Source organism: Zingiber officinale, chromosome 8A (genome assembly GCF_018446385.1).
Source record: "Zingiber officinale cultivar Zhangliang chromosome 8A, Zo_v1.1, whole genome shotgun sequence".
Lineage (NCBI taxonomy): Eukaryota > Viridiplantae > Streptophyta > Magnoliopsida > Zingiberales > Zingiberaceae > Zingiber > Zingiber officinale.
The window spans coordinates 10,983,890-11,128,068 of record NC_056000.1 but is presented as its reverse complement, the minus strand read 5'-3'; the positions used below and the strand labels follow the sequence as shown (position 1 = coordinate 11,128,068).

Here is a 144,179-nt window from a genome sequence, read left to right as displayed (position 1 = left end):
TAATTCTTATCTCTGTATTTATCCGTTGGATTTAGTTCGAACCCAATCTAATTCTAATTTTGTATCCTCAGTTCGTGTTCTACGATTTAGTTCATTCATTTAGTATTATACATTTTATTTTAAAAATCAATATTTAACATTTCAAGTTATGAAATTTCCTCATACAAATACCAATGGATAGTTTGGGTTGAGAACTTTTTAAATATATGTTCAATTTTAATTTTTCAATGATGAATAATGATAAATCTAACTGATTAAAATAGGGGTGAGAGATTTTTAAATATATATTATTATTTTAAAAAAAAAATCAAGAAGGACGGTTGCACTCGTCCCCACGTGGCTAGGCCACTGGTAATATTGATGTGTAGTAAGGACCACAACAAATTCCTACAACAATTTTTACCATTGCAGATGCCCTTAAAGCATCCGTAATGGATTTCCTCCCAATGGGCTCCCTTTCATAGTAGGAGCGAACTCCTTATATTAATATTAGGCTAGAGACGAGCTCATAAATTTTGTTTAGAGAAACACAATTCGTATAAAATAAAAAAAGTATTCTTTTTATCAACTAAAAGACAAATAGAAAAATTAAAATATTATCATCAAATCAAATATGACTTACAATTAGCCTTTACAGTTTTTCATTTTTTTTAATAATATTTCATTATACTATCATTTGATAAATTGTTAAATATATAACTTTTTCAATATATACTATCAAAGAGTCGTTTAATCATTGATCGTCCAATTCTATTGCGAAGTTATTTTTTTACCATTTTCACAGTTGAAAATGCTCAAAATAGATAAAAACTATCAAAATAGATGAAAACTCAAAAACATAACAATTAACCCATAAAGAACAATAAATAAATATAATATATGTTTCTAAAATGCCAAAATCGAAAGGCCAAAATGGAAGGGAAGTAAGGGGAAAATGTGATACCTTTCCAAATTACAAGCTAAAGGAGAAGATTTTTTTTTTTTTTTTTTTTGAAAATAGGGCAAGAGGCTATATAGAGGTGAGTAAAAATTTGATTAAACCGATAGAATTTAAAAATTTGGTTCAATAATTTAATTTTGGTTTTTCAAGAATATCTATTTTTTAATTTATTCGGTTCAGTTTAAATTTTTAATTTCCTTATTCGATTAAATTGAATAAACTGAAATACACAAAATCAGATATAAAAAATTCTCCATGATTCAATCATGGTTAAAAAAAAAAATCAAATTTGGTTTTGTTTAAATCCATCATTCATAAAATATTTAGTTAATTCCGTTTTTACTAAATTAATCGATATTTTATCGATTTAGTTTTTATTAAAATATTTGACAAGTTCAGTTTATTAAAAAAATATATTTATTTAATTTTTGATTAATTTAGTTCAATTCAATTCAATTTTAACCTAATATTTACACTGGGTTGAAAATGATTGAAAAATGACTTTTGTGACTTTTTTATTTGTAAAATTAATTTATTTTATTAATTAAAATTTTAATGATATACTAGTATTTTTTTTTTTTTTTTTTTTTTTTGTAAAATGAGGGGGTCAGAACCCCTTAGCTTTTTAGTTGAGAGAGGAGACTTTTTATTTTTGATGTGATAGCATAGGGATCACAACAAAAATCCCTACAACTCTTACTACTATGTTAGTAATTTTTATTTTTGTCTCAAACAATTATATAGTTTTTATAAATCAATTTAAAATAAGTGAGTCGCTTTTTCTTATTTTTAAGGTAAGTTTTGATTAAAATAATCGCTCAATACGGGACTGACAACAGTACATCAATTGAAACATTTTGCACATATTCATGCATCAACCAAAGCTCAGGAGGCTGCTTGATGACCTTTGAAAAAAACATTAAATTTGGATAAAAATTAACACTTTTCTTTCAAAGAAAGAAAAAAATCTAATTAACTTATAATGTGAGTTTCTACATTATTTCTATATGGCAGCGTCACCATTTTGAAGTTTGAAACGTAGTTTACTCTTTGAGTCAATCTTGTTGAAGTGGTGTATACATGTTAACATTGCAATTAATTTATATTTAATTCAATAAAAAATTATTTCTCCCCATTCGATATAAATTTTGATAACAATTAACAATTTTTATTTAAAAACAAAACAAGACAAAAATTAGACCGAAATCAAAATTCCAAATAACGAAAATTAAAATGACCCAACTATGATAAATTATAAACAAAGTTCTAATTTACTCACGAAGTAGTTTTGAATTTCTACATTATTTCTATATCGCGACGGCACACATTTTGAAGTTTGAAACGTTGCTCGCTCTTCCACTCAAACGTGTTAAAATTGCAATTAATATTTAATTCAATAAAAATTGATTTCTCCGTATAAAAATATATATACACACGACAATCAGGGTTAAACAACAATGAGCTCGGGAATTTAAGAATAAAATTATTTATGAATTATATAATACTTCTGGTCAGGTCAACGTAAAGTCAAAACGAATAAACAGAGAAACAATGACTTTTGGAAAATTCTCAAGGAAAAAAAGTAACGTACCTGAATTTGTAGCATTTCTTAAATTATTTATTATTATTATTTTTATATAGCTAGCATCAGATATTTAATATTTCATGCTTCGAAACGATTTATCCTTCGAACCTATTAATTCTTGCGGTGACTCGTATAGAAATTTTCTATTGATCATCAAAAAAAAAAAAAAAAATTAAGTATGACAACAAATCAGCCTATAAAAGTTTATAAAAATGATTAGTTGGCCTTTAATTACTCAGCATTATCCATAAACAAGTCCTCCATATTTTTTTCTGTACTTTTTAAAAATACACTTATCACTATTCTTTTCTGACTTATACGAATTAAATTTTGATTAAAACTTAATTAAATATCTAAAATAAAAATATAATGTAACTTATGATTTTTTATAAATATATTATATATTTCGATACTCAATTAAGTGTCAAATCAATATTTCAACAAAGATTATAAAGATTATAAGTCATTAGAATAGACTGTTTACGTAACACTTGTAAAAATGCTAAAACATGTTTTACATTGTTTTTGAGAAAATCTTGATTAAGTGTTTTAAATAAATATTATAGTTTATAAATTAATTTAAAAATAATTGAGTCACTTTTTCTTATGTTTAAGGTAAGTTTTGATTAAAATTTAATTATTTACCACGAGACCGTACTCTTTTTAAAATTATAATAAATCTATTATTTAAAGCACAACATATATATATATATATATAATTTGAAATTTAAATTATTTTTAGTGCTTTATCGCTATTCAATTATAATCATCTCTAAAATTAATCGTTCAAAAAACAAAATACAAACTAAAAAAATTACAAAAGCTCATGAGGTTGCTTAATGGCCTTTGAAAAAAAAACACACATTAAATTTGGATAACAATTAACACATTTGTTTCAAAAAGGAAAAAAAAACAGTTCTAATTTACTCATAATGTCGTTTTTAGTTTCTACATTATTTCTATATGGTGACGTCACCGTTTTGAAGTTTGAAACTCTATTCACTCATTTTGAAGTTTGAACGCTGTTTACTCTTCAAATCAATCTTGTTAAAGTGTGTATATATTTTAACATTGCAATTAATTTATATTTAATTCAATATAAATTTATTTCTCCCCATTCGATATAAATTTGGAAAACAATTAACACAATTTTATTAAAAAACAAAAAACAAAAATCAGACCAGGAAATCAAAATTCCAAATCATGAAAATTAAAATAAACCAATTACGATAAATTATAAACAAAGTTCTTAATTTATTCCGATGTAATTTTGAATTTGTACATTATTTCCAAAGGCACGAATTTAAAAACGTTGCTTACTCTTCCACTCAAACATATTAAAATTGCAATTAATATTTAATTCAATAAAAATTTATTTCTCCTTAAAAAAATAGGGCAAAATCATGTCCTATTTTTCCAAATCACTAATGCTATGTTTACTCTAGAGTGTGGATGAGAAAAAGAAAGGAATAAACTATAGAAAGTTATCTTTGAAAGAAGAGAAAAGAAAGGGTGAAGAAATCTTTTCTTTGCACACTTATTTATCTTGATAGAGGAAGGAGAATATTTGTGATGTAATTTTGTAAATAAAAAATGATGTATGCGTCATTTTTTTGGTATATAGTATAATTTTGTGAGTTAAAAAGGTTACATGCGTCATTTTTTTTTTTATATGATGTAATTTTGTGAATGCAAAAGGGGTACATGCGTCATTTTTGTTTCCATCCGTTGCTTTCCGTCCGATTTTGACTCCAAAATTATCCGCTGATGGATTGCGTTATTTTTTCTTCAGAAAATTTTAATGAAGTAAACGACGAAAATTTTTCTAGCGTGAAAACTTTTCCTTAATTTTGCTTTCCACTCTTCCAAGTAAACAGAGCCTAAGGCGTCTCATTTTAGACGCCCCCTCCACATCTTTCATTTAAATCTCCCATTTAATTTTTGAATCGGTCAAACATATCAATGACGGTAATTTCTGATCTATTTTTGGACCAAAAGTTATTAGTAAATGAGATTTCATAAACCTTACTTATATAATAGGTGGAGTCTATGAAATTCCACCTATAAATAAAATAATTCATCCTCTAAATCGTACTTTATGAGGATATGATGTCCAAACATACTGTAGTAAAAACTGTTAGTATTATAAATTTAATATAAATGTTAAATCCAGGTTAATTCATATTATAGCAAATATAATTTCATCACTATAACAGTGTAATTTATATTGTAACTGTTATATGGGAATATTTTTGAGTAAATCAAGTATGAATTACAGTAGCTATCAAATAATATTATTAAATAGTCTTAGAGGAGAGTTGAATAATGGTAGATAAGTTAGGATAATATTATCTTTTATTAATGTAATGTGTCAACATAAAGTCAAAAACAAAGAAGAAGCAGAGAAACAATCAACTTTCTGAAAATCAAGGAAAAAAAATCGTGCACCTGAATTTGTTGCATTTGTATTTTTGAAAATTACCAACCAATTATTTTTGGGTCATCTTAGAATAGTTTACGGCCAAGCATCTCTCGCCCCAAGGCGGTTATAAGAGTAAGCCCCCCCCGCCATCTCCACTGCACTGCACTGCACTCCCTCCGTTCGAACGCACCGGCCATCCTCACCTCCGCCGCCTGTGAGCATGGGGGTTCGCCGGAAGATCCTGTGGAGGCTTTCTTTTCTGTTCGGCGCACCGAATCGCCGATCTCCGCCGCTCGCCTTTCCTCGCTCCGTACGCCACACCAAGCTGCTCCTCTCCATTTTGACCTTGGTCGCCTCCCTGCTCTACCTTCTTGGTCTCAAGGAAACCCTAACCGTCATCGCGTCCCTATTGTACTGCGTCTGCTTCTCTAGCTTCTTCCTTGCCAAATTCATCGCCTTCCTCCGTGGCAAGCGCGGGAAGAAGAGCAGATCCCGTGTCTCTCCCCTCGAAACTATTCTCACGGACGACGAAATCGTCGCGTCTGTGGTCTCCGGCGAGACGCCATCTGAGGAGCTGGAGTCCGCGACCGGCGATTGCGAGAGGGCTGTCATGATCCGGCGCGAGGCCATTCGGCGGGTCACCGGAAAGGGCTTGGTGGGATTGCCGCTCCATGGGTTCGATTACGCCTCCAGCTCGGGGCGATTCTGTGAGCTTAAAGTGGGGTGCCTACAGTTGCCGGTGGGCGTACCTGGGCCTCTACTGCTCGACGGGAGCCAGTACTATGTACCGATGGCAACCACCGAGGGCTGCCTGGTGGCCAGCGTGTCCAGGGGTTTCAAGGCCATCGCATTAAGCGGAGGCGCCTCCAGCGTCATCTTTGGGGACGGTATAACGCGGGCGCTGGTGGTGAGACTACCGTCCGCGGCCAGGGCAGCAGAGCTCCAGGCCTTCTTGGAGAACCCCGACAATTTGGAGATCCTCACAGAGTTGTTCAATAGGTGTTTGATTTTTTGTTTTGCATCTTTAATTATATATATATATTACATCTTTTTACTGCACAGAATTTCACTCTATTTTTTTTTTAACTTTTGGTATATTTTTTTTCAATATATGTTGATTCAAATTCAAAAGTAATCAGGGAAAGAACTCTTGACCTTTTCTTCTCTTTGCATTTGTGGTTTGGAAATCCTAGTCAAAATTCATATAAGTTTTCAAATTCTGGTTAGATTTTTTTGTCTTTTATTTTTGTTCTTTTGTATTGCTAAACTTGACATTTTCCTTCTCTGCTGGAGGTTGACAGTCACCTTTACGTGTTCCTCTAACACTTGAATCTAATTGAATTGCACGTTGTTTAATTTTGTGCAGGTCTTCCAGATTTGCGAGGCTACAGACAATCAGATGTGCTCTGGCCGGGAGGAACCTGTACATGAGATTCAGATGCAGCACACAAGATGACGTGGGCATGAACATAATCTCCGAAGGCGTCAAACATGTGTTGGATTACCTTCTCAACAATTTCAACGACATGGAAGTCATCAGCACCTCAAGTTTGGTTCTTTTTCCTTATCTTTGTTTGTCATGTAGTCAGACTATCACATAGATTCTCCCTAAGCTTATGTCTTTTAGTGAGTTTCTGTTTCTATTAGTGGAGTATCTACAAATATTTCTCTTTTCATCAATGAAAAATTGACCAATACATTCATTTGCATCAACATGTTGACTAAATGCATGTTACAAGCTTGTTTGTGTATGCTAATTAATGCTTCTCTCGACACTGCCCAGGTAATCTCTGCTCTGAAAATAAGCCAGTTGCCGTGAATTGGATTGAAGGCAGGGGCAAATCAGTGGCTTGTGAAGCAATCATCAAGGAAGAAGTGGTAGAGAAGGTTCTCAAGATCAATATACCTGCACTTGTGGAACTCAACAAGATCAAAAATCTAGTTGGCTCTGCACTTGCAGGATCTCTTGGGGGGTTCAATGCTCAGGCCAGTAATATTACATCTGCTATCTTCATTGCCACTGGCCAAGATCCGGCTACCAATGTCGAGAGTTCTCAGTGTATCACCATGATCGAAGCTTTGAATGACGGAAAGGAACTTCATGTTTCTGTGACTTTGCCATCAATTGAGGTACTGAATCCAATCTCATTGGTTCCATTTCGTAATCTATAAAATCCATTTCCTTATTTAATTATCGATTTATTCATGGATCAAAAGTAGGTAGATGTAGCATTGATAAATAATGATATGGAACATAATCTTAAAGAAACGATATTGAAATATCAAACATTCAAAATTGAGATTATTTAACCAGTAAAAAGTGAAGTACAGACCAAAAGGCTACTAGTCATTTAAATGACCTGAATAACTACTGATTGTGCTGTTGTACCTATTTCCCACTGCTCATGTCTTCTAAAACATCATGTCCTAAACCCTAGGATGCTATTCATATCCTTATTCAACTTATAATATATTGTATTTTTGTCTAATGTAAACTCAACACCCGTAACAGAATGAATGTAAAATTGAAATACATCTGCCGTCTGCGAGGGGATTAATATAATTAGACTTGATCACATGCCATCGGTGGATATTCAGCAGATCGTGTTTTAGAATTTTTCATGCAGCAGGTGGAACTTGCTAAAATTCTGCTTGCACTTGTCGCTTCATGCATGTATTTGATCGTGACGTTAGAATGAAATCAAAGTGAGTCAATTCCACTGACTTTGCTACTGGTGGTCCGCATAAGACAACTTTACTAGCAGCCACCGCAAGAGCACGTTGCGTACTTTTCAGTCGTTTCCATGAACCCAAACGGAGTCATCTCGTCAAAGGTCGTCGTCATCATGTTGAATAATTATGAACTAGAAGTTTAATTGTCTAAATCCCCCAACCTTGTCATCTTGCTGATCTGTGAGCGAAATCTTCAAAATTTTTGCCGTTTCTGCAGAAAGGATAAATGTGAGCTCATGCTGTTTGTTTTAAATGCATTTAGGTTGGCACAGTTGGCAGAGGGACTGAGCTAGCTCCACAAGCTGCCTGTTTGGATCTGCTCGGTGTGCAAGGCGAAAGCTTGGAATCTCCTGGCGCAAACGCCCGGCGACTGGCCACTATCATCGCCGGCACAGTCCTCGCTGGGGAGCTCTCCCTCCTCTCGGCTCTCGCAGCTGGGCACCTTGTGAAGAGCCACATGAAGTACAACAGATCCAGCAATACGAATATCGGACATCAGATCAAATAAACGGCCGTTTCCGTAAGAAGCCATAATTAAGCCACAAATAGATCTTTAGGTAAAAATAATGTATGCGGTCTTATGCAAAGCTGAGTATGTTAAAGTTACCCTCTAAGTTTAGCATTTAAATTTACTTACCCTCTAAGTTTCTTTCAAGTCTATATAATGGTTTTGTAATCAAAAGTTTAGTATATAGAAAACAAAATATCTCTTTCTCCTCAAGAGTTCTACCAAAATTCTTCAATAGTTGGTATCAGAGCCTCCAGGTTCTACCAATCCAAATCCATGGCTAGCTCGAGCTTAACAAACATCAATCATCTCATCCCAGAGTTTAATGGCGAAGACTATGATTTCTGGTACGTAAAGATGAAGATCATCTTTCGATCTCTTAACCAATGGGAGATTGTGGAGAATGGAGTGCAAGAGCCTGAGGAAACCACTGCCCTCAACGAAGCCGGTCTGAAGAAATTAGAGAAGTCTCGACAAGCCGACGCAAGTGCTCTCTCAATCCTTCAAAGAGCAGTCACTAAGGCTATATTTCCCAGAATCATGCGTGCCGACACTGCTAAAGAAGCATGGGAGATCTTGCAGAGCGAATTTCAAGGAGATGTGAAAGTGAGAGCGATTAAGCTCCAATCACTACTCAAGGAATTCGAAAATGCCAAGATGCAGGAGAAAGAAACGCTCATGGAATTCTCAACCAGAATCTTTGATTTGGTCAACATAATGAAATCTCATGGTGAAGATATTACAGATCAGAGACTGGTACGAAAGATTCTCATCTGTCTTCCTGAGAAATATGATCCCATTGTTGCCGTCATTGAAGAAACAAAGGACCTAACAACACTCACAGTTCAAGAAGTGATGGCGTCCCTAAAATCGTTCGAGCAAAGATTGTCCAGACATTCTGAAAAGCCAATAGAGGGTGCATTCCAATCAAAGCTCAAAATTGGTAACAACGAACGAGAGGGCCAATCACGAGGTGGATGGAAATCAAGAGGACGAGGTGGACGTAACTCAAAAGGAAGAGGAAAAGATAACTCATCGAATTGCAGCAACTGCAATAAGCCAAATCACTCCGAGAAGGACTGTTGGTTCAAAGGCCAATCGAGATGCAAAATATACAATCGATTTGGTCACCTCGCCAAAGATTGCCGAAGTAGGAACTCTTATCAGGCAAATCAGGTTGGAGAAAATCAAACAGCTGAGGAGACACATGGAACATTCTATGTATGTCACACAGCCACCAACAAGGAGCAAGGAAAATGGTTGCTAGACAGCGGATGTAGCAACCATATGACGCCGATCACAGAAATTTTCTCTGAGATCGACAATAGCATCAATGCTCCTGTTCAGTTTGGAAACGGAGAGCAAACAAAGTCAAAAGGACTTGGGAGAATCGCCATCGAGACGAAGGAAGGCCCGAGCTGCATCAACAATGTCTTGTGTGTGCCGAGCTTGAGTCAAAATTTACTCAGCCTTGGACAATTGGTGGAAAATGGGTACAAGCTCTGCTTCGATAACAATGAATGTGTTATATTTGACAGGAGAGATAAGTCAAAGGTGTTCACAAAGATCAAAATGGTCAATCGAAGCTTCGCTCTCAACATCAATTATGCCGATCTAAAAGCTCATCGAGCTTCTACCTCAGACTATCTGACATCAACCTTATGGCATCGACGACTTGGTCATCTTAATTTTCAAAGCCTCAAAGAATTATCTGGCAAGAGTATGGTGCAAGGACTTTCTCAAATAGAAGGAAAGCAACATATATGCGAAGGATGCGCGTTTGGAAAGCAACATCGACTTCCTTTCCCAAAAGGAGTATCATGGAGAGCTAAAGAAAAGTTGGAACTTATCCACACCGACGTCTGCGGACCGATGGACACCCTTTCTCATGCTCAGAATAGGTATTTCATTCTTTTCATCGATGATCACACTCGCATGACTTGGGTCTATTTCATGAGACAAAAGTCCGAAGTATTTACGATATTCAAAAAGTTCAAGAGTCTCGTCGAAAAACAGAGTGGATGCTTCATCAAAACCCTACGAAGTGATAGGGGCAAGGAATACACTTCCAAGGAGTTCCACAAGTTTTGTGAAGATGAAGGAGTAGAAAGACAACTAACGGTTAGGTACACCCCTCAACAAAATGGTGTTACCGAGAGGAAAAATCAGACGATCGTTGAAATGGCAAAATCAATGATACACGAGAAAGGTTTACCCAAAACCTTCTGGGCTGAAGCAGTTTACACTGCCGTTTACCTATCCAATCGATGTCCAACCACGGCCATACCAAACAAGACTCCGTTTGAAGCATGGAGTGGTAGAAAACCATCAGTGAACCATCTCAAGGTATTCGGAAGCATATGCTACTCTCAAATTCCAAAAGTGAAACGAAGTAAACTTGACGAATCTAGCGAAAGATGTATTTTTGTCGGCTACAGCACCATGAGCAAAGGCTATAGACTGTTTAGCCTAAAAGAAAATCAAGTTATCATCAGCCGAGATGTTCAAGTTGATGAAAATGCTTCATGGAATTGGGAAGAAAACAAAGTCGAGACGAAAGACGTTCTAATCATCACTGACAAAGAAGACCACGATGAGCCTATTTCATCAGTGACAAGCCCATCAGATCCAAACTCAGCTCAACTCAATGAAGAAAGCCACAACTCAGCTGATTCGACTTCATCAAACTCCTCATCCCCGAGCTCAACTCCAAAAAGGTATAGATCGATAGACGATATATATGCTACGTGCAATTATTGTTCAGTTGAGCCCGAAAATTTTGACGAAGCAATCAAAGAAGAATCGTGGAAAAAAGCAATGGAGGAGGAAGTCCGTGTGATTGAAAAAAATCAGACATGGGAGCTTGTTGATAAACCGACAGATAAAGAAGTCATAGGTGTTAAATGGATCTACAAAGTCAAACACAACTCAGACGGATCTATTCAAAAACACAAAGCAAGACTAGTTGCCAAAGGTTATTCTCAACAGCCTGGAATTGACTACGGGGAGACGTTTGCCCCAGTAGCTCGGCTTGACACAATCCGAGCTATAATTGCATTCGCCGCCAGCAAAGGGTGGAAACTTTATCGGCTTGATGTCAAGTCAGCGTTTCTCAATGGTGAATTGAAGGAAGAAGTGTATGTAGATCAACCTCAGGGTTTCATCCTAAAAGGAAAAGAAGGAAAAGTCTACAAACTTAAGAAAGCGCTATATGGACTTAAACAATCTCCTCGCGCTTGGTACAGTGAGATCGACAACTATTTCAACCAAACAAAATTCGAGAAGAGCAAGAGTGAACCAACTTTGTATGTCAAGCAGCAAGGTAATGATGTTCTTATAGTCACTCTTTATGTTGATGATCTAATTTTCACTGGAAGCAACAAGAAGATGATCGAAGAGTTCAAAAATGACATGACTCAAAAGTATGAAATGAGCGATATGGGTCTACTTCGACATTTCTTGGGCATGGAGATCTACCAAGAAGAAGAGATAGTATTTATCTGCCAAAAGATATATGCAGAAAAGATTCTGAAGAAATTCAACATGCTGGGATGCAATCCTGTCTCTACACCACTCATTATGGGGGAGAAATTGAAAAAGGAAGATGGAGGAAAAGCAGCGGATGTCACTCATTACCGTAGCCTCATTGGTAATTTGTTATACCTCACAGCAACTAGACCTGATCTCATGTATGCTGCAAGTCTACTCTCAAGATTTATGCAGAGTCCGAGCCATTTTCATCTCGGTGCAGCAAAGCGCGTCTTACGATATGTTCAAGGGACAACCGACCTCGGTCTAAGCTTTCAAAAGAATCACGCACTTAACCTTGTCGGTTATTGTGACAGTGATCTTGGTGGATCCTTAGACGACATGAAAAGCACCTCGGGGTACTGTTTCTCTTTTGGTTCAGCAACATTCTCATGGTTGTCCAAGAAACAACAAAGTGTTGCACAATCGTCTGCGGAAGCCGAGTACATCTCAGCATCAGTAGCCACTTCACAAGCAATTTGGCTTCGAAGAATCTTAGCTGATCTCGGTCATCATCAGATTGAAGGAACCGTGCTATACTGCGACAACAAATCTGCAATCGCTATGGCTAAGAACCCAGTTCACCACAGCCGAACTCGACATATAGCACTCAAGCATCATTTCATTCGACAGGCAATTGAAGATAAAGAAATTCAACTTGAGTTCTGTCGATCTGAGGAGCAATTGTCTGACATCTTCACAAAAGCACTTCCGAGAGAAAGATTTGAACAGCTCCGAGCCAAACTTGGAATCCGACAACACATTAAGGGGGAGTGTTAAAGTTAATGTGTTGACCATCAATATAAGGAAGTTGGATCATCACTCTTCCATCATGCATGCAATTGAATCAAAGAGTCACCTTGATAAGCTAAATGGTTACTTAGCATTTAAGCTTACTTACCCTCTAAGTTTAGCATTTAAGCTTACTTACCCTCTAAGTTTCTTTCAAGTCTATATAATGACTTTGTAATCAAAAGTTTAGTATATAGAAAACAAAATATCTCTTTCTCCTCAAGAGTTCTACCAAAATTCTTCAATAGAGTATAATCCAGCTTTGCAATGACCCACTAATCTGGGTTTTGTTAGCTCATGAAGCATCGAATTTTATACGGCTGCAAAGCCCAAACTTAATATATTCTATGTACCATTTAGTTCTTCATTTCCGTTGTTTTATCTAACAAAAAGTCCATTGGCTGAAATTATTACTTAAGATCAAACTGTCCGTATCGAGATACCTACATTTTTATTTTGTTTTATTTTTTTTCTCTATTTCTTAAAATTATATGGGAAATTAATTGACACAATCCAATACGGTTACCAACCGTTCAACCTATGAATCAATCACTTAGAATATCCACGTCAACTTGTATAGAATATATCTTAAATTTTATATTTTATATAAAAATATTTTTATATAATCTATCCTATCCATTTTTTAAATTTAAATTTAATAAATAATATTTCTTTAAATTTAGGAAATGAAATCTATTGTCTAAAAATTGAAATATAATTTAAGTTGGAAGATAGGCAAAAAAAAAAATAATGAATTAGGCAATGAAAAATAAATATTACGCATAGAGAGAAAAAAAATTAAAAAATAGAAGAGAGAAAAGAAAATAATAAAAAAATAAAGATAATAAAAAATTGAGGATAGTTGATATAATGTGTAATTAAAATTGATTATCTGAATTTAATAAAATAGATAATTTACATTAAATTTTAAAAATATTAGAGCATTCACATAATTACCATATCCAAATATTTACTCTAAAATTTGAATAGGATGACTAAAAAATCTTTCTATCAACTATTCTATCCATTATTTAAATTTTGCATTTATAAATAGTACTTCTTTAAAATTAGGGAATGGATTCTATTCCCTAAATATAGAGATAGAGAAAAAAATAGAAAAATTAATATATGATGTAGTGAAAAGTAGATATCAAATTTAATAAAATATATTTTTATTCTAAATTATATACTTTAGATAAAAAAATTAGTATGAATACTCTTGTATAACAATTAATATGGATCCTCTTACTTCCACTATTTCTGTTGTGTATTAATTTCTTTTTTCTTACTGGTGTCAACGTATATTTCTTTCTGTGCAGACAAAATTCATATTTGTCATTGAGTTTCCTTATTCTCATTGCTGTGCTTATTTTTTTCTTGCCCCTCCTTCCTTTCATAATGTAGCTGTCAACGAGGACTTCTCTTTCTACATTGGCATGCACAAGAAGATTGACAATTCTCCACCATGATAATGACAGTCAACTCGTGGATTAAGACTTCTCTTCTAAGTCGTACAAGTCTAAGGCTCATCCCAAAATTTTTATGTAACTTATCATCCCATGCAACTTAATTTATTGTTTTACACATCTTTATATAATATTTTTGTGATTTTATTTTTCCTAATTAGAGTGGAAATGAGGAAATTAATTAATTGAATATTCATGTCGTGTTTGTCATTCCAATTTCGACTTACTTCTATGTTTCTTCCATTTTCCCACCTACTCTAAAAAATATGATTTTTAAAAGTGTAAAATAAACTTTGCTCCTAATTATTTCTTTCATGCATTAAGCAGATCAAATAGCAATTTAAAATAATAAAAAAAACACTCCATGTGAATTAATTGGTTAAACCGAGATTTATAGATGTAGCAATGAAATCTAAGAATTAATTAAAAGTAAATGTTGGTCCTTTAGTTTATGTATATTTGATCTTTCTCGTTTATTAATTGGGGACAAAGTAAGATAGAGCAATACAATCAATGTGAATTAATATTTATTTTCAAAGAAATCGCCTCAACAAAGGGATAATTGCAAATCAAATTCCATTGTCATGTTTATCAGTATATTTAATCTGTATCATTGGCATTGTTATAAAACTTGGAGAATATTTAGAAAGAACAAGCAAAGGTAGAAAAAGGTGTAGAAAGAGGAGACGCCAAATGCGAATGTTTCCACATAAAATCAAATCAGTCTAAATCAGAATTAATGCTTAGAACATGACAAATTTGAACCGGAAAAAATGGTTGATTTGAAACTTTTGAAGGCGCAAAATGTCAACCCACGGAGCATGCAATGCCATTTCATTTCCTTGTGCATTCAAAGTTTCAAACATCGTATTTAACATAAGATAAATATTGACGACCAGTTCCATGCCATTGCCGTGCATCTACAATTATGTAATTGTAGCATAGATATCGGGGTCTCTCTATATTTTGGGTAACTGTGTTCAATAAGTTGTTTATCACTAAAGAATGTGAACTTTTACTTGCTATTGTCACGAATTTAACTATAATTATGTTGATTCTCGAGATTATACGATCAAAATGATCAACATTTTTAAATTCATTTTAAAAATCTTTTATAATACATCATAACTAAAATTCAAACTTTAAATCCCTTAATTATTTATTGAAGGACCTAACTATTATACTACTAGGACAATTAAATAATTATACCTATTGAAAGGATTTATTTAATTGCCTTAGTAACGTAATAGTTAGGTCATTCAATAAATAATTAAGGGATTTAAAGTTTTAATTTTAGCTATAGTGTATTATAGAATTTTTTTTTTTCGAGTGAAAAATAGATCGACTGATTTTATTAATTTGCACATCGAATCATTCGATGCATATTTTTAGATGACTCTTATATATCCGGACGTCCCAATTCTAAAAATTGGACGCCTGAAAAGGGCTAAATAATTGATATTTTACCCATCTCTCTCAGCACTTTCTTCCTTCTACAACAAGTCAACAACTTACAATAGAGTTAGGTCATGTCCCAAGAGTCAACAAATTATATTTTAATTAAAAAAATGCTTTAATATGTTGTAAAATTTTCAACGTTCAAGACCTAAGAAACATCATACGGATATATTTAATAGTAAAAAATACCGAAAGTTATGCCGGAGATAATCAAAAGGTATCACATGGTTCACATGGTTAACAAAGTCAATAATTCTACCGAGGTAGTAATTAAGTTAATAGAGAGTGGCTCCTAATTCTGTATACTCTCGGCTCTGCATCGCTCTTGAACCGGGTCATCCTTGCCTCCGTGCAACTCTAACTCTAAATAACCCCGGCTACACGTTGATCTCGAATCAAGATTGATCCGGTGGTAAGAGTCCGGGACCCCCTAATGAGGGGTCAACGCTACGTGGAAGTCAAAGGACTAGGTGGTCCGCTGGAGAAGGGTGAGCCGACCGGACTCATGAGAAAAGGGCAGGCCGATCGGTCTGCCAGTAAACATCTGATAGTAAAAGGCGCCCTGACAGGGATCGGAGTTCCGACGCTCAACGAAACAGTAAATAATGACCGAGCGAAAGGCCTAAGAGAAGGCAGGACGTAATGGGCGCGCCGCCCGGCCGGCGCAGGGAATTAGGGCCGTCCGGACGGCGCTCTTCATCTAGCCGGCCGGACGGACGTCCTGGCCGGCGGTGGGTAAATAGGGACAGGAACATCTGCTGACAGCCGTCAAGTCGTATGGCTAAGTCATACTCCTAGTCTGACAACGGGGTGTCCTGTTGTCCCATCGAATGCGCGATGGGACTGTTGTAGTATGGCGTCAGGTAAGCTTTCTGACAAACACATATCGAGGTATGGGCTGCAGACACGTACGCGTCTCGGTGGGCGTGTAGAAGCTCTTTCACCGCTCTATATAAAGAGCCGCAGACTTCGCCGGAGGTACGGGTTCTACAAGCTTTGGAGCTACTTTTTCGACCACTTGCTTACCTGACTTGAGCGTAGGAGGGTCGCCGCCGGGAACCCCTTCCCGGCCCGACTTCTGTGCAGGTTCGCCGGAGCTTCGTGCCACCAGTTGAAAATCCACGCCAGCAATCGGAGAGCGCCACGTGCCCAGCGTCCGTTGAGTCAGCGTTCGGACAGGATCAATTTGGCGCCGTCTGTGGGAACGCTCCTGCGTCCGATCGGAAGCAATGGACGAAGTTGGACAACAACACATGGTGACGCTTTCGAACGAGGAACTCGACGCTCTGATCGAGATAAGAGCCGCCAAGCTCGTGGAGCAAAAACAGAAAGCCACAGCCGAGCGGCCGGAGCAGCAAGCAACATCAGCGTCTGGTGGTCGAGCGGAAGCACCACCGGCCACCGTTGCATTTCATCGAGCCTATTCCGCACCCCTGAAGCCGTACCAGCTCATAGAGATAGGGGATCTTCTTCGGATGAGATGCCTAAACGAGATGACAGAAAGGGGAAAGCCCCCCGAGCGGACGCATCACCTGAGAGGATTAATCGCCAATTTTCAGAAGCTATTCTGAGAGATCCTCTGCCGAAGCACTATGTGCCTCCGACGATCGACGAGTATAATGGGACAACTGACCCAGATGATCATCTGGGTAAGTTCGATAACACAGCTACTCTCCATCAATACACAGATGGAGTAAAGTGCCGAGTTTTTCTTACTACTCTCTCGGGATCGGCTCAACGGTGGTTTCGGAGGTTGTCGGACGGATCCATCACAAGCTTCAAGGACTTCCGAACGGCCTTCCTCCACCATTTTGCAAGCAGCCGACGCTACCAGAAAACGAGCGTGAGCCTGTTCGCCATCAAGCAAGAAGCCCGTGAATCGCTCCGAGCTTACATCCAGCGATTCAACAAAGTGGCGATGGATATTCCAACGGCCACTTCGGAAACCATGATGAATGCCTTCACACAAAACCTAGTGGATGGGGATTTTTTCCGATCACTCATCCGAAAGCCGCCCCGAGATTACGATCACATGCTACACCGGGCTAACGAATACATCAACGTGGAAGAAGCGCAAGTGGCCAGGAAAAAGGAAACTCCAGCCGAGCGGGCTCCTCCGGCCGAGCGGAAACAGCACGCCGCTCATCAGCCGCCTAGAGGACCAAGGGTCGAAGCAATCCGATCCCCCCACGCCAGGTCCCATGTGCAAGAGGTAGCTGCCGCCCGGCCCAAGCCAAAGAAGAGATGGACCCCGATGTTCTGCTCCTTCCACCGGACGGATACGCACAACACAAGGGATTGTCGAAGTCTTCCCTTCGTGGCCCATCCTGTGCCCCGGAATGCCGGACGACGGTCCCCCTCAGTCGACAGGCAACAGAGAACTCATGAAGCCGATCGGACGCGAGCTGATAGGCCACGGCAACAGACTCCCGATCGGCATCGTTCTCTAAGGCAGGAAAATCGCCGAGCGTCCAGAGAACGGTCTCGACCGTCCGCTCGGGAAGAGGAAAATAAAAGCAATACTTCCCGAGGCGAGATCAACGTTATTGCTGGCGGGCCGACCGGAGGAGACTCCAACCGAGCTAGAAAGGCGAGCGTCCGGCAGCTCCAGATTCATGCGGTCGGCTGTAGCCGAGAACGAGCAGAAGGACCCGAAATTAGTTTCGGGCCCAGGGATTTGGAAGGAGTTGAAGTACCCCACGACGATGCTCTGCTCATCAAAGCGGTAATAGCCAATTACACTATTCACCGCGTATTTGTTGACACAGGGAGCTCAGTCAACATTATATTCAAGAAGGCGTTCGATCAACTGCAAGTTGATCGAGTCGAGCTGTTGCCCATGACAACTCTGCTCTACGGGTTTACGGGTAACGAAGTTCAGTCGGTCGGACAGATCCGGCTGGCTACCTCGCTGGGAGAAGAGCCGCTCAGGAGTACAAGGACAACAAACTTCGTGGTGGTCGACTCTCTCTCGTCCTACAACGTTATTTTGGGACGACCGACTCTCAGCGAATTCCGAGCGGTCGTCTCAACCTTCCATCAGAAGATCAAGTTCCCCGTGGAGGACAAAGTGGGAGAAGTACGGGGAGATCAACTAGCAGCTCGGCGATGCTACATCGAGATGGTCCGAGCAGAAGCCAATTCCGCTCGGAAGGTGCCCCGGATCGAGGTAAACGCCATCACCGAAAAGCCACCCTTTTTAATTTATGAGGAAAAAGAGGAAGTGCAGATTCACCCAACCCGATCGGAGGCCACAACCTTTATAGCGTCCGATCTGGAGGAGAAGCAGAAAGAAGAACTGATCCAATGCCTCCGAAGAAATCATGATGTCTTCGTCTGGTCGACACATAAGCAGCCCGGAATTTTGCCTAGCATAGCGCAGCACGAGCTACACGTCCGACCGGACGCACGGCCAGTAAAGCAAAGAAAAAGGGACTTCATCGCCGAGCAGAATTCCATCATCCGAGCGGAGGTGGAAAAACTTCTGGAGGCCGGCCATATACGCGAGGTGCAGTTCCCGAGCTGGTTGGCTAACGTAGTATTAGTCTCCAAGCCAAGCAACAAGTGGAGAGTGCATAGATTTTCGGGATCTCAACAAAGCTTGCCCGAAAGATTTTTATCCTCTGCCCCGGATAGATCAGCTGGTGGACTCTACGGCCGGCTGCGAATTAATCTGTATGCTCGACGCCTACCAGGGCTATCACCAAGTGCTGCTCGCCCGTGAAGATCAAGAAAAAGTCAGGTCGACGACACTTATTGCTATAATGTGATGCCGTTCGGATTGAAGAATGCGGGGGCCACATATCAGCGCTTGATGAATAAAGTATTCAGAGAGCAGATCGGGTGGAATCTAGAAGTTTATGTGGACGACATTCTCATTAAGTCCGTCCGAGCGGCCGATCTCTTCAAAGACATGGAGGAAACCTTCCGAACGCTGCGCAAATATGGAGTCAAGCTAAATCCCCAGAAGTGCCTGTTCGGAGCAAAAGGAGGGCGCTTTCTGGGGTACATAGTGACCGAGCGGGGAATCGAAGCAAATCCCAGCAAGGTGAAAGCTCTACAAGATATGCCGCCTCCAAGAAATACAAGGGAAGTGCAGCGTTTGACCGGTCGGATAACCGCTCTGTCCAGATTCATCTCCAAAACCGCCGACCGGAGCCTTCCTTTTTTCAAGATCTTACGCAAAGCTACAAAATTTCACTGGGACGAAGAATGCGACCGGGCGTTCGAAGATTTGAAGGCATATCTGAACTCTCTCCCGGTATTAGCCAAGCCGACTGCGGGTGAGCCACTTCATATGTACTTGTCTTCAACCGAGCATGCAATCGGCTCAGCTTTATTGAGGTCGAGCGGAGAAGAGCCTGTGTATTTCCTTAGTCACATTTTAAAAGATGCTGAATCTCGCTACAGTGGGCTCGAGAAGCTGACTTTTGCTCTGGTCCTTGCCGCTCGGCGCCTTCGTCCATACTTCCTGGCGCATACGATCATTGTCAAAACCAATAGCCCGCTCGGACGTGTTCTACTAAATCCAGAGGCATCCGGACGGCTCATCAAATGGACGACGGAGTTAAGTGAATTTGATATCCAATACCAGCCCCGCTCGGCGATCAAAGCGCAATCCTTGGCTGATTTTGTGACTGAGGTGCAAAAGCCGGAGCCGAAAGCTATGTGGAGAATATATGTGGATGGGTCGTCCACTCGGCTCGGAAGCGGGATTGGAATATTGCTGCTCTCCCCTCAAGAAGAAAAGATGCACCTATCCGTACGGCTGGATTATAAAGCTACCAACAATGAGGCGGAGTATGAGACCCTTATAGCCGGCTTGCAAGCAGCACGACATGTAGGAGCCGGTCGGGTAACGCTTCACTCGGATTCGCAGTTGGCCGCTCAGCAGCTCTCTGGTACCTTTGAAATCAATAGTGTTCGGCTCGAGCTCTACGCTGAAGCCTTCGAGAAGCTCAAAGCCGATTTTAGAGAAGTTATTGTTCAGAAAATACCCAGAGCAGAAAATCAAGCGGCCGATGAGTTAGCCAAGCTCGTGAGCTCAATAACACCGATCGCCATTCAGCAGCCAATTGAAAAAGTATTGTTGGTGGCGCACGTCGACCGGATGGCAGGCCTCGCGTTTCCGAGCGACTGGAGAACACCCCTCACGGAGTTTTTGCGCTCGGGAGCCACACCGTCCGACCGGAACGAAGCCCAGCTGTTAAGAAGGAGGGTCGGTCGGTTCACACTCATCGCCGATCAGCTTTATAAGAAGGCTTTCTCTCGTCCGCTGTTGAAATGCGTGAGCTCGGAAGACTCGGCTTACATCCTCCAAGAGGTACATCAAGGATCGTGCGGAGGACATCCGGGCGGACGATCACTAGCTAAGAAGATCCTGCTAGCCGGATACTTTTGGCCGACTTTACAAGCAGACGCCGCTCGGACAGTATCTACGTGCCTTTCGTGCCAGAAGTATCATAACTTCTCCCACCGACCGGCCGAGGAAATGAAGGCATCAACCGTTTCATGTCCGTTCGATCAATGGGGAATGGATATTGTCGGTCCATTTCCGATGGCGACCGGGCAGAGGAAATTTTTGCTAGTGGCGGTCGATTATTTTTCCAAGTGGGTGGAGGCCGAGCCGCTGGCAAAGATCACCGAACAGATGGTCAATTCATCGGGCAACACATCATCTGTCGGTTCGGCATCCCTCGCCGATTGGTTTCCGACAATGGGCGGCAATTCACAGGGAAGATGCTAGAGGATTGGTGCAAAAGCTACGGCATCGAGCAACACTTCACGTCCGTGGCTTATCCCCAAAGCAACGGTCAAGCCGAAGTAGCCAATCGGGAAATTCTTCGTATTCTGCGCGCTCGGCTCGACCATTTGGGAGGAAATTGGCCGGATGAAGTGTCGGGCGTCTTATGGGCCATTCGAACGACTCCGAAGGAAGGGACGGGCGTCACACCGTTCCATTTGGTGTATGGCGGCGAGGCGGTTATTCCGGTTGAAGTCGGCGTTGAGTCCGTCCGAATCCAGAGCTATGATGATGGCAACGCCGAACGGAGGAACATGGAGCTGGATTTGGTCGACGAGGAGCGAGCCAAGGCGTCCATTCGGCTGATGGCGTACTGGCAGCGGATGAAGCAAAATTACAACCGCCGTGTAATCCCCAGATCATTCCAGGTCGGCGATCTTGTCTGGAAGAAAGTCAAGCCGGTCGGCGACGTCGGCAAACTGGAGGCACCGTGGGCGGGCCCCTTCAAGGTTATTGAAAAGCTCCGCTCGGGAGCCTATTATTTAGAGGATGAAGATGGGCGGCAGCTGGATCGACCGTGGAGTGCGAATCATCTCCAGCCTTATCGAGCGGGGTGAAAGGTGCACGAATGTAAATAATTTTTGTATATGTTAGTCGCCCATGTCCCTGTAATGCAGGAAGCAAAATTAATTCAAAGGACGGCCAATGAATCCGCCGATCGGCAGTGTCAAAATTAGCCTTGAAGGCTGTCGAGCTCCGACATTAAATATCGAGAGACGAGCCGGTGTCTATAAACGTCCGAGCGGAAGATTGTCGAGCTCCGACGTTAAATATCGAGAGACGAGCCGACGTCTATAAACGTCCGAGCGGAAGACCGTCGAGCTCCGACGTTAAATATCGAGAGACGAGCCGGCGTCTATAAACGTCCGAGCGGAAGACCATCGAGCTCCGACGTTAAATATCGAGAGACGAGCCGGCGTCTATAAACGTCCGAGCGGAAGACCGTCGAGCTCCGACGTTAAATATCGAGAGACGAGCCGGCGTCTATAAACGTCCGAGCGGAAGACCGTCGAGCTCCGACGTTAAATATCGAGAGACGAGCCGGCGTCTATAAACGTCCGAGCGGAAGACCGTCGAGCTTCGACGTTAAATATCGAGAGACGAGCCGGCGTCTATAAACGTCCGAGCGGATAGCCATTCACATGATACAATCAACGATAGCCTGGACCAACAAACGGCTGAGCGGCTCGCTTATCAAAAATATACGGAAAACCCCTTTGGGGGTAAGGCACAAAGCAAAAATTGGTCAATGAGAACTAAAGATAATTACCATACCAACGAAGGGCGTTCTCATGCCGAGCGGCTGCTCAGTCGCATAATGAAAGACGTTATTAAAGATAATCGACTTTAGTCTGACAGAGCGTGGTACCGAGCGGAGGAGTTTTAAAGAACATTTTAGTCATGACGAGAGAAAAATTTCTGGCCAAAACAAAAGTTGAAGGAAATGAAAAGATTATCTATTAAGCACAGGGCTAACCTAAAAAAGTTACAGCAAAAATAAGTTTGGCCGAACGGCGGGGATACAAAAAAGTTCATAAGAAACACTCCTCATGCGTCGAAATCAAAAAGAGCATCAGGGATGGCGCCCATCACGGTCGCAAGGTCCTCGGGAGGGATGGTCAGCTCGGCGGGCAGGTGGCCTTTGGCCTTTAAGTGATCCACAGCCGCTTTGATCGCCTCTTCAAAGGCGAGGGAGATCTTGTCAGTAAATTTCTCCCCAAAGGCATCCGAGCGGACGAATGCCTTCCTCACCTCGTCGAAGCGAGCCGACTCCCCCTCTTGATACTCTTTGAGCTCGGCATGGGCAGCGTCGCTGGCAGCTTGGAGATCCTTCAAATCTCCATCAAATCTTTGAAGATCGACTGAGCGGCTCTCCTTCTCGGTGGCCAGAAGAGCATCCAGATCCTTGATGCGTTGCTCCAGCCCTCTGATCTCCACCTTCATTCGGTCCATGTCATCGATGGCCTGTCGCTTCCGAGTGGTCGCCGTCTTGATCTCCTTATCTCGTTGTTTGACCATCGCTTCAAGTCGAACGACCTTGCTCGCCAGATCGGAAGCCCGTTTCCGTTCGGCTTCCAGTAATTTTTTGGCCTGCTCCAGAGCGGCCGTCGACTGTCGGCTGTCTCCCGCGACTTTAAGTTTTTTCAATTCATCCTCCAGCTCGGCCAACCGATTGCTAACGGCAATCTGCTCCACCCAGTTCTGCGAGCAAAAGGGAACAGGTTAAAAACTTAATTCAAATACACGAACAAAGAAAAAGAGCATACCCCGGTGGCCTGTTGAAGGTTGCTGTCGTCGAGCTGCCCGGGAGTCATCTCTTTTATTCAGCGCCGAGTGTCCTCCCAAGCTTTTGCAAGAGGGCCCGTCAAGGTGATCTGCTGCTCGGGGACCACTGGATTCCTCTGAGGGGAGGCGCATGACGGTTTTAATTAAATTTGAGCCGCTCGGCTCGCCCTGAGAAGCATCGGCCTTACCGAATGGCCCACCGGTGGACGAGGAAGGAAGCTCGCCCAAACGCCTGATACGGCGCAGAGTTCTTGAAGGGCTGGACGGCGGCACCTCAGAGCTTGCCCTCGGAGAGCCATGTGGGGTCGGGGTACTCTCTAGGGAAACCGTCCCGGACAACACTGGAGCATCCGCGCCCCGCTCGGGTTGTGGCTCATCAAGTGGAGTTGAGGCAGATGCAGATTCCGGTTGTCGGCGCTTCCGAGTAAGCAGGGGAACATCATCAGCCGAACGGCCCTCCACCTCGGCTTGGGTAGAAGGTTCTGTGCCGCCCGCTGCCTCGTCATGAGAGGTAGTAGCTGCTAAGGCTTCAGGGGCATCCTGAGTCCCCTCGCCTAATTCGCCGGTCGGATCTGCTAGATCAAGGCCCCGCTCGGCGACCTCCTTGTTCTTCACCGCCTCAATCTGAGCGGCTTTCAATTTGAGTTTCTCGGTCGCCTTAGCGCGCCACATAACTTCAGCTGCAGAAACAAAGATTAAATCAATTAGAACAAAAGAAAAAGGAGGGATGAGAATCGCTTACTCATGCTGCAGGGCAGATCGGCTGGGGTGGAAGACAGACCGAATATATACATTACTCCTGGGAGGAGCAGCTTGTCAATGTGATAGCGCTGACCCACTAACCGCTCGGCCGCATGAAGGTAGGCCGCATCACCTCTAAATTTGCAGAGCTCCGGTTGCGCCGGCATCGCCGTCTGCCACTTGGTGCGAAAAGTTGGTCGCTCGGGAAAACACACATAGAAAAAGTGCTCCTTCCAATGTTTGTTGGAGCTCGGCATATTATCAAAAAGGACGAAGCCTATCCTAGACTGGAAAATAAAGGTACCCCACTCGGCTTGCTTGGGATAAAAAAAGTAGTGAAAAATCTTAGGGTCGAGGGGGATGTTGTTCAGTTTAAAAAGGACTATCACTCCGCTCAACAACCTAATGGAGTTAGAGACTACCTGGCCGAGCGGAATGCGAAAATAATTACAAATTTGTAAGAAGAACTTGTGGGGTGGAAAATGTAGCCCGGCCAAAAATTGGTCTCGGAAGAAAAGAACGGTGTCGGGCGGCTGTTCATGAGGCCGATCGGCCGGTGTGGCTAACACTATTTGGTGGTCAGTCGGCATATCATAGGTTCGAGTAAGGCGCAAGGCGTCCTCCTCGTCGAACCGACTTTCCATGGTCGAATACCAAAGACCCGGAGCACCGCCGGTCGATTGTGAGGTATTGGTCATGGTATAAGGCCAAGGATGGACGCGTGATGGGAGGAAGGAGAAATAAAACTAGGAAAGAATGCGGGATGATGAAAGAAATAGCTAACAGAGAGAAAAAAAAAGGAGATGCAGCAAGGAAAAGGAATCTTACGGGCAAAAAAGATGATCGAAGGAAGCTGTAAAGTCGTCGGAGAGCTGAAACGCAAGGTCGCCAGAGAAAAAAAGGAACAGAAGGATGGCTGGAGACGAGGAGGTCGAAATGCGGCGAGGAGCAGGGGTCGGGAGCTTTATAAGGGCGACCGCGATCAATTTCCACCGTCCGATCCAGGTCGTCGATAACGAGGTCATCATCCAGCCGTTCATTTCAAACGGTGGTTGTCCCATCGGAAGTGACGCCACCGCCATACGCTGACAAACGCATGATCGCCACGTGTCAGCAGGATACTGGGCCGCATTTAATGAGCTCCCTTTACCGTGCGCAGCGCACGTGATGGGTAGTAGGGGAGAGCATTGGACATGGATTCCAAGAGAACACAAGGCACGGACAAGATATCGCCGAGCGGATGAGCATCCCTATGCCTGGCCGAGCGGCCTAATGCAGTGATCATTGCTCAGTCAGATCGGCAGTCCAGTCAGTCGGACTTCGCCTCCTTCGACTAGACTCGAGGGGAAGGCAAGTGATCCGGTGGTAAGAGTCCGGGACCCCCTAATGAGGAGTCAACGCCACGTGGAAGTCAAAGGGCCAGGTGGTCCGCCGGAGAAGGGTGAGCCGACCGGATTCATGAGAAAAGGGCAAGCCGATCGGTCTGCCAGTAAACATCTGATAGTAAAAGGCGCCCTGACAGGGATCGGGGTTCCGACGCTCAACGAAACAGTAAATAATGACCGAGCGAAAGGCCTAAGAGAAGGCAGGACGTAATGGGCGCACCGCCCGGCCGGCGCAGGGAATTAGGGCCGTCCGGACGGCGCTCTTTGTCTAGCCGGCCGGACGGACGTCCTGGCCGGCGGTGGGTAAATAGGGACAGGAACATCTGTTGACAGCCGTCAAGCCGTATGGCTAAACCATACTCCTAGTCTGACAACGGGGTGTCCTGTTGTCCCATCGAAGGCGCGATGGGACTGTTGCAGTATGGCGTCAGGTAAGCTTTCTGACAAACACATACCGAGGTATGGGCTGCGGACACGTACGCGCCTCGGTGGGTGTGTAGAAGCTCTTTCACCGCTCTATATAAAGAGCCGCAGACTTCGCCGGAGGTACGGGTTCTACAAGCTTTGGAGCTACTTTTTCGACCACTTGCTTACCTGACTTGAGCGTCGGAGGGTCGCCGCCGGGAACCCCTTCTCGGTCCGACTTCTGTGCAGGTTCGCCGGAGCTTCGTGCCACCAGTTGAAGATCCACGCCAGCAACCGGAGAGCGCCACGTGCCCAGCGTCCGTTGAGTCAACGTTCGGACAGGATCAAAGATCATCTCTGATTCTATGCAGCCTCGACTCTAAATATTTGATTAAGTTTGTACTAATAATCAAATTCAAATTTTGATGTACGACAAAGGTTAAAGTTAGACTTGTGATTTAATCTATTTACCAAGTGTGTAGGATTGAAAGTCTTAATGGGACCTGACATCAGGATAAAGTCCAGGTGGAAACTGATAGGAAGACTATATAGGTTGATATTTGGCAAAAAGTCCAATTGGGTCTGCAGGACCGGACAACTGGTTGAAGTATAGATGAGATATTTTGCAAGAAAATCTGGTGAGCAAAGAGTTGAGTAAGTCTGCAATGGTAAGTGAGGTAAGCATTAGACTAGAGGATAGTGATCCAGTGAGGACATACCCCAATCAGGCTATAAACACTGATCCAATTTAGATTCATTTTGAAAGTCTAAGTTAAAACCATGACTAGACTATGGTCTTAAGAAGACAAGATCTCATTCATATATCTTATTTTTAATATGTTATCTCTGTTTTACCGGTTACCTTTTGTTGTTTGAACTAACATGTCTAGCAATAATAAAGTGGAAAGAGTTAGCCTTAGATGAATAATGTTTGAGGTGTCTTGGAGCTGACTGGAGGTGCCTTGGAGCTGAACGAAGCCGTCCTGGATAGGGAGGAGGCACCCTCATGCAGATAAGATTTGAAGATAGAATTTCGCTGCTCGGAGATGCCTTGAAGTAGACTAGAGGCTTCTCGGAGCGCATTGGAGGCGTCTCAAAGCTGATGGAGGCGACCTTGTGCGGATAAAAACCAAAGTCTTCGAATCAGATAAGTGATGTTAGAGGCAACTCTAACATTGTTTAAAAGGAGGGTTCGACCAAGAGATTTGACAACACTTTTCTACGCTTATTCTTGATTGTCCGGCTGCTCCATTCTCACGTTGTTACCATACTACCACTTGACTACGTTTGACTACTATCGGTAGATCAACACTAACACACTAGCATATCCATTTCGACACCTTTGTGTTGTAAAGAATTTATTATTATGCATACTTAATATACTTGCAAAAAGAAAGTATAGGGTGTTACACTTTCCTCGTACTTTGTATTAGAGAATCAAATTTAGTGGATTATCAATCGAAAATGTTCAAAGTGTTAGTACCCTAAGATAATTTTGATGTGATCAATCAAGTCGGTTAGGTCTTGTTGATATTTAACCTCTGTGTCTAAGTGTGTAGGAATTTAAGAGCACAGGAAGTCGAGCAAAAGACGCAGCTAGCGAGAAGGACGACACGGGAGAGAACCGACGGGCTTGGTGCGTCCGAGGGATGAGGCGCCGCGGAAGAATACGCTAGTGGATGAGAAGGAGGTGCACGACATTTTCGTGGGACGAGGAGCCGGAGCGGAAGACTGCTCGAAAGTCGGAAAATGGTTTTGGGTGAGCCCTATTCCGGATGACCGAAATTACCCAAGCAAGTGGAACTGAAGTGGAAGACCCGGACCAATGCGAGCGAAACCAGAGTAGAAGACCAGGACCAAAAGTCGACAGGAAGTTGACTTTCTCGGTCCGGGCACCCAGAACCCTTCCGGGCGCCCAGACTTGGAACTTTATCCAAACGCTGTTAGAGTATATACTAAAAGTCTAGTTTTTTGTATAAACAGTTATTTTGAAATAAAAAATCATATTGGTCAAATGTCTACATTTATGTTAAGTGTAGTTGTCCATTTAATTTATATTGTAGATAACATGGTGTGAGGAGACACACAGAAGTTCTTGTTATCAGTTCCTTATGAATTATAAATAGTAGCTCACAACCAATATGGAATGGGACAAACCATTGGAGTGGTTGTAGTGTAATTTAGTATTAGTTTATCTTAACTATAAAATTACACTAGTACACTATGAGTGTATTGAGCAGGACCATTTGAGGTAGTTTCTTTTTATACTGACTACATAAAAGAACAAAACCTCTATTATTATGGAAGTGCGTACTCTTAATCATGATATAATAACAAGCATATATACTTAATATTTATTTCTTTAATTTATCAAAGGGTGTGATTTTGTTCGTTAAATCAATAGGTTCGATAAATTGGGAAATGATATTATTTATATGGTGTGTTGTTGATTATAGAATAAAATTGCGTCCTAGTAATCTAGGTTGATGATGCCCTCTTGAGGAGCTCATAAAAATTGTCATGTAAACTCTGCAGGTGGACTTAGTCCGACATGACAATAAGATTGAGTGGTACTACTCTTGGAGCTAGATATTAATTAAGTGAGTTGTCAGTAACTCATTTGATTAGTGGGCATTCGATATCTTAAACACAGGAAGACTAACACACTCGTGATAAGAAGGAGTCCATATTATAATATAGGATTGCTGCGATAGTGCGATAATAACTCTTTAGTGGTATGAGTTATTATTGATAAACTTGAGTTGGGTGTTCGGGGCCAACACGAGAAGCTCAAGCTCATCGGGAGGTCAAAACCAATTCCTCCTCTCGGTCCCTGTTGTAGCCTCTTATTTATAAAGTCTTATATCCACTTAGAGCCAAGCTTCTTACCCATCTCATTGTGGTCGCCCAAGCCAAGCTTGGAGCCCAAGCTAGGGTCGGCCAAGCCAAAAGATGGAGCCAAGTATTATGGTCGGCCAAGCTTGGAGCTCAAGCAAGGTGGTTGGCCACATTAAAATAAAAGGATGTTTTAATTTTTAAAATATTTTCTTTTGTAGAAGTCATGGTTTTAAAAGAGAGTTTTAAAATTTTAAAATATTTCCTTTTATAGCTTTCTACAATGGATTAAGAGAAATGTTGGATATCTTTCCTTATTTGTAGTTAAAAGGAAGATTTTAATTTTTTATAAAACTTTTCTTTCTTGTAACCATCCCATGTTTTAAAAGGAAATTTTTAATTTATAAAATTTCTCTTTTATAACTAACAAGGGATTTAAAAGAAAAATTTTTTATTAAAAATTTCTTACCAAAAACAAATAAGGAAGTTTTAATTTTATATTTAAAACTTTTCTTACTTGGAGCACAAGTAGGTGGCCGACCATGGCAAGTATAAAAGGAAGTCTTAATTTTTTGTTTTAAAAACTTTTCTTTTTAGTCATTAGCAAGGAATATAAGGAAGTTTTAATTATGTTTAAAACTTTCCTTTTTTGCCAAGACCAAGGATTATAAAAGAGATGGAGGGGTGTCTCATGAGATAACACATCTTCTATTCCTCTCTTCCAATCCTTGGTGGCCGACCCTTGTTCTTCTCTCTTCTCCTTTTGTTTTCTTCCTTGGTGGTTGGCGGCATCTAGTTGGTGATCTCTTGGTGGTCGGTTGCTTGAAGGAGAAGAAGAAGAGAAGGAAGCTCTCTTGTCTAGCATCCCTTGGAGGTTTGTTGGTGGCTGGATCTTGGAAGCCTTGGAAGAAGCTTGAGTGGATTTCATCTTGGAAGATCGTCACCCACGCGACGTCCAAGAGAAGGAGAGGAATACAACAAAAGATCAAGAGGTCTATAAGCTACAAAAGGTATAACTAGTTATTAGTTTCCACATCATAGCTAGTTCATCTTTTGTATAGATCTTGAAAAACCAAACACAAGAGATTATCGGTTTTAAGTTATCGTTTTTTGTTATTGATTTTATTTTTCGATAATGTGTTTCTATTGAGGTCTCTATAGTTAAACCTATTTTACTGTAAGAAGTTAAATATCCGATTTCTTTGAAAGGCTTTGTCTAGGAAGTAGTGGATGATCTCATACCCAAGAAGGCATAGTACCTCACCATGTTTAACGTGGAAGCCGATCTTTGAAATAGATATTTGATTGACTTCTGTAATATAGTTTAACTTATGAAGATCATATCGGTTAAACTTGGAGTAAAAATGTTAAGTATCATTTTCAATCCAAGTTTAACTTCTGAAGGATAATTTAGATTAATAATATTAAGCATCGTTTGCAATCCAAATTTAACTTCAGTAGAGTACATGGGTAGCTAGGATAGTTCTGTGCTTGTACAAATTTTTGTATAGGGGAACTAGGATGGTATTCCGAGTAGCAACCAACAATTGGTATCAGAACTTTCGTATATTCGGTCTTAATTTCCTTTTTTTCCATCTCATCTTACTATTTTATTAAAAATCTCCTCCCTTTACTAACTAATTTTGGTGAAGGCTAAAATGAATTTACGTTAATATCTTTTTTTCTATTTACACTAAAAATAATTCCAAGGTTTATTAGTAATTCCACAAGCGAAACAATCAGTGATCTAGAGTTTGAGATTCAGCTGCGGCATATTATTATGAATTTTTCTCATCATTAATTTTCTCTGGTTGTTTTATATAAAAAAATATAGTTATCTTTAGTCCCATATCTTAGAATTGACAACACTATGATCAAAGAAGTTTTTATAAATATTTTAGGCCGACAATGTTAAAAAATATACTTTTTCTAATTTTTTTTACTAAGATAAGTATAATATTAAATTAAATTAATTTTTTCATAGGGAAGTCGTAAGGGTGACCGTTATGGATTTTTAAAATGTACTTTACCTTAATAACTCTACTTTAATATTTTAATGTTAAAATAATTTAATTAATATAATTTCATTATAAAGAGTCAATGTGATTTCAATGTATTATATTAGGAATTGAATGATAACTCAAATGATATTTATGAGGGATTTATATGTTACAAATGACAGATTATCCCAAATGATATTTGTGAGGGATTTATATGTTAAAAACGACATATTATTAGATAATATTTCATGAAATTTGACAGAGTTTACTATAATATTCAATTTTGTTCTGCAATATGCCACTAAATTAAGTGGTCATCTTTGCTTTATTACTTTTTAATTTATAACCATAACTGATAACTCCTTCAAAACAATATAGTAAATCTTTATTTATTACTTAATATTTTTGATATTTCTGAACTTATTAATAAATACTTAAACTTCTTAACCAAGAGTTATCAAACTGATGTGTAAATCAACGCGCTTTTGTTGACAACTTCACTTTTTTTTATTGTTTCAAACTTGAATCCACTTAGGGAATCCAACGATCCACATCTCACTTTCTGAGTCCATCAGACGGACAGTCCTCACGGACGCCTGGTTGGCCTAGGGTTTCCTAAAACTCTCCGCGATAAAATCGCGGCCTGGGCGGCAAGGACTCGACGCGGTGCAGTGCGTTGCTGCTCCTCCCAAACCCTTCTTTTTTTTTCTCTTTATTTCTCCGCTTCGATTTCGATCACTTCGATTTCCATCTCTATCCCAAAGTTTCTAAAACAAAAGGAAAAAATCTGAAAAAAAAAAATCCAATTTTTTTGAACAGTCCTCTCTCTTGGTATCCGATCTTTGTTCCGTTATCTATTCATAAAAAGTCCTAACAAAAACAAAAAAAAATCAAAGAGGAAGGTTTGATTGTGTTATCTGTTTTTATCGGATTCGGGAAGAAAAAAAAAGGTGAAAAAGATCGCATCTTGGCGTGAGAGATGGCGCAGGGTACTATGCAGCAGCAGCCGCCGCCGCCGCCAAATGGGACTGCTATCAATGCCGGTGGTGCCGGCGCGGGGTCTCAGTTCCCGTCGACTTCTCTATACGTGGGGGACCTGCAGGCGGGCGTGACGGACGCGCAGGTGTTCGATCTGTTCAGCCAGCTTGGTCCTGTGGTGTCCGTACGGGTGTGCCGCGATGCTGATACTCGCCGGTCGCTTGGATATGGTTATGTCAACTACAGCAACCCCCTTGATGGTGAGTCTAATCGTCTTTTTTCTCGGTCTTTGGATTACTTACCACGATTCTTCTGTTGCATGGCTTTACTTACGTCTTTGCTAGATTATTTGTTTTAAGGGAATACTTGATGCGCTTTTATGTTACATTCAAGCTAATGTCTATTCCTCTTAGTTCTACTGATAATGTTATCATTCTTTAATTCATTGAAGGTCGATTATGTACCGTGATCATATTTGACTCTTCTTACCGTACACGAAGTGAGAACAGAAGGGAATATGAATGGCAACTATTTACTGAAATCTAAATTGTTTTGGTAGAGTAATGTGTTAGGAGAAAAAAAAAAACTTTAAAACATGTTTTTATATGGGAGATGTGTTACATTATTAATGTAGCCAAATCTTATCTTCCCTATGAGACTGTAAAGGAGCTAACCAATAAAATAACAGGTTACAAATTGGTGAACAATGATGTGTACTGGTATGAACATGCATCCAAACAAACTTCCTAGCGACAGGTGCTCTGCCTGACAAACTAGCTGGCTATTGTTACTCTGCCCTGTATGTTGTTGGATTAATAACTATTCTGACTGGCTGGAATTCTGTAAATAGGTTTTGAGGTACATAAAGAAATCTTAGATTAAACAGCCAAACTTGCCAGTTATGGTATCCAACATTTCATTATATGATTCATTTTAATCCTTCTATATTTTGAACACAATTCCATGTGTCTTTATTCTTAATAGACACCAAATTGCCTTTCCTCCACTCGGACATTATATGCCGTTAACAATTACCCAAATAATTGCACAATAATGCCTTGAAACGGAGAGTCTTGATTGGAAACATATCAACCAATGTTGAATTTTAAACCAATTGAACATATGACAATTGGATATTTTTTCGGTACCTTGTAACTAGTTTACTACTTGCATGATGAGTGGGAGGCAAAAATTGTTTCAATGATAGACAACAAACCAAATTCTTTCACCAGATCACCTTAGATATTACAATATCGATAACTAAGATTTTTTTCTTTTCACTTTCTTCTGAGTAAAAAATATATTCACAAATTGGAAAATATTATCTATTCTGGTATAACAGAATAGATTAAATCTAATTCAGTTGCTACTAATATCATGGAAACGTGTTTATATATGAATCTCTTGATGCATTATGGGGTTATGATACTCAATTAGGTTCTTACCAACTGTATCAACTTTAATTATCTCATTGTCTTTATCTTGTTATTTTTTTTTTAATCAAAAGTGGTGCCTTGCTTCTGTGGCATAAGGAACAATAAGGCAATAATTGTTGGAGCAATCTGGGTACCTTAGGTTTTGATGTTTGGGCAAAGATTTAAGTTAAGTTTATTGTTATATTTGATATGCATTGTGAGTGTGCAGGATACAAGTACAACAAGGAAAGTCCAAGTGTGATTTTGGCAAAGGAGGAAAGTCCAAGGATGAGTCTTGCCGGTGTAAGTCCAAGCATGTAGTCTTGGCAACGTAAGTCCAAGTGTGACTTGGCAATGGACGAAGTCCAGGAGGTGCGACCTCTTGGCAAAGGAAGACCCGACAACAATGACAAGGCTGATGGAAGCTCCAGAAGGCAAGACGTGAAGGATGGGGAGGCATCCGAGGGACGCAAGGCTGATGGAGGAGGCTAGAAGGCTAGGTCTAGGTTGGTCAGGCGAGGACGAGTGCTGAGTGAATGTACTCGAGAGTAAAGCCTAAAATTAGGGTTTTACTGTAGCGTTACTGTAGAACTGTAGTAGTTGACTGGTGGTTTCATCAGTCGATTGGTGTAGTCGATTGGACAGTCGACTGGGAGCGAACAATATGTTTCTGTTCGCTCGGCCAGTGTGGAGCAGTCGACTGATACTTTTACCAGTCTATTGATATCAAGCCGTTGGAATGTAACAGACTAACAGTCGAATTTCCACAAGAGGGCAATCGACTGATGGTTTTGACAGACAATTGATAGGCGGAATTTTCCAACCTGTGGCTTATATAACCAAGCCTTGGGAGTTTGATTGAGGTTGACGAAATAGAGGTGGTTGACCTCTATTAGTAGTCTACCTGTACCCTAGCGTTTCAAATGTTCTTGTGAGAGTTGTGGTGAGGTTTCTTCACCCACAAGGAGTTACGTGAGCTAGTCGGAGTTTGCCGGGGAGTCATCCACCGACGGATCAGGATTGTCCACCTTACGGACAGCCGTGGAGTAGGAGCCCTGATCTTCAAACCACGTAAAATGATTGTGTAGCTTGGTTTGCATTTTTTGTCTTGTATTTAGATTAGCTTTCTACTTGTTTGTTTGTATTTCCGCTGCACACTAACCATTGTAGGAAGCGACGTTTTGGGTGAGACGCTATTCACCCTCCTCTAGCGGATGTCAAGGTCGCAACAAGTGGTATCAGAGCCTGGACTGCCAGAAGGTTTAACCACCGACTGTACACAAGAGCTATGGTCTGATTGAGCCATGTGAGTACAATATTGACTTCGAACAAAGAAAGTGAGAGCTCCTATGTTCGGATCAAGAGGATCAGACACCAGGCAGGAAGTCTTAGATGTGGCTAGACATAGAAGTCCTAGTAGGTCGGGTGGATCGAGGGGCAAGAAGACTTGGTGGGTCGAGGATCGGACATGGAAAACCTGTGGTCCTTTGTTTGAAGGGGGGATTGTTGGGGTTGCAAGATTGCAAACATAGTCCCACATTGAAAATACATGGGAAAGATCATGAGTTTATAAAAGAAAGATATCTCCATTGACACGAGGTTTTTTGATAGAGCCCAAGAGCAAAACCATAAGGGCTTAGGCCCAAAGTGGGCAATATCATATCATTGTGGAGATATCTAAAATTATTTTCAATCCTATAATTGGTATCAGAGCGGGTCGCTCTTCTACAGACTAATCGCCGAGGGAGCAAAGCGCTAGAGAAAGATGGAGTCCGAAGAACCTTTAGGATGGGATATCCGAATCCCACCTCCATACGATCGAGATGATTTCGAGTATTGGAGGAAGCGGTTGGAGACTTGGTTCCAAATGGATTGGAACCAATGGATTGTGTTGGAGGAACCGTTTGAAGCTCCAACGAACAAGAAGGGAAAGCGCCTCCGGCCTCGGTATTGAACCGAGGAGCAAAAGGAGCCATCAGAGGCAGACAAGGAGGTAACTAGAATTTTGATTAATTTATTACCTCTTAATTTGGTATTGAATGTAGGTAAATACAAGAACGCAAGCGACCTTTGGAAAAAGGTAATTGCACTTCATGAGGATCCTACAAAACTCCAAGTAGTGGAGGAGCCCAAAGAGAAGGGCTCATTGGTCCAAGAGGAGAAGGACCAATCAGATGTTGACACGGGTTCAACATCCGAGGAGGAGAAGGAAGATGAGGAAGTATCATTCACATCTTCAAGGGAAGAAGAAGTGGAATCATCCACATCTTCAAGTGAAGAGGAAGAAGAGAAATCCAAGGAAGAGGAGATCTTGGAAGCTCAACCCTCCACCTCAACTACCAAAAAGAGCGAGAAGAGCCACATCAAATGTTTTGAGTGTGGTAAGATGGGACACTACAAGAGTAGGTGTCCTTCGCTCAAGAAAGTAAAGGAGGTAAACTCTGAACTCACTAAAGTTAATTTAGAAACTAATGTGAGTTGTAGGAAGAAGGAGAAGAAGCAGCATATTAGATACTTCACGTGTGGTGAGTTTGGTCACTACCACACAAAGTGCCCAAGGAGAGGAGAACTCAAGAAATTGGCGCACTTGAAGAAGTGGGAGAAGAAGAGAGCTTCAAGGGTAAGGGAGGTAAACCCTAATTTGAATTCAAGTTCAAATTTAAATTCTTCCATACATGTTAAAAATAATTTTCATTATTTACCCAAGCATGATTATGGATTTAGATATAATGATAGGAATAGTGTTAATGTAGGTGATAACCCTAGGAGATTTGTTCATGTTAAATCTAGTAAGGGTAGACCTAATAAGAGTAAAACCATTTTGCTTAAGGGAAGGAAAGTGGGTGAAAACCTATGCATTAATCCCAAGAAAGGGAGACCTATGCCTAGGAAGGTGGGTAGGTCTAGGAATGTCCATGATGGACATGTTGATTCTAGGGTTAAAACCCTAGAATTGGAAAATCAAGCCTTGAAGGCAAAGCTTGAGGAAATGGAGAAAGTCCTAGAGAGGTTCATTATTGGACCTAAAGGACTTGACATGTATTTGGGTGATCAAAGATCCAAAAATGTCAAATTGGGTCCCTCCAAGACCAAAAGGAGGTCAAGTGCTAAGGTGACACATGACATTGGTAAGGGAGGAGTGACCAAGGACGAGGGAAAGTCATTTAAGACCAATAAAAAGGAATATGCTAGGGTGGCATATAATTATGACAAGGATGAGGTGTCCAAGGTCAAGGACAAGAAGAAATTAACCAATGACAAGGTGCCTAAGGTTAAGAAAGTAAATTTTATAGGTCAAGTGTCACCCGAGGTGTACCGAAGTGGCCTAGCCATATTGGATGAGTCACCTAGAGAGGTGAATAAGATTAAGAGCTCTAGGGGGAGCTCCAAGAGTCTTTGGAATATATGGTAAATGAATTTCAAGTGGATCATGCTTAGGACTCAAAATGGGTCATCAAATGTGCCAAAGTGGTTTAGAGGCAGACTTGAGTCTCAAATCCAATAAATTGACACAATTGGGTTGAGTATCATGCATGAAAATATGAAAAAGGTTTCATATTGCATGAAAATTAGTTTTGGATGTATATATGCCATATAAACTAATGTTAGGGATGTATTATGGTTTAGTATGGGTAGATACATCAAGAGAAAGCCAAAACTAGGATTTTAGATCAAAGTTCAATTGAACCATTTAGCTAGTTTTGAATTTTGTGTCAATCTTGAGATCTGTGATAAATATATTTTTATATATATTTTTTCCAAGTAGACATGGATAAAATAGACCTCTTCAGAAAATTTGAGAATTTTTGGAGGTTTGTAGAATTTCTGGTGCATTTCTGAAGTTGGTCAGAAAATGCTGATTTTTGCTGAAATAGTATACCAGTCGACTGGTACAGTTACCAGTCGACTAGTAACACTGTTCACGAGCACAGAATGTCTCTGTAAGTTCATTTTGACGATGACAGTCAACTGGGACTTATGACAGTCGACTGATACGGTCTGAAAATGTTTTCCAGCATTAGAAAATGATCAAAAGAGTGGGGAACATGTATGTAATCTTATGGGGGATTAATACATGATGGTTATGAGCATTAGAGGTCGAAAAGTCCAATAATTGGGATATTGTTGGAGCTCTTTTTGATTTATGACAAAGGGGGAGAAGTTTAGGTTTAAGTGGGAAACCTACATACCTTTGCAAGAAATCCTAACTCAAGGGGGAGCTTAGAAGGAGGAGCAATTGCTCATTAATTAGCAAAGGGGGAAAAGTTTGCCTTTTGTGGGGGAGCTTATGTGAAGGGGGAGCCTAGGATTAGGTTCCATGATTTATGCATGTGTAGATTGCATATTTATTTACATTATTATTGTTTCTCTAACTTAAACGGGTTGTCAAACATCAAAAAGGGAGAGATTGTTGGAGCAATTTGGGTACCCTAGGTTTTGATGTTTGGGCAAAGATTTAAGTTAGATTTATTATTGTATTTGATATGCATTGTGAGTGTGCAGGATACAAGTACAACAAAGAAAGTCCAAGTGTGATTTTGGCAAAGGAGAAAAGTCCAAGGATGAGTCTTGGCGGTGTAAGTCTAAGCATGTAGTCTTGGCAATGGACGAAGTCTTGGAGGTGCGACCTCTTGGCAAAGGAAGACCCGACAACAATGACAAGGCCGATGGAAGCTCCAGAAGGCAAGACGTGAAGGATGGGGAGACATCCGAGGGACGCAAGGCTGATAGAGGAGGCTAGAAGGCTAGGTCTAGGTTGGTCAGGCGAGGACGAGTGCTGAGTGAATGTACTTGAGGGTAAAATTCTAAAATTAGGGGTTTACTGTAGCAGTACTGTAGCAATCGACTGGTGGTTCATCAGTCAACTGGGAGCGAACATAATGTTTCTGTTCGCTCGGCCAGTGTGGAGCAGTCGACTGGTACTTTTACCAGTTGACTGGTATCGAGCCGTTGGGATGTAACGGTTGAATTTCCACAAGAGGGCAGTCGACTGATGGTTTTGGCAATCGACTGGTAGGTGAGATTTTTCAACCCGTGGTCTATATAATCAAGTCTTGGGAGCTTGGTTGAGGTTGACGAAATAGAGGTGGTTAACCCCTATTAGTAGTCTATCTGTGCCCTAGCGTTTCAAGTGTTCTTGTGAGAGTTGTGGTGAGTTTTCTCCATCCACAAGGAGCTACGTGAGCTAGCCGGAGTTTGTCGGAGAGTCATCCATCGATGGATTGGGATCGTCCATCTTACGGACAGCCGTAGAGTAGGAGCCTTGATCTTCGAACCACGTTAAATGATCGTGTAGCTTGGTTTGCATTTCTTGTCTTGTATTTAGATTAGCTTTCTACTTATTTGTTTGTATTTCCGCTGTGTGTAGGAAGCGACGTTTTGGGTGAGACGCTATTCACTCCTCTAGCCGACGTCAAGGTCCCAACAATAATAACCATCTGATCATCACTTTGGGTTTGCAGAAATCTAAATAAAACACAACGTAAAGATAGGTTGGTAAAAAGCGGTACTTATAGACCATTTTCATATAGGTGTCTACCATCTGGTGGACTAGTGGCTACTGACTGAGATGCCAATTTATGATTAAATTATTGGAAGCTGCAGCCTTTTTTTCTGACAAGCTGCAAACTTCTTCAGATTTTTTGAGTATCTTTGTAGTGGGTTATTCACAAAAAACATGTCGATAACTCATAATAATTTTACACTTTCTGGTGCTGATATTTTTATTTAAATTTTTTTTCATCAATTCCCTTTTAATATTGATATTCAATGTTATCAACATATATTTTTTCTAGTTGACGGCTTCTATGGCTTGAATTCTCAAATGCAAATTTTACAATGATCTTATGTTGGTATATGGAAACCTCTAGGAGCCAACATTGCATTGTTTTTTCCCACCACTTTGTATGGTTATTTTTAAAAAAAAAATCATATATTTTGATCTTGGTTTGATTGACATTGGAATTTTTCATTCACAGAATGTAAGTGTTGCATCATTGTGTAGATAAAAGTTCAATACAAATGAATTGTTTTGATCTAGATCTTATCTTGATTTTGATTGGCAGCTGCATCAGCGTTGGAAGTGCTGAACTTTACCCTTCTTAACAATAAGCCTATTCGCATTATGTATTCTAATCGTGACCCTAGCATCCGCCGAAGTGGGGCAGCAAATATATTTATAAAGGTAATGTGACTTTTTTTCGATTTTATTTTTATGCACTTTCCCATACATTTATTTTGCTCTACATTTAGTGTGTTATTTTTTTACTTTTCAGAATCTAGATAAAACAATAGGCAACAAAGCACTACATGAAATCTTTTCAACGTTCGGTACTATTCTTTCGTGCAAGGTTGCAATAGATGCATCTGGTCAGTCGAAAGGATATGGCTTCGTACAATTTGAACAAGATGACGCAGCACAAGCAGCAATTAATAAGTTAAATGGCATGCTTGTGAACGATAAACCAGTTTTTGTTGGACCCTTCCTTCGCAAACAGGAAAGAGAGAACTCTTCAGACAAGGCAAAATTTTCTAATGTTTATGTCAAAAACCTCTCTGAATCAACTACAAAGGAAGATCTTGAAACAATCTTCAGAAAGTATGGGAAAATTACTAGTGCTGTCGTTATGACAGACGGGGATGGAAAATCAAAGTGCTTTGGCTTTGTTAATTTTGAGGATTCAGATGCTGCTGCTCAAGCAGTTCAAAAACTCAATGGGCAGAAATTTGATGAAAAAGAGTGGTATGTTGGAAAGGCACTGAAGAAATATGAAAGGGAACTAGAACTAAAGGAAAAGTTTGACCAGAGTGCAAAAGATGCAGTGGACAAATACCAAGGACTTAACTTATATCTAAAGAACTTAGATGATAGCATTGGAGATGACAAGCTGAGAGATTTATTTTCTGATTTTGGTACCATAACTTCTTACAAGGTATTGCATGTTGTCTGATGAGAAATTTATGCCTATTAAGGTGTAAGAACCTTCTCATTGACATATTTGATATATCGTTGAGTCATAGGTTATGCGGGAACCAAATGGAGCAAGTAAAGGTTCTGGGTTTGTGGCTTTCTTAACTCCAGAAGAAGCGTCTCGAGCAGTAAGATCTTGATGATTTTCTCTTTCTCTATCTCAATCTCAATATCTATCAAATATGAATGACAGTGAAGTGATCACATTTGCTTGCTTTGTTTTTTATACAGCTTGCAGATATGAATGGAAAGATGGTCTGTGGGAAGCCACTGTATGTTGCACTGGCACAACGTAAAGAAGACAGAAGAGCTAGGTTGCAGGTATTATGAACCATATGAACTATTGTCAATGCTAATAAACAAGTTTATGAAGGCATCTACATGGTTCTCGTGTTGCTGTAGTTTTTGACAAATGTCTCAACTTGAATTGACATGAATACTGTTTCATATGAAAGAAGATAATTTCCGAGAATGTAAAAAAGGCTACAAAATTTGGTCGAGTGTCATCATTGTGTTTATATTGACACCTTCAAATCTACCATGACCACCCTTGACTAGATGTCTTATTGTTTTTTCTGATGCTCATAGCCTCATTGGTTGTTTTTAGGCTTTATGTAGATTGAAACTAAAATTATTAGAATTAATTATTTGAATTTCTGTATCATCCTTATTAGATGCAAATTACTAGTTGAAAAAAACTATATTTTATATTTTTAGTTATATGCATTAAACAATGATTGCTTGCATTTATCTTTCAAGCTTATTATGTTTCCTGGAGTTGGTATCCATCCTGACACTTTTATGTATTTTTTCCCATGTATTTATCTAACCTTTTCAATTTTTGCTAAATTCCATGCTCTTCGAGCAACATGCTCGCGGTTGCCCACTTTTTTTTTTGTCTTGAAGTGGACTTGCATGCTTTACATCGTCTAATTTACAGGCACAGTTTTCACAAGTACGACCTGTAGCAATGACTCCTAATGTTGGCCCACGTGTTCCCATGTACCCTCCTGGTGCTCCTGGTCTTGGGCAACAAATATTTTATGGTCAAGCACCTCCTGCCCTTATTCCACCTCAGGTTATTTCTTTTGTCTATTTCAATTTTTTTTTTTTTTTTGACTTTTCATTCTTCCGTATCAGTTATATTCAAGATTTAGATGCATCTCTTTTCACATTTGAGTAATTGGTAAAAAATACCATCATTATCTATTATTGAAGCAAAAATATGATATCTCTCACCCCAAGCGTCGTGTATCTTCGGCACCACGACAAGATATAAGTAGGTAAATGACAGGATATTTTACCCTAGCACAGCAACTCTTTGTATGGAGGAGGTCAGACATTCAACAAGACATTTGCATCCGCTAGAAATTAACCCCAAGACTTATTGGAGTAAATATTCATGCAGATACCAACTGTGTCAACCCATGGGGGCTACCATCATTATCTATTAATGGAATAAAAGGTGATATCGCTCACCCCAAACAGCTAGTATCACCGATCCTATGACAAGATACAAGCAGGTAAATCATGGGGGACATTTTATCCTTGTGCAATGACTCTTTACATAGAGGAGGTCAAACACTCAACGAGGCATTTTTGGACTCGCTAAGAATTTACCCCAAGATCTATTGGAGTAAACACCCATGCAGGTGCCAACTGCGCCAACCTGGGGGCACAATCATTATCTATTATTAGCAGCAAAAGATAAAATTGTTACCTCGTTAGCCCCGTCAAGATGGAAGGAAGGTAAATCACAGGGGGCTTCATCCAACAACAGTAACACACGCAAGGAGTTGAGGTAACCAGCAGGACATTCCGTACCACTGGGAATCAACCCCAGACCTATTGGTAGTAACACCTTTGCATGAATCAACTGCACCAGCTCGTGGGGGCTACCATCATTATCTATTATGATGTTATATGTGGGGATGCTCAATTTATATTAGGGGTATCAACTTAGGTGGGTTGGGTTAAAAAAAAATTTATAAAATTTCCCAACTCAAACTTGAATCCAAATACAACCCAAAACCCTTAAACCCGAATTTGATCAACCCGAACCTGACCCGAATAACCTGATTAAAAATGACTTTTTTTTCTATCATTATTATACTAACATTGATATTGATATACATAAAACCTTCTTAATTTTCAAAATAAAATTTGATTTAACCTTAAAAAATCCAATAAAACCTAAATCCAGGTCCATCCGAACTTGACCCGAAATCTCCAATCTGAAAATCCTCCGACCCGAAAAACTTGATTTTTTTCGGGTCGACTTGGATTGTCGGGTCGGGTTTATTTTTGACACTCCTAATTTATATTTATCTTTATTCAAAGTTTCAAACTCTGGTCTGATCATTTTATGCGTGCTCGGTGGACCATAATACAATTCCATAATTGTCTAAGTTTTTGGTGTACGCTTGATGGGCAAGTAATTTGTCTTTTGTTCTAGGATGGTAAAGGACTGCAGATGTACCGTTGATGTAAACTTAATTTTGTCTTATTTGTAGTTATGCACTGTATTATGATAATAATTAATCATACTGTTGTCTCTCATTTGCATTTTTTTTTTCATTTTAATTTTCATGCGCTGACAGTTAATAATGTTTTTCTATGAATATATTTATGATTTTGATGATATAAGTCCTTAATGGGCTGTAGATGTACACTTCTTATTGGTTATATTTAAACTCAACTTTATGTTGTTTGCAGATATCTACTATATTATTACTGTAATGGCCAAATCATATTATTGCCTCCGTATGCCATTTTTGCCATACGAACTTGCAGTATAGGACATTTGCATTTGATTAATGTAAGTGCTTACATATGATGGTTTCATTCGCAGCCAGGGTTTGGTTTCCAGCAACAACTTATACCTGGAATGCGTCCTGCAGGAGCACATATGCCAAATTTCTTTGTGCCCCTTGTCCAACAAGGTCAGCAGATGCATCGTCCAGGTGGCAGACGTGCTGCAGCTGGACCAGTGCAACAAAGCCAGCAACCAATACCTCTAATGCAGCAACAGGTCAGTGGTTAATCTAAAGGCATTTGAGTTTAAAATCTAAGAGTTGCAACAACTTGAAATTTTTCAATAAAAGTGAAATATTTCATGGAAAAGTAGTTTTGGTACTGTGCTGCCTTTGTGACGGAATATGATTTGCTCTGGAAGTCATATAATTAAGCAGTTATAGACTCACTAATTGGTCACTCATTATAGGATTCATAGATGGTTGTGGGAATAATTAACACAAGTAGTGAAGCTAATTTCATAATCTACTCGATGCCATGGAAATCTCTAATAATAACTAGAGGAATAGGAATACACATGGTTGCATCTTTTTTACTTCTGATGAGGCCCAATACTCTGATCACACAATGAAAATAAACTTGATACACAGCTAGCTGGTGCTCTCATCTTTATGTCTGCTCTGACATGTCTAATGCTTTTACATTAACATCTTAATTCTTTAGCTTTTGACTGATATTTGTTTGATATTGAGCTAGCAGATGCTTCCAAGGGGGCGTGTTCAACGCTATCCTCCAGGTCGCAACATGTCTGACGTTCCTATGCCTGGTGTTGTTGGTGGCATGCTTTCACCTTACGACATTGGAGGTTTGCCTATGCGAGATGTTGGCTTGTCACAACCTGGTCCCATTGGAACATTGGCTTCAGCCCTTGCAAATGCTCCTCCTGAGCACCAAAGGATGGTAAGTATTTTTTTTTTCCATGCATGTGACTCACTGGATGCTTGGGCTTACATCGTGGCCTTTAGCTAATAGTCAAGTATACTGTTGTGATCCCAGTTGAACATTCAAAACTCAGTTATGGTCTCATCTTAATGTATAGATGCTTGGTGAGAATCTGTATCCACTTGTGGAGAGTATTGAACGCGATCATGCAGCCAAAGTTACCGGTATGCTACTGGAGATGGACCAAACAGAGGTTCTGCACCTTCTGGAATCACCGGATGCGCTGAGAGCAAAAGTTGCAGAGGCAATGGAAGTTCTGAGGAGCGTCGTACAGCAGCAGGGCAATGTGCCTGCTGATCAGCTGGCAGCATTATCGCTTAATGATAGTATTGTCTCATGAGTTGATGAATCATGAGAGATTTAGCCGGAGGCTGTTTGATTGTGACAAGATAGTAGTAGTGGAGTTCGGTTGGCTTTCTCTTTACAACTGGATTCGACTTTGGCTTTCAGGTTATTAAGCATGCTTTTCTTCTTGTTTGTGCTGGTAGAATTAATGTCAGGTGGCTGGTTTTCATATTAAGTTTGTGTTCTGCCACTGCTGCCTCTTGCAACTGCTTGTTCCTCGTGTTCGTACACTTGGTTTAATGTTTTGAATCAGCCGCTTTGAAATATTTAACTGTTCCTAAATTTTGATACACGAACCGCTAAACGACTTATCGTCATATATCTACACTCTCACGAAAAACAAGAACATGTTGGCACAATGTTTTTCAACGTCTCATTTATATATCCTGTTAAATAAAAACTTACTAAAATAAAAAATATATAAAGGAGCCGCATGGTTTGTTATTATAAAAGGGAAAAAAACAGGGATTGTATCATAATAACTGATAGGGGAAAATTGCATCAAAAATTAACTTGTGTTTGTATGTTTTCTATGATTTGATTGAAGTAGCAAACTCCATAAATACAAGAAATTATGAAGGTACAATAGAAATAAAAAAATATATATATTACATTGCGTATCATCTGAGAAATCAAGCCAGGCAAGAATTTGCACATGCGCAAATTTTGCATGAACTCCATGTCGCACCCAACAGAAGTTGAATAACAATAATTTTCTTGCTACAATTTTAGAATACGAGACAATAAACAAGAGCAACAGAAAGAAGGGAGCACAATTTTCACGTCAGTCAATACCTACCTAGGAGAAATTAAATTCAAGCACACATCAGATATCTGGGTTTTGGTCCATATCAAAGACAACCTTCGCGTTACATAAGCAACATAATCAATTCTGCCATGGAATATTTCTTTCCCAACATACAAAGGGAAGTGTACTGCAGAAATCTCTCGGCTGCTTGTAGGACCTATATCCCTAAGACTCTTTTTAGGATTACACCACTGCAGACGAAGGCATACATAAAACATCAGTCTGATGTAATCGGACGGTAGACCCTATAAAGTGTAGATCATCTTGAATGCTGCTGCATACCTCAGTTAGAGGAAAAGGGTTAAATTTTGTGCTTGTGATTGTTTCCGTCACCTCTGTGGTTGATCTGAATTAGAAGCTCCAGGAGGTGGTGTGGTGGACATACTACTTGCTGAACCATTCTCTGCAGGTGGATTAACACCCCATTTACCTTCTGATTCTAGTGGCTCTAATACATATACTCCACCATCTGTCATGCCCAAGGCAAATTGATTTGGCTCTGATGGATGGGCAGCAACCACAAGTGGATATACGGTAGTGCTGTAAAAAAGAAATAGATATCAATCCTCTATAGTAAATCTCAACTAATATAAGCTGGGCAGGTGACAGTTGAAGATATTGAGAAAGCAAGTATTGATCTCCTACAAGGCAGTTATTGACATAACTAGCAAACATTTATATGGTGCTGAAGAACTCTAGCAAAAACTGCAGGTTAACATCTAGTTACTTGTCAATGGTTATGACAAAGGTTTGTGCTTAGCCTCATATCCATCATGCTAATTGCTGATCTGAGATGGGAAAGTATAAAATATGCACAGATTCTTTAGTGTACCTGGTATTGCCAGTAAGATAAGCAGCTGGAAGAATACGACATCGTAGAGTGAGATTGGTAGCATTAAATATACATATGGTGGCATCTAAGAAGCTAGCATATATTAGCTGACTGTCGCAAGAGAATGTCGCATGTGAAATGGGTGTGGAACCCTCACGAGGAGACCACTGAAAGAGAAAGGTAAACTATTATTGAGTTATAAGACTGATAATATTCACAATGTAATGCAAATACCTGCTTCACAATTTCTAATCTAGTTGTTTCATATAAAGCAATCTGGGTTTCATGCACAGCTAGGAAGTGTATCTGGTCTTGATGGAACTGAACACGCGTGTCTGAGATCGCTGCTGGTGTGCGCCCAGAAGGTATTTGCAGAAATCTACTTCTCTGCTTTTCCCATCCGTCGGTTCCAAACACACAAAGCTGCAAGGGAAAAAGGGGCGTTTACATTTCAAGAGGAAAGCTTATGTTACACCAACTCCTCAATGCTGTACTAAAACACTATCAAACACCAGTTCACAATCGCCAAATTATATGCACTGTTATTTATTTATAGTAAGAGAGCAGTGAATAACCTGAGCATCAGCTCCAGATGATACCAACACATTCAGAACACTTGAAAAGGCAAGACCGGTAATTCTCTTAGAGTGCCCCCTAAGTTTGCTTTTTACCTGCAGAAGAATAAGTCTGTCGTTGGTCACAAAATTCTTTACGTGACTATCAGATGCAACTGTCATAGAAAAGTACCTCATCAACTCGAACATTATAGATCTGAATAGTGGAATCTTCCATTCCTATAGCAATTATATTATTATCTTGTGGATGAAATGCAAGAAAAGTAGCTGCTGGCGGAGGTGCCATGAACGTTGTCATAGTCTGCCATGAAGAACAAAATGTCAAATCCCAAATGCAAAACAAGCTGTGTTTTGTTATATTATCTATGGCTAACCTTAAATGTCATCATGTTGAATAGCGATATTTTCCCTCCTGATGCTGACATAACATAAGAATCATTCTTTGAAAGTGCAAAACAGTGGACTGCTTCTTCAGGATTTGTGTCAGTTATCTCATTAGTCATCAATATGCCACTTGGTGGTTGCCACAACTGAGGAGCAACACCTGTTGTCGCCTACAATAGCATATAATTAGCAAAGTGGAGAATGACTTTGCATATTGTCATAGAAAAGAAGGTAATTTCTGGAAGTATTGATCATATCTTCACCTTTCCACTTGAATGCCGTTCATTACGAGGCCACTTCCAGAGTAGATGAATTGCATTTGAAGCTAAAGCCAAAATGGCAACCCCAGAATTGGTGTAAATTAGCCTAGAAATCTGCAATATAAAGTTGGAGTAAGGACTTTCAAATATTGTTCTTTCTTGCCTAATATGCAAGATAATTCACTTGAATTGCAGTGGTGACTGGAAATCTGGAATTTATCTAACAGGTTTATTTGAGTAATAAGAATAGACGAAATAGAAACTACATTAGAATCATTCATTTATCGGATTATACCTCATTCAATACACAATTTCAACTGTGCAATGATTCTGCTGAGCACGAGAACTGTAAACAAGTTGTGCACATAGATACAGAAACACCTTTCCCTCAAATTCGAAAAAGTAACAAATTTATAATATAATTGATGGTGACATAGTTCAAAAATGTCCATGCTGTCTTCTGGACAAATTTTTCAACCAGAACCAGATAGTTATGGACATAGTTTCCTGGTTCAATAGTTGGTATTTAATCCATTTCTCAAGAATATGTTGCTGTCGTGACCAAAAAAAATATATATTTTGCCAACGTTTGCTGTTTCTATAGTAGGTCCACAAATACACATGGAACACTTAACTGCAGATTAACCCTGGGAGCTATAAAACATAAAATTTGCTCATTTGACCACATGGAAAGATTCATGATGCTGACCCTATGGCTAGCTGCATATTTAACAAATGACAAAAATTAAACAAAGTTCAGGTACCAATCTAATATGCATCTTATTGCATTAGCACAATTCTCTACACATTATAACTACAAGAAATGTCAAACTATTTGTTAAGTGACAGCATATCTTCATGTATAACACTTTATTGTTATTTATAATATATTTTCCAGAATACACATGCAATATACAACAATCACCATGATGCTTCACATATGAAATCCAAAACTATAGAAATCAAACCTTGCTTGTTCTAAGACTATCTGGGAGTTTTAAAGATCGACATTGAGCTGGTTCATTGACTTCAGTAAGCTTCCAGATCTTTGATTTTTCCATTGATTCATCAGTGATTCTAGGTTTGACATCAACCAGGTTTCTGCCATCTCCATTCTGTTAATATCAAAATGATGTTAAAACACAAATTTACAAATTGTACAAGAAGAAAATATAGCCTACTAGAAGAATAAATTTCATGAAACCAAAATTCAGAGACCATTCCAGCTATTGCCATAGCTGGTGCAGTTCTATCAGTTATTGCAGAAGTTGTTGCAACAGCAGCAGCAGACAATGGGCTTACTATAGGCTGTATCAGGAAACATTAATATCATCAAATTCTTCTCATTTTATCAGGAAAAAGTAATCAATCCTATTAGATAGAGGTACCTTTGTTGCACTTTCTGAGACAGCCCTAGAAGTATCAAAGGAGCGATTTTCAAGTGTGCGCAATAGGCGAATTCCATCACCGTTTGCCAAAATTTTAATTCCATTATCATGAGTAGAAACGGCCAATAATGTTCCTTCCTTGTTGAATCTCATCCTTGGGCTTGCCTAAAGTTGGAAATTGATACATAAAACTTTTTCTAGAAGCATATGAGAGCCAAAAAAAGGGGGGGAAAAAAGAAGAGATTACTGGTAGGCCACCATCAGCATCAACAGTTGTTAGTAAATTGATATTATCCATATCCCAGAATTTGATAAGAAATTCATCACCAGCAGCCAAAAACCGGTTTCGAGTGGTATCAAATTGCACAACTCCCAAAGAACGTTTACGGAAACCTTGGTATGTCCTCTTCACAGCTCCCTCACTTTCATTCCACTCCACAATGAATGTTTCCCCTTCTTTACTTGTTCCACATGAAAAGAGCCTACAAAAAAAAAAGAGGAAATATCAAAATGGTGAGGAAAACAGAACAGAACCACTATTATTTCTTTGTCCTAAAAGGCTCAACAGACCTGGAAACATACCTTGAACCATCAGCACTATAAGCCATTGTCGTGCACCAGTGCCCTGGAGCATCATAATCCACCCTCGATCCCAAATTGTCATATAACCATGCCTTTATTTTTCCATCCAATGCCGTTGAAAAGATAAACTGCAAGAAAACAGGCAAAATATTAACTAGTCTTAAGAATTCAATAAGGAAAAAGCTAAGACAATATGTCAATATAGAGTTAAGATCAATTTGAGAGAAACAAAAGTCTAAACTGTTTAACTACCTGAATGTTTTCTTTGTGATGTGGACAAACAGAGTAAACAGGTGCCTCATGTCCTTCAAAGGTGAACTGTTTTGTGCCACCAGTTGCATCCCAAACCTAATGTACCATAAACTTTGAGAAAAACATCAAGAAAGAAAGTACACATACTACAGAAATTCAGAGTTCTACCCACCCTAATTGTCTTATCATCTCCACAGGTGATTATAGAAAGCTGCTTATTGGGATGAGCAAATGCAATATCATTGACGCCGCCAACATGAGCATCAATCTGTCATTTAGATTTCAGAAATCATAGATAAGGTCAAATGGAGCAAGTAATTAATTAAAAGATGAAAATCTAATGATTTTCAAACCTCCAAGTGTTGTCTGATATCATCACCACCATTATAAGAATATATTTGCACGATGTGCCTTGAGTAAGCAACACCTACACAACTTAAAGATATTACTATAAACATCACCAAGTATTATTTATTTTACTGTATAAAACTAGCTTACCCAACAAGGTTCCATCAGGACTCCATGTGATGCGATTAACTGATACAGCAGGATCCTTAACCAAAGAAGCCTGGGAAGCATAGAGAGGAATGTTAAACAAAAACAAAAACAAAATTGCACGAGAGACAGAACCATACAGCAATGCATAATATCAATGAAGAGAAAAACAAAAACAAAAACAAAAAAGCACAAGAGACAGAACCATACAACAATGCATAATATCAACGAAGTGAAAACAGACCTGCAGGGACATGGAGCAAGTTCCAAGCTCCCACACCTTGAAGTTCTTAAGAATTAATCTCTCCCTAGTGCCAACATCCCATAATGCAATATCACCCACATTTGTACCAACTATGACAAGTCAACCAAAGAATCCAAATCAATAAAGCAAGGAAAAAGAAGTGCTAAAACTTCAAAAGAAAAACAAGCATGGCGAACAATTAGTTATTGAAAAGGAGTACCAAGAAGAATAGTTTGCTGGATTGGATGAAAATCCATGCTCATAGGGTTTGATCCTTGGCTCAGTGTTCGCATAACTGTTTTTGGTAAGTCCTCCAGGGAAAATGTAGGCTGGTTATGGTTCTGAGGATAGGAAACTGGCAGTATATTGGCAGGCAGATTTACCTGAATAATGTAGTTCAGAATTAGAGAAAGGATCACCAAATAACCACCAAAATAAACCATTGAATCTGTTGAGAAAGGATCACCAGACAACAAACATAATCGACAATAGGTCCAGAACCAAAAAAAAAAAAAAAAAACTTAGGGTAGAAACATTGAGCAGACCTCATCAGACATCCCGAGGGGCCTTGTTCTTTTCGAAACATGGTCAGAATCTGCAGATGCATATTCAATCGGAGGGTTGGCTGTTGGAGGTGTCCTTGGATGCTTTAAAATTGCAACTACATTCAAGAACAAAACATTACTCAAATTATCAACAACAATTTTCGGCACTAGCAATTACAGTGCAGCATGCTACCAGGATTTGTAGGTGCATTGAGACCAATCGGTCCACCAGAGACAGCTGGATGGGTTACAGCTGAAGGATTGGACATCCAACCAGCAAGGGGTGTAGGAACTGGTGTTGGGGCAGGTTGAAAAGGCTGAAGCAAAACACTTCAATAATATAACATAACTCTCATAAAGAATAGGATATAGAATAAACATAGAAAAACTACCCCATGAGCACCCAATGGAGGAAAACTTCCTGCTTTGGGCATTGCTCCAAGCAGTTGATTGTTTACAGGTGATGGAGCAAGAGCACCATTTGGTTGCCCACAAGAATGATCAACAAAAAGAGTCTTTATGTCTGGATTTGGCCTCGGGTTTTTGCACAGTTGATGCTGCCAGTTTAAACTGCTAATTATAAAATTATTAGTGGATCAAATATTCACTAATAAATATTAAATATCAGATGCACCAAAAGTTGAAAGCAAAAATCAGAGCAGAAGGCGGTTGGAAACTAAAACAATTTTCTAAATGCACCAGGGCAAGCTCATGTGCATGATTTCTTAGTGTATTCTATCTAGACCAACAATTGTGCTCCACACATGGATGTCTCATGAAGTACCTAACCATGCCATTGGTTAATATAGAACTCCATAACATATTTTACATTTCTTAAACAAGCATCTGAAAATAAATCAAACTGAAAGTTTTTGCTCATTGCCAAGCACACAATGCACATACATCAAATATTCTCAGGCAGCTGTTCTGGCAGATCCAAGTTATCTCAAAAATGACAGGAACATACAATTAAGTGGCACTTGAGACATTCCCTACTAGATTTTTAAGACCTCTCCAATTCCAAAATCTGAAAAAAAAATAAAAACAATTTACAAATAGGTATCTATAACATGCATACTTTTCTGGTTTTGATGTGGCAAGTATCCTCCATTAAGAAACACAAAGAAGACCTTTTTTTAACAGTTGAATAGAGAAATGGAAAGAGAAAAAAGGTCCTGAGAAAAAACTATGTGCAGACACAAAATATGTGGAAAAAAGGAAGGTGTCAAGTGAAACAAATCAAAATAAAATTACATACTTTAGGAGAGACTTGGAATCCAACAGGTTAAAATTACATTACCCAGCAGAGATTTGACCACCAGAGTACTTTCTTGATTGTAATAGTATTTTTTAAATAGTAATAGATATAACAAATTGGGTCTTCAATTATGAAGATGACTTTGAGATTGACCATGTTGAAGATTCATACCTCTGGTTAATTAAGGTGCGCAACCTAGAATTTTTTAGGTTTGGGAACTGCAGTTTATCTCGGAATAGGGGATTTGCTTCAATTAGCTTCTTAAGTTCAACAAGCATTATTGTCCTTGCTGATTTGGTATCCCCATACTTTGAAAGTTGCTCATTTTCCCTTAAAATAAGGTTTTTTTGGCATATGAGAAACAAGAAAGCTTCAGTACAAGTTTGCATTAATTGAATATACAAGGCTAAAACCTCATACCTGAAATTTTCTAGAGTTAGAAGCTGAGTGATTTCCTTAAATAGCTCCTCATTAAACAAGGCAAAGACCTTCAAATCCTTCACAAGGATTTCAACTGCTTTTGATCGGTCATGTCTAGGAGGGAGAAATAAGTGATTGAAATCAATTTCTCAAAAATATTTTTTTACAAAAAAAAAATGAAAAAAAAAAGAGAAAAAACAGAGCCTACTTGTCTAATGCTTCGAGATACTTCTGTTTCCGTATTTCAAAAAAAATCTTCATGGAGTACCGATTGTCATCAACTTTAGTAAATCCAGAGAGATATTTCTCTACATTATCCCAATTCCCATTGTGAACCTCATCTTCAAAATATTTCATATTGAAATAGAAGCCAGACTCCTGCTCAAGCCTGCACCCAATACCAAACAAATATTGCAAAAAAAGTCAAGCAACAGAGAAAGACTACTTTAACAACCGAATAAAAGAATTATTTATAAGACAAAACCGACTTGTGAACTGTTTCCTTGAACTTCTCCTCGTCGAGGAACTGCAGAATCAGAAACACCAGCTCTCTGCTTAGTGATGACATTGCGCTCCACTAATCTCTTCCTCCAAACCCTAATTATTCCACAAAAAGCAAACAAAACAATCAGATCTAATTAACAAAACCATAAAACACAAAAAAAAAAATCCAGCTTTGGACTTAATCCGACGACCCAATTCAAGATGACAGCCAGAGTGGAGCATCTCGACGGGTCAAAAGTGGAACGACAGGCGAGAATGACCAAGGCACCAACATATACCGCCAAACCCTTCATTAGCTGCAAACAAGATCTAAGCCGGGCAAGAAAGAGAAGCACCCGACGTCTAGGGTTCCAGCAGAGCGCGGAAGCACTCGAAGAAAATGTTCGAATCGAGGATGAAGAAGAAGGAAAAGGAATTAGAAGAAGGAAGAGGTAGGCGGGATATGTGTCCGGAGGAGGGAAAAAAAGCCAAGACTTTTACACAACGATTCTAACGAAAAAGGGGGGAAAAAAGCCGGCGACGATCCGAGCTCACCTCCGAGTGGAAGAAGATACAGGGCGACGGCGGCGACAGCGATCGATCCGAGGGAAGCGAAGACCACCAATAATTTAGATGGCAGACTGCTCCCTTAACCGGCCAGAAAAAGAAGGGAAAAGAAGATATAATAAGAAACGAGAAATCTAGCTCCACGGACGACGCAGCGGGGTCGTATTTAAAGGCAAAGGAAACGAGACTGATAAGCCCAACTACTTATCAATTCGATAAGAACGTAGGCTTATTCATAGGTTGTAAGAACATAAACGTTTTATTAGTAAGACATTGATAAGAACCATTAACACAGTGGGGCCCGCATCGAGACGGCGACGTATTTAGGATAATTAACGGCAGGAGAATCTACCAGCTCGGAAGAGGGAACGAGATGGTGTCGCGAGATTAGCTGAACGGGCAGGACAGACTGCGACACAAAAGGCCAATAGGAACAGGACAAGTAAGCCTTACTTGACACCAGAGTTGTTGACCAACGGCCTTCGCCATTCCGCTTCTGTTGGAATTGCTAGTGTAATAAATAACCAACGAAAGTTGAGTCCTTGTTTAATTAAGTTGAGTCCTTGTTTAATTAAGAAATTTTCAAAGCTTTTCTCATTAGTTTTTCTTTATTATTTTTTTTCCTAATTTTCATTATAATTATTAATAAATTATTATAAATAATAATGTGTGTTTATTAAAGTTTTTTCAAATTTTGTTATCAGGGGGGGGGGGGGAAAGCCGGCGACGATCCGAGCTCACCTCCGAGTGGAAGAAGATACAGGGCGACGGCGGCGACAGCGATCGATCCGAGGGAAGCGAAGACCACCAATAATTTAGATGGCAGACTGCTCCCTTAACCGGCCAGAAAAAGAAGGGAAAAGAAGATATAATAAGAAATGAGAAATCTAGCTCCACGGACGACGCAGCGGGGTCGTATTTAAAGGCAAAGGAAACGAGACTGATAAGCCCAACGACTTATCAATTCGATAAGCCCATTGGCTTATTCATAGGTTGTAAGAACATAAACGTTTTATTAGTAAGACATTGATAAGAGCCATTAACACAGTGGGGCCCGCATCGAGACGGCGACGTATTTAGGATAATTAACGGCAGGAGAATCTACCAGCTCGGAAGAGGGAACGAGATGGTGTCGCGAGATTAGCTGAACGGGCAGGACAGACTGCGACACAAAAGACCAATAGGAACAGGACAAGTAAGCCTTACTTGACGCAAGAGTTGTTGACCAACGGCCTTCGTCATTCCGCTTCTATTGGAATTGCTATTGTAATAAATAACCAACGACAGTTGAGTCGTTGTTTAATTAAGAAACTTTCAAAGTTTTTCTCATTAGTTTTTCTTTATTATTTTTTTTTTCTAATTTTCATTATAATTATTAATAAATTATTATAAATAATAATGTGTGTTTATTAAAGTTTTTTCAAATTTTGTTATCATTTTTATTAAAGGCCATGCAAAAATTAATAATAAATGTTTTTATTTTATTCTATTTTTTGACGTTCTAAGACAAAATTTGGTATTTATATCTTCCAGTTTCAAATTTCTTCAACTAACTTTTATTTTTCTTGTTCTAATCTAAATTTTTATATGTATAATGATTGCATATTTCATCATTTTTTCCTTTATTAACTTTTAAAAGACTTCGACAAAAAAAAATGATTAAAATTGTTAAAGAATGTACATAATTTGTTGAATTATTCCATCTCTATTTCTCACTCTATTAAAGAAGTTTCCTTAAAAATAATTTTCAGAATCATTCAGATTTCCTTTATCGAGCATAAAATAAATAAATAATGTTTTAATTTTTCTAGAGAAGTTAAAAAAAAATAGGGGAAATTTTATTTGGTTAATTATTATATTTTTTAAAATATTTGCAAATTTAGATAATCTCAATAAATTTATATTAATATTTTTTCATTTTATAACAAATTTAGTATGTTATCTATATAACACAATATGATGTAACTAATATATAAGTACGATATTGTATTTGACAATTATAGCAAAAAAATGTTATTCTTAATTAAATAACTGGTATGCAGTAATTTATTATTTAAAGAAATGTTATGTAATTAAACCTAAAGTCACATCAGCATGAAGATGTGATTTTAGTTCTCTCTAAAAATTAGTTAAACATTTAAATAAAATCAAAAACCCTTTATCTTCTCAGAATGAATAATTAAAAAATATTTTTCGTTAAATTATGATAAAAAATAGACTTCCTTTTATTAATCATTAAAAAAATCTCATGAAAACTATAACAAAATAAATGAAGTACAAAATGAACTTTAATAAAAGTTTAGAAAAACCCCTGAGAAATTGATCGACAATTAGTCATGAATTTATTATATTAACTGGAGGGTTCATTTCCCATCCTTGCCATAGAAGTGATCGACAATCATATGAGAAGCCCAAGCCCCTTGTTTATTAAGTATGTTCATTAATATCGTCATTTTTGGAGACTCTTTATTATCTTTCTCTAGTAACAATGAAGTTAGCACTAAGGAAATAGTGCTAGGAAGTAAGAACTTACAAGTAAAAAATGCAAGGTGCACTGGTTGTTGCCATTATTTGAAAGTCGAATCTTCCGATACACATTGTGAGAAGAAAGAAGCACAAATACCATGAAGAAGAACCACTAAACAAAATGACTGGAAGTGAAGCTTCTTCCATTTTTCTATTGCAGATAGAAGAGGAGTTATAGTCAAAGTAGCTTATTATTGAGTGTCACCCAGAGTTCCCCCAAACACTTCAGTGAGGACTTCCTTTGTATAGCCTCAAGAAGACCTACTGAAGTGTTTGAGAGAATCCAGAGGACATCCAACTCTTCTTGTTCTCTTCAGCTCAGCTCCTAAGACCTATTTATAGGCTGGCCTCAAGCTGATCATTTCTTTTATCATATGATTCAGTTATCCTAAGAAGCACTGATCCTTAATTGTAAATCTGTAATTAAGGTATTTTTGAACAATTTAAGTTTCTTTTGCAAATGTTTAACTACATCCATTGAAACTAGACGCTTTGGAGTCCTTAATTAGATCTTTGTGGGAATCTTCATTATGGTTAAAAAAAACACATGGTTAACTTTGGACTTTGGGACTGAATTCTTATCTCCATTCAAGCTTTAGTACATGAGCTAACTTTGATGAAACATGGATGAAAGGAGAAGGTACCACTTGCTTTGTATGATGTGCTAGACAGGGAATTTGCATCTCTACAAGATGACCAACAACACAGAAAACTCGGATGATTTTGACATCGATAGAGTAAAGGTAGGGTCAAGAGATTTGGATTCCCTATCTTCCATACATGCCACAATTGTGGCTAGGTGCAATGTGTAAGATGGTCTTGATGCATTGTTCATCCAACGTTCATAGTCATGGCTTCAAGTTCAGCTCAACTTTATTTAAGTAGCAACGATGAAGGTTCTTAACGCAGAGGTGATGTTCGTGTAGCTACTAGATGTTATGTTTACCTTATGGAGAATTTAATTTCAGACAGTAGTTATTAGGTTTTTAGTTGTTTATAATGTGTTTTGTAGGATACTTTCTTTTTTTAGTTAAACTTATTCTCATATAAACCTATTGGAACGAATTTGCAACTTTGGAAATCCAAGAAGCGTGTAGAAATTTCTTGATTTGCAGAGGAATTTCACTGCACTTTAAACCTCTACACTGCAATTCACCATGAAAAGACCGATTAAGTACGAGTCTGACAGAATATATTAAAGATGGTAACCGCCGCATTTACCCAATTCAATTGCAACCTCCAGTTACCACCATTCAGAACCACAGGTGTGGCCGCCGGTGTGTCCTCAGACGTGATAATGTTGCAACTGCAGCAATCGCGAGTAGGCTCCATCAGGCCGGCCAAGGAGCTCTGCATGGCCGCCCTGCTCCACGATGCAACCATCCTGCACCACCCCAATTGAATCCACACCACGGATGGTGGAGAGGCGGTGCGCTACCAGCACCGTGGTGCGCCCCTTCATCAGCCGCTCCAGCGCCTCCTGCAACACGCACTCTGACTCAGCGTCCAGTGCGCTGGTCGCCTCATCTAGCAGTAGAACAGCGGGGTCCTTGAGAACTGCCCGTGCAATGGCAATCCGCTGCTTCTGCCCGCCGGAAAGCTGCACACCCCGCTCTCCCACAGCTGTCCGGTACCCCTCTGGCAGTGCACTCACAAAGCCATGCACGTTAGCAGCACGCGCTGCCGCAACTACTTCCTCCTCTGTGGCACCATCCCTGCCATAGACGATGTTTTCCATTATGCTGGCGGCGAAGAGCACTGGCTCCTGTTGCACCAACCCGATCTTGAGCCGAAGTTGCTTCAAGTTGAGCCGTTTAATGTCCTTGCCGTCGATCAGCACCTTCCCTGCTGTGGGATCATAGAATCTTTCGATCAATGCAATGACCGTGCTCTTGCCACAACCGCTCACACCGACAAGAGCTTGGCTTTGGCCGGCACGGATGCGCAAGTTGAAGTCTTTAAAGATGGTGACATCTGGCCGAGAGGGGTATGCGAAGTCGACGTGGCTGAGCTCGATCTCGCCGCGGATGGTGTCCACTGGCTCAGCGTCAGGGTCGTCGGGCTCAATGCAAGTGCCACGGTTGAGGATGGCAAAAACTGAGCGGATGGATTCGCCGCCGCGGATGATCTCAGGGGCGAGGCTGACAGTCTCCGCAACAGAGTTGGCAGTGACGACAAGGACGACGAAGACTTTGATGACTTTGGAGAAGGTGGAAGCACCGTCACGGACAAGATGAACGCCATACCAGAGGATGAGGGCTTCAGAGGAGTAAAGGCAGAGCTGGGAGAGTCCGTAGAGGAAGCCTGAGGTCTGGCTCCGACGGAAGCTGCGCCGCTGGGGAACGCGGAGTTCGCTGGTGAAGAGGAATAGTATCCTGTCCTGTGCGTTGAATGCTGCCACGGTGCGGATGTTGCTAACGCCCTCTCCAGCAATCATGCTGGTCTTTGCGTGGGCCTTCGCAGTGTCACCGGCGAAGCCCTTGAGTGAGAGTTGCTGACAATATTTACAATAAAAAAACAAATATGTAAATTGCATATATTTTAGATATGTGCCGAGAACAAATCTAAGCATAGATACAGAAATAAACTCCACAACATAGTTAATAGATTTTCCGGTTTAAATATTAATGCATCACATTAACAAATGATTAATGGCTTGCCTTTTCAAATTCACTTATACAAGGCGACAAACTGACCATTTGAGCTTCCAAATGTTGTAAACAAGTCATTATTCAGCAGCTTATATATAGATAGTTATAGATATAATACAAAAAATTGGAAATTATGGGAAACCAGAATGTTGGTATGCACACTAAAGACAAATCTTCTGAAGTTACATATACGGATGTAAAGCTGACAAATTAGACTGCGAACCATCTTTTTCTTTTCAATAACCTGCAAGTAATGGCTTTAAACCCTCATTATTAATGAACCTTTTAGGCACCATTTGTTTCTTCAGCCAGTTTAGTGTATACTATAGCAATGCTAAACAAACTAATGGATTAAAAACATTGTTGCCAACTATCAAGGCTCATGTATAGGTAACTAATTGTACATGCGTGAAGACCAGAAGCTCAATCCAACGCAATGTGCGAGCTATTTTAATAGTGAGGTACTGATACTGATGGCGGATCCTAATCCAAACTAAAAATGCTAATGCACTCATTTGGCAATCTCTCAACTATATTTTAAATCACAATCTTTTGGAGATACATTAAGAGGTGGAGGTTATCCTGTATTTCCCGTTCTTGGCAAGATCTTTACTCTATTTAACAAAAAAATAAAAACAGTTCCTTGGCTTCGTGTAATTTACCACTCCTATTCCGAAGCATGAATCCAATTACGATAAGAAGTGGGTATCAGAATATCTCATAGACCTGTAAAACTGATCACAAACAGACTGCCAAAAATTGGTCACTGATAAAACACATTTCTTGTGGCTTCACTGTCAGATCTTGGTCTTATTCTTGATTGAACCAGCTAGTCCGTTTGATTGAAACATAAAAATATCGACTAGATAGTTTTGTTTCAGCACACAATTTTATGTCCAATAACTTTGGAGAAGTGATGGAAACATATTCCGTAAACTGACTGGTCATACTTTATTTATCCAAATGTAACCTATTAGTTAAACTTATGAAGATAATCATGATAAATTCAAACTACAGTCTGTGTAGAGAAAACAAATATAGATTTTCCTAGCAAGATATTACTTGGCAGCACATAGCATTAATGGCATCACGAGCAAAGGAATCACTCGTTCAAGTCCAAGCTACTCTTATGGCAGCAGCAGTAGGGGAGTAGGCTCAGGTTGGCCACAACCCACATTCTTCATTTTCTTCTGTTACTTTTTCCTGAAAAAATTTCGACTTTTCTACCATGTTCAGACAAAACTATTAAAAGATGGCAGAGTTGTGGCAGCAAAGCTACACGAGGTGCAGAGAGAGTGGGTGGTCTGACAGCCTTGAGAGAAAGTGTTGCAAATAAAAAATAGCTTGGATGAATTCTGGGGACCTTCCTATGCTGTGCATTGCCAATGACCTAATTATTGGTTTGCCCATTCCAACATGAGGCAAGGGCAACAGTAGTTTTGCCAGAACTGATGATCTCACTGTATCTGCCAGAGGAAAACACATTTTACGCTATTCAGTATCCTATGGCAATCTTGGATCTTTTGGTTACAATAATTCCCATTTCTTTTTTCACAGAATATCCTTGGCAGAAATTAGCTACACCATGATTTGGGCCTACTGTATGGTGGTTTCTGTTTTGGTCAAATAGTCCGCTGGTTCTATTTCCCATCAAAAATGGCCTATTTAATTTAGCCTTGATTTTGAACTTCATCGATTTACCAGTTTAACTCATATATAAATCTTCTTAATTTAGGCCGCCTTATTTTTCAATTAAATGTAAACCCCACCAAATTGCCAAAACTATCAAAATCTAAACCGTAAGAAAATTCAAGAGCAAAACTGTAATTTCATCAAGTATGGTGGAAGAGCAAAGCCAAATAGCAACAGCAAGTAACTAAGTACCATGTATTTCCCACGCAATCATCAATAGAAGAAGTAAAACTCTGAGAAAAGCAGATCAGAGCATTAAAAAGTTAATAACTTACTTGAGCAAAGTTGGCAAGGACTAGAAGAGGGAAGGTGGCAAGAATGAGCAGCGCAACACGCCACTCAACTATGAAGCCGACTATAAATGAAGTTAAAAGTGAAGTTGTGTTCTGCAGGATTACAGAGATCCTCTCGGCTATTGCAGACTTCACATCAGCCGCATCATTGGCTAAACGGGCAGCTACTAGGCTTGAATTATTCTCTTCCTCATCGAACCAGCCTACTTCATTCCTCAAGACAGCTGCATATTAATAGGAATTGTATGAATCTTAAACATAAACAACTGGAAGGAAAGACAAGGACAGAAGATCTCACTTACCAGCAAGCATCATTCTCCTCACCCTGGTTGTAAGATTTTCTCCCATAATGCTAAAGAAGTAATGTTGAACCAAGTAAGCAACAACTGCATAAAGCCCAGTGCCAATGTATATGAAGACATATTCCCTGGTCTTTCTCTCCATTGCATTGGGGTCCCTGTCGTAGAACACTTCAATCATGTTGCTCATAACAATTGCAAATGTTGGACCTATGAACCCAGATAAAACTGATCCTATGGCACCCATAATTGTATAAGGCCATTCTGGTGCATTTAGCTTCAAGAGCTTGAAGAAGTAGCCTCGAGGTGCAGGATATTTACGAATATTATCAGCATTTGACACCATCTCAATGCGGCCATCTGCTCCAGTGCTATACTGGTAGCTCAAGTTTCTTAAGCTGCCAGATCGTAAACTTAATGATTTTGTGGAAAGTGAATGGCTCAAGCGTGAAGATCGAGACCTTCGAGTGGACAGACCACCAAAATCTCTGTTTCTTGCCATCTCCTGGAACCGAATCAAAGAGGCATAAGCTCCAGAAGTCCCTTTTGACAGTAGTTCTTCATGGCTTCCAGTTTCTACAACTTGACCCTGCTGGATCACAGCAATCATATCCACATTTCTTATAGTTGACAACCGGTGTGCAACAATCACAGTGGTCCTTCCGACCATGATACGATCTAGGGCTTCTTGAACAATGCTCTCAGAACCAGCATCTAGAGCACTGGTAGCTTCATCAAGGAGAAGGATTTTGGGATTCTTTAGCATAGCTCGGGCGATGGCAATACGTTGTTTTTGTCCACCTGACAACTGGACTCCCCGTTCTCCTACCTTGAATAAGTGCCAGAGATCAGTAGATAATCTATATTCATAGCAATAAAACATCCTGTAGCTATATCTAAATTACAGTAGCTGGTAAATGATGGAACAAGCCAACAATATATAAAAGATGAGTTTCAAATTATCTATGCAGTTACTATGTCGTCATGAACTATAGTTAAGAGTGTAAATAAGGTAATCCAAACCAAGCATGTGTATTCAAATTTGTTCATTTTCTTATCGAGCTTGTTAAGCTTGTCCCCGGGGCTATGGTGCCGCGGAAGGACATCGAGGTTGTCATCCAAGCACCCGTGGTTCAATTCCCAGCTATGGCGTATTTGCAAGAATTTTTCCTTCAAATGGGGCGCGCAACCAAAGGATGCTAGGCTCTCGGACTGCCCACCGCGCGTGCTTACCAATTGACCCTGATGGCCGGTGGGAAAATTCCATGGGACCGGGTCGGTCACCCCTAGGATAGTCAATGAGACTAACTAGGTTTATATATTGCTAAGCTTGTCTATTAAAAATCTAATGAAGCTCAAATAGCAACATTGTTGTCCTTATAATTCAATCAAAATGTTGATCTAATAAATAAAATTTACAACACTTTCTTATTTTTAAGATCTTATGGGCAATTTATAATTGTAAAAAAATTATAGATTGCTATATTTTGTGTCTAAGAATAAAAAAATAAAGCAATGAAATTATAACTGAAATTTAAAAGCTTAATAATTAAGTGTTCACAAATTATTCGTGAGCCCTACTCATTGTAGCAAAAGGTAATTACGCTTACCTTGGCTTCCCCTCACAACCTATCTCCAGGTTATGTGAAGGGAGATAAATCACAAAGTCAGCTTATAGCCGACCACCAAATGGTTATGCAGATCGTGAGCTCTACTCATGAACATTAACAAGTTTACTAATTTTCAAATTTGTTTAATATATTTTTACTATAAATACACCACATACGAGCTCTTAGCTACTCGGAGCACCAAGCTTGTTCACGAGCATCTTGTTCATTTAGAGTCCTTAATGTAGCATCCAAAGGGGTTAGTCACAGACCAATCATCAGTGAAGAATCCCATACTGGCTGGGCTGAAGCCTATCCAATCTAGAAAATATAGCTACAAAGACGTGTTACTTAGAATTAAATAGCAAGATCAATGTCAAAAGAAAATTACATTCTAAGCCAAATGACAAGAAAAAGAACTAACCTATTACTTTCAGAATGTTAAAGTTCTATCACAACACACTGGAATAATTCCTAAGTGAAGGAAAAAATGCATGCACATAAACAAACAACTAGAGTGTCCAATTGATTATTTATTAAATTTGCGAAGCTATTTAAGAATGGATGTTTTTCTCTTTCAAAAAGGTGTCAAAACAAATAAAAATTAACAGTTCCCCTACAATATTGAGAATAGTATGAACAAAAGCAAATGGCACAAGTACCAAAATTAAGGCATAAGTTCCAATTTCAACTATTAGACTAATTTAATTCACCTGGGTATTGTAAGCATTTGGAAGTTGAGATATGAAGCTATGAGCGTTAGCCGCAGAGGCAGCAGCTTCTACTTCAGCAATTGTTGCATCAGGTTTTCCATACAGTATGTTCTCAAGTATTGTAGTAGCAAAAAGTGCAGGTTCTTGATTAACCAAACCAATTTGTCCTCTCAGCCATTTTAGCTGCAGTGTCTTTAAATCCACATTATCAAGCAGCACCAGCCCTACAGAAGAATAGCAAGAAACGTATATAGAAACCAAAGAAGTTTAAAAGTGACTACTATACTGCATTCATTCAAGACAATTCCCCACAGGATACCTTCGTTAGGATCATAAAATCTTTCTATTAGAGCCACAACAGTGCTCTTTCCTGATCCACTTCCTCCCACAACTGCAACTGTCTTCCCTGCTGGAAAGAAAAGAGAGAAATCTCGAAATATAATGACATCTGGCCTTGATGGATAGCTAAAGGTCACATCTTTGAATTCTATATTTCCATGGACCTCTTCCAAACACTTCCCATCAGAATGGTCTTGAACTATAGAGGGTTTTTGTCGGATAATCTCCAATAACTTGTATCCAGCAGTCATTCCTTTGCTAAAGGCCCCAAGGTTTGAGAATGATTGACCTAGGCTCCTGCAATCCCAGAACCAGAATTATTTACCAATGGTTTTTCTCCCAAGTAGGGAAAGAATTCTACAAAAATTAAAATCATAATGCATCCAGAAAACATAAAAATCCACTAATCAGAGGATCAAGCAGTACCAAGATAGCATAAAAATACGCAGAGAGTTCATGATGTTCAATTGTATAGTTTTAGTGGTACAGTGTCAAGCAACAGATATATGAAATAGCACATTAGATTAAAAAAACCAACTTTAAATTGGTACATTAAGATAAAAAAAAATTTAAAATAATCTTGCAAAAGTTGCTGCCAGCCTATCTATCACAAGACACGATTAAAAGATTTCCATCATTGTTGGAGCGTGTTATTTTAGTACCAACCATACCATGGTTGTGTTATTTTAGTGTCAACCATACCATGGTTCACAAGATTTTAAATTGTAAGTATAAGAATAATCTAGGAACTCACATGCCGCCGACAATAGCAGAAAATATTGCTGTGAAAGCCTTCCCACCATCAGTTTGTCCATTCCTAATAAAAACACCAGCATACCAAAATACCAGAGCCCATGACATGCAAGCAATTCCATATGTGCAGCCAATGCCAAGACCTTTTGCCATCCCTGCCTTGTACCCAAGTTTCAACGTGTTCTGAATTGCTTCAGAATAGGAGTTTAGTGCTTTGCTTTCCCCAACAAAGGAGTATACGGTTCGAACTTGTGCAATTGCCTTTGAAATCAATAACATGATCAATTGAATATGCACCAAATCAATAACATTTTGAATTGCTATTGCATGAAAAACGTTGAACTCAAAAGTCAATAAGGCAATGACGAGACCCCATGCGCTCATAAACATGACTTTACGAGAGTCGAGAAGATGGTTCTATATTTTATTGTAAAATGAGCAGACCAAACATCCTAATTATATAGCAAAACACCAAAGCTCATCCAACAGAACTTGAAGCATGTTAGATTTAGACATGCATGGTTTACTAATATTACTATTTTAAACATCAATGGACTTCATGGACTCTGATACAGATTTATACAATTTACTTTTGGTAACTAGTCACATCCATCATACAGAATCATGTGGGTAGTAAAGCCATAAATTTGAAAAACCAAAAATCCTTGGGCCCTATTTACCCTAGGGGTAACTGAGGGTTTGATGGGAGAAGAAAGGAAAGCACAAGTTTACGAAGTGCTATCCTTCATTTACTTCCTCAAAATTTCAAAGGAATGTATCCATCTATGATCCAGCTGGATTGATTTAGAGCCCCAATTTTGGGTGAACATGAGCCAATTCCACAGATCATGATGAAAATGTATTGCTCCCCTTTCATCAAGATCGGATGAGCAACAAAAGATTAGTAGAACCCAAGCTCGAGAGAGTGAAAGAAGAGATTCGAGAACAAGCTTCGGCAAGCAACAGAGGAGACATAAGGGGGCACAAGAAGCAAGCAGAAATTGGACAAGGTGAGCGATAGCAAAGAAGATCAAACAGCATAAGCATTGGAGGTCTAGGGTTCATCAAGGATGGCTCAATCAATTAATGAATGCCAAGGCAAGAGTGCAGTTGAGAGTGAGGACTGCGGAACAACAAAGATGATACCTCTAAACTCTAGAGCTTAGGACAATGATGATGAATGAGTGTTTCAGCTTCGGACAGGACAAACTACAAGACGAGGACTACCAAGGAGGGCAAGCACTATGGGATGATGTCAATGATGCCTCGGGAACTTAGAACAATGACGACTCCACGAAAGTAGAGAGCTTGTGAGGGGACAAAGACGACACAAGGGAAGAGAACATGGGAGGGGGAAATAGACAAGTGTAGATTGAAACAAAAAAGAAGGATGGGATTTTTCCATAATTTTCCCTCTCCTCTTACGAACACAATGTAATGGAGACTATGACTCCCCAACTGTAACTGTTCTCCCTTCTTCCACCTCCTCTGCTCTCCAATCTCGTCTCTAACAATCCTAAAGCGATCAAATAAAAAACTAGGAAAACCTAGGCAATTGTGCCTATTTATTTTAGTGTTTTGTTTCCCATTGATGATCTTTTTGCACCCTAGTGACAAACTTAGAGCCAGGTAAAACAGTTTCATTTTATAACAGATAGTTATTACTGCACATAACCAAAACACACTCGTTATGTTCCTGCTTCATTCTTGATTTTTATATGACGTAGTAAACTCCCAACCCATGAACTGGAACAAGAAGTTACGACGAACACATGACTAATGTTGAGACAGGGCTAATCAGAGTAATTAATCTTGTAAAGTCAAACATTTACAACTGCCAGCCCCCACTCAGTTGAGACTTGAAAGACGTAGACAGCATTTCTCCCATAAGAAAGGCCCACCAAAATTGTGTGAAATCCAAAGGAGGCTCAATTAGGAAAAGATAGCACATGGATTTTAGACATCGAGAGGAATCCAAGGGGACCAACTTAGACCAAACGCAATAAGAATAAGAAGAAGGTGGTCACATCTAGGTAAATCTTTGTGCATTAATACAACCTCACAAATTAGAATGTTAACAAAAAGTTAGCCCTGTTCGACATAAGCCAGCTGCGTCATAATTTCCAGTTATTCCCTTATCGATAAACAGAGGGAGAAAAAACGAGCAAATTGTAGAGTCTCTATCGACCGCACACGCCATCAAGAAAGTGCCGTACCGAGAGAGGGGCCACAAAAGCCAGTGACTTCCCCTACTCCACCAACAAATTAAACACCACCCCTTTTGCCCCCCACCTTAGGCTTCGACCATTCCTCTCAAAACAGTGACGGACCCTCACATTACCGCATGCAGACGCCTAAAGGAGGATCAAAGTCATTGTGGCGTTCAAAAAATTTCACCTGTTCGGCGACAACACCAGCGTTGGAATACGACTCACGGCTTTTTGATGTAAGTCCAGTGAGAGTGTAGGCGTATAGTCCTCCTGCAAAGGCGATCCCGGGGATGACTGCGACACTGAGGAGGGCTAATCTCCAAGCCGATACGAAACCTACCACCAGTCCAGCCAAGAAGGTGGAAAGATAGTGGATAAAGTTTCCAACCTGCATACAGTGAAGGAAAAATGATGAGGTAGCCATGGAGGAAGGAGATGGAGGAGCTACGACAAGGTTACCTTCTCGCTGATGGCGTCTTGGACGAGAAGGGTATCGGTGGAGACGCTAAAAACTATGTCACCGGTCCTCGCGTCGGTGTCAAAGAATCCGACGTCCTGCCGGAGAACCGCCTCCAGGTACTTACGGCGGAGCGCGCTGGCCTGCCGCTCCCCAGTGTACATCCAGCATGCAATTTCTGCGAGCAAATAATCGAAGGTCAGACAGTCAAACATGATCCGGTATGAAGGAGACCACCGTTGATGGCATTCCTCCCAAACTCGGCACGGTCGTCGAAACGAGAGTAAGCTCACTGGAAATGCTCAGTTGAAGGAAAACAACATTTTTAACTACTCACCTGCATAAGAGGACAAGCAAACCACCAGTCCAAGGTAGACGAAATAGAGGGCAAACTGAGTGTGACAGAACGAAAGGGAAGACGATCAGAAGACAAGAAGGTGGATCTTTTGAAATGGGGAACGGAGATGAGGCTATGAAGTATGAACTGACCTTGGAAACCTCATGGGTCATGACGGAGAGGTGATGTTGGTTCTTTCCAAAACCATTGACGAGGTCTCCGAAGAGGAGGAAGAAGACGGGCATGGCGGAGCCATGAACGACCGCCCCCACGCTCCCTGCCGCCATCAGAAGGTAGTCCCAACGATCGGAAAAAGAGAATAGTTCGTAGAACGCTGCGCTCTGCTCCTGCCTCTTCTTCTCGCCCCCATCCTCCGCCGCCGCCTTCCCGTCCGTCGCGTCCGCCATCGTAGTGCCCGCACTCTGCTGCTTCGCTTTCAGATCGGTGTCCGGATTTGCTCTACAAGGAGAGCTCTCGGATCAACGCTGCAGAGCACGTGATATCCGCCATTGAAGCTTGAAAGAGGTGTGTGCTTTGCTTCTGCAGGTTCTGCTTTGCTTTGGACCACAATGACAATGGAACATAGTGAGCGGATAAACAGATCTCGTCACCTGCGGTGAGCACGAGAGTTTGTTGAATAAGTGTCACCTCCAGGGACGCAAGTTACCAGTCAAAATCACGGCCGCTTACGTTCATGATTGACGCTGTCCTCACCGTTCATCCATATGGAGTTGCTAGTAAAGACAGGAGCACAACAATGGCACAAGGATGCTTTTCGAGGTAGGAATCTCGCAGGCGAAGGATTGGAAGTTAAATGTACAACATTGGCCACGCGAAATTACATTTTTATCCCCATATCTGGCAAAAAAAAAAAATTTACTTCGCCAGGTGTCCGCATCCGTGGGTCCCGCATTATGATAATCACAGGTTGAAATTGGGGCGTGAGTATAATCGGTCGATATTAGTTTGAAAAATCCGGTGGGCTGAAGGTCTGCTTCGAGACGCATCTCCCGCACCTCATCACATCCGTTGATGCTCGAAGGATCATATCATCGGACGGAAGAGATGAGCTGGAGTCGTGGGACCCAGGGAAGGTAGTAGAAAACTTGCCGAGGGAGACGGGTGGACATGCGAATTCAAGCCACGTCAATATCAGCGCCGGAAAGATCACGTGGGACTGGGAATAAAATATATTTCAATATTTGAATTTTGATTAATTGTGATAACGTTACTAACAAATTCCTAATTGTTATTTGATTTGAAGCTATTGTTTTTAAATAGTTTTAGATAATAACATAAATTAAATATCATTACCTTTTTCTTTTTCTTTTTGCCGTTTTTATTAACATGTTCAATCAAATAACCGCGGCACATTAGCTACGGATTTTTAATTTGTCTGTTACGTTCATCATTAACTACGGATTATCATATCATCAAAAAATTTGTATTCTCCACAATGATAACCCTATTCCTTTCCAACTCCAAAGGACACTTCGTTCACAAACTTTTTTAATTTTTAGAGACTTTTTAATGCCCTTTCCAAGCTATTATGCTTTGATTTCAACCACTCATATTCATTAATATTTTGTTCTTAAAAAACATTATTTTCAGTACATAATCATTATTGGAGATTATCATGACAGTGCCTTTACTCATATCTAAGTAAACAAACATAACATTCAAAAATTAAAAACAATGGATGATTTTTTTTTTATTTGAATTGAAGTTTAAGTTGGAAGGTACAACCCGAACGATATTATCCATTCACTCACATTTTTAAAATTAAAAAAAAAATAAAAAAAGGGAAGAGTATGACTAATCCAAAAAAAATCAACTAATGATATACACACATTACACAAGGTAGGGACTTAATCACCTATGATAAATTTATTTTTATCAGATTAATTAAGTAATTCTTTGATTAATTGTGCTCTGTAAAGATGTTCTTAAGCACACTCAATTCAGAGAAATTAAAATCTAAAGGCGATGCTTGCTTTCAACTTACACGGGACCCACGAAATAGATATGTGGTAGCCTTTTGACCAGCAAACAATTGATTAACATCGCTTGATATATTTTTCAAACTATGATTGGATTTGGAATGGGCTAGGAAATTTGTTAATCATTGAATTCAATGAGTGTTGAGGAATGCATCATTGTATAACACACACTTCACTCTTGTAGTGCAGTAGCGGCAATGATTGAAAAACACTGTCCTCATGAATGAAAATTATTAAATATAAAATGATATTGATCCTGTCAATCACGGTCTTTTTGAACTCTTTGCTTTCGCAGTGTGTCAATGAAAGAATGCATTTTATTTTCCTTCAAACTCGCAAGTTCAATCACGTAATACGAACTGCTCACTCATCACTGCTGAGGGCAAAATTAGTGCCCTGAAACAGGTGAAGGCCCTTAATATTAGCACCAAAACTTTACTCTCACTCCTCCATAATTGCCTCATTAACTCAATAATAATTGTTTCTTTCAAAATTAAGTATGTGCCTTCGGAAACATTCAACTTCAAATTCCGCCGAGAAAAGTCACCCCCAAGAGCACTTTTCTCAGCATTCCTCGATAACCTTCACAATGGAAGATGACTTGTCACTGGCTTACAACCTCTCTTACGACGCATGGGTCATAGATCTCCGCTCCACCACGCTTCCCCTCGGCTTCTCTCGCAGTGCCCCAACCCAATTCACCGCCAGGGGGAGGCGTGGTCATGATAAGTCATCGTCGTCCTGGGGTTTCTCCAGGCCGCTGTTGGCAAGGTTTTGGGAGGCCACCAGGTCATGGATCAGTGCATGTAAGTTGTGCAGAGTGAGGGAGAGCATGAGCAAAATCGTGGAACAGCCGCAGAGGAGAAGTGTGTGGTTCTACGGCCAAATGGGGCACCAGGACCACGATGAGAAGGTGGAAGCAGCCATTTTGTACTGCAAGAAGACGCTGCAAATGGATGTTGCACCTGCTTCATCTCCTGACGTAGCGTGCTCAATTAGTCACACCGTAAAAATGTAGCATTGATTGCGTAATTAGTTTAAGAACTCGGTACGTAACGAGCTTAATTTCTCATCTCCAGTAATTATTTATCGTCGCAACTACAATGGAAATCTCTTCGTCGAGCTTCATAAGGCATTTGATCTTGTCCATCTCCCTCCTCAAGGCATTTGCTCTGACAAGGCGGCCGATGGTGTTGGCCGCAAGTTTGAGGTCGTCGAGGGGGTTCCCCGGCACCACCCTTTTGTACAAGTAGCTGTCAAAGGTCATCTTTTGCACGTCTCCACGAACGCCTCCCGCGCCGCGTTCGACCGGTAGAACACCTTCTGCAATACGTCGAGCACCTTGCAGGTCGGCCAGTACATCTTGACGAACTTCGCCAGGTACTTCCTCAGGTCGCTCTCCTCGATCATCCGGCTGCCGTTCTCCGACCCCTCCATGATGGCTTCCGCGCACTGCACGCACGCCCGCTCTTCGCCGCGAAGTAGATCCCCTCGCCGGAGCACTTGGTCACGTAGCCGGCCGCGTCGCCGACAAGCGCTACTCTCCCGAGTACTCTGTTTCACGAGTCGGCACTTCAGATCGAGTTAGGATAACAAAGTTAGCGATCGATGGACAGAGGAAGCAGACGTACCGTCGGGGGCGAGGGTGCTCGGGAATGGGATGGGCCTCGACGCGGATGATGGTGCCGACCTCGATCTTGTCCTTCGCCCTCAGCCGCCTTGCCGCCTGGAACTTCTTGATGTCGGCCTTGTGAGTGACGGTTCCGGTGCCGACGGCCACGTGGTCGCACTTCGGGAACACCCACCGGTAGAAGTTCGGCGAGACGTCGTCGCCGATGTACATCTCCGCCGGCTCCTTGTAGTACTCCATCTTCGCCTCCGGTATTTTCACCCGCTCCTGGAACGCGATTGCGTACTCGTACTCCCCTGCTTCAATCGATTTCGCGACCCGCGAGTTCGCCCCGTCCGCTCCGATAACCGCGTCCACCTCCGCCATTCGCCGCTCCCCTGCGCCCCCGCCCGAGTATTCGTTGTACATGATTCTATAGATGCCACCGGGAACCTTCGGTAGATCCAGCCGCAGGAACAGCCCTTTGATCACCGAGGCCCCCGCCTCCGCCGCCCGCCCCCGGAGGTACGCGTCCAGCACCTCGCAGCGCACCATCCCGATGTACACGTGCGGGCCGAGGGCGCGCCCGATGTCAACGGCGACGTTGGAGGGGGAGATCATCTTCATCTTGGTAACGTGCCGGTCGATAAGGTCGAGGGGGAGGCCGAACTCCTCCACCATACAAAGGGGGATCGCGCCGCCGCAGGGTTTGCAGTTGTCCAGTTTCCGTTCGATCAGAATCGTCTCCACGCCTCCCTTCGCCAGCGTCTCCGCCGTTTCGCCTCCCGCAGGGCCTCCCCCCACCACCGCCACACGCAGCTTTTGCCCGTTGAGGTGGGCACTCGTCCGGCTCGCACGACGGCGAGTAGATGCCGGCGGGCAGGCAATGCATACTTGATCGAAACCGCACTAGAGGCACCGAGGGGGTGGGTGTGGCCACGCAAGTTGGAGAAGGGGTGGAGGGAGTTGCCGGCGGCGGAGCGGACCGTAGTGGAGAGAGAGGGCCATACTGGTTCACCATCGATCTTTCCGACTGAGACTTTCCGAACTTTGGGTTCACGGGCACGGAGTGTGGATAGCGTCCCGGGATTTCATAAATATGGACCGTCAGATGAGATGAGAGCATTGGACGGTTCAGATTTGATTGGATGTCGCGTAAATTTTGGATTTTGGATTTTGGATTAAGGTATTATGTCTTTAAAAAAAGCAAGATATTAACATCTCACGTCCATATTTATTTTAATATTAATCCTTGAATTCTATATCCATTTATTCATCCTTTTTTGTTATATTTATTTTTTTAATAAATTTTTCTAAAATCCGTAGTAGCAAGCTTAACCTCCTCCTCAATTTACACGTTAGAAATTACCCTGTCTCCTCGGATGAATCTAGCGATTAGCACATGAGATATTGTCATAATAATGTCTAGGGTTCGAATCTCGACAAAGTCAAGATAAATACTTCCCTTATGTGCTAATTACTATTCTAAAGGCTAGTAGTCGTCCATGATTTACCTCCTCCGTGTTGGCCTTGGAACTGATTGATAGGGACGCTGGGGATGAACGTATTCACCTTTTACCATAACGTTAGAAATTATCCTATATGTAAACTTTTTTTATTTTAATTATATTTCTAACTCCATGATACATACTAATTTACCTAATTACCTTCATTGCTTAAATAAAAAATTTTAAAAATGAGTTCCTCCTAAATACAGTAATTTAAAATAAAATATAATATATTTTTTATTAAATTGAACATGACTTTTTTCGTCCGAGTAATTGATTAGTGATACGGATATATGAGGAAGGGTCCAAAGGGAATTAAGAAAAAGAGGAGGGGCATTTCGATCTTTTTGCATGAGTAGGATTTGGTGTTAAAAGGCAACACTGTGCATGGAGAAAGAGGGACGATGCGTGCTTTTGGCCGTCGGCGAGAGGACTTTCTTCCTCCCTGGATGCCCCTCGCCAACACCGGTCGCCGGCTACTTCTCTTATACCCTTCCTCGTCTCCGTCCCCTCCCTCCGGCGCTTAGAGGAAGATTTTCCCACCTCTCTTTGAGTTCCTTCCCCCTCCATCAACGCCACGACGGTAGAAGATCGACGCCATCTCCAACGCTATGAACGGAGCGATGCCTTCACGAAAGTCGGCCGCCGCACCTCCTCTTCTCCTCTGCCTCGTCTCCTCCCCCTCCTTCCAGTGCTGACGTCGCCGAGGAACCGCGTCGTCGCCTCTAGCAGCTGTCGCTACTACCTCCGGAGACCACCACCGCAGCCGCCTCCAGTGACTGTCGTCACCGCCGCCTCTAGCGGCCATCACAGCTGCACCCCGCGGATACTGCCTCGCAGCCTCCGACGGCCATCGCCGCTGCCGCCCCCAGCGGGCGCCGATGCCCCTTCCAACGGGCGCTGACGCTACCTCCAGTAGCGGGCGCCACCTCCCGAGGCCGGCGCCGCTCGTACTATTTGTCTATGTCGGCCTTCGAGCTAAGATGGTGTTCGCCCGACGAGCCGATGTAGTTCCGGACATCAGGCTGTCGTGTTCCGTTATTCGCACCGTTATTATGATTGTGAGTTATTGGTATTATCCGGCCTACGTGCCACGTGCCGGCCTACGAGATGCTATCATATCCGGCCTACGGGCCATCCTTTTGGATCCCTGCTGTACTAGATTCCATGTCATCGCTCGCAGATCCGGTTCCTCAGCTGTCTCACACCCATCTACTCGTCAGGGTCACGACGACTCGATCAGCACCACGATCAGCTCACGACCCATCTGAGGGCGCCCCCAGGGTCAGGATACGTCATCGTACTCATCTTGTACTTATTTCATTGTTCTGTTATTATTCGCCTGCTTATATATCCGTAGGACCCGCCTCGAGTATCGGGGTACTAGAGACCGGGATAACTCGGTCGCTGGCAGGTAGCATTGACCGGAGGACTTCTGACGACTTAATCAATATAGAGGACAACTCACCATCTGGGTCATGGAGATGCGGTCAACATTCCAGATGCGTCATTCTGGCATGTCCGTCTTCTCAGATTTCCGACAAGAACGATTAGTATACTCAATTTTAATTAAATGATTTTGAATAAAAAAAATATATTTGACTTTTGTATCGATACAAAATAATGAATAATTTTATTTTATAAAAAAAATAGTATATTTTTTTTCTAAATTCGACATCATTTAATTATAATTGAGTATATTAATCGATTGATCAATCAGAAAAAAAATTGTACTCAAATTCGTCATAGCTGGGACTTGAACCACGAGTACCTAGGTGACAACCTGGATACCTTACCACTGCACCATAATTTACCTTAATTTTTTTAATAAAATCTCACTAAAAAAATCATACAAATAAGATAGAATACCTGACTGAATATAATTCAGTTAGTAATTACAGACTGATTTTAATTTAGTCAAAAAAATACCGATTGAATTTAATTCAGTCAGAGATTCCCGATGAAATTTAATTAAGTCGACAAATCAGGATTTAGGGGGTCACAAGTGTGGGGGAATATAGTTTACCGATGGAATTCAAATTCCGTCTGTAATTGTTGGATGCTGACAGAATTCGAATTTCGTCAGTAAACCCAATTAGAAATTAGGGCACGCGATATCCCTCTCCTCTCCCCCGCGAACTTTCTCGGCAATCTCCTCTCCTCTCTGTGTCCTCGGCGATCAGCGATCAGCAACCGACGACTCAAGTATGCTCCTCTCCTCCCTTGTCTTTTCCGTTTCACGTGCTCGTGGTCGATCTCGTAGGGGCTGCTCGTGGTCGGTAGACTGCCACAGGCGCCTGCTCTGGGTCGATTGTCGCAGACGCCTACTCGCGGCCGACCGGCCGACCGCCGCAGGCATCTGCTCACGGCCAGCCAGGGCTCCAGCTGCCGGCATAAGTCACTGTTACAATTTTTTATTTATTTTTTCTTAAGCATCTGATTATATCAAGAAAAATTTATTTTTAAGATTTAAAAATTAAATTATAGTATTAAGTATAAACATTTTAAATTTGAAAAAATTTTAAATGCTCGGGATAAAATATTCTTGATAACATTTCTCTAATTATAATGTCATTTAAATGTTATAACATTAAGAGTAATGATGCTCGCTGCGAACTTGCTCCGCGAATTCGCTGCGCGACTGAGCTGGCATCGTTCGTGGCCAAGTCCACGTAGGATAAAAAAACACAGACGAGGCATATGCCCCCGCTCTTCCTCAATCGCGACCCCGACTCGTGCCATAACTCTTCCTCATTCGCGACCCCGACCCGTGCCCTAACTCTCCGCCGCCTCCGTTTTTTAGCGACCCACCCTCCCGTGCCCTGCCCTAACTCCCCTTCTCCTTCCCTCGCGCTAACTCAGCTGCGCCTCCTCCTTCTTCTTCCCTCCCCCTCCCAGAGAATTGAAGCCTTCTATATGTTTCGGCGCTGATCTCGTTGTCAGTTTTGTGGAGTGGTGTGTGAAATCAAGCGTCCGCGAAGGACATCGCAGAGTACATAAACAAGGAGTTTGATAGCAAGTACGGTAAAATTCTTAAAGGGTTTTCATGTTTTTGTAGTTCCACAGTGCCATTTTATTTGGGGATTTGTGATTTTCATGTTCATAAGTGGATTATGTTTTTGTTGAATTTTGTTTCTGATTCCAATCAACCATGGTCTGTTGCTATGTTCTAACAACTTAAAGTTACTGATTAGGTTAATGTTTTGGAACAAACATGGTCAAGAGAACAATTTGAAATAATTTGGAACAAACATGGTCTGTTGCTATGTTCTAACAGTGGATTGAATCAGTTGAAGTTTGTTATATAGAGTAAGTTCAAGAGAACTCCGATTAACATAATTTTCCGACTGATAATGTAGTTGGATGGAGGAACAAGATCCATAGAAACAACCAATATCAAATAGTTGGACTAAATGATTTTTTGGTTCATTTTAATATCACGTATGTTTCATGGATCTATTCCTCAGAGGAGTTGGAATATTGTTGCAAAAGAGTAATTCCAATTTAACACTCCTAACTGCGAAGTTGTATGTTCAATCTCTTAATTATTAAGCCGATATATGTCATTTTAGTGATAAAAAGTTTAAAATAATTCTCAATTGATTTAGCATACAATCTCTCTGAATGTTGTAGTTTGTTTGTTTAAATATGAATGTTATAAATTTATTTATTTTTATTCTAAGTAAAGGAAATTTAATTATTAGGTTGTTATTTCATGGCATCCTCAAGTTATAGCAGTATCGACAATACAAGATTTGAACCTATAACATGTAGGAACTGCGGACGAAGAATATTTATGTGTGTTTTTAGATCATCCAAAAATCCTGGAAGACATTATAACAGATGTGAGCAACATGGATGACAAAAGTGGGTGACGATCGATACTAGGTCATCGGCCAAAATTGAAAGTGAGCACAATGCATTTCATGGTCATTATCCCGGAATAATCAATGTACTGAAATTTATTTTGATATTAGTGATGGTGAACTTGATTCTCTTAGCCGTAATCCTTATTGGATTGTTAGTTCATCTGGCAAGTTAGTATTAAATAATGTTGGTGTTGTAATGTAACTACCTAAATATTTGTAATTCTGGACACAAATTTTGTTTGTTAGTTTATATCGTTAACTACTTTTGAATCTTGAATTATGTTGGTGTTGTAATTGTGTTAGGATAATTAATATTGAGTACTGTTGGATAATGTAAAGCATTTTGTTATATGTTATTTTGTTTATTCATCTTGTTAATTAGTATCGAGTACTATGATGTAGAGTATTTTATTATTTAATACTCTTTACACTGGGACTTACAAAATGATTTAGTCTTTATTGGGCGAATTTCAGTGGAGATTGGATGATGGAAACCATTTACAGGCCTTTGATCTAATTTTTCAGTGTTCGGTAGCCCTGAACTGGGTTGGAAATGATTTAATTTTCCACTGGAGTCTAAAGATTTTTCATCTCTAAACTCCTGCACTGTCGATGTTCCAGCCTCTATGATCCCAATGGATCGTCTTGCCTCGGCAATGAGCATTCTGGTTTCCATAAGGGAAGCCTGTGCAAGTGAACTCTTTGGTGCAGCCATCTCAAGGGTTTTTGCAACCTTCTCAGCTTCAACAATTAGCTTCATCTCAAGGGTTTTTTCTTTGGCACCGTGTCAGTTGTAGGAGGTGTGCTACTAGGTTTTCTTTGATTTCTTTCTCTTGGATTAGCTGTGGAATGATACTTGTTCAACGCACTACAAACTCGAGCTCGATATTCCTTGAATAGAAAAAAATGTCAGATAGTACCTTTATTCCTTTAAGTTTTCATAGAGCAAAGAAAAAGAATAGGATGGAAAAAACAAATTTTGCTACTACGCCTGAAACTAGTGCAACAAGATGTTTCTGAAGGACAAATTGTATCAATAAGGGAACAAACAAAAAGCTAAAACAAGCAATAAAATATATTTTAAAATTGAATTGTATTGTATGACATCCTCTGAAGAGAAACCAGTTCATATACACCCGAGGAAAGCCTCGACTTATTTGATCAGTCCATTTGGCCAAGATTGCTTCTGAAATCTTTCTACGTTACTAGTACGATTTTGGTGCCCGACTGTTCCCTTTGGGTTTAGGCATTTGTTTCCTCTTCTCGATGGTCTCCAACCACTCCAGCTTTAGTTGTCTTTCCTGCGTATGAAATGAATCTCATTGCAGCTTGTATTCACCAGTAGAACCCTTTCTGGCAAATTCAGCTATAATGTTCTTCCATTCAAAAAAGCAATCATCCTGCACTGACAGCCTTTGTCGTCTTCTACGCCAACCCTCGCGCACTCCTGCACCAATTTTCGCTCTTGTTTCCTCACTAAAAAAAATACAAAAAAAGGGAAAAAATACTGAGAACAATTTTAATATACTACAAACTTGGTGAATTTTGCTTAGCAATGAAACTTTTGCATACGAATTATGCCACTGAATTTGACTTGTAAATCTTTAGGTTTTCCAAGGAAAAGACAAATAAAACATAGATATGGAATCCATGGATCTTTCATAAAAGAAATCTTAGGGCATAGAATCCAACAAACCTTTGAGCATGTCCCAAAGTTGTTAATTTTATTTTAACCTGCACCCCAATCAAGATACACATGAGATGATGATGAATTCAGAATCATCTAATTGCATGCTTTGCCTACAATAGAAATAAAGCAATAATTAAACATTCCAGAAGCAAAAAAAGGAAGTGTAGAAAGAGGGAAAAAGGAAGTTATCAATGACTCCAGATAGCTCAGAATATACCTTGAGTTCGGATACATTGAGCTCAGAATATACCTTGACTCTGGAATCTCTAGAATCTGTCAAGTTCAAATTGTAGAATATGTTCTCCAATCTCCACAAATGAGTTCAGATACAAGTATAATTAACTCGAAATGAAATAGAGTTCGGATACTCAAGAAATGGAAGTATAATTAACTCGAAATCAAATGGAAGTGTCCACAAATGGCTGTCTATGCATGACACAGACTGCTACTTGTCAAAAACCAAAAGGAAAACAAGATGTCATATTTACATAAGTTGTTCTCAATTTGATAGATTCCAACAAATTTACAAAACATCCACAAGCATTATAAGATCAAATAAATTTGAGAATGCACTATCCAACACCAAGCCAGCAATAGGGGAATCTTCTACTCCAAAAAAAAGGTTGTTATACCAAAAACAAAACTAAGGATAAGTGAATGGCATATGACAATAATAACTATGCAGCAAAAATGATACCTTGTAACAACACCTAATATTGATCGCCCCCAAAGTCCAATACAAGAAATTTGTGTAAGTCAATGAGAGCTAGTATCATACTCATCTTTCTGCTCCAAAAAGAAGGTTATTATATCTTGTTTGATATTAAATACTTGAAACATAAACACAATTTTGTAAAAGTAAACTAAAGGATAGTATGCTCATTCACCATCTAGTCCTTGCCTGCACTTTTCCATGAGTCTTCCACAATCAACTCATCGACTTTCCAATCTTTACTGTTGTAAGAAAGATTAGAAAAAAATTTTAGACTAGCTACAATCACATGAATCTACTTGAACAAAACAATACTGCATAATTATTTTACGTATCTATTATATGTATCACTTACCTTCTTTTCGGGCCTTTGCAACTGATTTCTTCACAATTTGTTCAATTTTAGATTGTTTTCTCTTTGTGGGGGGACGACCTCGAGATCTTACTTTTAATGGAGAGTGTATTACTTTTGCACCAGATATAGATACTCCTTTCAGTTGTTCAGCCCTTGAATGCTCAAGATCATTAACAATCAGTTTTTCCTTCGTGTCTTTCAAGATTTCCACCAACATAGAACAACTGTCATCATTTTTTGCACCAAGTTGTTGAATCTCTTGTATCAATGGAGTGAGAATATTATACTGATTTCTTCATCACAAACATAATCATCATAGATGTTACTGATACTTTGATACCCACGCTTAATATCTTTGCGCCATCAATCCATAATATAATTCATAGGAACCTCAGTCACCTTCATCCTTATCAACACTTAGATCACATGCCTATATAATATTTCCCGAAACTCAAATAGACGACACACACATTTCAATTTGCAATCTAACTCTGTATAATGTGGCCTAAAGGAAACTTCTCTTACAGGCTCTCCATTTTTTCCCAAGATAGTTTCTACTACTTCAAATATTAAAGTGGTCCCTTCTTCCTTCAATAATGAGGCATCGCAAAACATCAATCCTCTTATTTCATCTTGGAACAACTTAAATAAGTTGTTAGTGTAAGTATTTTAAAATTGTCTTTCAATAGAATGACCAAGAATAACTGACATGGTAGAATTAAAATAAATAAAATCCAAATGTTTTTCATTCTCAATCTTATTCAAAGCATTATCATATTGCTCAACAAATTGCTTCAAGGATGTTTTAGAATGGGCGTAGTCATCAAAAAATGCATTCATATTTTCACTTCTTTGAGATGTGGACATACTTGCCCAAAAGCTATCCTTGTTGGGACCGAAATGTAGCTAGAGGAGGGGGGGTGAATAGCTCAGCGCGATCTTGTGCTCTTCGTTGCTTTGTTTCTTCGATGATGTGCAACGAAAAATATAGGAAACAACAACTATAATGCTAGCACAAGGAATTTACTTGGTATCCACCTCAAGAAGAGGTGACTAGTCCAAGGATCCACACACTCACGCACCCTCCACTATGAAATCACTCATTTACGGTAACTACCGAAGGCGGAGAAGCCCTACATGCTCATAGTACAAGAAGAAAGGGAAGAGAAATACAATACAAGCAAAAGCTTACAAGATATGCACAAGAAACCCTAACCCTAGCTTCTTCCTCACCTCTTGACTTGGACGTGCACCAGCACAAGCCTCCAAAAACCTTCAAGATCTGGCGTGAGAGCTATTGAGAAGTCGCTGTGAAGATCTGTTGTCCTGGAGACGAAAGCCGAGAGAGATCTTCTCGTTGTTTCGACGAAATCACACGCCAACGTCTTTATCCAGCGCCAACGATCGAATCCCAATCGATTGGATTGCTCCCAATTGATTGGGGAGGCTTTGGATCGATCAGTCGATCGATCCAGAGCGCCTCTGTGCTCTCTGGAATTGCCTAGATCGATCGGTCGATCGATCCAGGGTTTATCGCATGAAAGCGCACCTCCCAATTGATCGCCCGATCGATTGGAGGCTCCCAATCGATCACCCGATCGATTGGGAGACTTTCTATTCGCACGACACTTCTCCCCAATCGATCCACTGATCGATTGGGAGGAGGTTTATCGCGGGGACTCACCCAATCGATTAGCCGATCGATTGGGTATGAGTCAATTGATCGGCTGATCGATACAGCTCCTGTTTTTACCCAAAAACAAGTCCAAAGTCCTCTACACCAACATCCGGTCAACCATAACCTGTTGGTACATCATGCCTAGCATCTGGTCATCCTTGACCTGCTAGAATTCCCTCACCAAGTATCTGGTCAATCCTTTTGACCCACTTGGACTTTTCTCCTCATGCCAAGTGTCTGGTCATCCTTGACACACTTGGACTTATCTCCACCAGGTGTCTGATAATTAGCATTTTGTACATTATTTTGGCTCTTATTCTTGGAATTTTTACCTTCTCGTATGCTTAATTTTGAATTTATATTATGTTTTGTGAGTAGGATATATTTTGAATTTGATTGTAAATTTTCTACAAATTGTGCTATTTAATCTCATGTTTTTATTATGGATTTGTAGGAAATCAAAAGAGCCATCGATTAGGGTAGCCGGATCAAATTTGACTTGATTTGGAGGTCAAATGAGAGAGATCAAGCAGAATTAATATGAGCCCTTGAACCAGATCTGAAATGATATGCACCATTGGATCCAAGTAAGAAGACAACTTGATCTAAACTGTTCATCAGCGAGATCAATGGAGAGATCTTCATCCATCTCCTTCATTAAAATGAACGGCTCAGATGCCCCCTTTATCACTTTAATCAAATGGTCAAGATCAGTTCTCCTCACAAGATAAACGGCTGAGATTAAACCCCCACCCCTTCCCCTATTTTTCTTCACGCGGACAGAACACATCGACTACGGGCTAATCGCGATTTCTTTCCCCGGCAACGGCGTCAAAATTTGATGTGAGCTCGAGTGTCGTACTACGGGAGCTTATCAAATTACAATTAAAGTTATCGAACCCCTCTACACTAAAGTAGTACAGAGATGACTCGGGTCGTCTCCCAAAGAATGTAACAGTAAATGACAAAATTAGGATTGATTATTGCATTGAATTTTTAACATGAAAATAGAGGGGTTGGGTTTTGAATTTTGAACTATGATATGAAATAACAAAACAAATATGAAATTAAACCTAAGGAACAAAAGAGCAAAACAAGTATGAAATTTAATCCTAATTAATGAAAGACATCCTATCTATCTATTAATAGTGATCTCATAGCGCATTGTCACTCTACGCTACGTTTTCACCATTAACAGAATTAGTCTAAGGAATGAAATAGCGAAGCATTAAATGAAACCTAATCTAGTAAATGAAAGACGATGCAAATAAAAAGAACCTAGTCTAACTTAAACTATGATTGCAAGAAAATTAAATACAACATAAAGTAAGCATTGAATGGAATTTAGAACATTAATGCAACCTAATCTACCCTAGCCTAATTACATGAAAATGAAAGACACAATTCTAACTAACATTCAAATAAGCTAAAACAAGACAAGAATAAACATTGCAAGAAGTTTAACAAACTTAAATGCAACAATTGAAATAACAAAAGGTGTTGGGATATTTAATCGAACATGTTGCGTGCGAAAATCAAACTAGTCAAAGTGTATGCAATCTAAGCATAGGGATTCAAATCAATACAAGCATTTCACATTCAATAATAACAATCCATAGAAATAAATCAATGCATAACCAAATCAACACATGAAGATCAAACTACTGATGGAGGAAGTGCTGCTCAGAATGTGAATGAAGAAGTGTTGCTCTGTTCGGAATCTGATGAAGGACTGCTGCTGAACACGCTGGAATGAAGTCGCCTGCCCTAGCTTCCTCCTCTAACTCTTCCATTTCACAGCACCTCCATCTTCCGTTTAGCTTCCATCCGAAGGGGTTCTTCATTGGAAGTTTGTGTTCATCTCATCGTTGTTGAAGCAAGCAGCACCAGCAGAGTTAGTTGTTGTTCATCAGTTCCGGGGTTCTGGAGCTGGCGTTTCGTGTGACGCAGGAAGAGTCAGAGGAGGAAGCTAGGGCAGGCGACTTCATTCCAGCGTGTTCAACAGCAGTCCTTCATCAAATTCCGAACAGAGCAGCACTTCTTCATTCGGTTCAAATCTGGACAGTAGCAAATCTTCTTCCGAGCAGCAGCTTCTTCTTTCACATTCCGAGTAGCACTTCCTCCATCAGTAGTTTGATCTTCATGTGTTGATTTGGTTATGCATTGATTTATTTTTGTGGATTGTTATTGTTGAATGTGAAATGCTTGTATTGATTTGAATCCCTATGCTTAGATTGCATACACTTTGGCTAGTTTGATTTTCGCACGCAACATGTTCGATTAAATATCCCAACACCTTTTGTTATTTCAATTGTTGCATTTAAGTTTGTTAAACTTCTTGCAATGTTTATTCTTGTCTTGTTTTAGCTTATTTGAATGTTAGTTAGAATTGTGTCTTTCATTTTCATGCAATTAGGCTAGGGTAGATTAGGTTGCATTAATGTTCTAAATTCCATTCAATGCTTACTTTATGTTGTCTTTAATTTCCTTGCAATCATAGTTTAAGTTAGACTAGGTTTTTTTATTTGCATCGTCTTTCAATTACTAGATTAGGTATCATTTAGTGCTTCGCTATTTCATTCCTTAGACTAATTCTGTTAATGGTGAAATCATAGCGTAGAGTGACAATGCACTATGAGATCACTATTAATAGATAGATAGATAGGATGTCTTTCATTAATTAGGATTAAATTTCATACTTGTTTTGCTCTTTTGTTCCTTAGGTTTAATTTCATATTTGTTTTGTTATTTCATATCGTAGTTCAAAATTCAAAACCCAACCCCTCCATTTTCATGTTAAAAATTCAATGCAATAATCAATCCTAATTTTGTTATTTACCGTTACATTCTTTGGGAAACGACCCGAGTCATCTCTGTACTACTTTAGTGTAGAGGGGTTCGGTAACTTTAATTGTAATTTGATAAGCTCCCATAGTACGACACTCGAGCTCATATCAGTGTCCGATCAACCTTGATCCACTTGGATTTCCTCGTGCCAAGTATCCGGTCAATCCTTTTGACCTACTTGGACTTTCCAACACCAGATGTCTGATCAACCTTAATCCATCTAGATTTCCTTGTGTCTGGCTTCACTCACCAGGACTTTCCTTCTACCTAGCTTCACTCACTAGGACTTCTCATTTGCCTGGCTTCACTCACTAGGACTTTCACCTAGCTTCACTCACTAAGATTTCCAAACTGCCTAGCTTCACTCACTAGGTCTTTCACCTGCTTCACTCACTAGGATTTCCCAACTGTCTGGCTTCAATCACCAGGATTTCCTTCTTTACAATCTTCTCACATGGACAATTGCACCTGCAATCCCCATGTATTGTCAAACATCGAAATCCAAACAACAAAACTCAAGCTTGAGTCAACTCAAGCTTAGTCAACCGGGTCAACCTTGACCTAGGGAATATTGCACCAATAATCTCCCCCTTTTTGATGTTTGACAATACCACTTTTAAGTTAGGCTAATCTCATAGCCTCAACTCCTTTCATGCCAATATATGAATGATAGTTTCCTTCATTCTCCTCCTTTTCTAATGGGCAAACTCACTCTTCAGGTAATGAAGGCCTAACTTAACCACACATTCTCCCCCTATTGGCACACATAAAAAACTCTCCCCCTGAAGAGTTACCCAACGTGGTTTACAACTTCATTCGTTGTTCACAACAAAATAACGAAGGTCCCATACCCTTCATTATTCTCAACGCTCATCCTTGAGCATATACCACTTAGTATATTCACACACGATTCAAATGAAGGTCTCATACCCTTTATTGTCATCAAATGCTCATCTGTGAGCATACGCCACATGAATAACGAAGATATCCACTCTCTATTACATTCAAATGCCCAACCTTGAGTATTTTCGATAAAGAAGGTTAACCACCTTCTAAGGTGTATGAAAAATAGGTTTTCATGTCCTTAAAGATTAACTCCCCCTAAAGACATGCACATAACTTCTGTCATTGCACCAACAATGACTTGGAATCCCTAAACTTTTAGGAAGCCCAAATTTAGAAGTTTTGAGGTTCAAAAATTCAATATTGAACCAAACCTCAACCTAAACCTCTACTTAGTCTCCCTTAACCAATCCGTTCTTGTTTTCATTATGAAAACTCCCCCTAAATATATATAAATGTGTTTTGAGGGGTAAGGAATGGTTACCCAGACTAAAGGTGATTTAGAATGCTGAAAATAGGCTTTCCTGACCAAAATAGGCATTCCCAATCGATTGGAGTTGGGTCCCAATCGATTGAACCTATCTGAATCGATCCACTGATCGATTCAAACTGCGTGGATCGATCCAGCGAGCTTCTGCTCGCGAGAAATGTCTTCTCAATCGATCGTCCGATCGATTGAGGCACTCCAATCGATCGATCGATTGGAGCTCTGAAAAACTGAAAATTTATTTCAGTGAATTTCAGAAACTCCCCTAAAATTCTACAAAAATCGAAAAATCATGAAAATTCATGTAGACATTCCTTAGGGCATATACTATCAAGGAAAAATAGTTTTCTAAGAAAATACTTCATATTTTTAAAGATTGATACAAACTTGAAAACTTATAAAAATTTTAGTGTTTTCTTCCAAGTTTGTGTCTAACTATTCAATGATGATTACTATGAAAAGATAGCCTTCACCTTCCAAAAGCATTTTAAAGTCATTTTCAAAACCAATATCCAACTATGTTCCTTGGGCTCAATGCACATGACTTGTACATTAGCTTTCCCAATGATTGGAAAACACATAACTATACGTTTTGATGAACTTAAAACTCAAAAGAATGCACTAAATCAACATCTTGAGTTTTGTTCATAATTCTATCATCTCACTTGTATTTAATGTGTACAAAACCACATATAAGTCACCTTATAGTCCTTAGTGAGATGTAAACTTTGATTTTTACCCTAATTTAGGGATCATGCATATCTACCTAGGCATTTTGAAGTTATAAATATCCACCAAGGATGTTACTTGTTAATCAATGTCATTAGTCCTTAGTTGCAAGGAATTAAAATAATGCATGATGTGTTATGACATACATCAAAGATAAATAATTTTCAAAAGTAAAATTTCTTATAACTACATGATTATGTATGACATGACATGGTATTTTTGTATTTTTCATAATAAGGCATGAATGAAAAATATGATGTCATGGCATATAAAGGGCAAAACGAACAAGGCAAATTAGCATAAATAAAATATACCTAGATTATCTATCTAAGTATCCTTAAACTTTAGCTAACTTAAAATTAAAACCTAGATTGCCCAATTTTATTAAGAAAATACCAAAACCCAACTTGACATTTCTTTCATCTCTTGATTTATTTATGCCAATTAAAATTAAGCACATTCCTCAAATTTTAGAATAATTATCTTTCTAAAGGAGTAATCACTTTAAATTTTAGACCTGGATTTGCCTTTAGTTCCTTAAGAACACACCAAAGTCTCAACTTGGTAGTTCTTATGATTCTCCCAAATGTGCCAATTTAATTTTAAAATCAAACTTCTCATATTATGACACATCTTACTTTTTCCAAGAGTAAATCATTAATCCTTATCATTTTCAAAGGTTAACAATAACCTAGAAAATGCTCTTAGAGGGCCAACTTCATCATGATTGGGTTAACTACCCTTTCAATTAGAGTTGACACTCTCTAACCCATCTAAGGGGTAGAGAAAATGCTCATAGGAACCCAAAACGTATTGGTGCTCCTTGGATGCTTTAGGTACTCACTAGGGATAACCTCCCTAGATACCTTCTTAGTGACCTTGTTAGGCTTCTTAGGGGCCTTGGTCACATTTTCTAGGTTAGCCCTAGGGATTGCTTCCCTCGTGACCTTCTTAGTGACTTTCTTAGACTTCTTAGAAGTCTTAGTCACATTTGTTGTTGTAAAAATACTTCTAGGGATAACTTCCCTAGTATTTTTGACTTGGCCACTAGGCTTAGAATTAGTTCCATAGTCATATGGAACCCTATGATAAGAAGGCACATCCTTTTTGATTTTTGGTTTGTATCTCAAACCTCTATGACCCTTGGATATCCCTTGTTGTCCTAAACCTAGGTTTTGACTCCTTGACCCTTGTGTATTGTTTATGATTTTTCTAAGAGTCCTTTCCAATTTATCAAGTCTTAACCTTAATACTTGATTTTCTCTCCATAACTCCTCAACCTTAGATTTTTCATTTACACTTTGATTTTTCTTTTTCTTAGGTAAATACCTAAAATCCTTAGGGTTATTTCCTAGTTGGTTATCTACCTTCCTAGCCTTAGGTTTGGTAGTTTTAGCATGAAAAGCCACATGTTTTTCTTTAATACTATCATGCTCCCTATTTTTATGGTAAATAACATTAAAATGATATAAAATTAGCACTAGCATGCTTTTTGCCATTATTCAAAAGGGTAGGCTCAATAAATGATACCTTGCGTTTTACCTTGGAGACTTCCCCTTGAGTTGTACTTCCTCCTTGAGCCTTGACCGCTTTCTTCCCCTTGGGACATTAACTCCGATAGTGTCCCCTTTGATTGCAAGAGAAGCACACAATGTGCTCCTTGCTCTTCTTTGTTCCGCGAGCGGTCTCTTTGGGCTTCTCCTTACCCTTTGGTGCCACTTGGCCCTTCTTCTTGGCCAATTTAGGGCATTTGCTCTTATAATGCCCATGTTCCCTACACTCAAAACATATATTATGAATTTTATTTTTAATTGAAACATTTATACCTTCATGTGTAGGGATGACATCTTCTCCTTTTGATCCGGAGGTAGAAGCTTCCTCTTGTTCCCATAATGGTGCTCCTCCAATAGATTTGACTTGACTTGTGGAGGTGGAAGCTTCTTCATCCTCTTCTTCTCTTGACCCGGATGTGGAGACTTCTTTTTCTTCTTGATTCGGTGTCAATGAAAATTGCTCCCCCTCAATCCTAGAGGTGGAGGCTTCTTCATCTTCATCTTGTACATGAAACAAAGAGTATGCTCCCTATTTGCCCTTTTCATTGTATTCCTTTGAAGATGAAGCTTCTTGGACCTCTTCTTCAGAAGTTGAGCATCTCTCAACTTCGGAATCCTCTTCCCTTTGATCTTGCTCCATTGAGTCGCCCTCTTTGGATTTTTCTTGGACTGGTACAGTGGAGGATTTTTCATGAAGTTTAGCCAACTTGCTCCATAGCTCTTTGGAATCCTCAAATTCTCTAATTTGAGCCAATATATTGCTTAGCAACAAATTGATCAAAAGTTTGGTCACTTTATCATTTGTCTCGCTCATTTGAATTTGCTCTTGACTCTATTTGCTCTTATTGAGGATCTTGCCCTTTGAATTTGTTGGAGCTTTGAAGTCTTCTATTAGAGCAAACCATTGCTCTATCTCCATCATAAGAAAATTTTCAATTCTTGATTTCCAAGAATCAAAACTTGTGGATACATATGGTGGAGGCACCCTTGTGTCGAATCTGAGTCCATCTCGGAATTCCATCTTAAAGTTGAGCCTTTTGATGAAGTCCTCGATTTGATAAAATTTGCTCCAACTTCTACACCCTCTAGCTTGTTGCCCCTTCCGGCAATGATTACGGTGAAGAACGACCTTGCACTGATATCACTTGTTGGGACCGAAATGTAGCTAGAGGGGGGGGGGGTGAATAGCTCGGCGCGATCTTGTGCTCTTCGTTGCTTTGTTTCTTCGATGATGTGCAGCGGAAAATACAAGAAACAATAACTACAATGCTAACACAAGAAATTTACTTGGTATCCACCTCAAAAAGAGGTGACGAGTCCAAGGATCCACACACTCACGCACCCTCCACTATGAAATCACTCATTTATAGTAACTACTGAAGGCGGAGAAGCCCTACACGCTCACAGTATAAGAAGAAAGGGAAGGGAAATACAATACAAGCAAAAACTTACAAGATATGCACAAGAAACCCTAACCCTAGCTTCTTCCTCACCTCTTGACTTGGACGTGCACCAGCACAAGCCTCCAAGAACCTTCAATATCTGGCGTGAGAGCTGTGGAGAAGTCGCTGTGAAGATCTGTTGTCCTAGAGAAGAAAGCCGAGAGAGATCTTCTCGTTGTTTCGACAAAATCACACGCCAACGTCTTTATCCAGTGCCAACGGTCGAATCCCAATCGATTGGATTGCTCCCAATTGATTGGAGAAGCTTTGGATCACTCTCTGGAATTGCCTGGATCGATCGACCGATCGATCCAGGTCTTATCGCGTGAAAGCGCACCTCCCAATCGATCGCCTGATCGATTGGAGGCTCCCAATCGATCACCCGATCGATTGGGAGACTTTCTGTTCGTGCGACACTTCTCCCTAATCGATCCACTGATCGATTGGGAGGAGGTTTGTCGCGGGGACTCACCTAATCGATCAGCCGATCGATTGGGCATGAGCCAATCGATCGGCTGATCGATCCAACTCCTGTTTTTGCCCAAAAACAAGTTCAAAGTCCCCTACACCATCATCCGGTCAACCATAACCTGTTGGTACATCATGCCTAGCATCCGGTCATCCTTGACCTGCTAGGACTCCCTCACCAAGCGTCTGGTTAATCCTTTTGACCCACTTGGACTTTTCTCCTCGTGCCAAGTGTCCGGTCATCCTTGACCCACTTGGACTTATCTCCACCAGGTGTCCGATTAACCTTGATCCACCTGGATTTTCTTGTGCCAAGTATCTGGTCAATTCCTTTGACCTACTTGGACTTTCCAACATCAGATGTCTGATCAACCTTGATCCATCTGGATTTCCTTGTGTCTGGCTTCACTCACCAGGACTTCCCTTCTACTTAGCTTCACTCACTAGGACTTCTCATCTGCCTGGCTTCACTCACCAGGACTTTCACCTAGCTTCACTCACTAGGATTTCCCAACTGCCTAGCTTCACTCACTAGGTCTTTCACCTGGCTTCACTTATCAGGATTTCCTTCTGCCTAGCTTCACTCACTAGGTCTTTCACCTGCTTCACTCACCAAGATTTCCCAACTGTCTGGCTTCACTCACCAGGTCTTTCACCTGGCTTCACTCACAAGAATTTCCTTCTTTATAATCTTCTCACATGGACAATTGCACCTGCAATCCCCATGTATTGTCAAACATCGAAACTCAAACAACAAGACTCAAGCTTGAGTCAACTCATGCTTAGTCAACCAGGTCAACCTTGACCTAGGGAATATTGCACCAACAATCTTTAACGTATACAGGTATCCATCTATTCCAATCTTCATGAAAAGATTTCAACCAATCATTGTTTTCCAAATTAAACTCCTCAATCATTTTCAACCAATTATCATCACACTCATCAACTGTAAGTGAGTTATAAACAATGTTTTTCAATTGTTTCTTTATCATTTTGTATTGAGCATGACCACCTAATTTTGCTGGAAGCTTTTTCATGATATGCCAAAGACACAGACGATGATGCGAATTTGGAAATACCTCTTCAATTGCAATTGTCATGGCACGACATTGGTCTGTGATTATAGCCTTTGGAGCATGTCCGAGCATACATGCCAACCAAGATTTGAACAACCATATGAAAGTTATTGAGTCTTCTCTTGATAATAATTCACATCCCAGCATAATAGATTGACCATGATGATTCACCCTAACAAATGGAGCAAATGACATGTCATAACTATTAGTTAAATAGGTTGTATCAAAAGTCACCACATCAGAAAAGTACTCATACGCAACCCTACATAGGGGTCTCAATTCGGGTGGGTCGGGTCGGGTTGGGTCGGGTTGAGTTTTTTTTTTAAACCCAACCCGAACCCGAGTTCAACCCAAAACACCTCAACCCGAACCCGACCAACCCGAACCCGACCCATATAACCGAAAATCATATTCAAAACGACTTTTTTGAGCTATTTTCCCTATAATTATTCACTTTTATCTCAATACTCCATCATTATCATACAAACATGATATTAATATACATAAAAACATCTAAATTTTTAAAATAAAATTTGATTTAACCCAAAAAAAACCCACAAAACCCTATATTTGAATCAATTCGGGTCAACCCGAACCAGACCCGCCCCAACCCGAAATTTTTTTACTCTCCAATCCGAACCCGACCCGAACCCGAAAATGCCCAACCCAAACCTGATTTTTTTCGGGTCGACTCGGGTTGGGTCGTCAAGTCGGGTTCATTTTTGACACCCCTAGCCCTACATCTTGCATCTGCCCAAAAAATATTTCTTATTCGAGATTCCCCATCTAAATCATGCACATAAAAAAAGTTTGAGTTCCTACTTTGCATACGACAAAAATAAGTACTCAAAGCTTCAGCATCTCCATCCCCTAACCTCAACTTTCTAGCTTCTGAAATATAATTTCTACACTTTCTCTCATCAAATGTCAAATTCTCATAGCCTTCAGCCTCAACTACAAATGATTGAAAACTTTTGCTTAAAGTTATTCCAGCTTGATCATTTAACTCTAATTTTCTCTTTATAGCTGAATCCAATACTTTATTACATCTAAAATGTCGTGACTTTCCAGGACTCAAGATATGATTATGTTCAAGGCATAGACTAGTAATCACAAAGTTCCCATCATTTCGAATAGCAACATTAATCTTACCTTTGCAATTCGTCTTGGTAGAAGGTCGAGGATATAAAATATTTTTTGCTTGAGATACTTTCCTACCATTTTTTGCACATCCAATAGAGAAATATTTTTGCTTTCCATCATCTCTATTTCTATCACCTAATTTGCAAATACCGAAACCAACATTCTGAGCATAAGAATTATAAAATGTACGAACTTCTTCTTCAGATGAAAATGTATTCCAATCTCAGGAAGCTTAACTTCATTTACACTAGATGGAGATGAATCTTGATCCTTATGGTCATTGTTATCCTTTATCTCATTTAAATCATTTTTTCTTTTTTTCATGATACTTTCTTCACCTATATTTATTTTAAAAAAATTACAAGGACAAAAATAAATAGAAAACAGAGACATAATAAAAAAAACACAAAACAATGACTACATTAAAAGAGACGAATGTCAGTCCGAATGAAATAATGTAACTACATTAACCTAATCAGTAACTTTAAGTTGTTAAAACATAGCAACAGACCATGGTTGATTGGAATCAGAAACAAAATTCAACAAAAACATAATCCACTTATGAACATGAAAATCACAAATTCCCAAATAAAATGACACTGTGGAACCACAAAAACATGAAAACCCTTCAAGAATTTTACCGTACTTGCTATCAAACTCCTTGTTGATGTACTCTGCGATGTCCTTCGCGGACGCCTGATTTCACACACCACTCCACAAAACTGACGATGAGATCAGCACTGAAACATATAGAAGGCTTCGATTCTCTATGAGGGGGAGGGAAGAAGAAGGAGGAGGCGCAACTGAGTTAGCGCGAGGGAAGGAGAAGGGGAGTTAGGGCAGGGCACGGGAGGGTGGGTCGCTAAAAAACGGAGGCGGCGGAGAGTTAGGGCACGGGTCGGGGTTGTGAATGAGGAAGAGTTAGGGCATGGGTCGGGGTCGCGATTGAGGAAGAGCGGGGGCATATGCCTCGTCTGCGTTTTTTTGTCCTACGTGGACTTGGGCACGAACGATGCCAGCTCAGTCGCGCAACAAATTCGTGGAGCAAGTTCACGACGAGCATCATTACTCTAACATTAATATAAGAAATGCCTAATAAGTGGTATAACATTAATGTAAATACTAATTTATAAATGGCTAGGCAGGTGAAGGTACAGCATGTAGTATGCGAGATGGGGAGTCATTTGGCTCCATTTAGGCTATCTTTGATAGGAGGTTGTATGGTAATATAATTAAAATTATATTATAATATTCATTATTTTATTTGATATAATTTTAAAATTATAATATAATATAATTTGAATTAAAAAGTAATAAAATTTTATAATTTGGATTATAAAGTTAACATCATGTAGGACACCGATTGTCGTCATCGGTCATTGATGTCATTACCACCATCGCCAGTCATCGGTCGTCGTTATTGTTGGTCACCGACGTCATAAGATATTTTTATTATTTTATAGTAATACAAATTATATTCCTTATAAAAAATATTAAACATCAAATAAAAAAAATATAATCATCATTATAATAAAAATTATATAAATTAGATTACCAAACATAGTAATATAATTTTATTATATTATAAATTTAATTATATTACTCATAATTAAAAAGAGAGTTAACTATACACTGATTAACACAAACTTTTTATTACAAATTTTTTATTTTACTTTATCTTTTAGAATATTATTTTTTTGACTCTCTTATTTTTAAACCTATAAATAAAATATTTCTAATATTTATACAATAACTTTTCACCTACGACTTACACATTCTGTAAAATAAATTTAAACTTAATTGAGTACGATAAGATTCAAACTTATTAGAAGATATTGTTATTTTTATGAAAGTAGTAAGATTGTACCTATAAAAGTTCTCTGTTGGATACTATATTAAATAAATAAATTATTTTTTTTTAAAAAAAGTAAAGATCCTTTTCAAATTAGAGTATATGTGTGTTTTTTAAAATTTTTTAATTCATATGTTCAATTTTTCAAATCAATTAAATTTGAAAATGACCGGTTTGCCTATAAAATATTTCCATATAAATTAGAAAGTCTTTATGAAAACTCAAACAAATAACCATCATAATTAAAATTCAATCCTTACATATCTAATTAACCGTTTAAAACAGACTGCTTCACTACTACTTCATAAAAGTGTTTTATATTTGTGTTAGATGGATAAGAGCTTACAAGGATTATCATTTTTGTTATAAAAGCATATTTTTTTAGAAAATATCGAAACACTATTTTAAGAAAGGAGACATTATTTTAACGGATAATTATAATAAAGAGCTTCTTTGAATTTTTAAGGTGGGCAATGGCGTGATGGATTGGTTTAGCATCCTCCCGGTGCGCCTATCTTGTTATATTCAAAGAGTCTAAAAGATGTCTCAGGTAAAATTGTGTCCGTAGTACGGAATAAAGTTATTATTATAGTATAAGAATTTAAATTTTGATAAAGTCAAGAGAAAAAATCTTGTTATATGTTGATTAATTATAATTTTTTGATTTATTTTATTAATTATAATTTTTTGATTTATTTTTTTATATATGATCATGAGATCCATGGTATATGATTAATCATTATTTCAAAAATTAATAGTTATTCATAATTTATTTTTTCCATGTTAACCCTGAGACAAGTTGACATGGACACTGAGGGTAAACGTATTTACCTTTTACCACCATAAGACTGATCGTATGAGATCTCCTCGGGACGATCTAGTGGCTAGCTCATAATAGGTTGCCATCATAATATCTGGGATTCAAATCTTGATAAAATCGAGGTAAATATCTCTCTTATGTGTTAGTCATTATTCTAAAGGATAGTAGTCGTCTGTGATTTATCTCCTCCGTATTGATCTAGGACGAATTGACGAGAATATTAGGAACAAGTATATTTATTTTTTTTTTTATGACTGATCGCATGGGGTATGAGACCGCCGGGTAGCGGATTTTATTTTATTTTTTTTCTATATGCCCAGAGTCTGACCACTTTTGTCGAACTGAACGTTTTACCATCTCAAAAGTTTGCGGGACCCACGCTAACTCTAATTCAAAAGGCAGGTAAGATCACGGGTTAAATTGAAGAATCTCTTTTCACATTTCTCAGTCGTCATTTATTCGGAACCACATTTGGGACTACTGACTTACCAATGCGTACCTGCCACGTTTTACAGAAACGACGTTTGCTGCCCTGATGCAAACAGCGACGGAAGGGTTAGGATTTGATGTGGGTATTGAGGCCATGCACGCAATCGAAGAGATATTTCATGGTCAATGTCTGTTTCTTTTTCCTTTTTTGATTTTTAATTTGAGCGTGATCAGTAGGGAATCGGCGGCCAAAAGGCGCAGGAAATCCCAGGAATAAAGTAAGAAGGAAAGGAAGGGAGAAAGAGAGCAAATCGAGATATGGAATCCGCTGCCCAACGCCGGCTGCGAGCCATCTCCGGTCATCTCATCGCCTCTAGCGATCCGGATAAGACTTCTAACCTTAGCATCAACACCACAGTCGGCGAGTTCGTGCTCGGTACATGTCCTCCTCCCGTCTCTTGGTTCTAGATTGGGTCCTAGATGGAGTGTTTCTTACCGTTTCTTGTCCTTTTTTCTTTAATTTAAAATCAGTAACATGCTCATTTTCTTCTTGAATCAGCAATATGAATATTGTGAAAGAGTTATTCTTGTCGATTGAAGTAGCTAGAAAGTAATTCCTGAATTGTTCAAGTATCGCGGAAAAAATAGTCAGTGATTAATGGGGAAAACGGAGGATAAAGAGAAGCTCCGATGGAGTGGTTTCTGGCTCCCAATTTGTTTGTTTGGCTTTGGTATTGCGTGCTTAAAAATTATACACGTGACTACTTGATTCTAGCTCGACCACCCTTATCCTTTCTTTTGCTACCTTCTAGCAGTTGGCTGACTCCTTACTCGCTTCTCGTTCATTGATTTGATGTTATGCGATTCTTGTGACTTTACGATGTCAATGCCATGTAATCTACCTTTTTTATATTAAATTTAAAGTTGGTAATGGGTGAATTGACTCTTCGGACCTCTCACCATTGTCAAATCTGACTCCGAAGTAAATGGGGAGGGGGAAAAAATTTCCTGCTTGTGCTAGTGGGGCCATAGTCAATTTGATGTGACATGCAATCGCTTAATCTTGTAAGCATGGAAGTTGGATTTACTCTCCATATGTGATGCAAATGTACCACCGAGTACCAACTCAGCTACGCCGTTGGGGCAAAGGATTTGCTCTCTAGTATTTATGGAACTTGTCCATCTTGATGAGTTTTTAACAGTCAGGTTATGGTCAATGTTTTGATGCTAATGTACTGTGATTTTGTCCTGATGGATCTGAGATCATTTCACATGCATACTAGATACTTGGCTTGGTTTAGTGGTTTTAACCGCTCTACCTGTAAAGTTTATCTTAGTAAATGTTGCAGGATCAAGTAGGAGCTATCCAATTTGGCTGTGGCATCTCTTCGTCTGGTTGTTGGGTGTTGAATAGTTATCCAGCTATTTCATGAACCTCCACTCTAAATCATGATGTTTCTATATCGCCAATAAAATACTTGAATTAGTAGGCCATTTGCCCTTAGTTTGTGGCATGTTTTCACTGATATCTCAAATGCTTGTTCATCTAGATTTTGGGATGCTAATTGTTTCTTAGAATCCTTTTCCAAAATTCTAGTACCTAGATATGAATTTTCACTTATTTTTTGCCCACATTTTGGGGATCAAATGTGCAACTTTTTTCTCTTAAAAAGATTATTTGCTTAATGTATTACGAATCTTAGATCTGCTTGATGGCTTGTCGCTACTTTGTTATTTTTCTTATAAGCAAAAATGGGTTGCCGCTACTTAAATAATGCAATAACTTTATCTGTCATTCAGTTTATTTGAAAGTTTAGGTCTGTAAAGATATAAAAGTACTTGATATTTCTGTTCCTTTTCTCTTGCTGTTAGGTGGTAGCCTTCATCTTTTGCTTGCATGGATGTTTGAAGTTGTTACATTTACAAGCCCTCTTCATTTCTACACCTGCTAGTAGATTTTTTTACTTATAGTTTTCTCTTCCACCCAGCTGAATCTTAGATTTTTATGACAGTTTATGGTTCATATGACAAATATTAAGTATTTCCTTTAGTATTACAATCTACTCAAGTTGAGACTTTTTGTGCATTCCACACCCCCCCCCACCCCCCCCTTTTGCTCCTGCTATTTCTAATGGTGTGATTACTTTGAGAGAAGTAGTATAAGAAGGGGGAAAAAGGATGAAAGAATTCTCAATTTCTTTTGTTACTTGGCAAGGAGGCAGAGATTGAGGATGAATGAATATAATTTTGTGCATTTCTTTCATTTTATGCCTTCCTTAATTTGGTGAAAATGAAGGAAATGAAGTTTGAATATTGAATAAAAACAATAATATGTCTGTGACATTATTTTCTTCCTCTCATTTTCATCCAAGTAAATGAAGATGAAGAGAAACGAGTGAATGATTTTATTTCTTTGCTTTTTCCTATCTTAAATCACTTATCTTCTTGTACTTATTCCTCTTCCCTCCAATTAAACACAACATTAGTATTTAATTCATTTGATCTCAAGTATTTTGGTTGTGCAGCACAGGGTTACAGTGTTGTTTTTCCTGAGAAATTGCAAACTGGGAAATGGAATGTTTATAGGTAGACATGACATTGGTGTTGCACATTTGCCTATCATTTATCTAACAATTATTTTAACTTGGCAGATCCGCAAGATCCCCACTGAAGCTAGTTTCTAGGTTTGCAGAGCATCCTGATATCGCAACACTGCATGATAATTTTGAGTCAGTATATCTTTTGGCTATTCTATTTTATTAAAGTTCTTCTTCAAGCTCATGAAATTAGTTCTTTTATTTATAAACACACCCCATAAGATGGTTCTGAAGAGTGTTTTTCCTTTAGCTTTATTACCATATGAACATTAAATTCATGTTAAACTATTATCTTCTAAATACAAGACCTTATACAAGTTTTTTCCTTAGAAATATTACTTATTCAAATGTAATTACTGTCAAACTGAATGTTGCTTTGCTTTCAATGACCATTAGACATGCTGTAGAGACCTTTCGAAATTACAAATACCTGGGTACAAGGATTCGTATGGATGGAACAGTTGGGGAGTAAGAATCTACATTTTGGCTGTTGAGATGCCCATCTTGTCATTTTTTTTAATGATTGTGTTGCTGTTCTATTATTTTTTTTCAAGATACAAGTGGATGACCTATGGAGAAGCCGGCACCTCTCGGTCAGCAGTAGGATCTGGCCTTATTTATCATGGAATACCAAGGGTAAGTAATAATGATTCAGATGTATTACATTTGTTGTATTATGATGAAAAGCTGAGTAAATAAAAGTTATTGCAAGCTAAAATGAATAAGAGAATTTGTTTTAATATGTCATTAAGAATGAATAATTCCTGCAAAGGTTCCTTTTGTTTTATAAATGGCTTCAAATATTCATTCTAGCCGACATTCAAGTAGTTGGGATTAGTAATTGTTGAAGGCTTGAAGCCATCACTGTCTAAGTGTAAGGGTGGGCATAAAAACCAATATATCTCAACCAACTGAAAACCAAACTGAACCAACCCAAAAATCAGGTGTTTTTTGGGTTTCAAATATTTAACATTCTGTATTTCAGATTTGGATTGGGCTTTGGGTTTTTATTTATAACATGGAAAAATACAACCCAACTGGGTTTATGTAATGTATATTATATTAATTAAATTATATATGATATAATTAATTAAAATATTTATCTATATGTTATATGCTGTGAAATATCAACATAACGATAGAGGAGTTGCTTCGTGACTTGTGTTTGAGCTCTCTCGTGCTTTCTACTATATTATGATCCCATGAGATTGTTCAGTCTGTCTCCGTAGTCACCCCATCTATTGTAAATAGCTTATAATGCATTAATGCCTATTTCTCTTTTTTTGACACTTTTATTTTGTTACTTAAAATATTTTATATTTACTAAGAAGAATTGTTAAACAATTTCTTTTCTATCGATAGTGGTGGCTTGCAACTGAAACTTAACAAAGAAGCGCTATTGTGTTTCTTTTATATGTATATTTCATAGTTCTAGTATAGTTCTTGTATGTATCTTTGTAGGCATTGCATTCAAAAAACATCAGTAGGTACTGATCTATGTATTTGCAACCTAGAACAAACAGGGTTGATTTTTTTTTTAAAAAAAATAAAAATTGACCTGACCCATGCCCACTGCCCACACTTAGCAAAACGTCTATCACTTCCTGCATCTTAAGTTCTTTTACTTGTGGTTGTGCTCTTGATGAACCATTAAGTGTTACATATGATTGATTTTTCTTTATCTTGTTCTTAACAAGAAATCATTCTAATTTGCTATTTGGACAGGGTGCATGCATAGGACTCTATTTTATAAACAGACCAGAGTGGATTATTTTGGATCATGCCTGCTCAGCATATTCTTATATATCTGTGCCTCTTTATGATACATTGGGTATGACTTAGTTCACTAGTCTTTATATTTATTTTTTTTTTATTTTTTTTGGTTCGTAATAAATACAGGCATTGGCACATCTGCAGGACCAGATGCGGTGCAATATATAGTTAATCATGCATCAGTTGAAGTCATTTTTTGTGTACCCCAAACACTGAGCACTGTGAGTTCCAAACCTATGCTTTCTCTTAGCTGTTCAATTTTTTTGTTTAAGGCATGATAAATCAAATTTAACATGCATTTATGATTTATTTGCTCTTCTCTTCGTGCCAAATTTCATAGGCGTCCATACCCAGGATTTTTTAAAGTTGCAAAAACCAATATTTATCTCCTTTTTTGTGGATAATTTACTCTTTCAGAGACTTAGCCCAAATCCTTGCCGTGCAGATTTCCTCCTAAGTTATATTTTTACTATTGAAGTACTTTAATTTGTTTGAAACTGAAGACCTGACTTCTACCACTTTGTCTTATTCTTAATCTGTAATGAGCTAGTTGTTGATTTCACAGTTGAAACCTTCATATATTTTTGTTTTGCAGCTACTTATCTTCTTATCTCAGATGTCATCTGTTCGTTTAATAGTGGTAAGGTTGTTGAAAGCTAATTTTTTTAAATTCTGATTTTGAATAATTGTGTCTAGTTTTTGCTTATTTTCAATTTCTTTCATAGGTTGTTGGTGGAATAGATGAGAAGATGCCCTCAATTTCTTCAGCAACTTCAGTGAAGATTATTACTTATTCAAAACTGATTAGTGAAGTAAGTTTCTTTTACCATATATCTTGACTGAAATTTACTTGAGAGTTAAGAAACTTAAGATTATACTGCAAATATAATTAAATGAAAGGATGTAGAATTATATCATGTTATCTTGTACTTTAGAAATGCTTAAGAAGGCTTGATAATGATGTAAATATTCAATGAACAGGGTTTTATTTTTAAATACAGAATTATGTCCACCACTTAATTTGATACGAATGGATTTCTGTAGGTAATGATCTTAATTGGTTGTGTTGTTTGACAGAGTTGCCTCTTCATTAAAATTGTGCAACTTGAGCTTTTCATTTGATCATATCTGCTCTTTATCCTAGCATAAATTCCGAAATGTGTAAAATATTAAAGTAATCCATCCATCTAGTCAAGTTATTGATCAGTGACATCATTTCCACTCCACCAAATAATTTGACCAAAGGCTTGAAACCCAACTTCACATTCTGAGTGATGGCCATAGTGGAGAGATATTTGGTCTGCTGTTTGTTGTTAGGAGGATGGTTGAGGTCAATTCTCTCAAGTGGATACATAAGGCAAAATCCAAAGTGAATGATCTAGGTATTTTGAGAAAGACCTTTGGCCCACAAGTTTGTACCGTAGAATAGAAGGAAAAAATCTCTTTGTTTTCACTATTAATCTGCTTACATGTAGGTATTTATATACATAAGGAAGAAAAAAAATCAATCTCAATCCCTACAATCAAGGGAATACAATCAAGATCAATCATAATCCCTACAATCAAGGGAATCTTCGAAAGTATTCAACACTCCCCCTCAAATTGGAGCATATATGTCAATCATATTCAGTTTGTCAGAGAGTTCTTGAGAATCGTTTTCCTCCTAATACTTTAGTGAAGAGATTGACGTCTTGGTTGGATGATGATATGAATGTAGTAATTTTCTAGCTCATTACACACTCGCGAATAAAGTGACAACCAAGCTCAATATGTTTAGTCCTCTCATGAAAAATCGGGTTACTTACAATGTGATAGCTGCTTGGTTATCACACATTGGTAGTGGTTCATTGTAGATGAATCCTAATTCTTCAAGCAAATTCTTTAGCCATAACATCTCGGTTACGGTGTGAGCCATGGCTCTGTACTTAGCTTCAACAGTTGACCTAGCAACAACAATTTGTTTCTTACTTCGCCGTGTTACTAGATTTCCCTCTACGTAAATGCAATACCCAAAAGTGGACCATCTGTCAGTCTTAGATCTAGCATAGTCGGCATCAGAATAAGCTTCGATTTTTAGATGCCCATTTCTCTTAAATGACAACCCTTTTCCTATAGATTTCTTAATGTACTTAAGAATCCTAGTAAACTTGCTTCGGCTTATCCGTAAAACGATTGACTATTCTAATTGTAAAAGAGATGTCAGATCTCGTTATTGTTAAGTAGATGAGTTTCCCATCAAACCGTCTATATTTTATCTTATCCTCAAATAACTCTCCAATATCATCCCAAACACTTGAATTGATATCTATAGGCGTATCAACTGATTTCGTTCTAAGCAATCCAGTGTCTTTGAATAAATCTATGGTATACTTCCGTTGGCATAATAAAACTCTAGATTTGTTAAGAGCAATTTCAATTCCGAAGAAATACTTAGGACGTCCCATATCCTATGCAGGATGAGATTTCAAGATCTAATTTATCATAATTTGAATATTAGTTGTTTATATTCTTACCAAAAATAGAATATTCTTACCTAAAGTAGATTAATAGTAATTAGTGTAATTGCTATAAATATTTTCTTGTCTAAAATAGGTTGTACAACCATTCTTATTTAAAGGAAAGATCATCAAAGAAAATGGCATTTAGCCATTTCATCAAATTTTGTCATAATATCGAGCTAGGTTCTAAAATTCATAATTGAATCTTCGAAAGTTTCTTTTGCTTCTGTTTTATAGAGTATTCTGGTTTGTTTTCATTTTTTTGGGTTGATTAATTTCTGATCAACTACTTTAGCTTTGAGATTTTATTTTGCTCGGAAGAATGTTTGCTGAGAATTTTCTTGGAAGAATATCTACAAAAACTTTGGCTATCAAATTTAGGAAAGAATTATGCAGCATGGGAATTTCCTTTCAGAATGTTTCTGAAAGGGAAGAAGCTTTGGAATTACATTGATTGGTCTGCTATGCTCCTAAAGAAGGTACAGAACTTAGTCAATGGGAGACAAAGGATGCTTGAATCATCTCTTGGGTTTTAGGTTCTATTGAACCTCATATGGTGAACAATTTACGTTCCTTTAGTACAGCTAAGGAGATGTGGGATTATCTGCAACGCATATATCATCAAGATAACATTGCAAGACGATTTCAAATAGAACTTGAGATTAGTAATTTTAATCAAGGTAATCTCTGTAGTATTATTCTGGATTTATTAATCTATGGAGTGAATATTCTGGTCTTATCTATTCAAAGGAACCTAATGAGGCCTTAGCCAGCCTTCAAGCGATTCACGGAGATAGTAGACGCGATTAGTTTTTGATGAGACTGAGGCCAGAATTTGAAGTTGCACGGGCTGGATTACTGAATAGAAATCTTGTCCCTTTCTTGGATATATGTCTTGGAGAATTGTTATGTGAAGAATAAAGAATGACTACACAAGTTGTTCTAGGTTTGTCCAAGGAGATATCTGAGGTTGTTAATGTTGCTTATGCTGCTCAAGGGAAGAACCGAGGAAAGGGACAAATGCAGTGCTATAGTTGCAAAGAGTTTGGGCATATTGCCCGCAATTGTGGTAAGAAGTTCTACAATTATTGTAAACAGAATGGACACATTATCAAGCAATGTTCTATACTCCCAGAAAATTGACGAAGCCAAGCTTTTCAAGCTGCTATCTTAGACCCTACCACTATCAGTTCTACATCCACAATTGCTGGCACAAATCAGCCTATTACTACTCCAGAAATGGTCCAACAGATGATCATTACAGCATTTTCTACTCTTGGACTTCATGGTCAAGGTAAGATTATTTCTTCTCCTTGGTTTGTTGATTTTGGGGCATCAAATCATATGACGGGATCACCTGATTGGCTACATAATCTTCAGAAGTATACTTGTAAACAAAATATTCAAATTGCTAATGGTAGTAATCTTCTAATTACAGCCATTGGTGATATTGGACTTTCCTTTTGGCATGTATTTGTCTCTCCTAGATTGTCTACTAGTTTAATTTCTGCTGGGCAGTTGGTGGATAATAACCGTGATGTAAATTTCTTTCGTCGTGGTTGTCTTGTGCAGGATGGTCAGGGAAGGTGATCATGAGGGGGCCTAAAGTGGGCAGATTATTTCCATTGCAATTTACTATTCCTAGAACTTTGTCTTTGACTTCTATTATTATCGAAAATAAGGCTAACATTTTGCACAAATGATTGGGCCATCCAAATAATGTGATATCGTCTCATTTGCTGAAGCATGGTTTTCTTGGCAACGAAAATCAGTGTTCTTCTAATAGTTTATCTCTTGATTGCTCTGTTTGTAAATTAGGAAAGGGTAAAGTGTTATCTTTTCTTACCTATGGTACTCATGCTAATACATGTTTTGAGATTATACATAGTGATGTTTAGGGTGTTACTCCTATCATTTCGCATGCACAGTATAAATATTTCGTGACATTCATTGATGACTATAATCGTTTCACATGGATATATTTTTTGCATACTAAGGCTGAAATGTTAACTATTTTCAGAATTTTTGTGGCTTATATTAAGACTCAAATTTTCACCTCCATTAAGATTTTACGGTCCGATAAGAGAGCTGCTTTTCCCCCCTCCCAACTGTCAGCATCCCCTCCCCCCTCCCTTCTCTCTCCCTCGTAAATGACATGTTTACCCTTCTTTTTTTTTTAAAAAAAAATTGTTTCAAACAATTCACTATTTTCACCAATACTTTTATTTTTTTAAATTTATTATTATTATTTTTTAAGTTTTATTTTTATTAATTTTATTTTATTTTTGTTAATCTATTTTTTTATCCATTTTATTTTTTTTAAATAAATTTTTTTTAGGAGTTCTCTAAATGTGTTACTCAAGCTAAAAAAAAAGAAGCTGTTGATCCATATTTTTTTATAATTTTTTATTATATATTTATAATCTTTTGTTTATTTTTAGTTATATATTTTAGGAGAGGAGTATTTTGACATGTATCAAAGATTGAAAGATGGATAATTTAAAGAGAGTGAGAAATTCTGATACGTGTCAAGAGTTGGAAGTGAGATAATTTAAAGGGATGAAAGATTTTGACATATGACAAGGGTTGGAAGGGGGGTAATTTAAAAGGATGAGAGATTTTGACATGAGTAATTTAAAAAGAGTGATAAGTTCTGACATGTTTTAAGAGTTAAAAGTGGAGTAATTTAAAGGGATGAAAGATTTTGACATGTGTCAAGGGTTGGAAGAGGGGTAATTTAAAGGGATGATAGATTTTGACATGTGTCAAGGTTGGAAGATGAATAATTTAAAGGGAATGGAGATTCTAATATATGTCAAGAGTTAAGATAGTAATTTAAAAGAAAAGGGTGTTTTGAAAAAATAAAAAAATAATAAGCAAATTTAATTAAAAATAAAATTAAATCAAAATTTAAAAAATAATAATCAAAATTAATTTAAAAATAAAATTAAAAAATATATAAGTATTAATGAAAATAACAATAAACTAAATTAATTAAAAAATTAAATTAAATAAAATTTAAAATACTAGTAGCAAAAATGACGATAGTGTGACTTGTTCTAGCTATTGTTGCTTCTAAGGGCTGGTCATTACGACAGATGGACGTTAAGAATGCCTTTTTATATGGGGATCTTAAGGAAGCAATTTATATGACTCCGCCACCAGGATTATTTTCTACATCCTCTTCTGATGTTTCTAAACTAAAAAAAGTCACTCTATGGTTTAAAATAGGCTCCGCGTGCTTGGTTTGATAAGTTTTGATCCACGTTTATTTGCTTCTCTTTTGTCCAGAGTCAATATGATTCCTCTTTGTTTCTTTGCAAGACTATTAAAGGAATTGCTTTGCTCCTAGTATATATTGATGATATCATTATTATACGGACTGACTCTGAATTGATTTCTCAGCTTCAACGCCTTCAAAGCTCTTTTTTATATGAAGGACCTTGTCCTTTACGCTATTTTTTAGGCCTTGAAATGAACTCGGAGCAATTTGGGTACCCTAGGTTTTGATGTTTGGGCAAAGGTTTAAGTTAGGTTTATTATTGTATTTAATATGCATTGTGAGTGTGCAGGATACAGGTACACAAGGAAAGTCCAAGGGTGATCTTGGCAAAGGAGGAAGTCCAAGGGTGAGTCTTGGCAGTGTAAGTCCAAGTATATAGTCTTGGCAATGTAAGTCCAAATGTGACTTGGCAAAGGATGAAGTCCCGGAGCGTGGCTCCTGGCAGTGAAGACCCGACAATGATAACAAGGCTAATGGAAGCTCCAGAAGGCAAGGCGTGAAGGATGTGGAGACATCCGAGGGACGCAGATTGATGGAAGAGGCTAGAAGGCTAGGTCTAGGTTGTGCGGGCAAGGACGAGTGCATGAGAGATTGTACTCAGGGTAAAATTTCAGTGTGCACTGCAGCAGTGCTGTAGCGTTACTGTAGTAGTACTGTAGCAATTGATTGGTGTTTTCATCAGTCGACTGGTAGCCGACCGTTGACTTGTAACGATCGAATTTCACTTATGACTAGTCGACTGGTGGTTGTACCAGTCGATTGATGGCGGGAAACACAGCTAGGTGTTTCCTCCCGAGCTCTATTTAATAGAGCTCGGGGTGCTTGGTCATGATTAACGAAAATAGAGGTGGTTAACCCCTATTAGAGTCTCCAAGGTCTTTTTAAGTTATCAAGAGCTTGTGCGAGTTTGTGGCGAGGTTTCTCCATCCATAAGGAGCTACTCGAGCTAGCCGGAGGTTTTTCGAGAAGTCATTCACCGACGGATCGGGATCGTCCACCTTACGGACAACCGTAGAGTAGGAGCTTTATCTCCGAACCACGTTAAATCAACGTGTTATGTTTGCTTTCTCTTGTTAGTATTTGTTTTTGTATTCCGCTGTGCATACTAACCATTGTAGGAAGCAAACATTAGGTGAGTCGCTATTCACCCCCCCTCTAGCGGCGTCAAGGTCCCAACAAACTCTACCGTGACAGGTATTTTCTTAAATCAACATAAATACATTCAGGAAATAATTACATTAGCTAGTCTTCGAGATGGTCGATCTGTTGATATTCCCTTAGAAGTGAATGTTAAATATCATCGTGATGAGGGTGATTTTCTTCCTGATCCCTCCTTATATAAACATTTAGTGGGGAGCTTGAATTATCTAACTATTACTTGGCCTAACATTTCTTTTGCTGTCCAACAAGTTAGCCAATTTATGCAGGCCCCTCGACACCTTCACTTGGCTATTGTTCATTGCATTGTTCGCTATTTGCAAGACACTTCTACTAGAGGTCTTTTCTTTCCTATGGATTCTCCTATTCACTTGGTTGCATATAGTGATGCTGACTAGGCTTGTTGTTTTGATACTCGACGTTCCATTATTGGTTGGTGCATGTACATTGGCAACTCGCTTGTCTCTTGGAAAAGCAAGAAGCAAGATCGGATGTCAAAATCATCCACTAAGTTTGAATATCATGCTATGTCTTCTGCATGTTCTGAGATTGTTTGGCTTCAAGGACGGTTGGGTGAGAGCTTGGGTTTCCTCAAATGGAACCTACTCCGCTTCATGCGGATAATACTAGTGCTATCCAAATTCAACTAACCTAGTATTTCACAAGCGCACCAAGTACATAGAAGTGGATTGTCATTCTATTCGTGAAGCATATGATGTCTATGTCATTTCTCTATCTCATATGACCATTGTTCAACAGATTGCTGATATATTTACTAAGGCTCTCTCACGACAACGACATCATTTTCTTGTTACCAAATTGATGTTTTCTGATCATTCGGCATCAATTTGAGGAGCGATATCAATGACAGATATTGTGGGCAATCAATTGCTAAAATTATGACAGAAATTATGGCTGAGATTTCAAGATATAATTTATCATAATTTGTGTATTAACTGTATATATTCTTACTTAAAATAGATTAGTAGTAATTACTGTATATATCTTCTAACCTAAAGTAGAGTAGCAATAATTAGTGTAATTGTTGTAAATATTTTCTTGTCTAAAATAAGTTGTACAACAATTTTTATTTAAAGGAAAGATCATCAAAGAAAATGACATTCATCAAATCTTATCATATCACTCATCACAAAGTGTTATTGTAAATACTTCTTAGTTTCATCTATCCCACATATATCACTCTCAAATATTAGGATGTCATCAATAGAAACAATAAGAATAATAATTCCATTCGTGCTCTATCATACAAACACAGAATGATCAGATTTTCACTATTTGAAGCCAACAACTCTAATTATATTACTAAATTTATCAAGCTAGGCTCTGGGGCTTTGTATAAGACTTGAAATAGCATTTTCAAGTCTGCAGACTATAGTAACATTCTCCCCCATAGCAACATACCCTGGAGGTTGCTCTATAAATACAGTCTCATGCAAATCGCCATCAAAGAAGGCATTCTTCACATCTAGCTGATACATTGGCAAGATTGATTGACATCTAAGGAGAATAAAATTCTAATAGAATTCAGGCAGATGGTAGGAAAGAACGTTTCAAAGTAGTCAACACCATAAATTTGTGTAAATCCTTTGGCCACCAAACGAGTTTTGTATCGATCAATAGTACCACCAGCTTTAAATTCAGAGTAAATACCCCATGCAACAATATCAACAAAAGGTGGTGCAGCCACCAACTCCCACATACCATGAGAGATAAGGATAGACATTTCCTCCTCCATTGCAGTTTGTCAAGCTGAGTGTTGATAAGCCTCAAAGTAGGAAGTTGAAACTTGTGTAGATGATAGAGAAATAACAAAGCGCAGAACACAGGACCAATGTAATCAAACAAGATATGATTAGACAAAGGATGGGTAGAGCAAGATCGAATATCTTTACGAAGAGCAATAGGTAGATCAATATCGGAGGGGCGAGGAGCATTAGGAGATGAGGGATATGAATTTACTCCTCATCTTCTGAAGTCTCTGCCTCAAGACCCACTATCTCTCCATCTGAACTTAACCTTTCATTTTCTTCTATCACTAGAAGGGGAGCTTTGACGCAATCAATAAAGTTGTTGCTTTGTGACCAAAAGGTCATGGGTTCAAATCTTAGAAACAACCTCTTACAAAAAGCAGGATAAGACTGCTACAATGGATCCTTCCCGGGACCCTGCATAGTGAAAGCTTCATACATCGAGTTGCCTTTTTTTTTTTTTTTTTTTAATTTTCTTCCAACACCAATAACTTCAATTGTTTCTCTACACATTGGTGAAGTGGGTGGAATTTTTCACCACATTTGAAGCATAATCCCTTGGCCCTTCGTTCCAATAATTCTGGGTAAGAAATGGAATGAATTCCTCTGAATTTTTCCATGAACCCTCGCTTATCTCCTTCTCCTTTTCATGCCTTAGAGGCTTGGGATAAAGAAGGATTTCTATTTGATGTAGAACCTGCATTACTAGCTTCCTTAGAGTCACAAATCCAATTGGGACCCCATCCTGATGTTTTACTAGTGTTGCCCATTTGAAAAGACTGACCCAATTTCTTTTGAATTGAATTATTCACAACATATGGTTGAAAACTGCCCAGACCAGCATTGCCTGGCCAAAATTGCTTGATTACTTCTCCTTCTCGAATGTCTTTTGTGAAATCCCCCCTTCCTCTAACAATTCCTCTTCAACATCCTTTGCCCTCTAGAGAATGGATTTAACATTCGAACTCTTCTTCGAATATGAGGTTGTAATCCACTCATGAAATAGCCAATATACTGCTCTTTTAGAAGACGTGGAATGTGTGAAGAAATCAACTCAAAGGCTTTAATAAATTCTTCTACATTTCCATTTTGTTTTAATGCTGCCAACTCTTCAAAAGGATTTTTATGTCTACACCTTCCATAACGAGAAATGAGAGCACGTTTAAATTTTTCCCCAATTAGATTAACTTCGGTCTCCTTAAGAAGACTAAACCAATGAATGGTAGGGCCTTCCATACTTACATGTGCCAACTTGATCTTAACTTCATCAGAAGTATTCTGGACTTTGAAATAAATTTTAGCCCTAGTAATCCATGCCACTGGATCCCAATCATCAAACACTGATAATGCTACTTTCTTAATAGACATCTCGTACTCCTCCAATTGATCACTTTGATATTCTTGAGTCTGATGATTGATAAGCTGAAATGGATGCCCCCTTCAATGGTGTTGCTTCAACCCTTGTTCCTAATTGCTTGCTGATCTCTTGTAAAAGAGAACCATGTTGTTGCACTGCAGAGAATCGTTGCATTATACCTTTGATTTGCTCCCTACTTCCTTCTTGCATCTCTCCCAAAACATTAACCCTATTTGACATCTTTGGCATTCCTTCTAAGCATACAACCCCTCTTACATCCGACAGGTCTGAATATTGTTAGGGTTCCAAAACTCAGAATAAAGAAACACACAGAATTTTATTATAGTTAACAGAAAAGTATAACAAAAACACTCATAATTTGATAGAGAAATTTTCTCCACCAGCCAAAGCCCATACTCTCTTTTGATAATAATTCTTAGATCCTTCTCCACTAACTTTCTACCAACTTATAACCGCACACATACTCAAACATGAAAACATAACTGCTGCAATATAAATTGCCTACTACCCTTTTTGTGTTTTGGCCCTCTTGGAATATACAATCCATGTTTTAGGCTTGTTTCCCACATGATCCAGATAATCCAGCATGTTTCCTTCATAACCCAGGTTCACATCTGGAATTGGGTTTTTATCAGCATCCTATTTATAAGAAAGCAAGCTGTGCAACATCACCCCACAAAAACTTCGGAACATGCATGTGACAAAGAAGAGTATCAGCTACATTTAAAATATGACGGTGAGCAAGAGGTTTGATAAATTATGTCATGAGAATCACAAAATATAGACACAGTCTTCTGAGTGAACTCAAGTGTATTATTGGTTTGAAGAATGTGCAAGACAATAGCATATTGGACTTTTATTTCATTATAAAATGATATTAACACCTCAGAAATCTCACTCCTATTTTTGAGTAAATATAACCATGTTATGCGAGAATAATCATCAACAAAAATTATAAAATACTAAAAGCCCCCTCTAGACTCAACTTTACTAGGTCTCAAACATCACAATGAACAAGCTCAAATGCAAAAGAACTACGTTTATCAATTCTAGAAGGCAAAGAAGTATGATGGTCTTTGTCAAACTTATAGGACTCGCACTGATAGACTAAACAAGAACTAAACTTATAAGAATGGCAGAAGATAGGTGACCTAAATGACAATGCCACTGATAAGGAGACAGGTGCTAGAGTTCTAGGTGTAACCAAATCCAAATAGTATAGACCATCATGCTCATGTCCTCCACCAATCATCCTCTTCGTTTCCAGATCTTAAAAAATACAATAGGATGGATAAAAGATACAAAACAATAGAAAATTTAACTGCAAAGCAAAGAGAACATTATCAAGAGTGATATTTGCATTGGACCTGACAACACCTATTCCTATAATCAGAGAATAAGTGTCATTAGATAGATAGATAGAGGATAAAGATGAGGAAACAAAAGAGGAAGAGAAAATAGACTTGGTACCAATAATATGAGCAGAAGCACCGAAATTTAGCATCTAAGACTTATCATGAGACACAACAAACACACCTAGAGGATGAGGCGACCATGGCTGAGGGAATGCTAGCAGAAGAGCAAAGCAATTTCTCAAAATCAGTACGAGAAATTGAGATCATATCATCGTGATTGCCAGTGTCCGGTGATGGAGTCGATAGTTCAGTAGATGCATTATTAACCCAACTTCGCTTAACACTTCTCGGAGGCATGGTTGGACCGACCATAGTGAACACACGAACGACCTTTCCCGGTGGTATCAATTCCACGACCGTGACCCCGAAAGAACATCCGACTGCGAGCAGCGATAGTCAAAGTGTCGGAAGATGAAGAAAAATTGGTATCAGGACGGCCCGTGATCACACGAAGAACCCGAGACAGAGCATTCGATAACGTAGGAATGTTATCACTTGCTAGCAAATTATCCTGAACTAGTCGTAGAGTAGAATCTAAATCGGATAGGAACTTTGCCACCAAATATTCCTCCCACTGATTCTTTCGAGTCTGAGCGTCACAAGAGAGAGGACGGTATATCCTCGACAACCCCTTTAAGAGTAGCAAAATAACTACTAACAGATTAACCGTCTTGGTGAAGAGAGAAGAGTTTTTCATATAATTCGAACGATCGAGAAACATTTTTGTCATTCAAATACATACCACGTAAAGCATCCTACATCTCTTTGGCAATTCCCACGAACATAACATTAGTGCTCATAGACTCCATACTGTTGAGAAGCCAAGCCATAACAAAACAGTCATCCAAAATCCAATTTGAATATTTCCGATCTTTAGAGTGGCCGAACAGAATATGATCCTTCTTCTTATAAGAACCCAGGAATAGTTCAAACAAACGTGACCATAGGAGATAGTTGGTTCTATTCAATTTGATAGTGGTAGCCAAATTAGTTTTAGAATAGGAAGGCGTCATCGTAGGAGAAATTCAGAGATAGAAACCTGAGTAGTAATAGATTGGAATAGTGTTGATTGATTCCCCTTCTGGCAATCCAGCAACGCTTGAGATCAAGCAGCCGGCTGATCAAGAAGTTCCAATCTACTATTTACTCCAACTACATAAGATCCAATAGATTAGATTAGGCCGAAAGGAGAGGGTTGGTAGTGACGCAACAACTCAATATTACGGTTTCTGGTAGTGGCGGCAGAGAAAAAAAAAAAACTAGGTCAGAGAAGGGTTAACCTTGCTCTGATACCATGTAGAAGAGTTGGAAAAAATCTCTCTATTTTCACTATTAATCTACTTACATGTAGGTATTTATATATATAAGGAGGAAAAGGAAAAAATCAATCTCAATCCTTACAATCAAGGGAATACGATCAAGATCAATCTCAAGCCTTATAATCATGGGATTCAAATCAATCATAATCCCTATAATCAAGGGAATCTTCGAAAGTATTCAACATGTACAGACTCCAAACTTTTACTTTTTTCACCTTCACTGCAATTAATATTTAGTGGTGCTCTTCCATCAATCTTGTCTTTTATGGCCGATTATGTCCTAGCTAGTAGGTTTTATCATACATGCAATAAATCCCTGACCTGTTGTTTTTTTAATCAAAATCATTGTGTTTCTCTTTCAACATAAGTTCCTGTGACCTACATGTATCTTTAAGTATGATATTCTAGCCTGATCCTCAGATCTGGTTTGTTAATTAGGGGCAAAGTAATATTCAGAGATATTGCCCACCAAAACCTGAAGATGTTGCAACTATCTGCTATACCAGTGGTACAACTGGGACACCTAAGGTACTATAAAGTTTCAGTTTGGTGCAAAAAATACTGTATAAATCTTCATCATATTTGGTATCTGATGAGTCATGGATGATTGATGTGCAATAGGGAGTTGTACTTACTCATGGAAACTTGATTGCAAATGCTGCTGGATCTAGTATGAGTGTCAAGTTCTACCCCTCAGATGTGTTAGTGATTTTCATTTGGGGCTTACTGTTATTCATCTATCATGTTGATTAAGGCATGTCTAAAATATTTCTTTGTTTGCTCTTGCAGGTATATATCATATCTTCCTTTGGCCCATATTTATGAGCGTGTTAACCAAATTATGGTGACATATTTTGGAGTTGCAGTTGGTTTCTATCAGGGGGTATGTATTTCAATTCTGCTATAACTTTATTTGTTAAGCCAAAAATTTCTAGAAGTCTAGAAATACTAAGAGTATAAAATAAGATACATAAATAGATAGGACTTCTGAATTGGTTAGGGATTTTTGTATCAAATGTTGAGAGCAGTATTAGTTTTAGTTTGTATAAAACTTTTTATATAGTTTGATCAGGACTTATAACTTTGTTGGTTTTCTAATTTGTACCAACTAACATTACCATGAGTTTTGACATATTTAGTGGTTCTAACCTGCACAATTTGTTTGTGATAGTTGAATGTGAAATATGAATTCTCATTTGCTTCTTAGTAGTACTTAAAACCATGATTAGACACAATAAATGAAATGATGATCGAACTGGTTGATATTTGTCATTTATCTCTTCAAACTGTACACAGACTGCTCAGAATTAGATAGCGTGGTCTGAATGGAGTGTATTGTTTTAACCAGATCACTTTGTTTCAGTTCAATTTAATAGTGAGAGAATGAAAAGGCTAGTTGTGTTAACTCTGCCCCACCTATTTATTTGTTTAAATAAAAAATATCATCTACTATCCAGAGTGGTTCTCTTCTTAGTTCTTACTATATAGTTTTTTCATTATTTGGAAGTACCATTACCATTTCAATTGCTGGTATGCCCGTGATTAAATTCCTTGAATGTTCAAAGTTCCATTTTTTGTTAGTCCTGCGAAATTGTATCATATTATCTTTTCTAGATTCTTTATAAGGGTTGCTCTACTTCCAGGATAATTTGAAACTGATGGAGGATATGGAAGCTCTAAGGCCTACCCTGTTTTCTAGTGTCCCTCGATTATACAACAGAATTTATGATGGGTAACTTGGCGTTATCTATATTTTTCCAACAAAAGATAGATATATGTATTTTGTTTCTATAGTTGTATACATGAAATAATGCATCATTTACCACATTTGATTTTAGTGTGATGAATGCGGTGAAGACATCTGGTGGCTTGCGAGAGAGGATATTTAATGCAGGCTACAATGCCAAGATGCAAGCAATAGCAAATGGTAAGAGCTGAGAAATGAAGCATACTTAATTTTGAAAAAAAAAATCATACCTATGCTAGATGTCATTTTTCCCGGTATCAAGTTATCAAACAACTGCTGCGCATATCAGTGTGAAGTATCTTAGCAAAACCATATCGGTTCCAAGAATCACTGATAAATATCTAAAAGGTTCTTTGCATAGGATCATAAGAAAATTATGAGAAGGATTCATAGTTGAGATCTTTGTAACTTTTGTCAAGAAAAGTTATAATCTTTTCAGGAAAGAGCCCGTCACCAATTTGGGATAGACTAGTATTTAACAAAATTAGAGAAAAACTTGGAGGCCGTGTCCGATTCATGACTTCAGGTGCCTCTCCATTGTCGGCAGATGTTATGGACTTCCTAAGAGTGTAAGAAAGATTTATGGATATTGTATGTTGATCCGCCTTTACAGTTTTGTGATTGTCTCACCAACTTGCTGCTGTCCTACCTTCCAGCTGCTTTGTTGGTTTAGTTCTTGAAGGCTATGGGATGACAGAGACATCTTGTGTCATAAGTGGAATGGATGTGGGCGACAATTTAACTGGTCATGTTGGTTCTCCAAATCCTGCTTGTGGTGAGTATGAATATCACTAATTGGAAAGTGATCTGATATTTCCCTTTTTCATACTTGCAGACATTGTAGTTGTCTTTTGTTTGATGGATACTTCTCACACTATTCTATAGCAAGCTTAAGGTTGTATTCTATCTAGTAAATATAATTATGTGATTTTCCTTTTTCTCACTCTCTTTTCTTTTCCCACATGGTAATCCATTTCTTCTTGAGCACATGCCTAAATTTAAAGAACTTAATTGGTCTTTGATTATTAGTTAAACTTTTAACCTAAACAATGCATCTAGTATTCTATTAACTCTCTCCCGTGAAGTGTACTGCTTTCACATTTTTTATGCTTAGGCATGGAATTGTCATCTCAATATCTCTCGTGATCTATTTTCAAGGTGACTAAGTTATATGCACTGTTATTGTTGGGTTTTAATGTTTATTAATGGTTAAACATATAGTGAATCCATCAACAATGGCAATCAAGAATTCTTTTTTTTTTTCGTTCCTTTTTTGAATATTACTTCGAACTCAAAACAAATTTTGTAGACTGGATGGAACTTTTGTTGATTCCTTACATGCCAGAAACATCTTCTATTGGACGCTAAATGGTTTTAATATCAAGCCATGTCAGCACACTTGAAAGCATTTCAAGATTAACTGGAATAAGTTTCAATTTTATAGCAAGTGTCTCAACTAATTATCAATTTTATACTTTTACAAGATTTATAGCAAGTTTCATTTTTTTTTTTTAAAAATATTAGTTGGTGATGCATCAAAGTTAGATTTGGACTCAATTAAAATTGGAACAAGATACGAACAAAGAGATCTTAGTTTTTTTTTTTTAACTCTAGTGTCACTCCTCTTTACCATTATTGGTTTGGTGCTATTTTTGTTGAGGGTGAACAAAAAGATTATAATAAGCGGTATGTATATAATTTTAACCAATATTCATTGATCTAGGTTTAGTTCCATAGTGAAATTTATTTTAGATTTCTAGATTATAAAGATACATATGTGCTGTTAGATTTTGTAATGTCAAATTGAGTATTTCATAGTTTGAAAAGGTGAATATGTATTTTCAGTGAAAAATAACATAACTTTCTTCTTCTTTATCTCCAAGAATTTTCTTTATGGAAAAAAGAAAATTCTAACAGTGTGTATCCGCTCATTATTTCCACTGATATCCCAAGATATTCGTGTTTGATTTCTTTTTATTTTCAATAATTGTTATGTGGAGTTCTATCCCTAGCATTGAAATTGAATGTTAGGGTTTCACTGTTTATCCTCCTCAACTCTCTTAGTATTTTTAGTTAATATTTGATGTTATGAAAATGGAGATGTTTTGACAGAGATCAAGCTTGAAGATGTTCCTGAAATGAATTATACATCTGATGATCAACCGTATCCCCGTGGAGAAATTTGTGTAAGAGGTCCAATCGTGTTTCAAGGCTATTACAAGGACGAAGTGCAGACGTAATTGAAATTCTTATTGTTTGGTTTCCTTATGTAACTTTTAATGATCTTAAAATTTCTGAAACCTTAACTGATTTGACAGCAAGGAGGTAATGGATGAGGATGGATGGCTTCACACAGGAGACATAGGATTATGGTTACCTGGAGGACGTTTAAAGATCATTGACAGGTAAATTTATTTACTATTTTCACTCAGCAGCAAGTATAACCATGGTATTCTTTGTTACTTTGTTTCTAAAAATATAAAGTTTGTAGTTTTTTTGTCTTCTAACTATTGTGTCACCCACAAGGGAACTGAAATATAGGTATACTGTCAAAATAAACATTTAGTAACGAGAGGATGCTGAGTTTTTTAATTGTTTTTATTACCAGGTGTAAGAATCATAACTTTCAATTATTTGGGGCATGATGTTAGTGATAAATATAATAGTATTGCTGAAGCCGTAGATTTTTGGGGATAGAATATTTGTTAATGTACTTGTAAACCCTTGTGGATGTGGACGTGGATGTGCATGTGCCATTTACACTATGCTTAAGAATTCTAACTTCTAACCATGGTTTTGATGTCTTCTGAGCAGTAATAGGTGTGGGGCTTATGACTTAAGCTGATGCCTAAGAGTTATATGCATTGTGCCTAAGATGCCTCTTTTGAATAATGTTAGATGCAAGGATTATGTCATCATAATTTGCCTCCTGGACAATATGCCTCATTCTTTATAAACTGGAATATGGTGTTTTTGAACGGGAACATGCTATTTGCTGTAACTTTTAACTCTTTTCTGCAAAATGGCTTCAAATATGTGTTATTTAAGATTTGTAATTTTTTTCGTAATTTTGTAATCAACTTTCATCTTTATAATTACATCATCTGATTTTTAATGGAAAAATTACAGGAAAAAGAACATTTTTAAGTTGGCTCAGGGTGAGTACATCGCCCCAGAAAAGATAGAGAATGTATATGCCAAATGCAAATTTGTGTCTCAATGCTTTGTCTACGGTAAGTTCTTCAACTATCATCATGACTATGAACATATGACATGCTAAGCAATACAAATCTTAATTGACGCCAGGTGATAGCTTCAATTCCTATCTAGTTGCAGTAGTTTCAGTGGATCAAGATGTATTAAAAGCTTGGGCTACATCAGAAGGAATAAAGGTTGGTTTGCAACAGTCTCTCTTTTGCATTGGAATTCCATTAACTATGGAACCTATTTGTGCTCAAGTCTATTCACCACATGCCTAAGATTAGTTCTCTGTTGGCATTGCACTCAACCAGAATCCGGGGACTGAAATATTCTGTATAAAGTTAGGTGGAAAATAAGATGGACAAATTGAGATGTCCGAGTAACCTAATTGCCATATACTGACTGGCAAATATCATGGTCATTGAGGTTAAATAAAGTCAAATACCAGTAATTGCTATAAAAAAATAATGCATAAGGGTATCAATGCCATTTAAAAGGGACCCTTCAGGTAGCCCTAGTCCACCAAAGATAGCATAGCGAGTGCGAGTCCTCTCCAAAGATGCTAAAGCCCAGCTACAACTGGTACCTATGTGAAATTATATGAAATTTAACTCTGTTGATCCTTGGTAGATTATGTGCTAGTCCAAATATCACTGTTAAACGCCAGAAAACATACAATTAAACATCCCGTCCTATGAAAAGTTTATTTGCAACTATATGTCATGTGAGATCCAGCTTTAATGCTACTGCGATTATTGTTTCTTTGGTTCTTTGTTCAAAAGGTAGATCCGCTATCTTAACGGCCCTCCTAGTGCCGGCTCCACGGATATGGAGGAAGGTTCATGCAGATACACAGGTCATATGTGTATAGCGGGGTAAATCCCAAGTCGTCAGTTCCTGAGAATCGACCCCTGACCATTACGCCAGAAATACCATGCGCCTATCGTCTGCGCTACGCCCTGGGGGCTTTGGTTCTTTGTTCAACATCCTGTATGAGATAAACCTACGCATGAGGGGCACTTTCTGCTAAAGATATCTCTAGCTTGCATTATGATAATCCTAGTTAGCATAATTGATTATCTGGGGTGACCGGTCCGGTCTTACGGAAGTTTCCCACCGCCCATCAGGGTAAATCGGGAAGCGCACGCGGCGGTCAGCCCAGAAGCCCAGCATCCTTTGATTACGCCCCCCATTTGGAGGAAAAATTCCTACAAATACGCCGTAGCTGGGGTTCGAACCGTGAATATTTGAGAGACAACTTAAATGTCTTATCGCGGCACCATGACCTCGGGGACATCTCTAACTTGCATTATGAAGGTTGCATTGCATGTTATCTTTGACTGTTTATTCCCATTATTAAGAAATTATCCAGACTTGATCATTAACTTTTCTAAAAAATGATTGTTTAAATATGTTTCGCTTTTTTATTTTCAGTATGAAGGTCTAGCCCAGCTCTGCAGCGACCCACGGACAAGGGCCGCGGTCCTTGCTGACATGGATGACGTTGGAAAGCAGGCTCAGGTAACTCTTCACCTTGCGTTACCAAATCCGATATTTACATGTCTAATTCTTCTCCTAATCCTTGACGTCCATGCCTTCCAGCTGAGAGGTTTTGAATTTGTGAAAGCTGTCACTTTAGTTATGGAGCCCTTTTCTTTAGAAAATGGTCTACTTACCCCAACATTCAAGGCAAGTGTTATAACCTCTTTTCCCTCATTTAATTGGATTGAAAAATGCTCCTTATAGTTATATTCAAGTTCATCTTTCCAGATAAAGAGACCTCAAGCAAAGGCGTATTTTGCCAAGGCGATAGCAGATATGTACGCCGAGTTAGTTAATTCTGATTCGTTACATCAGAAACCAAAATAAATTGCACCAAAATTACACGCCGATTTATCTTGGAAGCTGAAGAAGTGGTTTCACAGACCCTACAAAATAAAATTAATCGTGTTTGAATAATTGCGTGCGATGCTGTATTGGTGGCTACAAGTTTCGAGAGGATTCTGGGGTGGGTAGGAGATTTCATCGTCGTTATTTTATCCAATCGATCTTTTAAAAGTTTATCATGTGCCAACGTGTCATATCGTGGGGATGGATATTGTGGTGCATGTATTAGTCTACCCGTTGTTATTTTGACGCTTCAAATATATTTATTTATTACCTTCTGGGCACAGCAATGGTGGCAGGGCGTTGCACTAACAGACACATCTGGGGTTAATTCGCAATAAGGGCATTTGCTAAGTATGATTAATTCTAGAAAGTTTGATTATGATTGTGGGTTCATTTGGTGTTTTTCGGATTTATTTTGATATTGATGGAAAATTTATATATATATCAAATAGAGTCATACTGAGATCAAAAAACTATTATCGATTGTAAACGAAGTCCGAAGAGATTTTCACTCTTCTGGAGCAGGTAGTTATGATGTTCATTTACTGCTTCAATATATATATATATATATATATATATATATATCAAAGTAGAGTCATATTGAGATCAAAAAACTGTTATCGATTGTAAACGAAGTTCGAAGAGATTTTCATTCTTCTGGAGCAGGTAGTTATGATGTTCATTTACTGCTTCAGTATATATATATAGTCACCAGCATGGCTTCTTCAGATCTATGCACATATACTCGATGATGTGCATCATCCCTTCGGGAGTGGTACAGTACCTCAGCAGGTACTAAAGAAGTTCGCTCTTGCATAGATAATTGCAATTGAGTTTCAGGCTCAATTTGTTGTTCAAGAGTATGACTTGTTGACAACCAATAAGAGCTTGCCCAATACGCCTTGCTGCTTGTTGTGCATTGAACAGTCGTCTTTGATTTCGTCGATAACCTCGTATTTGATCTTCAAATAATGGTGTTGTAGCTATTTGCTGCTGTTCTGTTCTTGTGGTTGCCATGATCCTTTCAATTTTTCTTGTTCTTCCTTTAAGATTTTATAAGGATCTTTGAAAACATACAGTTTTCCAGGCTTTTCTTTGGGCTTGGAAAGGGTAAGGTTTTGTAATTTTGTAATCAGGTCTGATGGAAAAGGGGTTGGATTTTGTTTTTGCAAACTGGCTTGAATTTCCTTTAATGTTTCAGAAATTTGAACAAGTAACTGGATTTGGGTATTATTTTGTTTAATAATTGTGGAAATACTAGGTGAAGAACCCTGGTAATCACTTGGTTTAGCAAAACCAGTTGAGGGTGATTCTATAGGATTAGTTGCTGAAATTGCTTCTCTATAGGATGAAGTGTTTCTAGAAATGATGTAATTATTCATAAAAAGGATCAGCACTTACAGGGATTCTTGTTGCCTTGGCGAGGGTAGTTCCTTTCCTGAGAATCTCATATAGGTGTGCCCTTGGTTTTCTCTAGACCTCCTGCCGTGTTCACCAAGTTAGGACCTATCCTCTTGCTTCTCAGAATTGCATAATGCCAACACGCCAAAACAAAAGAATTTATAAAGCTCTGATACCAAAGGGGTGATGCACATCATCGAGTATATGTGCATAGATCTGAAGAAGCCATGCTGGTGACTGACAATCATCAGGCGGACAGAAGTTTTATACAAGAAGAAAGCTTCAATCAACTAAGGCGAAGCGGTATGCAATATATTCACCTTGGAGTTCTTCAGGTACGTATACAAATATTACATCGTCAACGAGAAGGAACGATGACACTTGTTGTCTTTCGAGACAATAGGTGGCAAGGTGATCAGGCAATTCTAGCAACTATGGAAGTAGATCTTACTCAAGGAAGCCAGATGATCTATGTGATTCCAGAAATTATGATGACAATCGGCGATTTCTACCGAAATATTCAAATATCTATCCTTACAAGAGGATACGAAGCCTGGCAAAATAGTGAAGCAAATTTGCTAATCACAAGAGGACTGGTAGGTAGGCTTTCAAATACACCTAATGTTGGTTTTGCTTATGAAGTTCAAGGTGTTGTAGATTATCTTACCTCTCATGGAGTAAAAGCCTTACCTGGAAGAAGTTTCTCAACTCATCGGCTGCAAGGTCTAAATTGGACCATTAATCCTACTCAAATTACTATTCTTATGCAACCATCAGAAGTAAACAGTCAAACAATGCTGGATGGACGCATATCATTAAGCTTCAACAATTATATAGCAGCCCAAGAAGCAGAACCACCAAAATACAATGACGGAGATGAAGAAATTTTGGCGGTTATGATTGAAACACAGCCTGGTGTTTTTACTTATTTTGACGGTACAGAATCAGAATATTATGAAAATTATGGAGATTCAGACAATATTTATGACAAAGGAAAGCAAATAGCAGAACAGGATGACTCAAGGTACTCTCCTTACACTTAGCCTCATATTTTAGTAAATCGAATGTTTCCACAGGCAGTACTCCCAAAAAGAAAAACGGAAGGATCTGCTGGCCTTGATATAACAGCAAGTCATGATGCGATTATTGAACCATATGGACGAGAACTCGTACATACAGGCCTACGAATAGAAATCCCATATGGATATTATGGCCGAATAGCATCACGTTCCGATTTTGCATGGAAACATGGAATTGAAGTGGGAGCTGGAGTAATTGATTCAGACTATCGGGGTGAGGTACAAGTTCTTCTGTTTAATAGAACTAGCCTTCCTATATTTATTACTTCTCAGCAAGATATTGCACAACTAATCCTTGAGAAAATAGCTATGCCAGAAGTATATGAAGTTCCCTATCTTAGTTATACTGAACGAGGAGATCAGGGTTTTGGATCTACTGATCATCATTCTGTCTTTTTACCAATTAATAAAGCCTCTTCCTCTCAAGAACCGCATAAACTTACAACGCAGGATATCTTTTCCTTATTAATGCCACAAGAAAAACTGGCAGTTTTGGTGGAAACTGATTCTTCCCACATATGTTTTAAGGAAGCCCATGCAGCGACTACAAGCCCAGGGGCCTCTGTACCGCAGTCCATGGACACTACTTTAAACTATGAGGAGGAACCTGATTCCTACCTTGACTATATTCAGTATTTATCCTCACTGTCCAACACCAAGCCAATTTGGGACAGTTATTCAGATGATGAATGGACTAATCCATTCGCCAGCGAAGGTGGTGGGAGGATAGAGCATGCTCTTGAATTACGAGCAAACAATTATGAGGAAATTGTTCAACTTATTGCTGCAAATTGTGAACTGGAATATCCAAGTATTCAGAGGCTGACTGAAAATTTAATTGGGGAAGAACAGATATATTCAACTAGTACAGTAATTTCTCCATATCGACCCCCTCAAGATACAGCAATGGGGCCACCTGGATATCCACCAGCCAATAATACTCCCGGCCCAAGTTTTCAGCCCATATATGAGCAGCAACCTCCTAAGGCAAAATTCAAAGGAGGAATGAATAATGAATTATGGACCCTACCATCAGCACAGCAACAAAGTGGAGCCCTTTTTGTTATTCCAGAACAATTAAATTTATTTGATGATGCCTTCTCAAGATGGGAATCCATTACTAAGAATTTTGTGGCAGCACAAGCCTTCTCAGATTCCAAAGAAAAAATAGAATTTATTGAAAATCTGTTGGGCGAGATTGAGAAGATTACATGGATTCAATGGAGGATGACTTACCCTACTGAATATGATGCCCTCATTGCCATTAGTGAAGGGCGAGAAGGTACACAAAACATTTTATCACAAATGAGACGAGTATTTTCTGCTGAAGACCCTACTCAAGGTTCAACTGAAGTTCAAAATTCAGCATATAGGGATTTAGAGAAATTATCTTGTGATAATGTTAAGCACATAATTCAGTACATCAATGATTATATGAGACTGGCAACAAAGATTGGACGCCTTTTTGCAGGACCAGAACTTTCAGAAAAATTTTGGTTAAAAATGCCAGGGGATCTCGGAAATAGAATCAAAACAGTCTTTGAAGCAAAGCATCCCGGTCTAACAGTAGGAGTTTTTCCAAGAATTATATTTGCTCATAAATTTCTTGAGCAGGAATGCAAGGATGCGGCATTCAAAAGATCATTAAAGGATCTATCTTTTTGTAACCAAATACCTATCCCAGGGTATTATCAAAAGGCTGGATCTAAGCGAATGGGGATCCGACAATCAAAAACCTATAAAGGTAAACCACATAACACTCATGCTAGAATTGAAAAGCGTAAGCATTTATTAAGAAACAAAAAATGCAAGTGTTATTTGTGTGGTCAAGAAGGACATTTTGCAAGAGATTGTCCTAATGATAAAAGAAATGTCAAAAGGGTGGCAATTTTTGAGCAATTAGAAATTCCTGAAGATTATGATATCTTATCTGTACAAGAGGGAGAAGCTCAAAGTGACGCCGTTTACAGTATCTCAGAGGGAGAAGATGATATTCTCGAGGTACAACACTCTGTTCAAACCTTGCAAATAAATTCATTATACATGTTAGGTTTGGAAGATGGAGGATACAGGCAACAGATTAAATTGACGGACGCACAGTCAAATTGTCTGCATCAATGGAAGCACAATGAAAAAATTCTTGCTCCACAATCAACTACTTGTACCTGTTGCAAAAGATTAACTATTCAAAGGGCTAGGATACACTGTCCGGATTGCTACCTTACAGTATGCAATTTATGCGGGCCCTATTACTTTAATAAAGAGGTACCTGTAACTCCTGCACCTGCAACTCCATTTTATCCTATGAACTTAATACAAGAACAAAGAAATTATATCATCTGGTGTGAAGAAGAAATCCGGAGGTTAAAAGAAGAGGTTACATATTACAAATCACAATGGGAAGCCTTGCAGCTGGAACAAGACTTACAAAAAGACTTTCAAGAACTTGAAGAAGAAGCTGCAAATATGTTTATTGAAGAAACAATTGCAACAGTATCAAAACCTTCCACATCAAGCCCACGGTTAGTAAAAAATATGCTATACAATTTAACTGTGGAAATGGATATACCAGGTATTCCTAAGTTCAAGTTAAAAGCAATTCTGGATACCGGCGCAACAACATGTTGTGTAGACCAAAGATCTGTTCCCAAAAGCGCTCTGGAGCAAAATACTTTTGTGGTAAATTTTAGCGGCATCAACTCACAACAGTCCGCTAACATGAAGTTAAAGAATGGGCGAATGATTATTGGAGACAATATTTTCAGAATTCCCTATACCTATAGTTTTCCAATGGTTCTTGGGGATAATATTCAATTCATCATTGGGTGTAACTTTATCCGAGCAATGCATGGGGGACTCCGCATTGAAGGCAATATGGTAACTTTTTACAAAAATTTAACAACTATAAATACTTTACCATATGTGAATGCAGCAATCGGAGAATTGAATCTAGATGAAGATGAATATATACAAATTAAGGAGATGGTGATATATTCAGCAGAGCGAATTAGCCCATCGCTTAAACAAAGGTTTGATCCTTTATTACAGCAGTTGAAGAAGCAAGGAATTATTGGAGAAAATCCTCTCCAACACTGGCAGAAAAACAAAATTCTTTGTCATTTGGATATCAAAAATTCAGAATTTATTATTGAAGACAGGCCTCTCAAACATCTTACTCCAATCCAGAAGGAGGCATTTTCTAAACATATTAAGTCCTTACTGGACCTGGGTATAATCCGTCCCAGCAAAAGCCGACATAGAACAACTGCTATTATTGTCAACTCAGGTACTACTATTGATCCTGAAACTGGAAAAGAAAAGAAAGGCAAAGAAAGACTGGTGTTTAATTATAAGCATCTCAATGATATAGCCCACAAAGACCAGTATAGCCTTCCTGGTATTAATACCATCTTAAAGAAGGTAAGCAATAGTTGTATCTTTTCCAAGTTTGATCTGAATAGCGGGTTCCATCAAGTAGCTATGCACCCTGATTCCATAGAATGGACCACATTTTGGGTACCTGATGGGTTGTATGAATGGCTCGTTATGCCATTTGGTTTGAAAAATGCCCCAACAATATTTCAACGAAAGATGGATCTCTGTTTTAAAGGAACAGAGGATTTTATTGCTGTTTATATTGATGACATCTTAGTTTTCTCTCCAGATGAGAAGAGCCATGAGCAGCATCTCCAGCAGATGCTCAATATTTGTCAATTAAATGGACTCGTATTAAGTCCTACCAAGATGAAGGTTGCGGTAACTGAGATTGAATTCCTAGGCGCAATTATTGGCAATTTCATAATCAAATTACAACCACATGTTATCTCAAAAATTGCTGATTTTAAAGACAGCGAACTCAAAACTACAAAAGGTATGAGATCATGGTTAGGTCTTTTGAATTATGCCAGGAATTATATTCCTAATCTTGGAAAATTACTTGGACCTTTATATGCCAAAACTTCACCCAAGGGAGAAAAGAAGTTAAATGAACAGGATTGGAACTTGATAAAACAAATCAAGGAAAAGGTTCAACAACTTCCAGACCTACAAATACCCCCCCCCCCCCCCGAATGCTATATTATTTTAGAAGTTGATGGTTGCATGGATGGATGGGGAGGAATATGCAAGTGGAAACGGAACAAATTTGACTCTATATCCTCAGAGAAAATTTGTGCATATGCCAGCGGGAAGTTTAATCCGCCCAAATCAACTATAGATGCTGAAATTCACGCCGTCATAAATACAATGGAGTCTCTGAAGATTTATTTTCTTGATAAAGCTGAACTTCTTATAAGAACAGATTGTCAAGCTATAATCAGCTTCTTTGGGAAGACAGCAAACCACAAACCATCACGAGTTAGATGGCTTTCTTTCACTGATTATATTACTGGAGCAGGACCTATAGTCAAATTTGAACATATCGATGGCAAAAATAATCAGGTAGCTGATTCTCTCTCTCGTCTAATATCAGTGTTAACTTTTTCAGAATGGCCGGAACAAGACCTTGGCAGGCTAGCGCTAGTTCCACAAGCACTCAAGGAACTCGAGAGGAGACCCAACCAGGAGGCCCAGGAGATGTTGATCAAGGCCCTGAAGGCCCTCTCAGCCTCGCTGAACAATACGAATGAGAATCAAGTAAACGCCATAATCAGCCAGTCCTACTCAACAGATTCAACCAAATCTCTGAAGATTTGCATCAACTTGAACAAAGAGCTGCAGTGCAAGCAAACAATGCACTCCAACAACTACGCATCATCCACTCACTAAAGTTACAAGAGTGCAATAAGTGCAGAGGAAAGGACAACTGGTGGAATGATTGGTACCCAGGTGTCAAACAATGTGATGACCAACTGACACAAGCATCTTATCTTCTGCAAGACTGTGTCTCTCGCATGCGTAATTTTAAAGTTTGAAGCATGATGGACCCAACGAAGGATAACTCAACTAATGTCAGCAGCTTTATTAAAGTAGCTTTATTAAAATAGCTTTATTAAAGTAGCTTTGTTAAAGTCGCTTTGTTAAAGAAGCTTTAGCTGCACTATGAAGATTCCTTCTGATCTTCTTATCAGAAAAATGTGTTGATGGGGCCCAATGAGCACCCAGCGTTCTCTATAAGAAGAAACTCTTGCAAGGAATTCAGGCATAACCTGGACCTTACTCGAGTCAGTGGAAATCAAGTTTGTAATTCTCTAGTTTTACAATTCAGTTTGAAGTTGCTTTGCCTCTCTCTTTCTTTGTGTTTCTTTGCACTCTTCACGCGCTTTCTCCTTTCTCCCTCTCTCACGTCTCTCACGCTTCACCCCTTATATCAAAGTAGAGTCATACTGAGATCAAAAAACTGTTATCGATTGTAAACGAAGTCCGAAGAGATTTTCACTCTTCTGGAGCAGGTAGTTATGATGTTCATTTACTGCTTCAGTTCCTTATATTTTGTGTTGCATTTTTTATTGTGTTAAACATTTCAATCTTTTATATATTTGGCAATAGGTTATCCAGGGGGGCGGATCCTCTGCGCCCGTGTCCCTCTGCGCCCGCGGCTACACGACAAAAAAAGCACGTGCTTAGCGCATGCATTTCTCGGCGCCAACATCGCCCGAAAGAAATGCTCCGTCAGCGCAAAAAAAAAAAAAAAAAACCCTAAGCCCGCGTCCCGTGCTCCTCTTCGCCCGCCGAAAAAACCCTCTTCTCCTCTCCGCTTCTTCTCCAGCCGACGACGCAGAGCTCCTCTTCGCTTCTCCAGCCAACGCCAACCCTCCTCCTCTGCGCCTACGACCGGAGGTAACACCTACAACCCTGTGGAGAAGAATCATGTGCTTACTCTTGCCAACGAGGACCTCGCGAGCCCTAGCTCCTCGCCGATTCCCTCTGCGCCCTCTGCGCCCGGCACCCGTGTGCCCTCTTCGCCCGTCGAAGTGTCTCCTCCTCTTCGCCCGCATCTCCCCTGTGCGCCTCGAGAAACAACTGCGTGCCTGCGCATGCTTCCGGTGACACGTGAATCGACTCCCGACAACTCGCTAAGTGCTCCTTGACCAACACCCCATTTTACAGGTAGAATATGGCAATATGCTAATGCTCTCACATTTTTTTTTTCTTTTGCTCTTTGTGTCATAATGGCTTTGATTTCATATGACTAATGATTGATAGAAATTAAGTTCAATGTTGCTATTGTCATTTGACATATTTTCTTATTATATAATGAATTTGCTCTATCAGGAAATTGGTTTCCAGTGTGACAACCATCAAGGGGAATGTCGTTCCAAATTTTTGTATCATCTTGACTGTTTTTCTTGGGTCATACGTGACAGTTACCTTCCTCAAGGAAACCAAGGTCTTAAGGTGATGTAAATCAAATTGGATCTAATTATTTAAAGGCTAGAGTTTCTATTGTTTGTTGAACTCAAGGTGTGTGATATTCTCCTGTACTTCTCTATATTCTACGCTCACTTGTTTTTCTTGGTGTTTATATATACTTTAATACAAAAGACATGCTATGCACTGTTAATTCAAAAACCTGCATTTTGTTGTGTTCTGTTACTTCTGTATATATTCATCTATTAATTTGACGCCATGTTTCCATGTACAACTATTTTCTATCTTGTTTCTTAGATTTAAAAAGAAATATCTTAACTAGATAATAACTTGTCATAGTATCTTCAAAAATTATCTGTCACTTTTGTTGGTAAGAGCTAGACAAACATTTAGGTAATACTATAAAAATTTAGGTAGGAGCTGGATTCTGACAATGATGTTGCTGGATTCTGACAATGTACTTAAGTTTATATATTAATCTTTTATTGTGACACACTTTTTTCAGGTTTAAAGTAATTATCATGGAGGGCGAATCTACGAGTTGTCGTAGGTTGAATTTTGATGAGTCAATTGAAGAGTATTCTGAAGCAAACCAAGGCTGTGGTGATTTTGAAGTTAATGTAGAAGAAAGGGCTGATGAAGGTAATAAGATTCATAGTGCGTTTATATTGAACTTTATATACTTCAATTTTTACATAGTTTGATTAACTATGTGCATTGTTAATTAATTTGTTTGCATTAATTGATTAATTTTAAAGGCAATGAAGATGATACAGAGATCCCCCCCATTAAGCACAGGAATTTCAAACAGAAGAGGAAGCGTATGACTTTTATTTGAAATATGCTAAACTAGTTGGATTTGGCATACGAAGGACAAGAACCCATAATGATAATTCGGGCAGATTAATTGACAGGACGTTTTGTTGTAGTGCACAAGGAAAAAGGGAAATGACAAACGAGATATTTATGTGAAGCAAAGTCATGCTGAGACAAGATTTGGTTGTGATGCTAAAATGAGGATTAGTTGTCGAAATAATGACAAGTTTTGTGTGGTGAACTTCATTAAAGAGCATAATCATTATCTTTCAAGCCCAAACAAAACACATCTCTACAGATGTCATAGGAACATATCTTCTTCTGCAGCGATACAAATTGAGATGGCAAGTGAGGTGGGAATCCCCCCAAAAGCATCTCATGATCTTATGATGAGGCAAGCAGGTGGGAGGGAGAATTTAGGGTTTATTCTTGAAGACTATAAGAACTACTTGCGATCTAAAAGAACAAGAAATATGAGAGTGAGGGATACAGGAGGTGTTCTAGAATATTTGCAGAAAATGCAATGTGATGATCCAAATTTTTTTAATGCTATTCAAGTTGATGAAGATGATTTGATCACAAACATTTTTTGGTCTGATGCTAAGATGAGAGCTGATTATGGCAATTTTGGAGATGTTGTTTGTTTTGACACAACCTATAGGAAGAACAATGAAGGTCGTCCAATTGCATTGTTCGTAGGTGTTAATCATCATAAGCAATCCATAATTTTTGGTGCAGCTTTATTATATGATGAAACTACTTTGTCATTTGAATGGTTGTTTGATACCTTCACTAAAGCTATGTCTGAGAAAAAACCAACAACTATTCTTACAGATCAAGATGCTGCAATGGCAAAGGCTTTAGCTTCCAGATGGCCTGAAACACATCATCGTTTATGTATTTGGCACATTTATCAAAATGCCGCAATACATTTGAGTGGAGTTTTTTCTCAATTCAAAGAGTTTGCTAAAGATTTTGCCTCTTGTATATATGATTTTGATGAAGAGGAAGACTTTCTTTCTACTTGGAACTTGATGTTGACTAAGTATGCACTTGAAGATAAAGATTAGTTGAGACGTTTGTTTAGCATAAAGGAAAAATGGGCGTTAGTATATGGAAGACAAATATTTTGTGTGGATATGACTACAACCCAAAGAAGTGAGAGCATGAATAGCATTTTGAAAAGGTATGTCACTTATCAGCATAAGTTTTTAGAGTTTTTCAATCACTTCGAAAGATTGCTTCAGGATCGTCGATATGAAGAGTTAAAAGTAGATTTTAGATCTAATTCAAGTGTTCCATGTTTAAAACATTCTAGTTATATTTATACTCCTGAGGCATTCAAGTGTTCTGAAAAAGAATGGTATAAATCTCATGATTCTATTGTAGAAATTTGTGAGATTGTTGGATCACATGCAACATACAAAGTTACTTCGCACAAAAAGAAGCACTATCATATAGTTACACTCTATTCATCTTCTGAAAAAATTCAGTGCAGTTGTAGCTGTAGAAAATATGAATTTGCTGGGATTTTATGTTCTCATATTTTGAGAATATTTTCTATGAAAAATATTATGAAGATCCCAAATGAGTATATTTTAAAAAGATGGACAAGAAATGCAAAAGGTGGATACTTTGAAGGTAATGATATAATTGTGAACAAAGATAGTTTGGATCCAAAAATTCTTCACAATATGCGATATAGAGATTTGTGTGGGTTATCTGTTCAATTGGTTACCAAAGCAGCAGAAAGGGATGACACCCACATGGTTGTTAAAAATGCTATGTTGAGCCTATGTAAGATGGTTGATGAAAACTTACAAGTTAATGAATCAATTGTGCATCAATCAAATCTTAGCCAAGAAGCTAGTCAGTTGGTTCAATCTCTAGATGACACAACAAGGAATTTGAATGACACAGAGTATCAAATTGGCGAAGGAAACGATCATACAGTCAAAGGAATTAAACGTAAGAAGAAAACAGTTTCAGACAAGAGGTTGAAAAGAGGCATAGAACAAATTTCTAGAAAAAAGAAAGGGGCAAGCAAAACTAATCAAACTCCAACAATTGTTCAGGTTTCATTCTTACTAATATTATATTTTTTTTGTTTGATGTTACATTTAAAAAGCATATAGAATTAAATAATTTTATTTTTTTAATAGGGTATAGAAGATCCCAATATAGAAGATCAATTTCCACCACTTTTGCCAACACAACTATCTCAGGTTTACTTATTTTTTAACATTCCAAAATTAAATATTTATTAATAAATTCAGGCAACTATCTCAGACTAACTTTGTTAGTGATTATTATTAGGTGACTTCCTCAACTTCAAAATTTCAGACTGCCATCTCAGCTTTGGACAATAGATTAAACGAAGAACAAGTAAGATGAATACCGCCTGCTATCTCTACTTCTCACATAGTTATATTCCCCCCCCCCCTTTTGCAGCGAAGATATCCACCTACTGGATACCACTTGTTGGATACCACCTATTGGATACCGCCTGTCAGATTTTTTCCTCCAGGACATCCACCTACTGGATATCCACCGTCAGGATATCCCGCATCTGGATATCCACCTTTCGGATATCCTCCAGTTGGTTATCCACCTTCGGGATATCCCCCAGCTGGTTATCCACCTTCTGGATATCCACTCTTTGAGTATCCTGGTACATCAGCTCCACACCACGGTGAGTCTCATTTTTTATTACCAATATTCACATATCAAGTTTATAGATGACATGATGTTTACATGTGGGCATATTCTGGATACAGACGGACATCACGGGCATCGAAAGGAAAAACATGGTACCTCTTGAACAAATAGGAAAAACATGGTACCTCTTCTGTTCTGCACCTTCCTAGCTATTTGACAGTAGACAATTTTATCAGGAATTTAAGGGAAAATAATTAAAAAATAAAATAGTTTAGCTCTGCACCTGCAATCTAACGATAGCCACCTGTATACTATTGGGCTTGGCCAAGACTGTATGACCTTCTGCACTGAAGTGGAAGATGTGATCTCTATGAGGTAACAAACCACCTATTATGTACTGTTCTCACAAGATAAAAAGGGAAAGACGTAAGAGCTTTCATATTGAGGTCAAGGATGGAATGTTGTTGGAATGTCTGTTTAATGCCTTAGGTAGTCTACAAAGGAGTCATTATATACTACCTAAGAGTTTTCTTTTTCTTTTTTTGGTCGTTTGACCTATATTAGTTTTGGAGGTAACTAAATAGCTCAGAAATAGAAGAATCGATCAAGATTCCATGGTGTAGCTAATTTGTAGGTGTATTTTCTTCTTTCATTTGTCGTGCTATGATGGATACTACCTAATTATACTTTTTCAGAGACTAATACGCATAACCTCTGAAACTATGTAACCTTTGATAGACATTAATTTTATAATTCACTTCTTAACATGTGTTGTGTTTGTAGAGTACACATCTTTTAAGAGAATTAGATTGTTTTGATGACCACAGTTTGGAACCAAGGGCCTATTTTTTTTTCATGTTAAATATAGTCAATCAATGACAAGTTATTCTTTATGTTTCTTGGAACCACGTGCCATAGCATTTCTCTATTTCATGTTATATAAAGTCAGTCAAGTGCAAATTATTCCGATTTCCTTACAAAGGTCATTTACTTCTCATCCTAAACTTGAAAAATGCAGGAATATGGTAATACTGATGTTGAAGGCGTTGACTCAACAAATGCATGCTATGGTGGAACAGCTGCCTTGTTTAATTGTGTTAACTGGGTAGAAAGTAGCTAATGGGATGGACGCTACGGATTGGATGTCTAGAGCAAAAGCTTTTAGTAATTGCTGTGGTTGTTGTTGCTGCTGCTGCTGCAAGTGTGCAGTTTGGGCATCTAATTTTACCATAGGAACTACAAGTATAGACCATGTAAATATTTCATAATTGTGCCTTTGTTTAATCCTGAAAGGAAAGTGTTGTGTGATTAGCTAATTGACTATAGCATCTGGATATCGTAACTCGAGCTGATGTTCCATCGTGTGTTGTTCCCTAATTCCTGGAGAGTTTCCAGCTCCTATAGAACTGATCTCTGCCTGTAATTTTTTGTTCACGAATCATAGGAGGTTGTTCAGAAAGATTATATGGACTATTTTTTTAGCAAGAAATATAAACCCTCGAGATTTGGTCAATATCTGTTAGATGAACATATTTTTATATCACACGTGCGGTCAACTGCTGAGCTACAACTATTGATTGATGAAGCTTCAGAGATTGACATTTTTCTATCAAAAGTGTGTTTTCATACTGCAATATTAAATCTACTTTACAAAGAACAACAAATGAATATAAGATATTTAACTTTTTAGTGAGTTTGGTAGGTCCTTCATGTGCTTGCACTTTAGGAATAAATGAGTAATTGAGCTTAACTACTCGTTTACAATTCCTGTGCTTGCTCTGTAGGAAATGAACATGACTTATTGGGACTAATAATTCATTTACAATTCCTTTACTAAAACCTACACGCCTAACTAAGACTGAACTATGCACAACTAATCGTGTGCCTGAGATGGCTTCCTTTGCAAAAGAACTCGTATTTTCAAATATCCCTACAAATTGCAATTTTTCTAATTCAACTAAGGTATGAACAATCTCTTGTAGCAATCTAGAGTTATGAATATTCAAGTATATGGATCAAAGATAAAACGAATGTACCTTGGATGGGTACCGGGGGAGCTTTAGATAATTAGCACAAGTCATGACACTGGGCAAGCCCATATCAACACCAAAATCAGAGTGCTGCAATAAAGAATAAGCTACTAAAAGCAATTGCCAATTAGTCCTAAAACAAGAATGCCAATTCTCAGTTCTCACAGTATTCATATTAAACTACTAAAAGCAATTGACAGTTCAACAAATAAAGAAGGTTCTTACAACACTAACTAGTCAACACTAAACAACCACCTAAACTAATAAACCAATTAGCCTTCAGCTGGTTCTTACAAACATTTAATTTGTCATATTACAACAACAACAACATTACTCAACACTAATTAACAAGACCGAACTAACAGAGTAATAAGGTATACAGCCAAAAGAGTCAAATTCACTATAACTAATATCTAGACCACTGATGGTACATTCCAACTACCTAGAATATGTCCACGAGAAGCAATGTGGTCACTTCCTAACCTTCCACGACATCTTTCACTGCTATCTTCATCAGACAAAGTATCGTCTACGACCCACTTTTGCCAGCCATGTTACGCACATCCATAATACCTCCTTCCGGGATTTTTGCTTGTTCTAGAAACACATACCAATGTCCTTCGTCCGCAAACTCTGCATGATACATGTTCAAATCTCGTATTGTCGATGGAGCTGTAACTTGATGATGACATGAAATACCAACCTATTAAGCAAACGAGAATTACTTAGATTCAAATATTTTTTAATGTACATGGAATGTATGATAAATCAATTCAAAACAGAAAATAAGCGATTTTTGCATTACTGTATAAATCAGAGAAATAACATCTCTTGAAATATTTTTGCATCTCTTGAACTACAGAAATACTGGAATTAGTAAGTGCAAATCAAGCATCCACATTCAAAGAAAAGAAACTATTCAGTATTATCATGGGGTTAGCATCCACTTTTTCTATTTACCTCTCCCTCACTAGAATAAGAGCTTGTTTGTTTTATCACTTGAAATTTTTTATAGTACTCATTTTGGTATGTGAATTTTGATAGTAGCACAGGTACTTAGATTTCACAGACAAAACATTTATCAGATCAGTTACTATTTTTCTTACTCTTACACTATAAGCCTATCTAGGTCTATAGAAGTGTCTTACTCTTGCGCTTTCTTTTAAAGACTAAGTGGTGTGTATATCCTAATCAAAATGCGAGGAATGTTAAAAAGAGCACAAAACAAGAATGGTGTGCATGCAGCATTGCAAAAATTTTTGATTTACAAAGATGCTTTAGGATTTAAAAAATGAAGCGAAGGGTTAGCATTGTTATCATGGGGTTAGCATCCACTTAGTGTTACTAAATATAGTGCATGGTGTGTATATCTTAATCATCGCTGGCACAGCTATAACCAGCGATTGTAGTTGCAGGGAGTTTGGAAAGAAGCTAGCCACCAACAACAAGAATGGTGGCTGTGAAATCAACTGTAAGTGTAGATGCGAGGAAAAAGAATTAGGGGTATTGTGTCGAGCTAGTGAGTTATATAGGTATTGGTTTCATTTAGTGATGTGGTGTGCATGCAGGATTGCAAATGGGGCAGGTGGACATTCAGTGATGCGAAAAAATCACCTATGCAAGTGGAACGAGCACTCCAGAGAGAGTCACAAGTGGTTCCCTCAATTGAAACAGTTACAAACCACAAAACAGAAGAATCGGCGGGGAGCTAGGGCTCGCGAGGTCCTCGTTGGCAAGAGGAGGCCGATTCTTCTCCACAGGGGTGTAGGTGTTACCTCCAGTCGTAGGCGCAGAGGAGGAGGGATGGCGTCGGCCGGAGAAGGGAAGAGGGGCTCTGCGTCGCGTCGGCTGTGGAAGAGAAGAATCGACGGGGAGAGTCGATTCAGGCGTCGACAGGAAGAGTTGTAGGTGGAGTCGCGGGCGAAGAGGACCACCTTCGAAGGGGAGAGGAGATGAGGAGATGAGCTTAGGGTTTTTGTTTTGGCGCTGGAGCTGGGTTTCATTTCGGGGGAATTACTGGAGCGGAGAAACGCATGTGCTTAGCGCGTGCGTTTTTTGTCGTATAGCGACGGGCGCAGAGGGCGCACGGGAGGCGGGCGCAGAGGATCTGGACTCGTTATCCAGGCTGTCAAACGTACAGCACGGACTCCTGGAATGAGACCGGAAAGCCGAAGCTCAGTGTTAATTTAGAGGTTAGAATTGTAATTTTATATCTCATAGGAGGTTAGAATTGTAATTTAGATGTAATTTAGATAGTTAATCTATCGATTTATTATTATTATTATTATTATTATTATTATTTGGCCGGAATCATCAATTAATCGATGAAAATGCTGTTGGGCTCGTTTTACCGGAAGAATATGCTTGTGATGAAACAGTTTGGTTGCATAAGCACAACCCGACAAGACGGCCAGGTTGATATAACTCTCCGGTTTGTTTGACTCCTGAGACTTCTGTTTTCTTTGTTATTTTCTGAAGACTTTTTTTTTGTCTGCTAGTGTTATTATCTAAGTGAAGGATTAGTTATCCGTCTCTTTAGTTTAGCTCAGCCTGACTACCTTCGATCGCCAGCACAGGTGTCTGATTAATTAATTTAAGCACTGGTCCATCTGAAACTCATCGAGTAACTGCACCTGTCGTCGTTCTAGCTGCTATGCGATAGAAAATCACAATGCACGGAAGCTGTGCAGTCGACCCATCGGGCTTTTCCCGGCCGTTGCCGGTGATCGGACTCTATGCGGCTGCCGCCTCTGCCATCTGCGCGGTAGCGATGGCCTACGACGCCATTTACGCTGTCTGCCGCCACGACCGCCCCTCGTACCCTGCCGCCATCTTCTCCCTCAATGCGGCCACCATCACCCTCCTCTCCGTCGCCACCAAATTCCCGCTTGACCTCTCCTCTTCCATGCCTTCTCAGTTCGACCAGCTAGCCAAGCTCAGTGGTTCCGCCCTGGTCGCCGCCGCTGCCTGTCACTTTCATCCCTCCCTCGATTCTGTTTCCGACCTCATCGCGCTCGCCATCTTCGTGGCTACTCTCATGGTTAACATCTCGATCCAGGTCTCCACCAGTGTCATCTACGCCTTCGTGCCCGAGCACGTGGCCCTCGTCGTTCTCAACATCGCCCTTCTCCTCGTCCTTTGTTCCTCCGCCCTCTTCGTTCTTGCCACTAAGCGTTCACTAGAGCTCAAGTTCCAGATCTACACCGACAGGGTCATGGCGGGTTTCGATGAGAATTTGAACATCACCTCTCTTGAACAGGCCGTGAAGAAGCGCTGGTTGGTGGCACGTAGTTGGAGCCATCAACACGTTCTCGGCCGCTCAGCCACCTGCAGGGCATCAGGTTTCTTCGGCCTTATGGCCTGCGTCGTCCTAGTCGAAGCTACTTTGAGGTCCTCTTACATGAGCTTCTGCGAGGGACGGTCGGAGTACAAGTGGTCAGCTGAGGTCGTGTTCTTCTCCCAACTGACTGCAGTCATGGCTGGCACCGTCACTCCAACTTTAAGATTGTTCGATTCTGTCTATCTGACTCGACGATGCTCACATGAGCTCGGAGTGGAGAGTTACTGGACCCAAAAGCTGGATGAGTGGAAACACGATGCATCCTTTCCTTGGACGAATGCATGCGGTTTTAAGAATCTTGTCTTCTGCTTCGTTGTCGGAGTTCAAATCGGATTAGTAGTGGTTTGCAAGACAATATGCTCAGCAGCCAGGTGGATCCATTGCGTCGTTAGAGCTTTGCTTCTCTTCTTCTTTAGAGTTGGAGAGAATGCTGCGGGGCCTCGCGCTCTTTCAGGTACTGCAGCAGAGCTGCGACGACATGTGCAGGATTTGGAAGGGGAAGAAGATGATTTGGTTAATTTCGTGATTCTGATGCAATGCAACGAATTTGAGCGATTGATCAAGAAGGGAGCAGAATACAAACCTTCGTGTCTAATTGAGCTAATATCCAATGTAGAAGGATGTGATGTTCAAAATCTGCAAACATTCCTTCACTCTTATATCTCGATGGAATCCTCAAATGTACCACTGCTAACAGTGGTGGATCGAGCTACCAAGTGTTGGGAACTGCCATTGGTGACCCTCACCGCAATCACGGTGGCGCTAGCCAGTATCGATCCTGACTCGGTGCGGAAGCTCCAAAATGGGGTGAGAGAAGGCCTCAAATATGTCAGACTCATCGAAGATTATTTGGGTCATGAAACGTTCATTGACATGAGAATAGCAGCATATAGTCTCTGGCTAGGAGTTGATTTCCAGTACAAGTTGCTCGATCACCCGCTGCGACGACGACGGAGTGCTAATTCCAAGACTATCATCGAAGAACTCAAAAAATTCAGCGAAGGAAATCAAGCCAAATCGGGAAGAGACACCATCATAGCAAAGTGTGTTACCAGAGTGACGGCAATCATATTGCAAGACTATGACGCCAAGTATGGGGCAGAAAATGGAGATCGTCAACTACTGGAGTGGTTAAAAAGCACCATTCGTGGCACGTTGTGTGCGTGTCTGACCAATTTGCCACATATTTTTTTCAACAAATCCTTTTGCGATGGTCATCAGAAACTAGGGAAGGGCGTTAGGGAAACACCTCTTCTATTGGGGGAGACAAAGGCCATTATCGAAAACCTTGAAACTAAAGGAATGGTCGCTAAGTATCGTCGGGGAAAAAGGTACATGGAAGATTGGCGGCCGATGGCAAGTTAGAACCCATCCTATCTACTTGACATCAGAAATGGTTCTACTGCATGGGGCCTCTCCTATTTATCTTTAGGTTATTGTAACAAATGGTCTTCCTTTCTCTTGTTTCCTTTGTTCCGTCGAATTTCCTAAGCTACGTCAGGAATGGTCCTGCTATATGTGGTCTCCATTTTTATCTTTCAGGTACTTTTAAGATAAGGCCGATTTTAAATTTGGAGAGGCTTTCCTATTCAATAAAATTTAAGGTTGAACAACTATATGTTAAATTTAGATATTAACATTTCACTACATAATCTATCATGTTCTTTATAATTTATTATATTTTTATTTTTTATTATTTTTTCTCCTCTATATTATTTTTTTATTATCTATAAAATGACATACGTTGAAGTGAGAATAGAGGAACTTATATTTTAATATTTAAGAAATGGATTTATAAAATCTAAATTTGAGGAATGGGTAGGAGAGCTAATGTAAATATATTTTAAGTAATATAAAATTTAAAATAAAATTTTTATTCAAAGAATTCGATGTGACTTCTCTAAATGATGAAAATAATTATTAAGGTGACGTTTGGTTTATGGGTTTGGGAATGAGGGAATGGATTTATTCCCAAACCTTGTGTTTGGTTGATGGGAATGGAATCAAAATTTTGGAATGTAATCCAAAAACTTGGATATTGATGAAACCCACCCCCCTTGGGTTTGGATATTCATTCCCAAGAATGTGAATTAAGTTTTAGACAAAAATACCCTTAGTATATTTGTTCAATTTTTTTTTATTTCACACTCTCTCTCATTATTCTCTCTCATCATATTTTCTCTCTCCTTATTTTATCATCACACTTTCTCTTTCAACATACTTTCTCTCTCCTTATTCTCTCTCATCACACATTCTCTACCATTTTCTCTCTCTCCTATCATACACTCTCTCTCCTCAATTTTCTCTCTCTTCATTCTCTTTCATCACACTTTCTCTCTCATTACACACTTTCTCCTTATTTTTTCTCTCATCGCACTTTCTCTCTCATCATACTTTCTCTCTCTTCAATCTCCCTTAGCATACTCTCTCTTCTCATTTTCTCTCATCACACTTTCTCTCTCTTCATTCTCTCTCATTATACACTCTCTTTTTATTTTCTCTAATCATACTTTCTCTTTCAGCACACTTTCTCTCTCATTATACTTTCTCTCTCTCCCAGTCTCTCATTTTCTCTCATCACACTTTCTCTCTCATTACACACTTTCTCCTTATTTTTTTATCATATTTTTTCTCTCATCGCACTTTCTCTCTCATCATACTTTCTCTCTCTTCAATCTCCCTTAGCATACTCTCTCTTCTCATTTTCTCTCATCACACTTTCTCTCTCTTCATTCTCTCTCATTATACACTCTTTTTATTTTCTCTAATCACACTTTCTCTTTCAGCACACTTTCTCTCTCATTATACTTTCTCTCTCTCCTAGTCTCTCATTTTCTCTCATCACACTTTCTCTCTCATTACACACTTTCTCCTTATTTTTTTATCATATTTTTTCTCTCATCGCACTTTCTCTCTCATCATACTTTCTCTCTCTTCAATCTCCCTTAGCATACTCTCTCTTCTCATTTTCTCTCATCACACTTTCTCTCTCTTCATTCTCTCTCATTACACACTCTCTTTTTATTTTCTCTAATCACACTTTCTCTTTCAGCACACTTTCTCTCATTATACTTTCTCTCTCTCCAGTCTCTCATTTTCTCTCATCACACTTTCTTTCTCTTCATTTTTTCCCATCGCTCTTTCTCTCTCAACCCACTTTCTCTCTCATCATATTTTCTCTCTCCTCACTTTTCCATTTTCTTTCATAATACTTTATCTTTTTTCATTTTTTCCATCACTATTACTCTCTCAGCATACTTTCTCTCCCCTTAGTTTCTCATTTTCTCTCATCACAATTTCTCTCTCTTTATTTTTTCCCATCACTCTTTCTCTCTCAATCCACTTTCTCTCTCAAAGAGTTTTGAGTTTTGTTGTTAATGGGTTGTAAGTGAGATGAGTAAAATTAAATTATATGATGTTCAAATTTGTTTAATAAGATAACTGAGCTAAGTTGAATCTAAAATTGAATTAAACTGTTGAAATAATTGTTCAAGTTTCTTTTTATGAACTTGAGTGTGGTTCAAACTTGATTTAAATTTGATTTATTTAGATGTTATCAAACATTTAATTATTTGAAATGTTTACATTTTAAATTCATTTGATTGATTATTGAGCTTGAAAAATACAAACTCATTTATTCATTTTTTTTAATTTAACATATTAATAAGAGTTTTATTGATTCACAACATTATTCACGAACACATATATTTAACTTTATTTGGTTAATTTAATAAATTATTTAAGTTTATTCAATTAACTAATTTTCTTGAACGAATATAAATATAAATAAGAACAAGCTCTTATTAAATTCGATATCAAATTTATTCATAATCATCCTATTCATTTATTGTCATAATTGTTTACAAATTCAGCACTCTTCCGTTGATTTTTTGATGTTCCGTGGTCACGCAACTGCTTGCAAATTTCTAACGCCGAGTCCTCATCAAAACCATCAGGACTTTTGAAGTTATCATATTGGTAAGCTTCTCAATATAAATGTTTATAATCCAATATACTTGTTTGATATATTTTGTATATTTACACCTTAAAAAATTAAACTCATATAATTAAAGATCTATATGTTATAAATATTTAAAACTTAAGATGTTTATATCGTTTATACCATCGGTATAAAAGTACATGACATATTAATAAAAACAACTTGATTAAAATGTTAAATATTGAGAAATGTATCATTTGTTTTTCATATTAAAAATTTATTCGAATAAAAATTAACTTTAAACTGTTTTTATAAATAGTTATGCATTTTGCGAAAAAAGTAATATTTTTATAAAAAATAATTATATAGGCATTTTTATTAATTTTTTATTGATAAATATAAATATATTAAAGTAAAAAAAAATCAAATTTAGAAGCCTTTCGGATATTAAACAATCTTCTCCAAGACTCCAACGGTATAAATGAACCTACAAATACTCTCTTTTTTATTTATTATTTATTTTGCGTTTGCTTTTTAAATAATAGTTTTTATTAATACGTCACACCGTTGAAAAGTAAGTGTTATTGACTTATTGTAATGATTTCATTGATTTAATAAATGGGACGCAATTTTTTTTTAAAAAAAAACATTATAAGTCAAAAATAACAAATACAAGGGATAAAATATTAATGATGCTTAACTACCCTCACCGTTCTCAGATCTACACACGCACCCATCGGAGATCCCCGTCACCGTCGGTGCGCTGCCAGAGGAATCAACTCTGATAGCGGAGTCCCCACCGGCGTCTCCGCCGCTGAGGTCACCGGCGAGCTGCGGCATAGCGGACACGTGGCGCTGACCCGAAGCCACTCGTCGATGCACGCCGCGTGGAAGCAGTGCCCACACTCCGGCGCTCGCCGGAGTGCTTCTCCGCCCTCGTACTCCGCCAGGCAGATCGGGCACGGCCCAGCCGGAGGAATGCCCCTGCAGACGAACTTCGGGTAGAAGGCATCGACGGCGGGCCCGTCGAGCCCAACTGTTTCCGCGGCGGCGGACGGGGAGGCCGGGAGCGTGGAGGGAGGAGGGGATCGGCCGCTGGCCTTGGCGCGGATGCATAGGTAGGAGGCGAGAAGGATGGTGGAGACGAGGACGAGGGCACCGACGGCGATGGCGATGCCGTAGCCGAGGCCGACGCCGGCGGCGGAGGGCGGCGCATCCGGCCACATGGAAGCTTAATGAGCGAATGGGGAGTCGGAGGCTTTTTGGGGCAGCGTGGCCGGTGCATTAAATTAGGGCCCCATCGCATTAATTATTAATTTAATATCATGAGCTTTGTTCATAAAGCTACGATGTTAATAAATGAATTTAGGAAAGACTACTAAAGTAAACTGCAGTGCACTTATCAGGTTTGGTTTCCTTCCTTCACTAAACATTCAGGAACACGACTAGAGCTGACCCCGGGCCTGATCCGGCCCAGATTTGGCCGGCGCTTGTAACTGGCTGGATCAACATACTAGTTACCTGTTGATCAGAGTTGTCAGATTGAATCGTAATCAGCCCAGCCAAAATTGACGGACCATCGGTTAACTGTCCGTTCCAAGATTAGTTTTTTAGTGGGGAATGAGAATGATTTTTTTAGATATTTTTTCGGTTAAAATTATTTAATTTTTTTTTATTAATGATTATTGATCTCGTCAGGAAGCTAAGTCGGATGGGAGAGCCAACGACGAGGGGTAAGGATGTTGACGGAAAGAGGACCTCGATTTAGGGCTTACAGGAGCATTGCATGTTTTTCTACCTTCCAACGGAGTGGGGTGGGGGTGAATGAAGGGTGTTAATGGTACTCACGAATCTGTGCATACATAGAGAGATCACACAGGAGTGTTAGAGCGAGAACCTTGGAAGAGGTCTCATGCGCAGGGCCTCCGAAGTTCAAGTCAGGAGCAACACAAAGCGAAAGGTCCAGAAAGAAAATGCACAATAATACTACAGTAGATACGTATATGTGCACGTACTTGGTCAACGGAAATGATCTTCTTTTTTATGTTACCTCTCATAACCTCCACAATAATGAGGTATCAGAGAATGTTGGATGTCAGGGTATGTCGCGTGATGGATGAAGTACAGCGAATTCCCATTAGGTAAAGGAAGGTTCCGCCTTATGCATGTGGGCGAGTATTGGAATATTCCCTAATGAATAGTCGTTATTCTCTGACAAGTTGTTGAGATTTTCTAATAGTATTGTCTCATGATAATAATCTGACAAGCGTTGGGGACGACCAGGAGTGGACTGGGGTGGTGCTCAGGAGAAATGAGGGGATTGAGCCCTGGGGGACCGACCGAGAGTTGACTAGAGCGATGCTCGGGAGAAATGAGGGGATTGAGCCCAGAGGGACTGCCCAGCTAAGGAGCCAACCGGGAGTTGACTAGAGTGATGCTCAAGAGAAGTGGGAAGACTGAGTCCTGAGGGCCCAACCAGCTAAAAAGCCAACCGGAAGTACTCTGGGGCGATGCTTAGGAGAAGTGAGAGGACTGAGCTTTGGGGGCATGACCAGCTAAGAAACTGATCAGGAGTTGACTGGAGCAGTGTCCAAGAAAAGTGAGAGGACTAAGTCCTGGAGCCCAACTAGCTAAGAAGCCGATCGATAGTAGCCTGGGGTGGTGCCCAAGAGAAGTGAGGAGACTGAACCCTAGGGGCCCGACTAGCTAAGAAATTGACCGAGAGTTGACTGGAGTGGTGTTTTAAGAGAAGTGAGGGGACTAAGCTCTATGGCTCGACCAGCTAAGAAGCCGACCGGGAGTAGCATGGAGTGATTCCTAGGAGAAGTGAGGGAAATGAGCTTCGGGCCCGACCAGCTAAGAATTCGACTGGGAGTAACTTGGAGCAGTGCCTAGGAGAAGCGAGGGGACTGAGCCCTAGGGTCTGACCAGCTAAGAAATTGATCGGGAGTATATCGAGAGCATGCTTATGAGGTGGGAGAGCCAAGTCCCAGAGGACCTTCATAGCCTTAACTGTTGCTTTCCTTTTTGGACCAAGCCAAAAACTTCTTAGTTTTGACAGCCACCTCTCTTTGACTTTTGACCGTGACGTCACCTTGATTATTAACCTCCCATGTTACCAGGGTCTTCCATTATATGTCATATTAACTATGATTTAGTAGTGTCTGTTACTATCCAAACTCTATAAATATAAATAGAAAGTTTATTTCATCATTTACACACCCATTTTTTTCTACTAATTCTCAATTTCACATTCTCTATACGTTTTCAACTCGAAGTCCATATTTTTATGCACTTTTATTTCCAACTTTCAACTATAATGGGAGGAGGTCATAGAGGTTCATCATTTCAATCTTGAAGGAGAAAGGAAATAATAAATCCATATAAGAACTTCAATATTCAATTCATTGATGATAAGACCAAACACCTTTCGACATCCGAAATACAAGGAAGTACCGATATTAAGAAAACGAAAAAGTATAAAAAATAAAATAAAATAACTTTAAAAAAGAAAAATGATGTAAGAAATAAAAAAACATTAAAAATAAAAAAAGGGAAAAGCGTAAATAATAATAAAAATAATTAAAAATGTAAAAAATAAATAAAAAAATAGAAAAAAGGTAAATGTTTTTTAAAAAATTTTAAAAATAAAAAAACGTAATTTTTTTTTTAAAAAATGTAAAAAATAGAAAAAAGTAAAAAAAAAGAGAGAAGAAGTAAAAAAAAAAAAAGTAAAAATCATAAAAAATTTAAAAAAAAAAAACATAAAAATAAAGAAAAACATGAAAAATAAAAAGTAAAAAAATATTAAAAATTATCGAGTTTAAATAAGAGTAATAATAATAATAATAATAATAAAATATTAAATTAGGTTATTCATTAAAACCTTTAAACAAATAAGTTTTTGTTCCATTACCTAAGTTGAATAATACAATATTTGGTTATATATTTTTTCTCATAACTTTGGTTATGTGATTACCTAGTAATCACATAAACAAGGTTATATATGATAACTTGAATCAAACACACTCATAGAGTTTTTTATTAATCACATGCTGCTTATAACATCACACAATTATTATGTTTAACTTTAGAAAAATATAGATTAACTCATAGATTATCTTTAACATCACACAATTATTAGATA

The 144,179-nt window shown here is 38.8% G+C and overlaps 7 protein-coding genes, 1 long non-coding RNA gene and 1 pseudogene across 9 annotated transcripts; 5 read left to right on the top strand and 4 right to left on the bottom strand.

The window, feature by feature from the left end:
- The first annotated feature begins 5,085 nt into the window (after nucleotides 1–5,085).
- LOC122008140 (3-hydroxy-3-methylglutaryl-coenzyme A reductase 3-like) lies at nucleotides 5,086–8,325 on the top strand. Its single transcript, XM_042563746.1, has 4 exons — nucleotides 5,086–5,946; nucleotides 6,314–6,495; nucleotides 6,731–7,077; nucleotides 7,943–8,325. The coding sequence occupies exons 1-4, from the start codon at nucleotides 5,168–5,170 to the stop codon at nucleotides 8,186–8,188; spliced, it is 1,554 nt and encodes a 517-aa protein (XP_042419680.1). The 5' UTR covers nucleotides 5,086–5,167; the 3' UTR covers nucleotides 8,189–8,325.
- Nucleotides 8,326–31,530: 23,205 nt separating this feature from the next.
- LOC122012412 (polyadenylate-binding protein 2-like) lies at nucleotides 31,531–44,617 on the top strand. Of its 2 annotated transcripts, none has more exons than XM_042568929.1 (9): nucleotides 31,531–32,125; nucleotides 39,346–39,464; nucleotides 39,556–40,212; nucleotides 40,301–40,378; nucleotides 40,482–40,571; nucleotides 41,191–41,328; nucleotides 43,102–43,281; nucleotides 43,764–43,964; nucleotides 44,104–44,617. In XM_042568929.1, the coding sequence occupies exons 1-9, from the start codon at nucleotides 31,867–31,869 to the stop codon at nucleotides 44,344–44,346; spliced, it is 1,965 nt and encodes a 654-aa protein (XP_042424863.1). In that variant the 5' UTR covers nucleotides 31,531–31,866; the 3' UTR covers nucleotides 44,347–44,617. The 2 variants fall into 2 exon arrangements, with proteins under 2 accessions (XP_042424863.1, XP_042424862.1); XM_042568928.1 differs by having other exon boundaries at nucleotides 43,761–43,964.
- On the top strand, nucleotides 41,339–42,423 carry LOC122012413. Its single transcript, XR_006120215.1, has 2 exons — nucleotides 41,339–41,584; nucleotides 41,659–42,423. It is a non-coding gene; the product is annotated as an uncharacterized LOC122012413 (long non-coding RNA).
- A 510-nt stretch (nucleotides 44,618–45,127) lies between the features above and the next one.
- On the bottom strand, nucleotides 45,128–53,585 carry LOC122012411 (protein TPR3-like). The gene is made up of 26 exons (XM_042568927.1): nucleotides 53,433–53,585; nucleotides 52,883–52,991; nucleotides 52,603–52,782; nucleotides 52,395–52,508; nucleotides 52,146–52,304; nucleotides 51,109–51,286; nucleotides 50,910–51,033; nucleotides 50,717–50,832; nucleotides 50,392–50,554; nucleotides 50,172–50,281; nucleotides 49,931–50,000; nucleotides 49,786–49,859; nucleotides 49,605–49,700; nucleotides 49,433–49,528; nucleotides 49,181–49,308; nucleotides 48,846–49,080; nucleotides 48,599–48,763; nucleotides 48,429–48,518; nucleotides 48,179–48,325; nucleotides 47,214–47,324; nucleotides 46,941–47,120; nucleotides 46,739–46,867; nucleotides 46,567–46,662; nucleotides 46,226–46,414; nucleotides 45,992–46,158; nucleotides 45,128–45,699 (listed from the first exon to the last, which is right to left on the bottom strand). Exons 2-26 carry the CDS (start codon nucleotides 52,960–52,962, stop codon nucleotides 45,489–45,491), a joined length of 3,408 nt encoding a protein of 1,135 aa, XP_042424861.1. The 5' UTR covers nucleotides 52,963–52,991; nucleotides 53,433–53,585; the 3' UTR covers nucleotides 45,128–45,488.
- A 3,466-nt stretch (nucleotides 53,586–57,051) lies between these two features.
- LOC122012410 (ABC transporter B family member 19-like) lies at nucleotides 57,052–67,885 on the bottom strand. The gene is made up of 10 exons (XM_042568926.1): nucleotides 67,474–67,885; nucleotides 67,322–67,376; nucleotides 66,987–67,162; nucleotides 66,715–66,915; nucleotides 64,319–64,578; nucleotides 63,545–63,861; nucleotides 63,226–63,449; nucleotides 60,909–61,734; nucleotides 60,589–60,830; nucleotides 57,052–58,464 (listed from the first exon to the last, which is right to left on the bottom strand). The coding sequence occupies exons 1-10, from the start codon at nucleotides 67,726–67,728 to the stop codon at nucleotides 57,256–57,258; spliced, it is 3,765 nt and encodes a 1,254-aa protein (XP_042424860.1). The 5' UTR covers nucleotides 67,729–67,885; the 3' UTR covers nucleotides 57,052–57,255.
- Nucleotides 67,886–70,374: 2,489 nt separating this feature from the next.
- Nucleotides 70,375–72,000, bottom strand: LOC122010510 (annotated as a pseudogene).
- A 22,616-nt stretch (nucleotides 72,001–94,616) lies between these two features.
- Nucleotides 94,617–118,746, top strand: LOC122012406 (long chain acyl-CoA synthetase 6, peroxisomal-like). The gene is made up of 23 exons (XM_042568924.1): nucleotides 94,617–94,867; nucleotides 96,957–97,017; nucleotides 97,083–97,160; nucleotides 97,425–97,496; nucleotides 97,583–97,664; nucleotides 98,754–98,859; nucleotides 98,946–99,022; nucleotides 99,397–99,441; nucleotides 99,527–99,613; nucleotides 112,060–112,149; nucleotides 112,243–112,322; nucleotides 112,411–112,504; nucleotides 113,265–113,353; nucleotides 113,460–113,548; nucleotides 113,808–113,937; nucleotides 114,025–114,143; nucleotides 115,481–115,604; nucleotides 115,687–115,773; nucleotides 116,498–116,601; nucleotides 116,675–116,760; nucleotides 118,004–118,090; nucleotides 118,172–118,258; nucleotides 118,340–118,746. Exons 1-23 carry the CDS (start codon nucleotides 94,750–94,752, stop codon nucleotides 118,436–118,438), a joined length of 2,091 nt encoding a protein of 696 aa, XP_042424858.1. The 5' UTR covers nucleotides 94,617–94,749; the 3' UTR covers nucleotides 118,439–118,746.
- A 16,677-nt stretch (nucleotides 118,747–135,423) lies between these two features.
- LOC122010509 lies at nucleotides 135,424–137,497 on the top strand. The gene has a single exon (XM_042567044.1). The coding sequence runs from the start codon at nucleotides 135,424–135,426 to the stop codon at nucleotides 137,455–137,457; it is 2,034 nt and encodes a 677-aa protein (XP_042422978.1). The 3' UTR covers nucleotides 137,458–137,497.
- A 3,235-nt stretch (nucleotides 137,498–140,732) lies between these two features.
- LOC122012404 (putative RING-H2 finger protein ATL69) lies at nucleotides 140,733–141,258 on the bottom strand. Its single transcript, XM_042568922.1, has one exon. It carries the CDS (start codon nucleotides 141,256–141,258, stop codon nucleotides 140,782–140,784), a length of 477 nt encoding a protein of 158 aa, XP_042424856.1. The 3' UTR covers nucleotides 140,733–140,781.
- Between the last annotated feature and the right edge of the window lie 2,921 nt (nucleotides 141,259–144,179).

What these genes read in the sequence shown, in the direction of transcription:
- LOC122008140 (XM_042563746.1), top strand. Translation starts at nt 5,168, where the DNA reads ATGGGGGTTCGCCGGAAGATCCTGTGGAGGCTTTCTTTTCTGTTCGGC. An exon ending in GGAAGTCATCAGCACCTCAA is followed by an intron (nt 6,496 to 6,730) that starts GTTTGGTTCTTT and finishes GACACTGCCCAG; the next exon opens with GTAATCTCTGCTCTGAAAAT. An exon ending in TGACTTTGCCATCAATTGAG is followed by an intron (nt 7,078 to 7,942) that starts GTACTGAATCCA and finishes AAATGCATTTAG; the next exon opens with GTTGGCACAGTTGGCAGAGG.
- LOC122012412 (XM_042568928.1), top strand. Translation starts at nt 31,867, where the DNA reads ATGGCGCAGGGTACTATGCAGCAGCAGCCGCCGCCGCCGCCAAATGGG. An exon ending in CTACAGCAACCCCCTTGATG is followed by an intron (nt 32,126 to 39,345) that starts GTGAGTCTAATC and finishes TTTGATTGGCAG; the next exon opens with CTGCATCAGCGTTGGAAGTG. An exon ending in GTACCATAACTTCTTACAAG is followed by an intron (nt 40,213 to 40,300) that starts GTATTGCATGTT and finishes GTTGAGTCATAG; the next exon opens with GTTATGCGGGAACCAAATGG.
- LOC122012411 (XM_042568927.1), bottom strand. Translation starts at nt 52,962, where the DNA reads ATGTCATCACTAAGCAGAGAGCTGGTGTTTCTGATTCTGCAGTTCCTC. An exon ending in TATCTCGAAGCATTAGACAA is followed by an intron (nt 52,509 to 52,602) that starts GTAGGCTCTGTT and finishes TCTCCCTCCTAG; the next exon opens with ACATGACCGATCAAAAGCAG. An exon ending in ATCACAAAGAAAACATTCAG is followed by an intron (nt 49,309 to 49,432) that starts GTAGTTAAACAG and finishes GTTTTCTTGCAG; the next exon opens with TTTATCTTTTCAACGGCATT.
- LOC122012410 (XM_042568926.1), bottom strand. Translation starts at nt 67,728, where the DNA reads ATGGCGGACGCGACGGACGGGAAGGCGGCGGCGGAGGATGGGGGCGAG. An exon ending in AAGACGCCATCAGCGAGAAG is followed by an intron (nt 66,916 to 66,986) that starts GTAACCTTGTCG and finishes CACTGTATGCAG; the next exon opens with GTTGGAAACTTTATCCACTA. An exon ending in TCTGCTATTGTCGGCGGCAT is followed by an intron (nt 63,862 to 64,318) that starts GTGAGTTCCTAG and finishes CTGGGATTGCAG; the next exon opens with GAGCCTAGGTCAATCATTCT.
- LOC122012406 (XM_042568924.1), top strand. Translation starts at nt 94,750, where the DNA reads ATGGAATCCGCTGCCCAACGCCGGCTGCGAGCCATCTCCGGTCATCTC. An exon ending in AAGTTCTACCCCTCAGATGT is followed by an intron (nt 112,323 to 112,410) that starts GTTAGTGATTTT and finishes TTGCTCTTGCAG; the next exon opens with GTATATATCATATCTTCCTT. An exon ending in GTCTCAATGCTTTGTCTACG is followed by an intron (nt 116,602 to 116,674) that starts GTAAGTTCTTCA and finishes AATTGACGCCAG; the next exon opens with GTGATAGCTTCAATTCCTAT.
- LOC122010509 (XM_042567044.1), top strand. Translation starts at nt 135,424, where the DNA reads ATGCACGGAAGCTGTGCAGTCGACCCATCGGGCTTTTCCCGGCCGTTG.
- LOC122012404 (XM_042568922.1), bottom strand. Translation starts at nt 141,258, where the DNA reads ATGTGGCCGGATGCGCCGCCCTCCGCCGCCGGCGTCGGCCTCGGCTAC.